Source organism: Ictalurus punctatus, chromosome 15 (assembly GCF_001660625.3).
Source record: "Ictalurus punctatus breed USDA103 chromosome 15, Coco_2.0, whole genome shotgun sequence".
Taxonomy (NCBI): Eukaryota; Metazoa; Chordata; class Actinopteri; order Siluriformes; family Ictaluridae; genus Ictalurus; species Ictalurus punctatus.
In genome coordinates this window covers 11188088-11332266 of record NC_030430.2, presented here as the reverse complement: position 1 = coordinate 11332266, position 144179 = coordinate 11188088, and the positions used below count along the sequence as shown (strand labels likewise).

At 37.9% G+C, this 144179-nt stretch overlaps 1 protein-coding gene across 2 annotated transcripts; it reads left to right on the top strand.

Annotated features, from left to right (window-relative positions):
• Nucleotides 1-40399: 40399 nt before the first annotated feature.
• On the top strand, nt 40400-131826 carry cntn3a.2 (contactin 3a, tandem duplicate 2). 2 transcript variants are annotated; one of them, XM_053686477.1, is made up of 23 exons: nt 40400-40913; nt 63060-63183; nt 67870-68005; nt 79563-79738; nt 79905-79997; nt 80105-80308; nt 81144-81246; nt 83638-83822; nt 94943-95079; nt 104699-104828; nt 106667-106814; nt 110141-110268; nt 111133-111302; nt 113817-113934; nt 114937-115095; nt 116722-116871; nt 117209-117279; nt 117571-117799; nt 118981-119090; nt 119452-119638; nt 120954-121066; nt 121805-121970; nt 128725-131826. In XM_053686477.1, the coding sequence occupies exons 2-23, from the start codon at nt 63129-63131 to the stop codon at nt 128820-128822; spliced, it is 3066 nt and encodes a 1021-aa protein (XP_053542452.1). In that variant the 5' UTR covers nt 40400-40913; nt 63060-63128; the 3' UTR covers nt 128823-131826. The 2 variants fall into 2 exon arrangements, with proteins under 2 accessions (XP_053542452.1, XP_017341923.1); XM_017486434.3 differs by having other exon boundaries at nt 40400-40947.
• The last annotated feature ends 12353 nt before the right edge of the window (nt 131827-144179 follow it).

Sequence of the window (144179 nt, the reverse complement as noted above, 5' to 3'; positions counted from 1 at the left end):
AGGATGTTTTTTTCTTGTGACATCTTCAAAGTTGTCCACATACTTTTGGCCATATAATGTACATATTCAGAATTACAGTTGTATATTGTAGAAAAGTTTTAATTAATACTCATAAGATATTTTGTAGAAATTATTTCAATGCTTATCTCTAGGGGAGAAGATCCAGCGGAGAAGATACAGCAATCAGGTGCTAATATTAATGAACAGTGCAACATATTCCTGAATACAAGGTAAGCAAAGTAGAAACAAAAGAATATTGTCATATGTGTGAAAGAATTTAATGTGAAATTCTATGAGCACTCAGAGTTTGGATGAGCTCCCCAAAATGTGCCTTGATTGCATTTTAAACTAAGGAAGACATTTATTGTCTAGTCATGCAAATTATTGCTCTTTCCATTTGTGCTTAGTGAAAACATGCACTGCTTGAGCAACTTAGTTGTAATCCAGGCGTACACTGCAATGATTAGGAATGTACAATTACAGTATAAAGAATAAACATAATTACTTATAAGCTATATATCTTGGCTGAAAAACATGACAATAAGAATTGTTAAATGTAAGAGCTAAAGTTAATATTTTTAATCTCCAGTTATATTATGCAATAGAAAACTGATTCAAATTACATGAGCTATTTTCAGGCTAAAAGTTTACTATGTAAATCAATGAAAGGTGAAATGTTTCAGAATTTATTATGGATGCTTTAAAAGTCACTATTGCCCAATGGAAGACTTTTTTCAATAGATTAAATTAGCAGCTAGCATTTATGTGAACCAAGAATTACTCAATCTGTACTAGGTTCTCATGGGTAGCTAATTTTTGGTGCAGACACAAAGGATTAAAATGAAGTGGAAGAAGTTAAGGCATCACACATAATCTAATTGTGCACTGATGTCAAACATGTACAAATTACTTTTCGGTGAATGTCTTTCATCATTGGAAACTATGTAATTATGTAAATTTGTAATTAGGATGCATATGCAGTGTGGACCTGTTATATAGTGCTGACCTCTAGTGTACTAGTCAAGAACAGCATCCATACATAGACTTTACACAACAACATACCTTGGTAACTGGACTTTCCAGTCATCAACTGTATGAAGAGCTTTATATTCACAGCACCCACTCCCTGCCCACTTTCTGTGGGAAATGCATAGAATAAAAAAAGGGTCACTCAGCCTGGAATGAGTGCTATAGGCAGAAAGAGAACAGAAACCCAACAGTCTACTGGGGATAGCCAGTGGTGCTTCTGTTCTCATTTAAAGCATGTGCTCAGCCACTGGTGCCTGAGTGCTTCAGTTTGGTCTCTGGTGAGAATGAGGCCATTGAAGCCTGTGGCAATGTGCTTCAAACAATGTGACTGAACAGGTGAGAGAGAGAGAGAGAGAGAGAGAGAGAGAGAGAGAGAGAGAGAGAGAGAGAGAGATGGGATCTGTAATGTTAAATAAGGTAAATTACATTAAATAATTGCTATATATGTTTGCCAAGGTTACATGATCCCACTGACTTGATTGACGAGTATAATGTTTACAGTATTTAAAATAGCTGGAAGGTTATTTATTTATTTATTTTATTTCACCCTCTCTGCTAGAATTTATTGCAAGCTATCACAGAAGAATATTTCATAATGAGCTGTGCTACACCACATAGATTAATCTCATGTCTGTGTTCAATACACATTCAATGAAAATTCAAGACAGTGATACAAGCAAAATTCTGCACTGTAGTTAGCCTAAATATAAGGACACTGAAGGTGTAGTAGTATGGTATTATGGTTGTTTGTCCAAGTATTCATGATTCTTTGGATATATAGTCAGTTCCATAAGTGTTTGGAAAGGGACACAATTTTCAGAATTCTGCCTCTGTACACCACCACAATGGATTTTAAATGAATCAATCAAGATGTGATTGAAGTGTAGACTTTCAGCTTTAATTCAAGAGGTTTAACAAAAGTATTACATTAAACGTTTATCAATTACATCAATTTTTATATGAAGTCCCTCAAAAGTAATTGGACAGACTGACATAATTATAAATATAAAGATTATTTTTAATATTGGATGCAAATCCTTTGCAGTCAATGACTTCCTGAAGTCTGGAACCCATGGACATCACCAAATCCTGAGTTTCCTCTCTTGAAATGCTTTACCAGGCCTTTCATGCAGCTGCCTCCAGTTGCTGCTTATTTACAGTTCTTTCTGCCTTCACTTTTGTCTACAGTAAGTGAAAAACATACTCAATTGTTTTGAGGTCAGGGGACATTTTAGGATATTTAATATATATTGTGAAGGGGTTTTTATTCACCAAGGAAAGAATTCTGCAATCGTCCACTTTAGTTGTCTTCCATGGTCTTCCAGGCCTTTTCGTGTTGGTGAGAGCACCACTGCATTCGTTCTATTTAAGAATATACCAAATAGTTTGGCCACTCCTAAAGTTTATGTATCTGATAGGTCTGGGTGTTTTTTTTTCCTGCCTAATGATCGCCTCCTTCACTTGGCCTCCTTCACCTCTTTGTACCGCATGTGTGTGTATGTGTGTGTGCTAGATGGCTGCTTTTTCATCTAAAGGGCCAAAGAGCCAAAAAATTCCAATTAGACTTTAGTTTTACAATACATAGTCACCTTCCAAGGACACCTGTTATAAGCACTAAATTAAAAAAAATATAATAAAGAAATAAATTGACACAGAAACAGCTTTATTTATTTATTTATTTAAATAATTTATTATTTATCAGAAACAAAGTAATTATTTGAGGTTGTCAGAGGCTTGATTTTGGGTGATAGTACACGGATCGCCATGGTCCTATGGTGATCACTGCCTTCTGTCCCTAAGTCTTCTGTGGCTATGCTTAAGATGTGGAAAGAGGAGTGATATGTTTTTCCACACACCTCAGTACAGTTCTATGAATATTAAATAAGTGAGTGTTTATAGCTGTCAGATGAGGAGGAGAGAGACATCACTTATTTCAAAGCTCCTCACTGCTGTCTGCTCACCAAAACATGGGGGCTCAAATCCTCCTTCAGTTGTGTCTCAGCACCCTTGAAAGTGATTTGCTTTCCTGGAGCTGTTTGGTGTTTCTTTAAAGTATAACCTCAGCAAGGCATCAGTAAAAAGCACCATATGCAAACACCAGGAACATGCTAAACATTACTTAGCCTATTCATCAAGCCAAAGAATGCAGTTCTTGTGCCAAATGTGAAACTTGTTGCATGACACTGTGGGAGGTTCCATCACGCGCGACTGTTATCAGAAGTCTGTGTAAAAACACGCCTATTATAGGCCTGCCAAGATCAGGTGATGCAGTATTTCACGATTTGCATGACTATAAAACATAAACTGTAAACCACGTCATCAACTTCTCTTTGTCTGAAGCAAAGACGCAATTTACAGGCATACCCCAGTATGACAAAGCGACACAATGTCTCGTTCCATTCTCAGGGAACAGGGTTACATGCATAACCCAGATGTTCCCTTTCAAAGGGAACCCGACTTTGCGTGAGCTTCACACTGTGGGAACGCATATACCCACTTTGTCATACTGAGGGTATGGCCTGTGCAAAAAGGTCTGTGTCTGAAAGTCACTGCAAGATATGTTGCCTTACATTGGCTTCATCAATAGGGGCATGGATGGCCAAAATGGAGGCCACGTAGATCCTAATTGTAGAAGGAGCCAACCGTTCTGAGAAACGTTCTGGTATGAACTCCAGGACTGTAGCTATGGCAAAGTTTACTGGGTCTCAGTGATGTTCCTCCCACCACAATAAAAAGGTTGCCACTTGAATGCATACAATTTTTTCATGGATGGTGCTCTAATGTTTAACATGGTCTCTAGAACCTAGGTTGAGAGACCGGAATCTATGAGCTGGTGCCCCTCAGGGGCCAGACTCACAGTTTCCATAGTTCGGGCCAAGGGTGATAAATCATCCCTCTGGCTTGAGACAATAGATCCCTGCAAATGGGAATGCCCCAGGGAGTGCCGTCCAGCAGAGATATTATCTCCAAGAACCATTTACTAGCTAGCTAATAAGGTGCTACTCCTAGACCAAACTGTAATACTGAATGAATGTGTGTGGCATAGACCACCCCGCCTCAGCACACATCCTTAGATAAAGCCTTCAAGGAGGTCACACCCCTAGTGGATTGAGCCCCTATGCCCAGAGGTGTAGCGAGTCTGCGCACCTCATAAGCAATAGAGATTGATACTACAATCCAGAGATGCGCTTTGACACAGCATCACCTCTACTGTCGCTGTCAAGCAGACCCGCAACTGCTCCAACTTACGCCACTGACCGGAGTGGTGGACGTAAGTACAAAGAGCCCTCACTGGACACAGTAGGTGCAATCCTCCTCACTCCGATGAAAGGAACGGAAGAGGGCACAAAGCCTGCAACACTACTGGCTGGGAAGCAGATGTACACACTTAGGAAATAATCTGGCTTAGGATATAGGGAGACCTTGGCTAATCCAGGGGCAAGTCAAGGCAGGAAGGAGCAACAGAGATGTCAGGGCCAACAAAAACAGCTACCTTTAGGGTCAGAGGCTTCTCTGAAGCTGACTCCAGGGGCTCAGTAGGGGCACCTGACAGACGTTCTAGGATCGCAGCAAGGTCCCAGGAAGGTATATGTGGTCTGCAGCCATTTGACACCACACATAAACCGCAAAGATAGAAGATGTTGCTGGTCAAAATGGTGACCACATAAATCCTAATTGTAGTATGAGCCAACCCTGCTGAGAAATGTTCCTGTAAGAACTCCAGGACTGTAGCTATTGTTCAATTTACTGGGTCTTACTGATGTTCCTCACACCATGATAAAAAAAAAAGTTGCCACTTGAATGCATACAATTTTCTCCTGGATGTCTTGAGACAATAGATCCTTGTGATTGGGAATCTTCCAGGGAGTGCTGTCCAGCAGGGATATTATCTCAGAGGTCCATATCCAAGCTAGCCAATAAGGTGCTACTAGCAGCAGACATAGCATGGTCTTGGTAAACTCTTGCTAGAGCCTGTGGGAGAACAGTGATCGGGAGAAAGGCGTACAAATGTGGCCACATATGTACCATGGCGTCCAGCCCTATCCTATTTTCTTTGGTGTGGGATGAGTAAGGGTGAACCACAACAAGGAGTGTGTTGTCTCCTTGGAAGCAAACCTCTGCTCGACCGAACCCCCGGCCTATGGACTCACCCACTTGTGGATGGAGCCTCCAATGTGCAGAAAATTGGCCACATACTTCCATCGGGCTCTGCTCTGTGCTATTTTTGTGAAATGGGTAGGAGTAACCGTACTGCTTATCCCCCATGATGGCCAAATAATTTAACATTGCGGAGTTATTAACACGGCTTTTCCCAGAAGTGTGACACTTCATGGTGCACTTCCGGGAAAAAGGGGAGTTTTCTGCAGTGTGAGGGAGCGCGCTCCTTCTCACTGGCTCCCCCTTCTGGCTCCTCAGATTCAGAGAGGGTTGGTTGACTCTCCATACAAGAGGGAGAAGTTGCCTCACGAGCTCCAAAATCCGTTACCGTAGAGTCAGATCTGGTGAAAAAAGTGAAAGATAGAGCAGCACTCAATTCCAGTTCCTTGTCCAGATCCACAAGGGTCTGCAAGGTCAGAGCTCTGAGGTCCCGAAACCCATCGCCCTTCGTCTGAAGTGAGAGAGTCGAGAGCGGAGCCGCTTCATTGTGCCTCTTTTTTTTTAAACAATGAGTCCAGCCGCAGCAAGCTCCACTCCCATATACTTCCCATATACTTCACACAAAAAATGTGTCCATATCCCCCTGTAATAAAATGAGAGCAGGGAGTAACACAATTTCTGAACTGTCTAAGGCTCATTCTGTTTGCACACGATAGTGATAGAACAGAAAAGAAATGTATATACATTTTCTTTTCAAAACAGAGAGAAGTGAAGAGTTTTAGGAATGTTCACACGGACAACCGACATGCAGCTTCACTGAAGACAAAAAAGCTGATGACGTGGCTTACAGGCGCCATTTTATAGTCACGCGATGCATGAAATGCCATGTCACCTGACCATGGTGGGCCTATAAACAGGTGTCGTGTGCAAGGGCGCCTCCCACGGCATGAAGCTCACACAACATTAGTTCCCTATGAAAGGAACTAGTTTGCATCCAGCTTTAAGACTATGGACCTAAACAAGACCTTAGGTGCTTCTTTGGTGACATGTTAAGCTTCATTTCCTCCTCTGTGGTAATGGTGCTGCCTCACAGCTCCAGGATCCCTGGTTCAATACTTAGCTTGGGTAACTGTCTGTGCGGAGTTCTCCTCGTGACCACATGGATTTCCTCTGGGTTCTCCAGGGTCTCCCATTTCCCATACCAAAGTGAATTACCTATGCTAAATCTCTAAAATCTCTAAAATCTCTCCTTGTTGTGAATGAGTTGATGAATGTGTATGGCAATGCGGCTGACATCCCACCCAGGGTGTATTTCCCCTTACACCCAGTGTTCCAGGGATAGGGACAGATCCACCAGGAAAAACCAGGAAAAAGCTGGAAATGGAAATGATGCAAATTAATAGTTGATGTAATCAACTGATGTAATTGTTATACAGTGGGGGAAATAATTATTGAACGTGTCAAATTTTTTTTCAGTAAATATATTTCCAATCAGGTTATTCACATGAAACTTTCATCAGACATCAGTATTAACTCAAGAAATCCGGAAATATAAAGAATTCACAACATTAAAGTCATTAAGTAAAGTTATGTGTAATAAAGTGGAATGACACAGGAAAAAAGTATTGAACACACTAAGAAAAAGCAGTTCTCCAAGGCAAGGCAAGGAACCAGCTGAAATCCATAAGTAATTATACCTCCTATCTGTTCAAATAAGCTGGGTTAGTAATTTGATGGTGTATAAAAAGGCTTTTCATTACCAAGGTGTCACACAAGAAACATCTCATGATCTGTAAAAGCAAAAAGCTCTCTCAGGACCTTCATAACCTTATTGTTGCAAAACGTATTGATGGAATTGGATACAGATGTATTTCGAAACTTCTGGTTCCTCCAGTAAGCACCATTGGGGCTATTATCCTCAAGTGGAAGAAACATCACTCCATCATCAACCAGCCAGGCATAGGAGCTCTACGCAAGATTTCTGACCAGAGACTCAGAAGAATAGTCAGAAAAGTAGCCCAAGAGCCAAGGACCACTCGGAAAGAGCTCCAGAAACACTTGAATGCAGTAGGTGCCATCATCACAGAGAAAACAATAGGCAATACACTCCGCTGCTCATGATCACCCCGCAAGACTCCATTATTAAAGAAAAGGAATGTCAAAGCTCATTTAAAGTTTGCTACCACTCATTTGGACAAGCCTATGAAATACTGGGAGAGTGTGGTCTGGTGAGATGAGAGCAAAATTGAAATTTTGGTTGTCATATTGCCATACTACACACAATGTTTTGAGAAGAAATGGCACTGCACATCACTCTAAAAACACTCTCTACCAACAGTGAAGTTTGGAGGTGGAAGCATCATTGTGTGGGGCTGTTTTTCATCGCATGGTACTGGCAGACAATATAATTGAAGGAACGATGAATGGAGCCCTTTACCGGGAGATTCTTGAGAAGAATCTGCTGCCATCGACCAGGATGATGAAGATAAGACGTGGGTGGATCTTCCAGCAGGACAACGATCCAAAGCATACAGCAGAGGAAACTCTCAACTGGTTTCAGAGAAAAAAATCAAGGTCTTAGAATGGCCCAGTCAATCACCTGACTTGATTCCAATTGAACAAGAATTAAAGACAATATGTTTAGAAGAATGGGCCGAAATCTCACCTGAATACTGCAGTGGATTATTTCTTCATTCAGGGAGCTTCTTGAAGCTGTCATTATAAACAAAGGCTTCTCCACTAAGTATTAAATAAATTTCTGTTAGCATATTCAATACTTTTTTCCTGTGTCATTCCTTTTTATTACACATAACTTTATTTATGGACTTTAATGTTGTGAATTCTTAATATTTCCGGATTTCTTGAGTTAATACTGATGTTTGGTGAAAATTTTATGTGAATACCCTCACTGGAAATATATTTACTGAAAAAAAATGTTGACATGTTCAATACTTATTTCCCCCACTGTATTTCATTCGGATGGGACTTTTAGTTGTTGGAGCTATCATGTCTGTTAGCTATCACTTCTTTCCTCCCTGCCAAGCTGTATCTTCCTATTCTGATTGAATCTTAGGAAAGGCCTGTTGGTAACCTGGGTATTAACTAGATCACCAGCAGCTTGAAGAAGATATTATATGCACTAGGCATTAAAGTAACATTTTATGTATTATAATCATTGTTTGTTCCAGCTATATGCATTATTGCTATTTTATTTTTTAAACAAGCTATAGATTTTGATTGTTATGCTTGCAGCTTAAGGGTATATTGTATGCCTCATAATATATTATTTGACTTTAATTAAATGTAACTTACTGTAATGTGTTCCTGAAACATTCTAGATCATATTCAGTTCACATAAAAAAGCAATGATGGCAGAATGCTTTAGCTGTGTAATAGATACTGTGTGCAAAACACTTATTTGGTTCAAATCATGTGGCTAAAAGGGAACAGAAAGCACTGGTCCTTTATGAAAAATGTAAAAACAAATGCAAATTATAATCCAGAACCATTTCTTCATTCTGAGAAGTCACCTTTCATGAGAGAGAGAGAGAGAGAGAGAGAGAGAGAGAGAGAGAGAGAGAGAGAAATAACAAAGCAGTTTTTTATAGGAAATGAATATTCAAGTTGTACAGGATGAGTGCGGAGGCCTGTTTCAGCCCCTTATGAAAACCACCGATGTGTGTAAGATTGGATACAAAGGCTTATTAGCAGTGAGAAGATAAAAGCCAGCTCTAGGAGAAAGGGCTCTAATCTGCCTTCTCAGCTCTACTCTGTTGAACAGGACCACCAACACCATTACCAATTACTGATAAGCCTAATTAAGTTTCTGCTTGGAGTCATTGGACTAACCAATCAAAAGATTTAGATAATGCACAAATGACCAGAGAAGGCTAGGCGTCCCTGTCACAGTGTCACAGGATATTGTGTCAGCTAAAAACTTACGCACACATACACACACACACACACACACACACATATATATATATATATATATATATATATATATATATATATATATATATATATATATATACTTGATTTGACATGTAGTTATACACAGGCGGTCGATGCATGCGCATTATGACAACTGGCACTACCCCTCCTGGCCTACAAGTGGCCTGTGAAGGAAGACAACAAAGAAGAATCACAACAACACAAAGAACAATGCTTGGGCAATCTCTCACCAAGATTAGCATCCATATACATATAGAATTATATAATTGTGGGTACTTTCTAACCTCAACTCATTTCCATCTCTTCGAGTTATTCTATTTTTTCTTACGCTACCTTGAGAATCAACAGCTCTGGGTCAGTGTTGCCACCATGTGGAACAGTAAAATAGCGCAAAAGAATTAGTTGCGCATGTATGACCGAGAAAAATGTAATTAAAAAAAAAAAAATCTGGCAGCGCGAATACAGAATGCGTGTAGTCTGCTGATGACAAAATTTGTGTCACGCGTACTGTACGCTGTTCCTAGCATACGCATAAAAAGTGAAGTATACTTTGGGCTTAAGGCTGAAAAAACAGAGCAGACCTATCAGAGAGAAAGCAGAAACTTTAGGAGTGACCAAATTTGGTACAATCTTTAAAAATGGAATGCACTGGCAAGCTCAGCAATACCAAAAGGCCCGGAAGGCCATGAAAGACAACTAAAGTGGATGATCGCAGTATTCTTTCCTTAGTGAAGAAAAAACCCGGCACAACATCTAGCCAAGTCAAAAAAACTCTGGAGGAGGTAGGCATATCATTGTCAAGGTCTGCAATCAAGAGACAAACAGAATATAAATATGTTCAGGAATATAAATACAGAAGGTTTACCTGAAGATGCAAACCACTGCTAACACTCAGGAACAGAAAGCCCAGATTAGACATGGCTTAAATAAATAAATAAATAAATAAATAAATAAATAAATAAATAAATAAAAACCCTCTAAAAGAAAGCCTGACTAGTTCTGATGCGAGAATAACTTGTACCAGAATGATGGGAAGAGAATAGTGTGGAGAAGGAAAAGAAGGGCTCATGACACTATTCTCCCATCAATCTAAAATTCCAAGGAGTTTAAACTTTTAAAATATACATCATATGTACTGTATATAATTCTTTTAAATTATTTAACATAATTGCCTAGTAACTCAAGGAAGAAATTTAACCATACAAATAGAAACTATTAACAAAAAATATCAACCCTACCACTTTAATCTTGGCAAAAAATGACATTTTGTTTGGAAAGAATTTATAGATTCAAGGTACAGCACTGCGTACTCTGTTAGCACAAATTTATTTATACTACTTCTTTTTTGTATATATCTCAAACTCCGTAGTTTTAGATCTTCAAACGAAATACACCATAAAACAAAGGCAACCTGAGTAAACAGCCTTTTTTTTTTATTGAAGCAAAAAAGTTGGCCAACACCTATGACCAATGTGAAAAACAACTGCAACCAAATGGTTCTGATAACTGGAGATCAGTCTTTCAATTACTTCTAGGACTAGGACTTACTCCTATGCTTTGGATTATTGTCTTGCTGCATAATCCAGCTGCCATTGATATTCACTGAAAACCAGACATTCTCCTTTAGGATTTTCTGGTAGAGAGCAAAATTCATATTTCCCTCATAATAAATACGGCCATAATAAATTCTGTCATGTTGCCCAGGCCCTAAAGCAGCAAAGTGTCCCCACACCATCACAGTTCCACAACCATGCTTGACCATAAGTATGATGTTCTTTTTGTGGAATTCTGTGTTTGGTTTATGCCAGATGTAACGGGACCAGACAAGCCTTAATGTTCTTCTGGGTTAGCAGTGATATTCACCTCACCACACTTCCATGGATGCCATTATTTCCAGTGTCTTTCTGATAGTACAGTCATGAACAGTGACCTTTATTGATGCAAGAAAGGCCTATAGGTCTTTTGATTTTGTCCTTGGCTCTTTTGTTACTTGCTGGATGAGTATTGCTGTACTCTTTGGGGAATTTTGGAAGGTCGGCCACTTCTGGGAAGGTTCACTACTGTGCTGAGTTTTTTCCATTTGGAGATAATGGCTCTCACTGTAGTCCTTTGGAGAGTCTTTGAAATAGCTTTGTAACCCTTCCCAGACTGATTGGTGATATTTAAATCACCTTCTTCCTCATGATTTCTGGAATTTCTTTCAATTTTGGCATAGTGTGTTACTGGCTAAGACCTTTTAACCAACTTCATGCTGTTGAAAACGTTTTACAGTAAACAGGCCCGGTTGTGTCTAGTCTCGCTGAACTCCATTTTGAATGCAGTAGATTTGGGAAATTAGTAACTACAGGGGCAAATACATTTTCACACTGGCCCAGTTGGTATTGGATAACTTTTCTGCTTCAATAAATAACATTATCATTTAAAAACTGCATTTTGTGTTTACTCAGGTTGCCTTTGTTTTATCTTCAATTCTGTTTTACTTTCTGAAACAATTTATTATGAGATATACACAAAAACAGCACCATACATGAACCACTAAGGATATTAACTTCTATTTACCATCAAGAAAATTTGGTCCACAAGATCCTATGACACATCATCCAGGTAACTTACTGCCTACAACTTCCTCCACAATATTGTATAACAGCCTTATCCTATGTCCTTCTCCAAAGACCAGTGCTGCTCAGACCCATACAAAAAGCTGAACCCCTAGATGCACTTTCACTAGCCTTTATGGTAGACAGTGCACCTAACTGTTCAGTGTATGCTCTCTTAAACTCTCCCCATCAAAGGGTTTAATTAAAATCTCTAATGGATTGGGAGGGGTATGGTCAGGAGGAGAGATCTTGGAGATCTGCCCAAGATGTTTTGGATCACCAAATCAAGGAGAACTTTCACCTCATCCTCCTCATGCATAGACCTCCTGCCTGGTTGCTTCAGGAGCAGCACACAGGGAGTGGGCTGGCTTTAGGCAGTTTGCCCTCAAGCCTTGCTCTTTCCTGTAAGTTTGGCTTTCATTTCACCTAAGTTATTTCAGCATATTTTAGAGTTATTGCTTCTGATCTTGTGTTATTAAACCTCTTGTGTGGCAAAAAAATTATTGTGTAAAGCCCTAAAACTCTATCGTCGAACTTGTAAGTATTGTTGTGTTTTATTTCATACCTTGCTTTAAACTTATTATATTATATTATTGTATCTAAAACAGGCCAACTATGTAGTGAAAGATACAGTACATTACTGGGGATTTATCATTGTTTTACTGTTTTAAGTAATACCAATTAGCAAATGCAAAGCAAACCTTATCCTGACAGCATTATTACTAAAACAGCGTAAAAATTCTGTACCTTTCAAGCATATAGTAATCATTTCACAGCTCCTTACCCATGACCAAGTTTAAACAACTTTGTACATTATGTATTCCATAATCGCCTTTCATCAAAGCTGAAATAGAGCTTGATGGATGCTGTGCTATGAAGGGTGTATTGAATGTAGCTGCTTTCTGCAGTGCTACTCTTTGATGATTTGGGCTACAATATGTGTTAAGAAGCTTATCTGCCTATTTTCTGGGGGAGGATTTCTATGAGACAGACAAACATTATGGAATGCAAACAAACAGCAAGGCCATTCATGATCATAACTGGTCTTCCATTGCTGCTGTCAAAATCCTTTTAATGTCAGCCATTGAGTAAATACTTTAAATGTAGCTCCTGTGTGCACAGTGAGTACTTCAGATGTGGCCAGAGCAATAAATTGCAATGTCTGTTATGTAAGATGCCAAAGACAGTGCTACAGAGAGACAGGAATGCCAGCTGATCGATGGAAATAAAAGCAGTTGAATGTGAGAGTACCATCCATCCATCCATACATCCATCCATCTTCTACTGCTTACTCCTTTTCAGGGTCACGGGGAACCTGGAGCCTATCCCAGGAAGCATCGGGCACAAGGCAGGGTACACCCTGGACAGGGTGCCAGTCCATCGCAGGGCACGATCACATACACACTCACACACCGATTCATACACTACGGACACTTTAGACACGCCAATCAGCCTACCATGCATGTCTTTGGACTGGGGGAGGAAACCGGAGTACCTGGAGGAAACCCCCGCAGCTCGGGAAGAACATGCAAACTCCGCACACACATGGCCCCGGCGGGAATGTGTATGTGGGAATGTGTCTGTCATACCCTAGCAGTTCACGTTGGATGGACTAGGAAGGACATCATAGGCTGCCTGGATGAAGATCTTTATGCAGAATTTTATGTTCAGCACATTTGAACCTCTTTGATGGTTGGTCACACCTACAGTATTCATGGATCTGTTGCCAATGCTCTTTGCCATTTGTCTTATTAGACCAGCCTTTCAATTTGCCACTTTCCCCACCAGGGCTGAGTGCCCCAGCCTAGACTATGCGTCATCCAGTGCCTCCTCTGCCCTCCAGTTCTTATGGTGAGCCCTGCTTCCTGGAGTCTAGGGTCATTGGCTCCCTCCATTGCAATATTTTCTTGACTCACAAGACCGTGAACCCCTCTTTGATGGGTTTTGATGGGGGACACAGCTTGGATGTGTTACCATATAAGGTTATGGTGCTTTAGCTTATGGGTAGACCAAGCCATCTTCTCAGGTAGAAGCTGACCCTCCTCTCTAGTTCAGCTATGGTGGAACTTGAGAACTCATAGAGAAGCAATAGCCATAATATCTTTTGGCACAATCCAATATTGACAATAAATACAATATTTGAATTTGCCTAGTAAGCCAGATTTGTTGACACCTCACAACCATCCTTCCAGCTCCTAACAAATGTTCTTGATTGGCGTGTCTCTAAAGCTGATGTCAAGATATTTACCAGGCTTCTCTGAGATGGATTGGACTGGTGTACTTGAAATGGAAAGTTGTTTTCAACACCAAGGATCTTGATTTTGCTGGCTTGAAAATCTTGGTCCATGACATCAGTCTTAAGCATAGTTTGGCCTGCTAAGCCTGCACAGTTGTAGATATAGACCTAAATAGTGCTTTCAAATCACCAGTCTTTCAGGAACAATGAAACCACATATGATAGAGGTGCAATCGTCTACATTGGCCACTGTAGAAAATACTTTCTTAAAAATCTCCGAATGTTGTCCATTATCTATTGCATTACATTATACGGCATACGCAATGCAATAGTGGCCATGAAGAGACAATACATTAAAAAATACACAACCACATTAATGATACAGTAAACTGAATCCAGAAAATAAGCTGATGGGTGGATAATTGATGCCATTCTGTCAATAATTTTCAAGGATAAATTTCATTCAGTAACACTGCAGGCTGTAGCATATTGAAAAATTAACAGTTAGAAATCTAAAAACTGAAACAAGAACGGAAACAAATGATTACTTTGTCATACACACACAATAATTTGATAGAATGAACAAAGTTTCTTTTGTTACTACTTGCAAACAAAGACAAACTTTAAGTATTGTTTTACTACCAGCTGCTGCGTTTTCTGTATCCTAGCAACCATCTCTGCATTATAAGCAATACAATGCAAGGAATAGCAGTGGAGCAGGAAGTTTTTTTTACGCAGTTTATAAACTAAAATAGTTAAAAGTCAGCATTGTGACCAGAAATGGTCACAATGGTCACACACAAATAGAATCTTAATATTAACCACAAACACTTGACATTTCACAGTATCAAATACAATGTTTGTCTATGAGGGTTCTTAAGGGTTCCTATTCTATAATTCCCCATAAATTTGAGTCTTTTTTTCCCATCTATTTCATTTGGATAAATATGAATTATAGTTAAGATTTAATGAAAAATTATTCTAGCTTGTTTGGTGTGTAGGCCAACATTATTACCACATATTGATTAACTGCTCCTGTTCAGGGTCGCCACAGTGGGATCACCCGTTCACACATTTTCCAGACTTGGGACCGGCACTGAGAGCACCCTGGCCTGTGCTACCTTCCAGTGGCTGGGGTTGGTTTCCTAACCGTGAATCGAACCCAGGCAATAAAGGTGAGAGCGTCACATTCTAGCCACTAATCCACCAGGGAACCACATATTGATTAAAGATAAAAGTAAGAGAGAGAAAAAACTGCACAACTGCAGGTGGCGTGTCAATCAGAAATAAGATTCTGATTCGACTTGACAGATTTTTGCATGTGTGAAAATAAATCATGGCTGTGTATATTTTTGACACTGTCTCCATGCCAGAGAACACTGCCTAGACATGAATTCTAGGGTTTGGAGCAGAATGTAGATTTTGTGCCGCTTTATCATCTGTGAACATCATCTTTTGGTCTAATGCATTTCTGCTATGATTTTAGATTGGTTCCAACTGTACAAGCGCTTTCTCTTTGTGATTTTCACATTGCCTAAGCAAAGACATTTGCGTGTTATCACTTTTAAAAATTACCACTATTCTGTCTCTCTCTTTTTAAAAAAAAAAAAAAAACAACAACCAATGTTGCACTGGAGCATAAACAGAGGTCCATCAGCAAAAGCATGAAGGACATTAGCATGCTGTAAGTGGGGGGTTGAAATATTTATCACGCATATTCATCTGTTGATGCTTTTTGTGAATGAGACTGATCCCATCATCATGAACAGGGAGAAGAATAATTTAACACTAGGTAAATAAATGGCCTTGTGTCAAAAAGCTGGCTAGGAGATGCCCATGTGAATAAAAGAAAAAAAAATGCAGAAAAATAAAGGTGTGAAGGAAACTCAAATGGTGTGAAAAGAAAACAGATAATGAGGATATGTCTCAGCCATCAACACACAAGGACAGGGACTCAGGGAAAATTCCAAACCTTACTAAACCAGCAGGAATGGATTTATGTTAATGAAATGGATTGCAAACTATAAATACTCCTTTTACATTCTTTATAACTCACCAGGGACTTTCATATTTATAAACCTCCAGTGACCTAAATATGTTGGAGTCTGTGATTATTTCTTTTTGGTATACCAAGTATCATTTGTGACAAGGGTACAACATTTACCACCAGATCTCACTTAACTACTGCATGCATGAAAGATTTCAATTAAGAGTCGTGTGATTAAATCTCAATTAAAACAAGTCACTGAAGCTTTTCCTAACCCCCATTTGTGTGCTGCTACAAATCCCAAGGCCAGATTGACATACTGATGCGCTCGGAGGCGGCACCTGCTCCCTTATAATTTTTTTACTCTGTAGATGCTATCTGCGGTGAATAAGTGATCACTGATCATGCCATCATGAGCTACAGAGTATGTTTTTAACAGCTTCTACGTAAACAAGCAGACCTCTCCACTCACTGGACTGAACTATCACAGAGCACGGAAGGTCAATTCTGTTTACTCAGGTATAATGGAGGCCTCCACCATAGCAGTGACTGAGAAAAGAAAACTAAACCAAGATGTTAGTCTGAATGAGACTAAGCAGCTGAGAGAGAGAGTGAGAGATGGTGAGTGAGAGAGAGAGAGAGAGAGAGAGAGAGAGAGAGTTTTGTTAATGTACTACAAACATGTAACTCACAAATTTAACCTTTTTTTAATACAGTAGTATATTCTTTTTTTTATTTAATAGTGTAAAAAAACATGAAAAATACTCAATTTTAGGCTGATAAATTTTTTAAAAGGCCTTTTATAGGACAAAAACTGCGGCTGTGATTTTGCTGTGAATGGATCAACTCATCGGCCCAATATACCTAAGTGACAATTAGAGACAATTTAAATGTATGAATCTGTGTGTTTAAACTTTAAAGTCAATCCAGCACTTTTCAGATACAGGAGAAACTTGAAGATAAATAATTATCATGATGCACACAATGTTTTGTGTCATGTGTACTCTCGCCAGTTCTTAATGATATGTGGAAGCCTGGGAACACCCTTCACATTATGAAATTTTGAAATTGTCATATGAACTTTCATTTTGGCAGCCATGGTACTATGATGGGGACTAAAATGTAAATGCAAATACATGTTTTGAAATTGATATTTGATTTATTATCATCATTATTTTTGTTTTATGTTTTAATGCAGCCACAGATATATGTTTGAGAAGAAGTGTTATAATAAGTGTTAATGACTTGCTAAATTAAAGGTTAATTTAAAAAAGAAAAAATATTTTGTGATCTGTCAACTGCAAAAAGTCCAGTTGTGGTGATTTAAAATTTAATCTTGCTTTTAAGTTCTTGCACAAAAATCTATGCATGTACACATTTAAAGAACAATTAATTGAATATGTCAGACAATCTGTGTTTAACTTTCTTTTCACTGTGTGATTTAGTACTGCCATGAATAAGCTACCGTATTTTACATAACAGCTGTTTACACAAGACACAATAATTACTGAATTTACACAAATGAACAAGTTCAAAAGTTTACATATGCTTGATTCTTAATACTGTGTGTTGTTACTTGGATGACCAACGATTGTTGTTCATGAGTCTCTTGTTTGTCCTGAGTTTAAACTGCCCACTTTGCTTAAGAAAAATCTTCCAGGTCCTGCACATTATTTGTTTTTCAAGCATCTTCGGCATACTTGCCCCCATTCTGACAGTGGCTATATGATGCTGAGATCCATCTTTCACACTGAGGACAACTGAGGGACTCAAACACAGCTATTACAAAAGGTGCAAACATTCATTGATTCTCAAGAAGGCAACATGATCCATTAAGAGGTAAGAGGGTGTAAAAAATTTAACAGGATGATTGGTATAAATTATTATTTTGTCTTTTGGGAAACATGTAAATGTTATGTAGCTTCTGAAGGGCAGTACTAAATGAAAAAAAAGATCTTTAAACAAAGTAATAACAATTAGAGCAGGGCAGTACTGCATATATACTATATATGTAATTTTTATGTTGCCTTTTATTTTTAAAATTCTGATTCTGCAAGGCATATATAAACTTATGATCTTAACTGTAAATACTGTGTTACTGTGCTAAGTTATGAATTCTTCTATATATCATTTGAAAAGATAAGGAAATATATTTAAACCATATCTGTGATCTAAGCCACCCTTTGGATTATGAAAATGGCTTTTGGAGAAGCCTAAATAAAAAGACATTTCCAATTACATCCAGCATTTTTATGTGATTAAGATTTGTTTCTGTCCATCCAACCAAACTGGATGAAAGGCTAAGCCCTTAACCACATTTATTTTTATGATCAGCATCTCTGCCAGATGGTTTGACAGCAATGCCAAGACTTAAGCCCCAGCAGAGATTTCATTTTGAGACAGTCTTTAGATAAACCTAAGCTAGAGGGAAGTCATTACCAAAAGGTTGCATTCAATTTACAGTCGTACAGTTATTATGATTTACAAATCCACTGAACTGGAAGAAACAAATCAAGTTTACAAATGAGAATCTACACCTATTAGCCATAACATTAAAGCCATTGACAGGTGAAGAGAATAACATTGATTATCTCATCGCAGTGGCACCTGTCAAGGGGTAGGATATATTAAGCAGCAAGTGAACAGTCAGTTCTCGAAGTTGATGTGCTGGAAGCAGGAAAAATGGTAATGGAAGTTGTAGATCAGTGGTTTTGTTGGACTACTGATCAGAAGGTTATGGGTTCAAATCCCAGCACTGCTAAGCTGGGCCCTTAAGCAAGGCCCTTAACCCTCAATTGCTCAGCTGAATAAATTAGATAAATGTAAGTTACTCAGGATAAGGGAGTCTGCTAAATGCCATAAATATAAAAATGGGCAAGTGTAAGGACCTGAGGGATCTGAGCAACCCTGACAAGGGCCAAATTGTGACGGCTAAATAACTGGGTTAGATAACTGGCAGGTGTTGTAGGGGGTCTTGTGGGGTGTTCCCCCACAAAGTATAAAGGATAAGGATCTCAGTGTCTTGGTGCCATATACCACAGCACACCTTCAGAGGTCTTGTGGAGTCCATGCCTCAAGAGGTCAGAGCTGTAAATGTAACAGGGCTGCAACAACTAATCGATAATTAAAATAATCGATGACAAATTTCATTATCATTTAGTTGGGTCTGTGACGTCACTGTGGGAAAACCCCCATCAGTGACATCACTTCACAATGGGGAAAAACACAATTCTATGAATAAAACACGTCTGAGAAACAGCAGAGGTCACAGAGTGAGCTGCTGCGGGAAAAGTGCACAAACCAGGTTGTCCAAAACATGAGAATGTTTTATATTAAGTGCTTCAAACAAACTCATAAGAGTATTAACATGGCATATCATATTAGATGTTGTGACAGATGCGTGCGCTGTTTAATGTGCTCCAGACATGTTTTCTTCAGTGCAGAAATGACATTTTTACATTTATATCCTTATCAGTAAATGTTAGAAATTCACGCCAGTATTTCCATTTTACATAAAGGCTCATCCAGACAGCAAATGAGTCTCCATTAATCTTCACTGAATGAGTATGAGTCCACATGAGCGTGTCAATCAAACAGCACACAATAGAAAGGAAGCACAATAACTGAGTAAAATAGTAATTTCAACACATTTGTTGTTTGATGCTATATTTAGCTATATGTAGAGACAAAAGTAATTGTGTTTTTTATGAGAGTGGTAACTGTAATGGGGTTATAACATGTCATTGTATATAAATGAAAGAAGTGTCATACATTTACAGAGTAAAGTATCCTCCAGATTCTGGGACCTTGATTTCCAAACGAAATGCAAAATTTACTTTTATCTTCCCCATGATTGTGGATGTGTGTACTGAACCAGACTGAGTGATTAAAGGCTCAGGAAACCTTTGCAGGTGTTTTGAGTGAATTAGCGGATTAGAGTTCTTCTCAGATTGACATTTATGTATTATAAATTCTTTATTCTAATATTTTGAGATACTGGAGTTTATATTGACATGAGCTGTAAGCTGTAATCATCAAGATTAAATAAAAAAGGCTTGAAATATTTCACTTTATGTGTAATGAATCTAGAATATATGAAAGTTCCACTTTTTAAATTAAATTACGGGAAAAAAATGAACTTTTCCACGATATTCAAATTTTTTGAGATGCACCTGTATCTTCCAAATGAGAATTTTGTCATTGTTTTGGAGGACACTAGCTTATAGCTAACCTTAAGGCTAACATATTCATACTAAAAGCCACAAAACTTCAATTTTGATTTCATGGGGACTTTAAGTCCTTTGATTTACTTAGTTCTACCCTCATAAGTTAATTTGTTTGGACAAATCCTCCTGATAACCTTGTCTTTCATGCTACTTATTTCCTTCTCTATATATCTCTCTTCCTTCCTTCCTTCCTTCCTTCCTTTCTTTCTTTTTTTTCTTTCTTTCTTTTGCTTCTCACAACAAGTTCACTGATACAGTACATGAATAAATTACAGGGATAATTAAAGGAAATGTCAACACTGAACTGGATGGGCTGTTATTAATGATGGCTGGGTTGTGCTAAAGTAGCCCAGGCTGGATTGAGCATGATTAATGTGCATTTAATGGCAGCGGGAAGGATACAGCAGCAGCTTTAATAAAGAGGGCTTATTTCACCAAGGTCTGTCTCTGAAATTGACCCAATCTCAACACCCCGAGGAATGAAGTTCGACCTTTAAAAAGGTCTAATCTTCCATTTCCATAAGGAGATTTATTGTGAACATCAGTTCATAGGGTGATATGGGGAATAAAGAAAAACTCAGGATTTGTTAGGTAGACTAGTTGTGAATTATATATTTATGTTAATATAAATAATCTTATATACAGTATTTTTAGATAATCAATTTGGGCCTATTATGTTCTGTTGGTAAAAAGTTAAGTAATAAGCTCTATGTCTCCAATAAATACCCAGAATATTAGGGCGTGCATTGGAATGATGTGTCTAATATTTAAATACACTACACTTTAAATACACTACCTACACTTCACTACAGATACTGACACTGTGAACAATCAATGGAAACCGTGATGTCAGAAGAGGGCAAAGTTTCTAGACAATATCTGGAAAACTATACATTTCCGGGTTTTCCAGTATGGCTTATAAGCAATATACAGTGAGGGAAAAAAGTATTTGATCCCCTGCTGATTTTGGACATTTGCCCACTGACAAAGAAATGATCAGTCTATAATTTTAATGGTAGATTTATTTGAACAGTGAGAGACAGAATAACAACAAGAAAATCCAGAAAAATGCATGTCAAAAATGTTACAAATTGATTTGCATTTTAATGAGGGAAAAAAATATTTGACCCCTCTGCAAAACATGACTTAGTACTTGGTGGCAAAACCCTTGTTGGCAATCACAGAGGTCAGACGTTTCTTGTAGTTGGCCACCAGGTTTGCACACATCTCAGGAGGGATTTTGTCCCACACCTCTTTGCAGATCTTCTCCAAGTCATTAAGGTTTCGAGGCTGACCTTTGGCAACTCAAACCTTCAGCTCCCTCCACAGATTTTGTATGGGATTAAGGTCTGGAGACTGGCTAGGCCACTCCAGGACCTTAATGTGCTTCTTCTTGAGCCACTCCTTTGTTGCCTTGGCCGTGTGTTTTGGGTCATTGTCATGCTGGAATACCCATCCACGACCCATTTTCAATGCCCTGGCTGAGGGAAGGAGGTTCTCACCCAAGATTTGACGGTACATGGCCCTGTCTATCGTCCCTTTGATGCAGTGAAGTTGTCCTGTCCCCTTAGCAGAAAAACACCCCAAAGCATAATGTTTCCACCTCCATGTTTGACGGTCGGGATGGTGTTCTTGGGGTCATAGGCAGCATTCCTCCTATTCCAAACACGGCGAGTTGAGTTGATGCCAAAGATCTCCATTTTGGTCTCATCTGACCACAACACTTTCACCCAGTTGTCCTCTGAATCATTCAGATGTTCATTGGCAAACTTCAGACGGGCATATATATGTGCTTTCTTGAGCAGCGGACCTTGCGGGCGCTATAGGATTTCAGTCCTTCAAGGCGTAGTGTGTTACCAATTGGTTTGTGGTGACTATGGTCCCAGCTGTCTTGAGATCATTGACAAGATCCTCCCGTGTAGTTCTGGGCTCATTCCTCACTGTTCTCATGATCGTCGCAACTCCACGAGGTGAGATCTTGCATGGAGCCCCAGGCCGAGGGAGATTGACAGTTCTTTTGTGTTTCTTCCATTTGCGAATAATCGCACCAACTGTTGTCACCTTCTCACCAAGCTGCTTGGCAATGGTCTTGTAGCCCATTCCAGACTTGTGTAGGTCTACAATCTTGTCCCTGACATCCTTGGAGAGCTCTTTGGTCTTGGCTATGGTGGAGAGTTTGGAATCTGATTGATTGATTGCTTCTGTGGACAGGTGTCTTTTATACAGGTAACAAGATGAGATTAGGAGCACTCCCTTTAAGAGTGTGCTCCTAATCTCAGCTCGTTACCTGTATAAAAGACACCTGGGAGCCAGAAATCTTTCTAATTAAGAGGGGGTCAAATACTTATTTCCCTCATTAAAATGCAAATCAATTTATAACATTTTTGACATGCGTTTTTCTGGATTTTCTTGTTATTCTGTCTCTCACTGTTTAAATAAATCTACCATTAAAATTATAGACTGATCATTTCTTTGTCAGTGGGCAAACGTCCAAAATCAGCAGGGGAACAAATACTTTTTTCCCTCACTGTACAGGTTATGTAAAATACAAGGATGAGCATAGGATTACTAATTGCCCAAACTATTTAGTTATCACTAGTCAGAGTAGATGAGTAGAATAGAAAAAGGGTATAGATATCCGGCAGTGGAGTAAGATGAATATGGAACGTCTCATTTACTACTCACTTAATGATGTGATGCATATTTGTAACCAAACAAAAGAGTTAAGTGTAGGAAAGTCCAGTGGCAGGTCTCTATATGAAAAACAGCCATATAAACATTCAGATCATAAATAATACTACAGCATTTTAAATCTAATCTCTTAAAATGCAATCTTTGTAGAAACAGAAACAGACTTGCTTACTTGTAATGGAAGTCTAAAGTCAGTTGCTGGGGCAATCAGTATATGTATTATGCACATATGTTTGTAGAATACTTGAGTTCTCCAACCAAAGGTATCTGAGTAAACTAAGTTTTAAATCCCTAAGCATAAGCTTAGGGAAAGCAAGTAACTAGGACAATGTTTTACTTTATTGCTCCAGTTTTAAATGTTGGATAAAAGTACACAAGAACAAATTTAGCAAGAAATTCTATCATCTCTGTCTCATTAAAAGACCTTTTGTTAGAATTTAATGGTTTTGAATTTGCCTCATATACTTTTATGTACCTTATATACTTTAAGAAATTATTGACAGAATTTCACAACTGCCCTACAGCTTCTATTACTAGTGGGGTTCAAACCAAATGATTTTTCTTTTCTTCTCTCAGTATAGCAAATATGCCTGACATTCCTGTCTGAGTTAATTGCACATACACTACAGATGCACGCGATAGATATTAGGTTCAAATTAGTGTGTTTTACTGTCATTGTGGTTGTAAAGTGTGTGTCTGATATTAACTAACATGTTGTCCCAGTGGACATGTGCCATTATTTATAAGGATTTTTATAGTGTATTACAAACAGCAGTGTCGGACTGGGACATAATTTCAGGCTGGGAGTCTCACACTCATCCAGGCCGCCCCACACACCCACAACAAATTTTGAAACCACTGACAAGCCTATTTTTGCTTTCACACAGTATTTTATTACACACAGTATGGTCACCCCATAAAAACAGAAACAAGAAACCTATAGGTAGTGAAGCAGTCCTAATTTATATCAGCTTACATGGATATGCCAAGCATTTAACAAACACCAGAAGTGTGAAGCTGCCAGCACCTCTCTACATTTCACTCATAAAAGTACATTAAATGCAGAAGATAGGTAAACAAAAGGTATTTTCTTTGGGGGTTTTTTCTCCATTTTTCATGTATCTGTCACTTGTTTACCAGGTCTACTACTATGAACAGAACTGTCTCCACATCGTTTGAAAATGACAACTGTAAACTGTGAGCACAGAATCTAAATTTGTTTTAGTTAAAATTAAAGTATCAGATTAGGCCAATGTGTTTTGAAACTTTTAAGTTTTTGAAACTTAAATACTCAGGTATTTTAAAAAATACTTAAAATACCTGAGATTTAACCATACTATATTTCATACAAATATATTAAAGCATATTTCATTTATCTTATTTTACCCCTACCTGTCATCTCAGGTTGACTCTCTCCACTTTATTGTGAAAATAGGAGAAAAATGATTTTTTCTTCAACCTCACATATGGGCAGACATCATTTTCTTTGCCTAAATTGCCTAAATATCTGTTAGCATAATATTAACTACATCATGACAATATCTATTTATAAAAATCCTAATATTGAACATGATGTTGCCTTTTATGACTCATAGCTTAGAAAAGTGTTTGTTGTTGTTGTTATTGCTGCTGCTGTTGTTTTCCCTAGCTGTATTTGTAATTTCAACATTTAAAATAACAACATGGAGGGCTCCCTAAATGTATTGTACGTTGGATATTTGTCTGTTAAATTACTTAGTATAATAATTATACAGTAGATAATGCTGTCCTTCATTTTGAGTGGCGTAATAATAATAGTGCTAACGTTTGCTAGCAGTGAAACTATGGTTAATACTTGATTAGCTAAGTTAGCAAACACAAAGGTACAGTATTTACAGATGAGACTGACCTGCACTTGAAGCCCTGAACAGGTCAGGAATTTTGCTATATTTCGCTGCTTCTTTTTAGAGGGTTTTCCTTTTGCATGCCCTTTCCCTCTCTACCCCACCTGGCCGCTTCCTCTCCATCCGCGTTCTGTGCATCGATGACTCTGTTCCAAACTGTTTGCCGGAGCTGAGGAGAATGATAGTGTTGCAGGTGAAAATTAACAGGTACATGAGTTATTATCGATTTAATATCAAATTCCGAATTCGGAAAGGATCACTTGAGCACATCGGACACACAATAATGTAAAATAATAATGATTAAATAAATAAATAAATAGATTAATACATTTCTTTTATATATATATATATATATATATATATATATATATATATATATATATATATATATATATATATATATATATATATAGAGAGAGAGAGAGAGAGAGAGAGAGAGAGAGAGAGAGATAGATAGATAGATAGATAGATAGGTAGATATACATAAATCATTTTTTAAAAACAGTAGGGCAACGGGCCAAATCAGTCATTAGGCCACCAGGAATTGTAGGAACTTCTACCCAGTGGCAGGATGGATCAATATGCAACTTGGACACATCCTCCATCCCCATGCTACCTCAAATATTTTATAGTGTCTGAGCATCAATTTACTTTGTCATAGCCCCAGCAAATTATTTATTATTAACTAGGTTAATTCTGCACACCACCATGTCAATGTAACTGCTGTAGTAAGAACATACCACAAAGCAAATCATAACTGGTCAATAGTGGTCCCTTTTCCACTGTTGGATGGGGTATAGGAGGTGCAATACAGCACACTGTGCAAAGTTTAAAAAGTGCCACAGGTGAGGCAGTGCAGCAATCACATACGATTTTTCAAAGTCTGATTAACTGAACCTTTCGATTTGGATAACAGACTATTAATTATAGATATTATGAATCTGCAACTTTGACCATATGTGCACCATTAAATAGTTACAAAGAGAGTTCACTCCAGTTGTCTAGTTTTACCAGCTTTTTTTTTTTTTTATAGTTCTGGTGTTCCTGAGTAATTCCCTTCTCCCATCTGCACTGATGGAAAAAAAAAATAAATTCGTTAATTAATTCAGTTCCAGGTCTAGTTAAGCATGGTGTACCTTTCCCAATGCCTTTAGAATTGTCGGAACCTGGACTTAAACAATGTGTCCCGGCTTACAAGCAAAGTGGCAGTATGGCTAGGGGTTTTATAGTTGGTGTGTGCCTGCTTTTTTGAAATAAAAACCTGATGGTGCAGAACATATTTCAGAAGAAGTGAAATTGGATTCTGATATGCAGAAACCTACCAGTTTAGATATTAAAAATTAAATATCAAATGGACCTTCTCTGCAGTTCTCTGCAACAATATGTAATGGCTGCCAAAACTAAAATGCAAATGTACATTTTGCAATTAAATTTAAATGATGTATTAAATATTCGCACTCATAAGGAGAATGCACTTGCAAATACATGTTTGAATATTTAATTGTCATTTTAATTTGAATAAATTACAGAAAATGTTCCCATAGAGAATCATAGAGCTGCAAAATATCACATTGAATTTACTGGCTCCTACTTACATGTAAAATTATTCAGAGCCTTATTCAGTTAAGGGTGATTTAAAAAAATGCAGTAAGTATAAACTGCATGTTATTTGAAGGTATTTAACGATAGAACATTATTTGGTATAAAGCCCCAGGGAACTTGGATCAGTGATTGCTTTCTAATTAGGTTAATGTTGATCTTGGGGTCATACAATATGCACGTACAATATGTGCAGCTAATCTTGTGCAAAAGTAAACTAATAAGCCAAAACAAACCTAGCAAGCATATCCTACTGTGATAATTAGGTTAAACATCGCTCTTTTTTATGGCTATTCCATTGTTTAGTTCTGCTTAGTTCACACTTGAATAAAACAGCTCTAGTGAACAGCAAAACAGGAAAAACAGGAGCATTTAGTATACAACGCTGTCATTGTAACTAATGCACATACAGTATATGCAATGTATGGCCAAAGGTTTGTCGACACCTGACCATCACATCCATATGTGAGCCTTTCCACAAAGTTGGAAGCACACAATTGTATCAGATGTCTGTGAATGCTGCAGCATTACAATTTCCCTTCACTGGAATTAAATGGCCCAAATCTTTTTTTAACATGACAATGCCCATGTGTACAAAGTGAGGTTCATAAAAATTTGATTTGCCACTAATGCTTGTCTCCCAAGTCCATATTCCAATATTTAGTGGAAAGCCTTCCCAGAAAAGTGGTGGTTACTATGACAGCAAAGAGGAGAGCAAATCTGGAAATGGATGTTCGAATGATTGTGGTATGGTCAGGTGTCCACAAACCTTTGGCCATATAGTTTGATATTGTAATTTCCTGAATATAGGGTGAACACTTTTCTTTTGTGCATTTCTGTCACGTTGCGGCGAACTCGCGACTACAGTTCCCGGATTGCAGTACGAACTACAACTATGGCCGATGAGAACTACACTTCCCAGTCACGCACGAGCTCACACGATTGCGGACTCCTGTACTCTATCATAGGTTATAAAGGACCTCGTTAACATCAGAGCCTCGCAAAGTAAATGCTCAGTACTATTTCCTCTGTCGTTCGCCAAGCCATTGTTCTCGTTTGGATTTTCCGATTCTCAAATCTCTTGCCTTGTTTCTTGACTACGAATACCTGCCCTACCCAATGTGGACTGTTCGCCGGATCGCCTGACTTGCTTCTGTCTTCCGTTTTTGTCTTCCGCCTGACCCTCACACTCTAGTTTCGGTTCGCCCGCACTTGCTTCCAAATAAGGTATCGTAACAGTAACTTCACCTACTATGGAGGCAGCGGGCTCCCCGCAATGGCAACACTACATCCTCGACCAGAACCGAGCAATAAATCTGCAAGGGACCAGATATCGCGCTTAACCGAGCAAGTGTCGAGCATGTGTCCATCCACGCTCCCGGCCACATCACCGCCACCACCGCCTGCGCACATTCCGCTTCTAGCACCAGCGTACGCTCAGCCAGCGCTGGCTGCTCAAATTCCAGCCATGCCACGTGCACACTTTCCGCCACTACCCATGCTGGAGAGATATGCTGGAGAGCCGGAACGATGTAAGGGTTTCCTGCTACAGTGCTCGCTGTTTTTTGAGAGCTACCCTGACGTGCCAGAGGTCCATAAGATCATGCACTTCATGGAGCTCCTAACCGGACATGGCTTGTTAGGGGCTACGGTGGAGTGGGAGCGAGGGGGTGGTGCCAGACCCTCACTAGTGGACTTCCTCTCCCGCTTCCAGCGTGCCTTTGATCATTCATCTGATGGTTGGGAGACTGGTCAGGAGCTCATGAAAATCACGCAAGGCTCTCGTGACGTGGTGGAGTATGCCTTGGAGTTCTGCACCATCGCTGCACGGAGTAGGTGGAACGAGCCGGCCCTCAAGTCCATGTTCCATCAGGGGCCGAATCCCGAGTTGGCATGTCGAGATGAACAGCTCCCCTCGACACCCTCATTGACCTTGCTATATGGCTGGATCAACTACGCCGTACCAACCACACCACGCTGTGGGGTCCACTGCCACCAGAGCCAGCACCCACAGCTGAGCCCATGCAGCTCGGCCAGACCCAACTTCGCGAAGAGGAGAGGGAGAGGCGGCATCGTGAGTCTCGCTGCTTCTATTGCGACAAGGGCACCCACCTCGTTCGTCAGTGCCCCCACAAGATACCGCGACCAGCCGAGGGGAGTGCGAACAGCCGACCTTGTTGCCAAACGGTGAGTCCACTCCAAACACACATTTCACATGTATTCGTGTTACCTGTTAAAATAGAAAATTCTGGGCGGTCTTTTGTGCTTTCAGCGCTGATCGACTCAGGAGCGGTTGGGAACGTCATAGACCAGAAAATTGCACAGGACCTCAGCCTTCCCGTGCATTCCCGTACACTGCCATTAGTACTTCAAGTTAGTGCCCTCCACCACGAAACCATAGTCCTGTACGTCACGGTCGCCTCCCGGCATCCCGTCATTCTAGGCCTACCCTGGCTGGAGCTCCACAACCCCCAGGTCTCTTGGACGGACAAGCAAGTTACCCAATGGTCCCCGTACTGCCTGAGCAACTGCCTGAACGTCCCCACGGTCCCTTTGGCTGCCACAACAGTGGAGAGCCAAATGACTCTTGTTCCAGTCACGGTTCCTCCCGAATATCGGGACCTCAGTGAGGTATTCAGCAAGGAGAGAGCAAGCGTCTTACCACCACACCGTCCTTACGACTGCACAATTAAGCTCCTTCCCGGAGCCAGCCCACCTCGAGGTCGTGTATACCCTCTCTCCCAAGCGGAACATAGAGCCATGGAGGAATATATTCAGGAGGCCCTCCAACAGGGGTACATTAGACCCTCCACATCCCTTGCGTCCGCCGGGTTCTTCTTCATTGAGAAGAAAGGGGGGGACCTACAACCATGTATCGATTACCGGGGCCTAAACCAAGTGACAGTCAAATACCGGTATCCCCTGCCACTGGTTCCTGCAGCCCTTGAACAATTAAGATCCACGACCGTTTTTACGAAGCTGGACCTGCGCAGCGTGTACAACCTGGTCCGCATCCGGGAGGGGGATGAGTGGAAGACGGCATTCAGCACCACCTCTGGGCACTACTAATACTTGGTCATGCCTTATGGGCTCGCTAATGCCCCCTCGGTGTTCCAGAGTCTAATTAATGACGTCTTGAGAGACATGTTGGGGAGGAGCGTCATTACATACATTGATGACATTCTGATGTATTCGGCGTCCCTGGAGGAGCATATCGGCCATGTCCGGCAGGTGTTGCGCTGCCTACAGCAACATCAGCTTTATGTAAAGGCCAAGAAGTGTGAATTCCACCAACACACGATCTCCTTCCTGGGATACATCATCAGCCAGAAGGGGGTCACCATGGACCAGCGCAAGGTCCAAGCAGTGGTAGAATGGCCCACACCCTAAACCATCAGGGAGTTGCAACGGTTCCTTGGCTTCACAAACTTTTACCGACGGTTCATTTGAGGTTTCAGTACAATAACACAACCCCTGACATCCCTCTTGGGTGGCAAGCCCAGGCGGCTCATTTGGACCCCAGCCACCCAGGAGATGCTGGACAAGCTCAAGAGGGCCTTCACCACGGCCCCCATTCTCAGACACCTGGATCAATCCAGACCGTTTGTCGTGGAGGTTGATGACTCTGAAGCAGGGGTAGGGGCCATTCTCTCACAGAGGCTCGGAGATAAGCCCAAGCTGCACCCTGTGGCGTTCTTCTCCCACAAGTTTTCGTCAGCGGAAAGCAATTATGATGTGGGGAACTGAGAACTGGCAGTAAAACTGGCCCTGGAGGAGTGGTGGCACTGGCTGGATGGTGCCACGCACCCGTTCTTTATCTATACCGACCATAAGAACCTTGAGTATCTGAGGACAGCCAAACATCTCACACCTTGCCAGGCCGGCTGGTCCCTGTTCTTCTCCAGGTTCCAGTTTACCTCTTCATATAGGCCAGGAGCGAAGAACACTAAGGCCGACGCCCTGTCACAAATCCACTGCCCTGAAAGCCAAGTGGACCATGGAGATTATATCCTGAGATCCTCCTGTATTGTTAGCACCATAGAGTGGACTCTGGACCAGGCCTTAGCCTGCCTTAGCACACCTCCCCAGGTCACAAATCCCGGCAGCATGTCCTCCTGGCAAGTAATTTGTCCTGAAGCGATACCGACTGGAGCTCAACACCTGGGCCCACACGACACTAGCGACAGGCCACCCGGGGGATACATTGCACCCACCGACTACTGGCCAAGAAGTATTGGTGGCCCCACATGTCTAGGAAGGTACAGCGCGTAGTGTCCTCGTGCTCTACATGCGCCCAGGCTAAGGTACCGCGTACTCTGTCAGCCGGTAAGCTCATGCCCTTACCTATCCCCCCATGCCCGTGGTCCCAGCTGCCCCAAGACTTCATCACAGACTTGCCGGAGTCGCAGGGGAACACCACGATCCTAGTGATCATCAATCACTTTTCAAAGTCCCTGCGCCTCATTCCACTGCCCGCCATCCCGTCTGCCTTTGCCATGGCTGAGTTGCTGTTTCAACATGTGTTCAGATATTTTGGGATCCCGGAAGAGATTGTAAGTGATAGGGGGCCGCAATTCACGTCAAGATTCTGGACCAGCTTCATGGAGAAGATGGGTGTCACCATTAATCTTTGCCACCCCCAGGCCAACGGACAGGTAGAACGGGCTAACCAAGAAGTCACTAGATTCCTCCGAACCTTTTGTTCCACTAACCTGGAGGATTGGGGCCAATTCCTCCCATGGGCGGAGTACACACAGAACTCCCTGCGACACTCCGCAACACAGATTACCCCCTTTCAGTGTGTCTTGGGCTACCATTCACCTTTATTTCCCTGGAATGCCAACCCCACCGACTCACCAGCGGTGGATGAATGGTTCCATCAGAGTGAGCAGTTCTGGGAATGCGCACATCAACGTCTAGTGCAGGCCTCACGCACCGTAAAAACGAAAGGCGGATCGTCACCGGAGGGATCACCCCAACTACCAACCCGGGGACAGGTTGTGGCTTTCCACGAAGGACCTAAAATAGCCACTCCCGGGTAGGAAACTTAACCCCAGGTATATCAGCCCCTTTCGAATCAAGGAACAAATTAATGAGGTTACGTACCGGCTGGACTTGCCCAAGCATAGCCACATTGCCAAGTCATTCCATGTCTCTCTCCTTAAGCCAGTTATACCGGGTCCCTTAGCCACGGCGGTGCCAGGTGACTCCCTACCGGAGCCGTTAGAAATTGACGGCCAACCAGCCTAGCGCGTCCGTAGCATCCTAAATTCCAGACATCGGAGAGGTAAACTCAAGTACCTGGTGGACTGGGAAGGATATGGCCCAGAGGAGCAGTGCTGGATCCCAGTACATTCTGGACCCAGACTGTGCAGGGACTTCCATGCCGCTCACCCAGCAAGACCGAGACCACGGAGAGGGAAGCCTCGAAGGGATTCGGCTCCCGGGGTGAGCCCTTAGGGGGAGCCTGACTCTTGCACTCTAGTTTTGGTTCACCTGCACTTGCTTCCAAACAAGGTATCGTAACAATTTCATGAGCCAATTTGAATGAATTTAACACAAACTCATTTTTACATTCTAACATCAATCATGCATTACATTTCTCATTCATTTGTAAATATGTACAGTGTTATACATGTACTCTTACCTTTTAAAAAGAGCAGTGAGGGCATTTAGCACCTGACATTGGTGATGTAACCAATGTTACCAAGTCTAAGTGATGAAAGGAGGCATCCAAAAACAAGCCCAATAGGAAAAGCTGCCCTTTATGAACCCACTTATATTGTTAAAGTCCAATGTTATGAATAGCGTTATTAACACTATTGTAAAATTTAGTACATTTAAGCAATTTTTAAAGTAGTGTTTAAGTAATTTAAATAACACCATACAATATATTGCAACCAATAAGAATTTGAAATAAAGTTTTTGGAGGCAGAAGTAGTTATTTCAGCTTTAACTCCAGCTTGTTACTTCATCAAATTAGCAAGATGTTGTTGTAAAGTTATTTGTACATGAAACATATATTTTGTGATTTGATGTAATTTTGTTATTGCTGATATTCATATGTATAGAAATAAATAAACCTTGTGAAATCTTTACTCTATTAGACTGTTATCATAGTTCATAAAAACATCTGGAAGATCAGTGAGTTCAACTGGTTTATGAGCAGTTCTGACTTGCTTTTTTCCATTCAAACTTTATTGTATATGATAATACAATCCTGTTACAAACATGTTATACAAACATATTAAATTTTGTATAGTGCTTTACCCTAGTCAGAAAACAGCTGTAAAGAATATTTGATAGTTGTTGAGTGATAAAGCAGGATTTAATTCCTACAAGACACTGCCCTACTTTAACAGTAGTAGATATACAAACCAGTGGGAATAAGCCGTGACAAACGATGCATATTCAATCTACCCTGTTCTGCCTGATCTAGGAGATCACAGAGTGACTGGAAAATAAATTATTCACCCATGTTAATATCAGACAGGGTAAAATGATAACTCACTATGGATTTGACTTGATGGCCTATATCTGGTGTTAAATACTACAGTAGGTTACAAAACAGGCCACAATTCTCTCATTTTAGTATGATAGCCTATAATACCACCCAACAATATTATTAATTTATGCCTATGATATATTTAGGCATAAAAACCCCATACCAAATTAATTAACAAGATAGTTAACCATATTACAGAGTTAAAGATTTCTTTAAGAAGTCAAACCTTGTTATGTGTTGCCAGATAATATTCAGGGAACAGAATATGCTGTTCCCTAAAGGCTTGCCATTTATTTCCTTCTGTTTTTTTTTCATCCAAAGACATTAAGTCATCAACGAAGCACAAAAGCGTGTGAGAGAGAAATGATATTTATAAAGGATAAAGGATTATTATTTGCAGGGCAATTAGGTCTAATTCTAACTCATAAATTGAGATTAATTATTAATTTCTATGTCATGTATTTTGGTGTGAGATACACACATTATATTATACTATTTTATATTTATATACAGATGTTTTTTCATTAGCGCAATCAACATCCCAGTTGTTTATTCCTACCCAGTGTGATGAAAGCTTAGTCAGGCCCATAAGTACACAAGTACAATTTTCATAATTTTTCCTCTGTACACCACCACAATGGATTTGAAATGAAGCAATCAAGATGTGACTGAAGTGTAGACTTTCAGCTTTAATTCAAGGAGTTTAACAAAAAACATTAACCGTTTAGGAATTACAGTCATTTTCACAGGTTCACAAGTAATTGGACAGTTGAGTGATATGCAGTTTCATGGCCAGGTGTGGCCAGTTTCCTCATTATTTCATTACACATTAAGGAGATAAAAGGTCTAGAGTTGATTCCAAGCATTTTGCATTTGGTAGCCATTGACGGGAACTCTCTATATGCGGTCCAAAAACGTGGTGATGCAAGTGAAAGAGGCCGTCATTAGGCTGAAAAAGCAAAACAGACCTATCAGAGAGATCGTAGAAACTTTAAGCATGGCTTAACTTGTACCAGAATGATAGGAAGAGAAGAGTATGGAGAAGGAAAGGAAGTGCTCATGATTCAAAGTATACCACAACATCTGTCAAAGTGTTATGGCATAGGCATGTATGGCTGCCAATGGAACTGAGTCACTGGTGTCTATTGATGATGTGACTGCTGATAGAAATAGTAGGATGAATTCTGAAGCATATAGAGCTATACTTTCTGGTCAAATTCAGTTAAATGCTGCAAAACTGATAGGACAGTACTTCACAGTACAGATGGATAATGACCCAAAAGCAACCCAAGAGTTTCTTAAAGAAATGGAATGTTCTTAAATGGTCAAGTTAGTCCCCTTACCTCAACCCAACTGACCATAGCAAAGGCCTAGCAAAGCATCTCAATGGAGGAAATTCAGCATTTGGTGATGTCCATAGGTCCAAGACTGCAGGCAGTCATTGACCGCAAAGAATTTGCATTCAGTATTAAAATAATGCTAATATTTATAATTATGTTAATTTATCTAATTACTTTTGAGGCTGTGTAAATGGAATGACTCTAAAAATGGCTGTAATTTCTAAACGGTTAATGCGATATTTTTGTTAAACCCCTTGAATTAATGCTGAAAGTCTACACTTCAATCACATCTTGATTACTTCATTTCAAATCCATTGTGATGGTGTACAAAAAAGGCAAAATTACAAAAAAAATTGTGTCATTGTCAAAATATGTATGGACCCGTCAGTAATTATTTGGCATATGTAAAGCTAACCACTGCATGTACTTAGGTGAATTTTGTATATGTGACCTGGCACACATATCCATGAATGGATCATCATCAGGACACAAGAACTGTCATCCTTCCTTCTCACCCAGTCATATGCTTCTCTGGAAGCTTTGATTTATTTTTATTTATTTATTTATTTTTTTAAGTATCTTACCATAAACAAACCACTACTCTCCAGTTAATGAGTCATTAGATTATACAGTTTAAAATAAATACAAATTTCTCTATCATACTTACAGTGTATGTATATTTATAGACATGTATGACACTTTGGTATCTGTATTCTTAAAGTCCTAAAGTATTCTTAGGAAGGATATTCACTTATGTATGTAGTTATAGTGTTATATTTGTCCCATTCTGTGCAAGGGGATATTTTAAGAGCACAGAGTGGTTTCTTTTATTGTTGTTTAAAAAAAAAAAAAATTCAACAAATGAAGATTATAATTGAGTCTATGCAAATTCTTTTAGATGTCCACATAGATGTGCACAGTATTCTGACCTCATGATTCCAGAGTTTATTCCTGTAGAGTGTTACACTTGCTTTCTTCTCATCTAATGCTCTATCCAGATGGCTCTAAATGCCCTCAAAGCCAAATTATAACACCATATGTAGTTAATAAGTAAGTAACCTAATTACAAATTACATCATAAATAGAGTGATATCATTGCCAAAATGTCATTCAGGTTACCTTGTGTTAGTTCCTCCACTGTGGACCAGCTTAGGAAGCTAAAAGCGTTAATAACGTCCTTACAAATTGTTTTGCTTGGGTTATCACAACTGTATTTTAAAGTACAGTAAAATGGGATGGGTGGAGAACCAGTTAATATACAAGAGAATATACAAGAGAAACAGAAGATGTTTAGGATATCATCCATCCTCTTACATGAATCGTTACTGTGGCATTTGGGGAAACAGAAACCAAATGTCTTTATACTTTTGGGACTAAAGCACTACTTTAAGAAGCTCTGGATAAGCACATCTGTGAAATGATATGAATGTAAATGTAAATGTGGAGAATGCACTCTCAAGTGGTGTATAAACCCTAACCTATACTCATAGCCCAATTGAGCTAAATATGAAGTGAAATTGAGGATGTTTTAAATAATTAATATTATGAGATAAATAGTGAATAAGTGAACTGTTAATGTAAATGTTAATCATGACTTCTCTATGCATATAAAAGCAAACATACTTATATAGTACAGTGCTCTGAAAAAGTATTTGTCCCTGTCATATCACAGTAAACCACATTTCCCATCCTGCACTGAGGCCTACAAACATAACCCTAACCCTCGCTTTCATTCTAATCACGCGCACCTGCATCCAGTTCACAGCACAATCACAGGTTAAAAGGACTTTCTATGCATTCACTTTTTGCGAAGTATACGCTCAGTTGCCTTCTGTCTCTGTCATTACCAAGCCTTGATACAGTGTTTGCTTATTCTGGTTTTGACCTTGTTCACATTTATGACCTTGTCTCTTTGCCTTGCCTAGTTTGCACTTTTGGCCTGATCGATTGACCCTTGCCTGCCTATGTACTGGGATTTCTGACTGATTCTTTGAACTTATTGGACTTGTTTCATTAAACTGCCATACCTGCATTTGCTTCTGTCTGCACCTCCATTACGTAGTAGTCCCAGTATATCTCATGCTAAATTGTTTCAGAAATGATAACAAAGGCAGCTTGAGTAAACACAAAATACAGTTTTTAAATGATAAAAAGTTGTTGATTGAAGTAAAGTTGTTATCCAATACAAACTGGACCTGTGTGAAAATATATTTGCCCCTGTAGTTACTAATTCCTCAAATCTATGAAACAGCATTCATAATGGGGTTCAGCTGGACTAGATGCAACCAGGCCTGATTACTGCAAACCCTGTTCAGTCAAATCAACACTTAACTTTTTCAAGAGCATCAAGTTGGTTATAAAGTCTTACCCAGTAACACACTATGCCAAAATTTAAAGAAATTCCAGAAATGAAGAGGAAGAAAGTGATTGAAATACATCAGTCTGGGAAGGGGTACAAAGCTATTTCAAAGGCTCTGGGACTCCAAAGGACCACAGTGATAGCCATTATCTCCAAATAAAATAACTCTGCACAAAAGTGAACCTTCACAGAAGTGGCCAACCTTCCAAAATTCCTCAAAGAGCACAACAACTACTCATCCAGCAAGTCACAAAAGACAACATCAAAGGATCTACAGGCATCAATAAAGGTCACTGTCACAATAAAGATCTTGCATCAATAATAGCTTCCTACTTCTGCTCCATTAAGGTATTTTTTGAATTTTCTTTTCCTAGCTAATTCAGGTATTTCATGTGTTCCAGCTCAAGCACACCTGGTGCAACTAATGAAGCCCTTAATTAGTTGCATCAGGTATGCTTGAGACAACACCTGTTTTGCATATTTGTGCTGTGAGGGATTCTATTCAGGAGGTTGAATAATTTTGAGACTGGAGAAGTCATTATTAGTTGCATTTTCAGGTGAATTTGGGGAAACCAATTGAAGCTTTCGTTGTGTTGAGTTATTTCAATTGCTTTTGTTTGATTTGTTCATTGCAAACAGCTGAAAGTCTCTAAATTTTGACAATAAACCTGATTTGCAGTGGGGGTTGAATAATTTTGATTGCAACTGTGTGTGTACGAGACATTAGACATTGGGTGCTGAGTAACTTCTGCCCACTTAATTCTAACAAGCCTGAAATACTTCTATTGGGGCCACAGGCAGCTAGAAGTAATATTTCTGATTATGTAAAAACTCTGGATGGTTCTGTCAGCAACATCATAATTAGGAGTGAAAGACCTTGGTGTAATTATTTATTATCTTATTTGATGCTCATGAATGGTCTCAACCCACAGTACCTGAGCAGACCTTATTTCTATTATGATCCACAAGTCTGCTTCAATCAAAAGGTGCAGGTTCTTTATCAGTACCAATGAATAATTAAGACTCACCAACAAGCAAGGGTGAAGCTTTTTTCCCTAAAAAAAAATAACCATAGAATAGCCTTCTACAACTTTTTTGTTGATGGTGAAAAGGTAGGACACTTTATGTCCCAGGGGGCCCTCATGCCTTCTGGCACTTCCTTTTAGTTATGCTGTCATAGCCAGACCTGCTGGAGTCGCTGCCTGCACTCTCTCACAATGTACACCCCTTTAAATCACTGTAGGATAAGATCATAGCTAATAATCTGTTCTCTCATTCTGTTGAGATGTAGATGTACTCCTGCTGCCTGATGTAATGTTGCTGTCTTATTCTGACACACTTCTAATACTGTGACTCCTCTTACTCTCTGGACCTGCCTGATTTATCCTGATACTACTTCTTGGAGCTTCTGCACATGTGAATCACCTTCTGCTGCTGAGGATGGTCCAACATGGATACCTTAAAGATTTGCACTTTCCAAATACAGTTTATGCTAAATATCACCCTTGATATGCAAACAATTCTACATGGATAATGTAAGAAGAGCTACAGTAATCATAAAGACTGTCCTGTACTTATTCCAGGAATATAGTTATAGAAGAGTAATAATTTATTATTTTACTATCCAGCATCACTCAGAAGTGGATAGGTTCCCTTTTGAGTCTGGTTCCTCTGAGTTTTTTCTTACCACTGTTGCCAATGGCTTGCTCATTAGGGATCTAAATCTGAGATTGTTGTAACACTGCTTTCTGACAGTGTCTATTGTTAAAATCACAATACAGATAAAATTGTGCTGAATTGAATAAATCTCTAGCAACTTGTGTTCTATTAGGGCATGGGAGTGTTGTTTGCAGCAGCTATGTCATGACTCATCTGCACACACACACACACACACACAGTGTACACTTAAAGTATTTTCTTCATACTTTCCTCCACATGAGCTGATTAAGTTAGCTTTTTGAAACATAACATATAATGTAGGATATGTTTTTCCCCATTTTAAATGCTGAATTAACCTAGCTAAACTAATTAATTGCTTTGGTTGTCAGTAATGGCTTAATTAGCAAGGTAAATTGGTTTTGATTTTTTATTAGTTAAGCAACACTAGCTATGATACAGGCTACTTAATATTTGACTTGGTAAAAAGCTGTATGACTTCTTTATTCTTTAGTCTGGGCCCATCTCAGGAACATCAGGCAAGGCAGGAAAGCACCCTGGATGGGTTGCCAGTCCATTTCAGTGCACAATGCACACATACAGTACATTCACACACTCATTCATATTTATGGAAGTTTAGCATAGCCAATCCACCCATCTGGAGGTGGTCAAAAATCAAAGAGGACGTGGAGGAAACCCATGTGGACACAAGGAGAACATGGACAGAAACTCTAAACCAGTGGTCACCAACCTTGTTCTGGAGATCCACCTTTCTGAAGCCTTTAGCTCCAACCATAACTGTGCCCACCTGATCATTTAATCATTGCCTTAAGAAGTTCTTGATCACCTAAAACTAAATATGAATAAATGTAAAACAGTGTTAGATTTTGTTTGGAGATGAAACCTTCAGGAAAGTAGATCTCAAGGAATGGGGTTGATGACCACTGCGCTAAACAAACAGCAATGCTACCTGCTGCCAGGGGCGCCGCTAGGGTTTCTGGGCCCAGTGGCTAATTTGTACTCCGGGCCCCAAGCCTCAACCCACAAATTATCTTTTCTTATTGCCATGTGTACAAACAATCATCATCAATAAGCATAACAATTATTAAATATTCAATAAGAGACTATAAAGAACTAAATTTGAACAGTTTATTAAATTAACTGAAATGATATTAAATCATATTATATTATATAACTGAAATAATAACTATATACAAATAACTATATATACAGTACAAATAATATACATTGTATGTACAGTTTTTCCTCGAGCCAGAGGCAGTGCGGATGAGAGAAATGTTGGAATGGTAGTTAGCTAATAGGCTCGAGCTTTTCACAAATAAAAGGCGGAAGGCTCTTCCCTTCAACACGGACTCTCATTGTATGTGATGGCCCGCAGAGCTTTAGGCGGTTTAATTAGCTCAAAAAGCAAGTAAGCCTTTCATGTTTAAAATTAGACACATACCTCATTTGAAGGGATGGAAAAGTCCTCGGGACTTAGTACCACATCATTGTGTAGATGCAAACTGCTTTCATGAGCAATTCTGATGTCCACCTTTCTTCAATTCTCATAGCTCTCCCGAGAAAACGCACTCGAACTCTTACACCACTGAAACAAACACCTCCGACCCATTTGAACGCCTCTCATCTACTACATCTGTAGGAGAGCACCACGTGCTGTCATGAATAATTAAGAGACAGCATCTTCACATAGGATAAGAACATGCAGGCTCATGAATAATTATGAGGCACCGACAAGTCATCTAAGTACTATAGTACATTGTCACGTCACTGCCTGTGACCAAGATTTTAAACCAGGAAGTAGAAAATAGCGGAAAAAAGATCAAAATTAGCCAGCTTTCTCCTACAGTTAAAATTAACAGATGCTAAGCTTGTCTTTTATAATGTGCGATACGAACACATCTGTTTCAGTCAATACTAAAATGTAGTTTAGTATTTCATGACGCTTTAAATCGATCAATATTCTGATTCAATGGGGGGAGGGGGGGGTGACTTTCACAGGTCTTTTATAAACACACTAGTGGTTCATATGGGTTTCCTCTGGTTTCCTCCCAACAGTCAAAAACATGCCATTAGGCATTAGGTGGGTTGGCTACTGTAAAATGCCAATAGGTGTAAAAAATAAATTATATTTACTGAAGATGAATGAATGAATGAACGAATGAATGAATGAATGATCTACATCGACATCGTCGATATTATCGAATGAACTCCGCTGTGAAGCTGTTCTGGAATGTTCCGGTCAGGCGGTGGCGCTCGCGCTTACTGTGTGGTGTGTGCGTGTGTAACGTTTCTGTGGAGCAGCTCGCGAGGGTTTTGCGCCGTTTTTCCACCTCACGCACATTTTCTCCTCTCGAGGCAGAATGAATGTACACGCGGAATGTAGATACAGTTCAGGACAGGGGCGACGTCTCTCTGTCTGTCTCTGTTTCTCTCTTTCCGTGGCTAAGTAATTGGCTAAGGGATTGTGAAGCCATCGTTTTGGAGCTGTTGAAACATAGAGGGAGGAGAGGAACCGAGTGAAAAGAGGGAAAATAGGCTGCCCCCCCCCCCTGCACCCGAGAGTTACCTGTCTGTGGCTGCAGCGGTGAAGACATCTCGCTTTTCTCTTCCGTTTGCGAAGGGGAAAATGCTTTCGACTCGTTATCAGTGATACGATGTACGTCTCACTCGCCATCACTCGCACAGGCTGAAGAGGGACATTTCGAAGAAGGACGGCGCAGAAGGGTGAAGTAGGCTACGTTCCCCTTCGTCATTTTTACGCTTGTACGTTCTGGCAAAACGTTTTTGTTTTTTTCAACTCGCAGGGACGTTCGTTAACATCTTTCTTCAGCCTCGTCTGTTTAGAGCCTATATATATATATATATATATATATATATATATATATATATATATATATATATATATATATACCAGAAATGAACGCGCTGTGTTTCTAATTATTATGTGTGGAATCTTAATAGCGCGTTCGCCGTGCTCGCGCTCCACGTTCAACGTGTGTGTGTGTGTGTGTGTGTTTTGATCATTCCCGTCGACGCTTGTTGACGTCCATGCTGATCCTCCAGAAATGCTGCTTTGTAATGTCCTTCTGCATTTTTAATACTCACGCATGGTTTTCTGCTTATGCATGAATTATTCACCCACGAGGAGCTTATGTGGCAGTTAGTGGGGGGAGAAATCAGCAAATGCATTTCACATCTGGAGCATGGTCATGTATCTTAACTCATGTAAGACTATAAAACATGCACATGCAGTGATTGCCAGTGTTCAGCCTGTTCAGTACAGAGTTACTTTTATAATTCCTGTAATAGGGCCTGATGTAGAACTTCTCTTGCCGGTATAAAACGTTCCCAGATGTTTAATATGTCAGATATGCTGTCTGTTTACCACACGGAACATCCACGTATATGCACTGGTGCTATCACTGAAGTACTGCAAGTTCGAGAGATGTTAATGACCATGATCATTTATTGATAAGATATTACCACCAAAAACGACTACAGACCATTTCACTGTAATATGCAAGGCTCAAAGTCGTGAATGTTCCAGGTCTAGTAGCCACTCTTATTAATCATATTAGGCTAAAATATTCACAGAAATGAAGTATCTTTTAATAGAGTTATTAGCTGACGGCTGGTGTTGAATCTGAATAAATTTTCAATCTGAACCCCTTGTTTCTGTGTTAATGAGTCTCACCCTAGGTGTGAGGCAGAATGATTAATTAAGGGAGGGTATATAAATTTAGTTACAGTATAGTGTATAAGAACTTTGTGTGACACTTCAGTTTGGTGCAGGTGAATTTGAGACAAGTGTACAATGCAGATCATTTATTTATTTATTTATTTATTTTTTCTTTGTAGTCTGTGATAGTCAAAAGCTTCATGAGTCAGTCCTTCTGAGCGGATTTGAATGTTAATACAGAAACTCCCCCTGAGTTTATATGACTGGTCTCTTGTATTGCTGTGCTGTGACATGCTGAGGTGATTTAGGACACATGCTCCTTTCATTTACAGTACTAAAACTCTGCTCAGACGGGAATATATGTAAATAAATGAACATAGGATGAGCGAGTTTATATGGGGTTGTTTCTCCTGCAAATCAGGATGTTTGCATCACAATTGGTCATATGCTGTTTTATATTCATTAGTTATTTGAATATGGAGAACATTATTGGATCATTGATGATTATCTTTACTTATGTGGCAGCATCTAACATTAGATGATTAAGGACATATATATATATATATATATATATATATATATATATATATATATATATATATAACTGCTCATTCATTGTTTTCTAGAAAACTAAAAGCTTGCATATATAAATATAAAATGTCTTTATACCTGTAGCTGTCAGTTTAATTAGCCTGTGAGATCATACTCTACTAATTTCTCAGTTCAGGATAATATACATAGATACGCACAGTAGTAACAGTGATCAGAAACCCTTTTTCATTGCAAAAAATGTATCCAGATAACCAATTCCGCTACGGAATTGGTTAAAGAACAGTTTGTAATTTGGTCTGTAATATTGTCAAGGGAGGAAAGGAGAAAAATATTGACATGGCTGCGTTCGATAGAATGAAAATCCCTGAGTAACTCCTGCAAATAATGGAATGGAAGGTCCCAGTGTAAATCTAATCCTGTATGAATAGGATTCATGTTACCAACCTTACCAGAAACTCAAAACACTGTATCACTCATAGTTTGACAGACTACTTCATGACTAGTGTTTGTAGCACTCCTTTGCGCCATTACTCAGACCTTCTCTCTTCTGTAGTCCTGGCCTTCTATGTCTATTCCACAGCTTGTCACAGAATGTGGCTAAGAACCGTCCAGTTTCACAGAAAGAGGCAATTTGGCAGACCATCCACAGACCTCCAACTGTAGCCCGTCACTTACTTAAAGTTACTTGCTAGTAAGAATTTTTCTTTAAAAACTTTTTAAAATTATTCTGTGTGAACTTTTTTTCAGTCCAGTGACTACATCATGCTTCAAAACGCCTATTGTAACATGGTGTCCAAAATTTGTTTCCCACTGGAAACCAGCTCACAGACATACAGAGAGCCAGTTAGATTGCATGAATGAAGAACATCAGACACTCCGTGAGTTGTAGACAGAGCATCTAAGACTGATCCTACTCGTCTAGCTTTTATTTGTTTATGGTGATTTGGTGGCAGAAAAATGTTTTCATGATTTGAGTAGTTTGTTGAGGCAAAGCATTGATGAGTTATATTTTCCACATATAAACAAAAATATATATTTTTTCATTTAACTTTTACACATTAGTTATTTGTCGGCTCATGAAAGTTTACAAGAAATTATAGTGGAAATTTTTTTGACAGGAAAAACATTGCAGAAGTGTTATTTCACATCATTTATCACGTGAATCGCCTACAACAATCCATTAAAACGGCAGTGGGAAAAACAAGATACCAGTGGTGTACTGAAATCATACGTGCACATGTGTTGTCTCCATTCCCCCTAAAAGCTGTTCACATTAATAACTTGTTCTTAGCCTACCCTCTTAATATTAAACATATCTGGGTAGGAAGAATTCTCAATATTGTATTAGTCTTAATACAACCCCAATAAGAAAAAGTTGGGACAGTATGGAAAATGTTAATAAAAACAAAGAGGAGTGATTTGTAAATGTACTTTGACTTGTATTTAAACAAAAAATGTATAAGGACAAATTTGGTGTTTTACCTAATCAACTGCATAGTTTTTTTAAGGTAAACGTTTATTTTGAAATTGATGCATGCAACACGTTCCAAAAAAGTTGGGACAGGGCAATTTAGGGCTAGTAACTAATGTGACAAGTTGAAATAAGAGGGTGATGTGAAACAGGTGAGGCAATCGTCTAATCATAGTATATAAGGAGCCTCCAAAAAAGGCCTAGTCCTTCAAGAGCAAGGATGGGTCGAGGCTCGGCCCATCTGCCAACAGATGCATCGGCGAATAATCCAACACTTTAAGAACAACATTCCCCAAAGACAAATCGGTAGGATTTTGGGCATTTCACCTTCTACAGTGCACAATGTAATTAAAAGATTTAAGGAATTCGGTCAAATTTTGGTGCGTAATGGGCAAGGCCGAAAACCACTTCTGAATATGTACAATACCTCATACATCACTGTCTTAAAAACCGTCATGAGTCTGTCATGGATATTCTGACATGGTCTTGGGAATGCTTTGGTAAACCTTTGTCAGACAACACCATTCACTGCTGCATCCACAGATGCAAGTTAAGGCTTTACTATGCAAAGCAGAAGCCATACATCAACACTGTCCAGAAGTGCCACTGACTTCTCTGGGCTCTGTCTCATCTGAGATGGACAGTAGCACAGTGAAATCATGTTTTGTGGTCCGACAAGTCAACATTTCAAATAGATTTTGGACAAAACAGGCATCGTGTTCTCCGGGCCAAAAAGGAAAATGACCATCCAAGCTGTTATCAGCGTCAGGTCCAAAAGCCAGCGTCTGTCATGATATGGGAGTGTGTCAGTGCCCATTGGCATGGGTAACCATTGTGAGGGCAACATTAATGCAGAAAGATATGTACACATTTTGGAGCAATGTATGCTGCCATCCAGAGAAGGTCAACGCCAAACCACATTCTGCCCGGGTTACAAGCGCATGGTTGCGTAAACAGTGAGTGCGGGTGCTAGCATGGACTGCCTGCAGTCCCGACCTGTCTCCAATTGAGAATGTGTGGTGTATTATGAAGAACAAAATAAGGCAACGAAGGCCCTGTACAGTTGAAGAAATGCATAATGGATGAATGGGGAAAAATTCAGCTTGCTAAACTTAACTAACTGATGTCCTCAGTGCCCAAACCCTTAATAAATGTTATTAAAAGAAAAGGTGATGTTACAGAGTGGTACACAGGCGACTATCCCAACTTTTTTGCAGTGTGTTGAAATCAGTGTATATCTATTTTTTAAATTTAATTCACAAAGTAATTTTCCATACTGTCCCAACTATTTCGGAATTGGGGTTGTAGAATGAACCGTACCAGGTTAAATCATAATGTAGAATGCGAGTGGAGAAATACACAAGTTAAACATAAGGTTTGAGTAATTTTTAATGATTCAAGCCTTGAATTATGTAAGATATAAGCTCATAACAATTTATACAGTGCTTCATTCTGGAAATTTGCTGAGAAACTGCTAATATTAACACTTAGAAATAAGAAATAAGATTAACATTGACTACGTTTACATGGACAGCAGTAATCTGATTATTGACCTTACTCTGATTAAGATAATGTGATTAAGTTGCTTACATGAGTCACTTTTAGAATACTCCTATCATGTTCCCGTTTTACATGTTATAGAACGTAATTAGATTAACAGCCCACGTCATTACGTCACCGTTCCATGCCTCCGACGTCCCTCCAGAATTTCACGTATCAACATACAGTTCGTCTTCGTTATGGTACCGTATTCAGTTTTGGGTGTTTTTATTTAATTTTTTTTACGAACGCTTTAAGTGCAGTTAATTATTTGTCATGCTATACGTGCTAATAGACAACTGCTTGAAGCCGTGGGATGTGTCCCAAACTGCGTACTTGCTGTCTATATAGTAGCCGAGATACATGTATTTTTCCCCACTACAGGCCTATAGTAGGTAAGGTTTGGGACGCAGCCAAACTCTTTTGTTTGCCGTAAAATGTTGAAAACTGCCCTGTGTTTGTGTCCTTTCGCAAAATGCGTGAAAACTCTCACACGACGTTCATAATGTGATTAAGATGTTTACATGTCTGTAATACACGTCCATAATTCGACTAAAACAGGAGTACTCCACCTGTCTTAATTCGATTAGAGCTTAATTCAAGTATGACCTTAATTAGATTAAGGTAAGTAAAAATTGCTGTTTACATGGTAGTTTCTTAATCAAAGTATGGTCTTAATCGGGTTAAGAGTGGATTATTGTTGTCCATGTAAACGCAGCTAGTGTCAAAAACAGAAGGACTTACTCTTTTTGAAATACTGTTGTGACTTTGTTTTGTGATAAAGTATCAGCTAGTATCAGACTGGTCCATTGCCATGTTTTGTGAATATATGTGAGCGAGTGCTTAAGTGTCAAAAATTCGTCAGCATGTCTGGAAAAAATTGTTGTTCATTTACCTCCAAAAATATGCATCACTCCCCCCCCCCACTATCCTTATTAAGGCTCATTGTATATCATTACAGAGTTACTCTAACTGATCACCTTTACCTCATGATGAAACATTTCTATCCTGAAGAGTGAGGTGTCTTCTAGAATAACAATGCATAAGCAGTCACTGAATGGTCGAGTATTCAAATATTCTGTGAGGATAAGAAAAACTCCAGACTTCATTCATTTTAATGATTTAATAAAGGGAAATGAGGCAGACTGAAATGTTTGCTTACATGCTAAAATAACACTGAGGGAAGAAAAATTACATTAAATTCTGAAATTAAATAATAGAATATTATCAAATTATACCATCATGACCAACTGAGATTTCAATTAAGATGGTTTTTTTGTCACTTGTCACCTTTATAAGGTGTGTACCTAGCTGTGAGTAATCAATATTATAATGTAGCAGAGCATGTAAAAACTTCAGAATCTCTGTAAATAATGCCAAGTTCCTTACTGCTCCAGAGAGAGAAAGAGAGAGCTGTCAGTTACTTGCATTCAATTCAATACTTTCAACAACAGACCCGAGCAGTCTTGGAAATATTCTAATTGCACCAGGCATTAAGACTATTTATTGTCACCTTAAAAAACAAGCTCAGAAATATCAAGGTTTACTTAATTTCTGATTACTGCCGTAATCACATCAGCCATTTTGCATTTGAACTCCCTATCAATAAACATATTACCTCATACTGGATCACTAGGTCACAGACTAAGAGTACCATGAGTCTGAAAACCTTGTTGAAAAGGTTTGTAGAATATGAAGAACATACACCACTTTTTTAAATGACAAAGTGCTACTTTAAATACTATTTGAAGCGGTAAGTCTTTAGACGTCGTTTGGAGACAGCCAGTTACTCATCTGTTTGGACAGCCAGGAGACATTTATTCCACCAGCTAGGTGCCAGAACAGAGAAGAGCCTTGATGCATGTCTTCCTTGTATCCAAAGAGATGGTGGGTCCAACCGAGCAGTGCTAGAGGATCAGAGGGAGTGTGGTGCAAGGCAGTGTGTGTGAAAATGCATTAAGGTAGATGGCTGCTGGTTCATTTTTGGCTTTGTAGGCACGCATCAGAGTTTTAAATCTGATGCGGGTAGCTATAGGACCCCGGAGGACTGTAGCAATGAATTAGTGTGTGAGAACTTGAGAAGGTAGAAAACAAGTCGTGGAACTGCATTCTAGATTAGTGGCAGAGGTCAGATGGCACGCAGAGGCAGACCAGTCAGGAGTGAGTTGCTCCAAGACGTGTCATGTGACATCAGCACAACGCACCATGTGACGTCATTACAATGTGCATTCAGTCAGATTCTTCCTCGATTCAAGTGCATCGAACATGAGTACAGCTAAAAAGTCTCATTTATCAACCAACATCACTGTAAAAGATTCAAGCAATTTTCTGCAAAAAAGCACAAATTGCATACTGCATTGCAAATTTTGAAAAAATCAAGCATTTCTGGCCACAACAATCACAAAAAAACCTCAGCGAAATCCTGTACGGGTTGTCTAATGAATTGAGGCCTAATTATTGAATTGGATGAATTTCGGGAATATTTGTTGCAGCTCTATTTGTAACCTGTTTGCTTGCATTGTATGTGTAAGTCAAAATGAATTCATTTCAAATGAATAAAGATAAATGTAAGTCATTAAAAATAGCTGTTTTTTATGAAATTGTGCCTTGTTGGGTAGAAAAGCCATTAATGTTGTTGACACATTTCAAGGCTAAAATGGGCATGAACCAAAGTTTACTGTGGTTCCTGAACCATGGGCATGTCGACTGTACTGCAGAAAAAAAAGCCATTTTCTTTGAGAAACTTTTAGGAAAAATGTTTCTTATCCCATGTGTGTGTTTGACACACCTGCTTGTGCAAGAGCGTTTCATCATAAACACATTCTAGAGGGCAGATAATATTGTTGCCTTACTCTTGCTTTTAATTTGACGTTTCCCTTGTGTAAGCCTAACTGTTTTGCATTTATGCATATGGCAGCAGACAGTATACACTGAAATAAATTCAAATCAATGGACTCTCTGCATAAATGTTAGAGTTCTTTCGTTTCTGTTTTGCAATATACTTTCTGAAAACTGCTGGGAAGCTGGATGGATAGATGGATTTAAATCATTCTTTTTCTTTTCATTGTTTCTTACATTCAGCATTTCAAACAATGCTGCTCTTAGGTCTTCATCTGATCAGTAGCACAGATGAAGCCATTTTCTCCACATGTAGCCTAAACTAATGTGACTCTATTAGATCCAGCTGTCATCCGTATTGATATAAAATGTATAGGCAATGTGCGAGGAAGAGCAGAAGTTTGATTACTGTGAATCTCTTGCCTTTGTGTATTTTCCTCAGCACTACATTTTTTCATTCCATGCTCCAGTATCTCCATAGAAGCAGCACTCTGGTGTGAGAAAGGGTTGGGGGGGGGGGGGGGGGGGGGGGCGCTTGCTAGGCTGTTAATAATGACTTTGTGTCATAGCAGAGATGAAACTCTCACTCATCACAACCTGAGATTTATTTCGATAGCCCCACTACAGCTATTACTCACAGTCATTGAGCGGTCATCAGAAAATAGCTCTATTGGTACGGGCCTCTCCTACAGAGGTAAAGTTTGTGTAGTGCTGTTGTGAATTTATGTTTGTGGCAATAACTAATGGCAATTGAAGGTGCATGTTTATGTGATATGAAATCACTCTGTTGGTACATTAAACAGACATAATAGATATTCATTGCTCATTTTGGCCTAGTTTCACGTGTCATCGAGCCAGTGATGGAAACAAAAGAATACATATCCTCACCAAATTGCACTTGTCAATTGAGTAAATGAGAAAATCAGTCTCTTGCACATGGCCTCTATCGAGTGCCAGCATTGCAGGACACCCACCAGTCTGATCAAGCTTGTGAATTATAAAGAATATGGTGTGTTATCTGTGTAGACAGGAACATTGTGGAAGGAACACAGTTTTAACTGGATAAAATAGAGGTAAATGTGGCAGAGTGGTGATGGGGGAGTACTTGTGGGTTTGACATCACTCAGTATCCTGGCCTCTGCCTGCTCTAAGCTTTCACTTTCAGACCTCACAGATCTTACACCAGGGGTTCACAAAAAGGGCTTGCTTGATTTGGTGTGATTTGATGTGCTAATATTTTGAAATGTTACTGGGAGTCACATTCAAACAAGCCACATTTAAATTAATAGGGTACCCAGAGTTTTAGTCTTTTTCACTATCCTATTCATAGTTCAGCAATAAAAATGGCTAATCCATCTACCTCCGCTAAACAAATTAGTCTTGTGTCTCAAATCACATAGGCGTTCTAAAGTACTATGCTAGACTGTTAGTGAATACTAACACTGGCCTATTACATTTAGTGTTTGAATTTTAAAAATCTTCAAACCTAGTCTTCAACCTACCAAAATGTCTGTTTTGCGTGCCAGTCTTCTGGATATTCTGGATTAGTATATCTTTGAATGTAAGGTCAGCATTTTTTATTCGAGAAACAAGACACAATGACAATAATAACAACGACAGCAGAGAGATCTTGTGAGTGTGTTTAACATAATTTTGGTTCTGACATGACATCTAGCGAATCTCTCTTGGCTTTTAAATCTTCCATATGTACGCATGATGTGTGAACTGTGAGTGTGTGAACAATGCCATACAAAATCATGCATTAAGTATACACACTGGTTCCTCTGCTTCTTGTCAGGCTGTACCATGCTGTTGATTATTTTCCTAACACTTTCCACTAGACTGCTAAGTCAGTGCAAGGAATATTCTTTTACATTACATTTTACATTACACAGACACGTTACTGACGTAATAAAAATGTTCAAATGTTACAGCAGTCCTATATTACAAACTGGAATTTAAAAAATGTAGGGTGGTCAAGGCTTGGGGTTGCAGAAAATTCATAATGTCCATTTGGGTTATTTGCCCAAACAGTTTGGGAAACCCTGACTAACACTCTTAGTAACATGACTTATGAATTAGGCCACATGTTTGTGGAGCAAATATTATTTGCTTCAGACAAAACAGAGATTAGTATAGCCAGTGTTATAGATTTAACCAAGTACTGTGTCTGTATATTAACTAATCTAAAGCCAATACTGCTATATACTATTTTAAACATAGAGAAGGGTTACTTTGCAATTTGATGTCACATTGTGAACGGGAAAGGAACTGGCAGTTTAGAAGACTCCCCTAAGATGACAAGGTTATAATAAGGCTTCATTTTCACATATTTTTTAATTCTCTATAAGGCAATGATTCATGCTTTTCCTGTGGCTGAAAGCTCAGATGGTGTTGTGGTGTGCACTATACTCTACATTACCGTCTATTTAGTGAGCATGTATAAAGTCATTTGGAATTTGGCCCAGCTGTGAGGATTTTTAGCACATGAAGGCAAATGATTAGCCTATTTGGATCTCGGTTTGGCTAAGAAATGTAAAATGGATTTAAATATCAGTGACAGGAAAACATTACTGTGGGTGAATAAATAGAAAAAATCGGAACAGCAAGGCTTATGAGAAAACTATGGCAATTTATAAAAGCATTCACAGTGATGCCAAAAGACACATAAAACCCTTCCACTTTCTATAATGCCTTATTTAAAATCATAATCTACTACAGTGACAGAATTGTGCAGCCTGCAGTTGCACAGCAAAGTGTACGATAATGGTACTCGTAAAAATGAAGTGTGGTGCAGTGTGGATTGAGCAGACAGTTGTTAATTCAGTTGTGAATTCAGGGTTACTATCAGAAAGTAAGCTTACTTCATTTTGTGAAGCAAACTCCTCACTCAGATTATTGAAGTCAGTACCTCTCAGTACACCGTATTCCAGTGACATTAGAGTTAATGACTTTTTTTTTCCTCCTTTCTACACTCAAAACTCCTAGATGACATTTAGAACAGATCAAAATGGTCAAAATACCACATAAATAGCTTGTGGATTCCTGTGAGGACTGACATGATTGCATTGCATAAGATGACTGATTATCTGTAGTACCATACAGTTCAGGCCAAAAGTCTACAGAAGTCTAAGAAGTAATTTCAAAATAATTTTCATTTTAAAATAATAGCTACGACTTGTCAGTGACATGGATGCTGACAGTATTATTTGATTATTATCTATAATTTTATTTCTTTTGATCTATTCTATGGTGGTCTGGCTTTATAATATGTAATATGTATGTTCTATGTCTGGCATTGGGTGGGGGGGTTTGTTCTATTTGTTTGGTTGGTGTTGTATGTTTAATTTGAAAAATGCTAATAAAGAAACCATGAGAAAGAAAAAAAATAAAGGCTATGAGACAGATTTATTTCATGTTTCATAGCAGATTTTCAGTTGGTCAAACATTTTATTGATAATGAGACTTTATTGATCACATATACATATGTACAATGAAATTCTTTTCTTTGCATACCCCAGCATGTCAGGAAGCTGGGGTCAGAGCGGACCCTGCAGCAAAGAGGGTTAAGGGCCTTGCTCAAGGGCCCAACAGCGGCAGCTTTGCAGTACTGGGGCTTGAACCCCTGACTTTCCGATTGGGAACCCAGAGCCTTAACTGTCAAGGCACCACTGCCCCCATTTTGCTTAACTTGAATCAAACACCTGGGGTAGCCTTCTTACAACACTATGCTGGAATTTTTGCTCATACCTCCTGACAGAACTCGTGTAACTCAGTCAGGTTTCTGGACCTCCTTGCTTGGACATGCTTTTTCAGTTCACTCCACAGATTTTGGGATTCTGGTCACGGTTTTGTGATGGCTACTCCAAAATGGCCACTTTTTGTTACAACTTTGGAGGTATGCTTAGGATCATTTTCCTGCTGGAAGAACCAATCCTCCTTCCTCATGACTATTTTCTGAAGTAGCAGCAGTCCCTTTTCCAGCAAAATACCCCCTCAATATGATGTTGCCACCCCCATGCTTCACAGTTGGAATGTGTTCATGAGTTGCTTGGAAAATCCTATGGTATCAAGGGCAAAATTGCACTAGCTTTAAAGGTAGGCCCTTAAAGGTGCACTCCCAAATCATTCCTAATTATGACAACTGGCCAATCAGAAGCTTATAAAAGTCATTACATCAATTTCTGGAATCCTCCAGACTGTTTAAAGAGACAGTCAAATTGTTGTATGGAAACTTTTGAGCCACTTGAATTTTGATATAGTGAATTAAAGCCAAAATAAATGTGTCTCTAATGTTGTGAAAAACTTACTATTAAGAAGAAGAAGAATGATGGTGATGATGAGCATAGTGATTAAATTTTTTTTATTGTCTGGAAGGTGAAAAGTACTGATACAAATTTCAGTTTATATTCTCTACCCCAAATCCTTTCAATATAAAATATAAAATTCAATTAAAAAAAAATTATTAATGTTCTGAGTTTTTAATAAGTACAGTATCTCACAAAAGTGACTACACCCCTCACATTTTTGTAAATATTTGATTATATCTTTTCATGTGACAACACTGAAGAAATGACACTTTGCTACAATGTAAAGTAGTGAGTGTACAGCTTGTGTAACTGTGTAAATTTGCTGTCCCCTAAAAATAACTCAAAACACAGCCATTAGTGTCTAAACCGCTGGCAATAAAAGTGAGTACAAAAGTGTAAATATTTTGTGTGGCCACCATTATTTTCCAGCACTGCCTTAACCCTCTTGGGCATCCAGCACAGAGCTGGTGGATGTTAGAGACCTTGTGCTCCTCCACCTTCCATTTGAGGATGCCCCACAGATGCTCAATATGGTTTAGGTCTGGAGACATGCTTGGCCAGACCATCACCTTCACCCTCAGCTTCTTTTGCAAGGCAGTGGTCATCTTGGAGGTGTGTTTGGGGTCGTTATCATGCTGGAATACTGCATACTGATCATGCTCTGCTTCAGTATGTCACAGTACATGTTGGCATTCATGATTCTCTCAATGAACTGTAGCTCCCCAGTGCTGGCAGCACTCATGCAGCCCCAGACCATGACACTCCCACCACCATGCTTGACTGTAGGCAAGACACACTTGTCTTTGTACTCCTCACCTGGTTGCCGCCACACGCTTGACACCATCTGAACCAAATAAGTTTATCTTGGTCTCATCAGACCACAGGACATGATTCCAGTAATCCATGTCCTTAGTCTGCTTGTCTTCAGCAAACAGTTTGCAGGCTTTCTTGTGCATCATCTTTAGAAGAGGCTTCCTGCTGGGACGATAGCCATGCAGACCAATTTGATGCAGTGTGCAGCGTATGGTCTGAGCACTGACAGGCTGACCCCCCACCCCTTCAAACTCTGCAGCGATGCTGGCAGCACTCATACATCTATTTCCCAAACACAACCTCTGGACGCTGAACATGTGGTTGAACTTCTTTGGTTGACCATGGCAAGGCCTGTTCTGAGTTGAACCTGTCCTGTTAAACCACTGTATGGTCTTGGCCACTGTGCTGCAGCTCAGTGTCAGGGTCTTGGCAATCTTCTTATAGCCTAGGCCATCTTTATGTAGAGCAACAATTCTTTTTTTCAGATCCTCAGAGAGTTCTTTGCCATGAGGTGCCATGTTGAACTTCCAGTGATCAGTATGAGGGAGTGTGAGAGTGATGATACCAAATTTAACACACCTGCTCCCCATTCTAACCTGAGACCTTGTAACACTAACAACTCACATGACACCGGGGAGGGAAAATGGCTAATTGGGCCCAATTTGGACATTTCACTTAGGAGTGTACTCACTTTTATTGCCAGCGGTTTAGACATTAATGGCTGTGTGTTGAGTTATTTTGAGGGGACAGCAAATTTACACTGTTACACAAGCTGTACACTCACTACTTTACATTGTAGCAAAGTGTCATTTCTTCAGTGTTGTCACAAGAAACGATATAATCAAATATTTACAAAAATGTGAGGGGTGTACTCACTTTTGTGAGATACTGTATAAACTATAAACCTAGTGTTCAAATTCTCTATGTATGCTCACTACATAGTGTTCATAATTCATCATAATGTTGTTTTAGAACCTGCACATAATTCCTAATAAATCACAAAAAAGTCATGACAGAAAAGTTAATTGCCTATTGGCAGTTATTCACGTAAATGTAATATTTTACGTCACATTTCATACATAGTTTATACATAATTTTATATTTTAAAACTGACATTCATTTAATCCAAGCCCTTTACCTTACAGGAAATTTACAGGGTCATGTAGGAAAATGACAGGGATATTTGCCTGCAGGAAATGCATGTTTCCAGAGACTTTAGACAGCTAGATAAATATATCATATGTTTTAAAACAATTTTTAAAATGTAAATGTAAGTTAAGATAGTATTACATCATTGTATAATATTCAGACTATGAAATTTGTTCTTACTGTTATCTTCCTGTCAAAGATTCAACAAATTGCATCCTTCAAGTTATTATGTCCATTTTCATTTGGCCTGAAATCAAAATGTAGCTATCATAAGCGGTGTGTTTGGCTGTGCAACTGGGCCAATGCCGTTCATTTCAGTGGCTGCTCTTTCAAATGGTGCAGTCAACACCAAAGCAGTGTCCAACAAAATTGTGTGCGTGCGTGTGTGTATGTGTGTTCTGAAGCAATGCTTTGCTTCTGTTGCATTTACATTCATTTTTAAGGATTATTAGTAAACTTTTTTTGCATGGCAATCTCACGTGAAGAAAAAAGCAGACAAAGACAGTTGTTTAATGCAGAAGGAAGCTTCATTTGCTTTTTAAAAGTTAATATATATCCGGGAAACACAGGTAATGTGTGTCATCATTTTTCATACTTTCACTGTTTTAATGCAGATTATCCAGCTAGAAAAGATGGATGTAGATGATGAAATTTGACGAAATTTCCCGAGTGTTGCTTGTTTTGACATCTTTTTTTTCTTAATGTATGTTTATGCGACAAACGTGTAGAAAATATTATGACTTGCCTTGCCTTCAGGTAATTTGCAGTCAACTCCAGAATAATTGACACCTACCGTGACAATGAGCAAAAATGAATAACAGACGCAGTGAGTGATATTTTCAGTTTAAATGAAGTTTGTGTTTCTTAAGAAGTAGTGCTCGTGTTTCTCTTTAGCACACTAGTTTCGGACTTTGCACTTCCACAATTAATATTTGTGAGGTGGTGAGGTTCTTTAAAGTTTGTCAGAATTAGAGACAATCCTGAATCCAATTCTTCAGGAGTGTCAGCAACTCTACCATGTTTGTTTGACAGAAAACAATACTGAATTATTATAAAATAGTTATTATGGTTAATTATTTTGTTGGTTGTGTTTAAAGTTTTTAAATCATTATGTGTATCATGTTATTGACCAAAAAAATTTTTGTTATTAAAAGTGTGGCACAACATATATCTCCCGTTGAAGCACTGTTAAGACTTGCAAAGCTGGGAACAATATTTGGAATTAAGGATAGTAATTGTGCCACTTGCCATTCATGACATGCTTCTTCACTGCATACTGGGTAAGAAAAGTGTCAGAATCTCTTTCCTCTTTGTTAGATAATTTATTAGCTGATCAAGTATCTTCATTGCCATGTGTCTCAGAGGGCACTCAAGGGAGAATAAATACTCTGCGGCATGGTTCTTCCACCACCTTTTATGCAACAAAAGTATAAAAGCATTGTAAATAATAAATATAATATGGGAGAGTTTTGGTTTTTGACTAATACTGGCATTGTTGAAATGCTGAACTTGACAAATAAGTGATGGTGAAATATATCATTCATGGATTTGCATAAATTTACACGTCAAAATTGTGCATGCACAGCACATTGCTCATAAAATTAAAGTAGTGTTTTTCAATTCACATCCTGGAGTAGCATCGTGTTACACATTGTGTTGTTTTCCCCCTCTATCTCAACCAGTCCAACTTCATTTAAGGTTTGTTCATTAACTGATTGGTTGAACCAGATGAGTTGGGAGCAGGGAACACACCAAAATATGCCGGACAGTGGTACTCCAGAAGTTAAAGAAATAAAACTGATAATGATATACTTTCAGGAAAGAATAACGACCTCCTTGATGACATCATTGCATGATTTATCTCTGTTTATAAATGTATAGTTATATGTATATTCATGCATACACGTATATGCACAAGTCCTCATTGATGCTTACTGTTGTATCATGCCTACAAGATGTTGTTTTGCAGCAGCTTTAAGTAAATTAATCTATGCTTAGTCCTTTATTAACTGAATCTGTAAACTGGATTCCTTGTACCCTGTTCACTTTGCAGTTATTAATATGACGAGTCACACAGCCTTTCCACAGCTCATAGCTGTGAGTTCAGCTTTAGGATTGCTCAGTGAGAAGAAACATGACATTGGAGTGTTCATGGAGTTTGTTCAGAGGAGGCTTAGAGCATGTAAATCCATATTTTTTACATGCTTACCCTGACTTAAAGCATCATAAAACTTGAACGAAAGAAGATCTTCTGGAGAATTACGCAACGGCATAATTTGACAATTTACCTTCAAACACTGTCTCACTAAGCCTGTACTGTCTCGGGATTATGTTGGTTTGAGTTGAGTGTGTGTGTGTGTGTGTGTGTTAGCAAGATTTGTAGAGCTAAGAACTGGATCACCTGAGATACAGAGTATAAGGAGAATATAAGATCCCACAACAGCTGACTTGAGATGGCCTTAGCATTCCAAATAACCCCTCTATATCTCTCTCTTTCCCTCACAACACACCCCATTTACATGCAACCATTTCAGTCACATTTGCGACTGAAAAGTACTTTGTGCGACTGTGAAAAAATATTTAGGCACACCGGTTCAAATGACCTGTTTGAAGTTGGAATACAATACAATCGGAATAAAAACTACAAATCCAAAATGCAACTTTCACACTGCTTCTCATCACCTCAGTCAACCAAACAAGTGTGCAAATACTGCAAAGAAGCCATTATGATGACAAGTAACACTGACATCATCTGCTTCTCTCAACTTGCCGATCTCACAAACCGTGATCTTTTATTGATCACACAAAATGACCTGAACCTGCGACTGTGACCTGCTCATGTAGACACAGCGGTGTCAGGTGCAAGTAAATTAATAATAGTACTAATGCTACTAACACTTACTGGGTGTAATTCAAGCTTCTTTATTAAATAATTCCTCACCAATCATATCAAGAGTAGCAACTGTTCAGTCTGCAATCATACGCTGCCACGCTCCCTTCACTCTATTCACTAACTCTTGTCTTTACACAGACAGCGCATTCACTTCATTTATGCTCACAGTTGCCAGATATCACTAGAAAAGTAAACTCCAGTTTTCATGTTTTGATTTAATCCCCCAAATAATGTCTAGGTTACAGTAACCCTGTTCCCTAGGGGCTTGGCTGGATGAAATGGCAGCCACGTAGACACTGATTGTAGAATGAGCCAACCCTGCTCAGAAACATCCTTGTAAGAACTCCAGGACTGTAGCTATTGCGCAGTTCACTGGGTCTAGCTGATGTTCCTCACTCCACGAGGCAAAAGTCGCCACTTGAGCTCATACATTTTCTTTGTGGATGGTGCTCTAGTGTTCAGCATCAGTTGTGAGACAAGAATCTATGAGCTGGTGCCCCACAGGGGCCAGAGGGTAATAAATCAGCCCTCCGGCCTTAGACAGTAGATCCCTGTAGATGGGAACTCCCAAGGAGTGATGTCTAGCAGGGATATTATCTCTGAGAATCATATTCGAGCTGGCCAATAAGGTGTTACTAGCAGCAGACGTAGACGGTCTTGGCGAACTCTGACTAGAACTTGTGGGAGCAGAGCGATCAGGGGAAAAGCATACAGATTTTACCTAAGCCATATGTGCATCATGGCATCCAGCCCCAGTGGTGTCGGAGGAGTGAAGGCGAACGACAGTGGGCAGTGTGTTGTCTCCTTAGAGGCAAACTCATCTACTTCTGCTTGGCCAAACCTTCACCATACGGACTCCACAACTTGAGGATTATTAGCACTTTTTCTCTAATATGGATGATTTTTGTGTTAGTCTACTTTTAATTAGGACTCTTTATTCTTTAAGATATTTAAAAAATCAATAATTTTTGCTTGTTTATTTATTAATTAACCAACAGTATTTGTCATTGCTATTATTTTATTTCAATTAACAGTGACCATGAGAAGAAAGCTTACATTTAACTGTTTACGATAGACCTCCTGATTAAAGCTTAAACAAAAAAGAGTGGTATCTGGATCGGTATCAGTCGATCAAGATGACAAGAAATCGGTATCGGCTGTAAAAATCCTGATCGTAGCATCCCTAATGAACACCATTAAACTAAAACACTTTGCATCTGGCGGGTAAAAGAACTTCAGATATATACACTATACACAGAGCAGTTCGAGAATTGACTCCAGCCCAGAACCATGACAGTGGAACATGGCTAATAGTGTAGCTTTAAATATATTTAAGAGGCGCAGACTTCAAAGACTTAACATTCAGGTTTTTTGTATTTGTTTACAAGGTAGAAAAAGTTAATGGTTGTTGTTTTTTGCATACAGCCTGTAAAATTAACTGAAAATATTAAATTTAGTTTATCAGAGAGTAAATTAATTTGTCATGTCTCACACTATGTTCCTAAATTCTGTCATAATTGACAAGCTCAAGTTTTCTCATGCCTACTTGTGCATTATATTGTGGCACGTTAACATTATCCTCTCTAAAAAAAAAAAAAAAAAACTAAATTTCAACCGCTCCTAAATTTTTGACCGTTTTCCCAAACTTTTGTAATTAGGAACTTTTGTAATTTATATTATATATATATATATATATATATATATATATATATATATATATATATATATATATATATTTAATTGTAGAATAGATCGTGGCAAGTTATAGTAAACACCATTCTAAATTTTAAAATCTGCTGGTATTCAAGAGCACTGCAGACTCTTAAAAAGATGGGAAACTCGGTGAACTATTACCCTCTGAATAAGCACAGTCACTGATGCATATAATAGACTACCTATCTTATCCTAGTGCTGACAAATCTTTTTACTAATTGAAAAGCAGGCAATCTGGGACTGCATTGTAGGTTGTTAGGTAGTTTAGTTGTTTAAGCCATGGCCTCAGTAGAAGTGTATTATGTGGCTGAGAAAACCCGTCATGGTCCAGAGTGCTTGTTTGTGTTGTATGGGCCTCAGCCAGACACTCCTCAATGTTCTTTCACTCCACCCCATCTCAATCTGAAATCAACAAGCACCCAGCACAGCCAGATAATTCCCCTGTGAGCAAAACAAACAAACAAACAAAAAAGTACTACAGCTTAATGACACAGTAAAACCAAATATATGTTGTTAAATGCAATCTGTATAAAGCTTTGAATTGTAAGAATGGTCTGCTTTACAAAACCAATCAGGTACATTTTTTCCATTGCAAAGAAAAAAAGACAGTGACTGCGCTTTAGAAAATTCACATAATTCAGTATGATTCAGAATTTTGCATGTTTATAGTGTTATAACTTGGCTTTGAAGCAGTTGAATGGCCTAGCTTAAAATTCTAATGATGCTAACAATGCTAATAACTGAGTTTAAAGACAGTACAAAAAGGACAGCAACATTTCTCAGGAATCAACATTAGATGAATTTTGTGCATTCATAGTCGTTTCAAGCAGTTGAATGGCTGAGTGTGCTTGAAAGTGATGTCATGAAAGTCCTTGGGGGGATGTCAGTAAGAAAACATGGTGGAATCAATGTATGCAACATCTGTACTTGACGGTAAATTTGTTGAAATTGAATGCTTACTCACCTCAGAAGCTGATTTCAGTTATTATGTGTTTGGTATGTGCAGCAAGTTATTGTCAGGCTTTTTTATTTACAATAAAACAAGCTAATTACCTGCACAAAATACGATAGCATTGTACAATTACGATATAATATGTAATGATAAAGTTTACAGTGGCTTCATAAATTGATTAAATACATAAAAAGCACAACACACTGGATGGGCCTTCTTTTATTCCTTTTCTAGCCCTTGTGCGTCATTTTAAAAAAGTTACACATAGGTCCATAGAGGACAAAAATATCCATGTCCAAAAACTGTCATAAAAATATTATATATTAATATTTGTTCCACTTTCACTGACATATTTTTTTTTTTTATCGGCATCAGTTCAGATCATAATTACCAAACATTCATTCATTTGCAGAATTTGAACCCTTTAAACACCATTTTCTTTTTTACATAATGCCACAGATGTTTGTTTATGAAAAATAGTAATTATTTTCCATATACTAAATGCTAAGCAGAATTTCTTTTCAATTTGATGTGTCAATGATTAAGAACAACATTAATTTTGATGCATTCATATTTTTATGCAGTGTCAGATTAATAAATAAATAAATAAATAAATAAATAAATAAATAAATAAAATACCACTCAGTTCCATAAAGGACAAAAATGTCCATGTCAAAAAACTGCCATAGAAATATTACATATTAATGTTTTGACTTTGATTTTTTACCAACATCAGCTCTGATAATAACTACCAAGCATTCATTCATTTGCAGAATTTGAACCATTTAAATGCCAGTTTCCTTACATAATGCAAAAATCTTTCAAGCTCAGTAACCTTCTTTGACTTATATACATGGGGTGGGATTTGTGATTTCCAGTACAATGTAATTTCTTTCTTTCAAACTGTTCACGCACATAAAAGTTTCATTACACACATACAAACCACAAATCAGATATTCATACAAACACACCCATACTATTATAGCTGCAACATTTATTCAGTTGGTCTGCAGTGCTCTATAATACAGCAGAATCAGAAAACAGGAAAAGCATGTACAGGTGCATCTAAAAAAAATTAGAATAGCATGGAAAAGTTAATTTTTATTTTGTAATTTAATTAAAAAACTGGAACTTTCTTATATTCTAGATTCAATGCACATAAAGTGAAATATTTCAAGCCTTTTTGTTTGTTTAAATCTTGACGATTACAGCTTACAGCTCATGGAAATCAAAAATCCAGTATTTCAAAATATTTGAATAAAGAATTTATAGTACAGGAATGTCGACCTTCTGAAAAATATGTTAATTTACCCACTCAATACTTGGTCGGGGCTCCTTTTGCATGAATTACTGCATCAGTGTGGCGTGGCATGGAGGCAATCAGCCTGTGGCATTGCTGAGGTGTTATAGAAGCCCAGGTTGCTTTGATAGCGGCCTTCAGCTCATCTGTATTGTCGGATCTGGTGTCTCTAATAGATTCTCTATGGGGTTCAGGTCAGGAGAGTTGTTTGGCCAATCAAGCACAGTAACACCATGGTCAGCAAACCAGTTAATAGTAGTTTTGGCATTGTGGGCAGGTGCCAAGTCCTGCTGGAAAAGGAAATCAGCATCTCCATAAAGCTTGCCAGCAGATGTTGTTCTGATGTTGTCTCGGGTTCAGGAGTGGCTTGACATAGGAATGTGACACTGCAGCATTTCCTCATGTATAAATTCTTTATTCTAATATTTTACAGATACTGGATTTTTAATTTCCATGAGCTGTAAGCCGTAATCATCAAAGTTAAAATAAAAAAAGGCTTGAAATATTTCACTTTATGTGTAATGAACCTATAGTATATGAAAGTTCCTCTTTTTAAATTAAATTACGAACAAAAAATTACTTTTCCGCAATATTCTAATTCTAATTTTTTTAGATGCACCTGTATTTTCCCCCGAGGCTAAACCTGAGAAAATAGTACACATTTCAGAATTTAAAAAAAAAAAAATCAATATTTTTAAATCTTGTCAACAAAATAAAAGCCTATTAACACAGAATGCATGATTTTATGCCTAAACGTCACAGGGATTAAACATTGCAGTTTGAATAGGTTTCAGTGGGGACATTTTTGTCCTTAAGGTCCTGAGTGTAACTATTTTGTGTACCTAGTTTAAAATACATTTATGAAAGCAAATGAGTGTGAAATATTAACATTCCACTAAAAATGCACACCTTTTACAAAATTTGTGCTGTTTGCATTGACACATGCAAAATGAAAAACAAAATTTAAAAAGGCAAAAATGTCCATAAGGACACACAAGGGCTAGAAGTAGAGTTTAAAAACCTTGCTGTATTTTTTTTTAGTTAATTAAGAGACGGTACACCGCCATCTTACTTCGACCAAAGTGACTTGAACGCACCTGATGTCATAATAAGACTTCCCAATTCTTAAATACGAACTTCCCAGAAGGACTTGAATGCACAGTTATTCAACTCCACCTACTTAACTGGTAGAGACATAATCGTGACAAAACTTTGACAAATATTAGCAAATTTTGACTAATGTAGCTTTAAGGGTTTGGTTCTGTACTGTTCTGGTGTCTCTTCAGTTGGTTGCTGCCATGCCTTACAAGCTAATTTCTTAGAATACATATAATATGTGGAGGTAGCAATGTGTTAAGCATCACGTGTAGTGTAATATGAGACTATTTTCTATTTCATTGTTTTCTCAAATTCGTCATTTTTTAATGAAAGATAACTGACTTTTTTGAGACTTTTTGGCGTTGTAGTTTGTATGTTATCCATATTAGTTAATTTGGCAGCTTTATTATTAATATTATTAGTTACTATTAATTTACTATTACTATTATTTTATACTATTACTATTCTATTGTTAGTACTATATTATTATACTATATGGTTATATATAATGCTTTTCTGGCATATTTCATCCCTGATATTTTTTTCTGATATTATATTGTTTTTGCAGGTCAGGCATTTCTCAGGTCAAACCAACCTACTGGATGCTGGAAATCTCACGCGCCTCCAGAAGCTGAAGATGAAGTTATTATGGAAACCGTTTTTGCTGCTATCAGTCATGGAGTGTCTTACAGGTACATGTTCAGTGTTACTTTTGGGAAATTTGTGCTGTGTCTGTGTCAACTTGGCAATAAAAGATAAACTGTAACAATAGTAAGTCATGGGCAAGGGGGAAATTCGTACTTGTATACTGTATATGGAAAGGCCCTATAGGCTTTGTTCTGTGATGCAGATGATTGATCTGAAACTCCTATCGGGATTGACTCCTAAACAATAAAACTCTTTGATATAGCACAGTATGTCAAACTTCAAATGTTTTCTGTTTGCTCAGTTTAAGTTGATATTGGGATTTTCTTGCTTTAACCTTATGCACCGCAATGCCAGAATGTTCTAAATAGGTTAGCGTGAATGAAATAGCAATGAAACTTGAACAAATGATGAACTGAAAACATTTAGCAGGGAATTATTATATATATATATATATATATATATATATATATATATATATATATATATATATATATATATATAGTGTGTGTGTGTGTTTATTTATTTATTTATTTATTTATTAGAATGCTCTATCTAGAATATAACATAATTGGCCACACTATGCACAGTAAAAAAAAAAAAAAAATGCTTGACATGTTTCACAGAAAACTTGCGACTGAGATAATTTTTTAAATGCCTAAAACTGAAATGCCAAGGTATTACTGCTTTCACTTTTCAGTAGCAGTTTAATTACATTCTTGCTCCTGTTTTTGTTTTCTTGAAAACTGGCCTTACAGCACTTATCTTTTTCAGTCTAATAGCTAAAGATATCATTTTTAGCTGTTTAAATGAGTTTGCTTTTGCTTTTCAATCTTTCATTAGTGATGTTGCCTGTGTCCACACACACACACATACACACACATTAGACAGTATTCAGTATAAATGTCCTTATAATAGTCTAATCATTTTAATGATTGTAATGTAATGAATGTAAGTGGTAAAATGTGTTCGACAACTCACTCCTGGGCGGCCGCTCTGCTGTTTAACATTAAAATGGGACACTATTCTAACAAGAAGTATGAGAGTATTAGGCAGCCAACACAACAAAAGCAAAACTATACATTTAATAAATTCATTTGTAAGCTTTAGAGCAGACCTGGAACTGTCTAGCATTTATCCAGCTACCTATGCTATGTAGAGTAGCAAAAATTTTACTCAAGTACAAGTAAAACTACTTATCAAAATAATAACTCAAGTAACAGTAAAAGTAATAATGTTAATAATTAATTGAGTAAGAGTAATAAAGTATCCAATGAGAAGACTCAAGTAGCAAGTTGCTAGTTACTTCGGATCTGATTAAAATGAAGGGAAAATCCTGAATCTCAGACTAAATGGAGATCTGTAAGTCACACCTCTCCTTGAAAGTCTTTCTGTTCTGTTCATACTACATAAAACATGGGTTCAAGATGAAGCAGCATATCCCAGTCCTGTGATGGGTACAATAACACAGAACTTGTCATTTTCAACACAAAATTTCACACATCCCAAAAAACAAAGATTTTCCCAGCAGTTGACTGTCTTACCATGTTAACAACACAAAATGGTCAGCATCTGCTTTAAAACAAGTCAACAGAGAAGAAAAGAACAGACTATGGAACAGAACAGTGGTCAGTCACGTAATTGCAGGGAGGCCATAGGAAAGTTTTAAAAATGTTTAAATTATATATATATATACATATATACAGTATCTCACAAAACTGAGTACACCCCTCACATTTTTGTAAATATTTGATTATAACTTTTCATGTGACAGCACTGAAGAAATGACACTTTACTACAATGTAAAGTAGTGAGTGTACAGCTTGTATAACAGTGTAAATTTGCTGTCACCTCAAAATAACTCAACACACAGCAATTAATGTCTAAACCGCTGGCAACAAAAGTGAGTACACCCCTAAGTGAAAATGTCCAAATTGGGCCCAAACTGTCAATATTTTGTGTGTCCACCATTATTTTCAAACACTGCCTTAACCCTCTTGGGCATGGAGTTCACCAGATCTTCACAGATTGCCACTGGAGTCCTCTTCCACTACTCCATTACAACATCACAGAGCTGGTGGTTATTAGAGACCTTGTGTTCCTCCACCTTCCGTTTGAGGATGCCCCACAGATGCTCAATAGGGTTTAGGTCAGGAGACATGCTTGGCCAGTCCATCACCTTCACCCTCAGCTTCTTTTGCAAGGCAGTGGTCATCTTGGAGGTGTGTTTGGGGTCGTTATCATGCTGGAATACTGCATACTTATCATGCTCTGCTTCAGTATGTCACAGTACATGTTGGCATTTATGGTTCCCTCAATGAATAGACGTATGAGTGCTGCCAGCATTACTGCAGAGGTTGAAGGGGTGGGGGGTCAGCCTGTCAGTGCTCAGACCATATGCCGCACACTGCATCAAATTGGTCTGCATGGCTGTTGTCCCAGAAGGAAACCTCTTCTAAAGCTGATGCAAAGGAAAGCCTGCAAACAGTTTGCTGAAGACAAGCAGACTAAGGACATGGATTATGAGACCAAGATAAACTTATTTGGTTCAGATGGTGTCAAGCATGTTTGGTGGCAACCAGGTGAGGAGTACAAAGACAAGTGTGTCTTGCCTACAGTCAAGAATGGTGGTGGGAGTGTCATGGTCTGTGGCTGCATGAGTGCTGCCGGCACTGGGGAGCTACAGTTCATTGAGGGAAACATGAATGCCAACATGTACTGTGACATACTGAAGCAGAGCATGATCAGTATGCATTATTCCAGCATGATAATGACCCCAAACACACCTCCAAGACAACCACTAAAGAAGCTGAGGGTGAAGGTGATGGACTGGCCAAGCATTTCTTCAGAACTAAACCCTATTGAGCATCTGTGGGGCATCCTCAAACAGAAGTTGGAGGAGCACAAGGTCTCTAACATTCACCAGCTCCGTGATGTCGTCATGGAGGAGTGGAAGAGGACTCCAGTGGCAACCTGTGAAGCTCTGGTGAACTCCATGCCCAAGAGGGTTAAGGCAGTGCTGGACAATAATGGTGGCCACAAAAAAATATTGACACTTTGGGCCCAATTTGGACATTTTCACTTAGGGGTGTACTCACTTTTGTTGCCAGCAGTTTAGACAGTAATGGCTGTGTGTTGAGTTATTTTGAGGGGACAGCAAATTTACACTGTTATACAACCTGTACACTCACTACCTTACATTGTAGAAAAGTGTCATTTCTTCAGTGTTGTCAAATGAAAAGTTATAATCAAATATTTACAAAAATGTGAGGGGTGTACTCACTTTTGTGAGACACTGTATATATATTGTTAAATGTATCAAAAATTATTCAAATGAGATGTTTTAAAAATTAATCAATTTGGTTATTTGCAAATATCACGTTAGCTGAGCTAATGATCATTGCATTGATGGATAAAATAAACAAAGGAAAAATTAGAGAGCCAAATTAAATGTCACACCAACAATTAAATGTAAAAAATAAAATCTTGAAATGTTTTGATTAAATTTTAATGTTAGTATTAATGTTAAATATTAATATAATAAAGCAACATATATAGAAATGACTGTTAAATATATAGACTATAATTGTTGTGGAGTGAGGGGGTCCTTGTGGATTGTTCAAAATATGCTAGGGGTACAGAGCTCACAAAAGGTTGAGAACCATTGGTTTACTGTATGAATTTTAGAAAGGTAATATTGTCTCAAAGGGAACACAGTTTTTTACTCACCTGAAAGTTTGCCACCCCCCGCCCCCCCATCCAATTAATCAATAAATCAAAAATGTAAAAAATCAATTATGAAAATAATCGTTAGTTGTAGCCCTAATTTATTCATTAACATTTAACATTAATGGAGGAACGCCACCAAATATTTTTATTATGAACATTTATGTGATTAAAAATTAGCTTGACTAAGAGTAAAAGTATGGCCAGTTAAACCTAATCTTAAAAGTTGGGTTTTTTTTTCTCAAAAAGTTACTCAAGTAAATGTAACGAAGTAAATGTAGTGCATTACTACCCACCTCTGAGAATATAGATCTATACCAGATATAAACACCAATAGATGAGCCTGACAAGAACTTTTTATCTGCGTATTATAAGATGTTTTGAATTGTTAAGTCAGTTTTCCCACATTAACACAGACAATGTTAATGGGCATAACATTAAAACTGTAGACAGGCATTTGTGGCATTGCTGCTGGCCAAAAATAGTGATACACATCTGTTATGACCACCATAAGTATTTTTGTAATCTGGCCCCTGCATATTTGATTAATCACAAATCTTAATACACTGTTGAGCACCACTGTGACTTTCTGCTTGGGTGGAGCCCACAAAACCTGAGGCAAGTAGAGTACAGTGGTGGCTGTTTGGATGAATTATGCTGAGATTTAATATAGTGAAAAAAACAGAGACTCAAAAGGAGATGTGGAGAGCTGGTACCACCTTTGTCAGACCTTGTTATTCAGACTTATCCTACTATGCACATTTAGCAAAAATGTGTTGTCATGGTTTGAATTGTTCTGTACATAACAAATAAAATGGATCTTGTGTTTGGGAAGCTTAAATTTGCTTACAAATTACAGTTGTTCTCTGCAGTACATTTATGCAATGTATGTGTAATATATTTACTTTTTAATTTTTTTATTTACAATGTACACAGGACACAAGTAAAAATTGTACTAAATATTACGTAGTAAAGGGTAACATTATTGGTTTTCTCTCCTCCCTTAGATTGTTTGGATTATAAATCATTCCATGGGCCAAAATGGCGGATGGAGCCCAGTGATTTAATGGTGCCTGCTGGTTTACCGGAAGAAGAGGCCACACTAACCTGTGATGCCAAAGGCTTCCCTTCTCCTCAGTACAGGTACAGAGGTGCTTTTCCTTTTACTCTGCATTGCACTGCAACTTTTTACACTCTTTGTGCCACATCTTAATACATAAAGCTTTAGTCAACTTTATAAAAATGGGACTTTGTGGTTAAGTTCATAATGTTGCCAAAAAAAAAAATCCACTGCAGCAGTTTAGCTTAATAAGTTCTTACTTCAATAGTACTTTTGTGTGCTCTAATCTTGTGTCAGGTAGAATTATCTTTAGTCTATTGGATGTGCTAAAAAGATGCAGCTCTTAAAAGATGTAATTTGTGCTCTGGTACATTACTACTTTGTGGAGTTGCTGAATGAATTATGGATCTGAGACGGTTTGTTTGAGACTTCACCTCAAACCAAGTGAAGTGTTTAGCATAAATCTAAGCATGAAATAATTAACATTCTCTGACAAATACTGATTCTTGAGCAGTAGAAATTAATGAACTAATGAATGCGCTAAAGTTCATTATCCCACTAGTGTCCTAGCATTTTACTAAACTCAGAGTCCAATATGTATCTTTTATGTAACAGGTTATTTTGTATTTGTGTTTGTGTTATGCTACTTTGAAAGGTACTAGGAAATTTGCTAGCTATGAACTAAATATAAACAAAATAACCTCTGCCATGGCTTTTTTTTTTTTTTAAATATTGTTTGACCCTTCTTTTGAATGATACCTGTATGTGGACAGCTGACCATTAAACCTACACATGATTCTTCCACAAAATTGTTGCCGGAAATTTGGATGCACACATTATGTAAATGGTGTAATAAATTATGTATGGTGTATGTTGTAGCATTACAATTTCCCTTTACTTGGTCTAAGAGGCCAAAACCTGCTCCAGCATGACAGTGCCTTTTTGCAAAAGCAAAGTTCATGAAGACATTGTTTTCCAAGGTTAAAGTAGGAGAACTCGAGTTTCATGTACAGACCCCTAACCTCAACCCCAGTGAACACCTTTGGGATAAACTGTAATTTGACCGACTACACCCCAGGCCTCCTCACCCAATATCAGTGTCTGACCTCACTAATGCTCTTGTGGCTGAATGAGCACAAATTCCTACACCATTCTCCAAAATCTAACAGTAAACCTTCCCAGAAGAGTTGAGATTATTATAACAGCAAAGGAAGGACTAAATCTGGAATGAGATGTTAAAAAATCACGTTTGTGTTATGGTCAGTTGTCCACAAACCTTTGGCTATATAGTGTATAGTATATTGATATGTTACTTTTGAAATGCATTTTAATATTCAATTCAATTCACTTTATTTAATTTAATTACAACACATTTTGTTCCAAAGTGCTGTATAGATTCAGCAAATAAAACAACAAATTCACTAAAGAACAATCAATGATAAAATTCAGGACAATAGCCTCTATTAAATGCTAAAAAAAAAAAAAAAAAAAAAAAAAAAGAAGAAGAAGTGCGTTTTAAGAGCTGATTTAAAACTATACAAGGAAGGAGCCGATCTAATGTGTAATGGGAGGCGCCACAACCGCAAAAGCTCTATCTCCCTTAGATTTACATTTAGAGCCGGGAACAACTAACAGAAGAAGATTAGACGATCTCAACTGTCTCACTGGTGAGTAGGCAGACAATAGGAGCAAGCCCAACCGATTCCTTATAGACAAGCAACAGAATTTTAAAATCTAAACAAAACTTCACTGGCAGCCAGTGATGAGAGGCAAGAACAGGTGTGATGTGCTCCTTCTTTTTGGTCCCCGTTAAAAATCTGGCAGTAGCATTTTGCACCAGCTGTAACCGACGAAGAGACAGTTGCGGGAGACCGACATAAAGTGCACTGCAATAGTCAAGCCTTGATATGATAAGGGGTGAATCACAGTCTTCTTGACAAGAAGGACTTCAATTTAGTGATAGCTCTGAGATGGAAAAAGCTGCCCCTAAGCACATCACTGATTTGCTTTTCAAATAATAAACAGGTGTCAAACACGACTCCGAGGTTCTTTACATGAGACTGCACTTTAAATGATAGGGAACCCAACTGAGCTTGAATAGCTGAAGCGGAGCTATGAGAGCCTAGTATCAACAATTCACTTTTGGATTCATTGAGCTGCAAAAAGTTACTCGCCATCCAGATTTTAAGTTATTCAAAGCAGTCCAACAAACCAGTAACGGCACCATTACTATCTGAGTTTATGGGAATATAAAATTGAGTCTCATAGGCATAGCGATATTATTTTTCTGAAAAATTGAGCTCAAAGGAAGCATATAGAGAGCAAATAGCAGAGGAGAGAGAAAAGACCCCTGAGGAACCCCATATTGTAAAGAATTGTTCCCTAAACGTACCACAAAGCTCCTGTCGCTCAAATAGTAAGCAAGCCACTGCAAATCCACACCCTGGACGCCAAACCAGTTGTGTAACCATTCTAAGAGAAGTCTATGTTCAATGGTATCGAATGCTGCGCTTAGGTCTAATAGCACCAAAATGGCACAAGATCCAGCATCGAGAGAGGAGAATGTCATTTGTCACCTTCAGAAGGGCAGATTCGGTTTAATGTCTTTTTCTAAAGACAGACTGATCACTGTCTACAAGGTTAAATGAATTAAGATAAGTATGCAGTTGATGATAAAAAATTTTCTCCAACAGTTTACATAAAAAAGGGAGATTGGTCTGTAGTCGGCTTATGAGGCAGGGTCCAAATCAGACTTTTTAAGTAGTGGTTTAACAATTACATGTTTAAAATATACTGGGACTACCCTGTTTGAAAGTGAATTATTCAGAATTGTTGTCACGTCCAAAGCCACCATATCAAACACCTCTTTGCAGAAGCGAGCAGGCAACACATCCGATTTACAACTTGAACATTTCATCTTAGCGACGATTTCCTTCCTGGGATGTAGACACAGGATGAAAACAATCAAAGCACCCAGATGGCTTGCTGCAAACTATAGTGGACAAGTTTGAAGACTGAATAGATGTCTTGATGTTATGTATTTTCTGGGTGAAAAATTTAAGGAAATTTTGACAAACTTCAGTCGAAGGCTCAAAATGCACCATCAACGTAGGATGTAGGACTGCATTCACTGCAAATAGATTACAGAGATAATTAGATTTTGCTGCTTTCATAGCTTTTTGATCGTTAGTGAGGTGGTCTCTAAGTATCTCAAATGAAATCTGGAGTTTATCTTTGTTCCACTTTCGTTCGCCTTTCCTGCATCCTTTCCTCAGTAAATCATTAGTATCATTGCACCACGTTTGGAAATAGGACTTGTTTTTAACTCTCTTTGTCTTCAATGGGGCAACTAAATCTAGAGAAGTTGAGCATGCTCGATTGAATGCTTCAACCATCCCATCAATGTCCAGGATGGGTAAGATAAGCTCTGTGAAGTTAACACTGTAAAACTCACCAAATTTTTCAGCTGTAGTTGAACATATAGACCAAGATATATGTGAATACTCATCAGTTATGGTAATAGATGAAGAACAGACAATTGATCATATTGTGTTACCAGAGCCACTAAGAACTCAGAAAATTGTTTAATAACGTTAGCATTATATTTTGGTGGTCTTTAAAGCAGAGCACACAAGATAGGCTCTGCTAGATCAGCCAGAAATACCTGAGCCTCAAAGCTCAAAAACTGGTCTGTGGGAAGAATTTTGCACTTGATTATTATTGAACACAGAGGTCACAACACCTCCGTGTCCCGAAGTCCTGGGCGAGCTAAAAAAGAGTAGTTTGAAGGAGAGAGTTCGTCAAGAGAAACAATGTGCCGAGACAAGTTTCAGTCATTAATAGGCAGTCGAGTCCTTGTGAATAAAAAAATTCAAAACAAATGATTTGTTTGATATTGACCTCGCGTTCAATAAGGCCATCTTAATAGTCAGAGGACACAGGTGATGAAGAACAGTAGTTCAGAGTGAAGATACTCACGTTTGACACCACGCTTTCTACATCCCGAACGAAGCGAGAAGAAGAAGACCAATGTACCGGAATATGGGACGAACCCTCGGTGATAGAGGTTTTTGATTACCTTCATAGCAGTGTGATCTACAATGAATGTAGCAAGGACGTCAGGCAATCCCCAAGGTGGTGCACTGATTATAAACTCCAGCCAAGAGCCGATATGAAGACTTTAGGCGATATAGTCCAGTATGGAGTAGTGGAAGCCCATAACAGCCAAGTAATTCGCATTTTGGCCCAAGTCCAACCAATCCAAGGCCAGCAGATAAAATGCTGAAGTCCTTAGAAATATCCAGAGTCCAGGCGGATCCCCTAGACACAGACCGTCTTATCCGATCCTTCAGCTTGACACTCGCTGGATGTGAGCACGGGGGGAGCAAGTAAACATCATCAGAATCGGTGGATGAGAGAATGTCAGGTCAGTCACCTGTCTACTGGCAGCTTCACTCCATATTTTGTTCAGTTTTGAAGAAGTTTTTGGCCTTGTAACTTCAAATACAACTCATTTCCATCCATGTGAGCATTGCCCAGCAAGAGAATCAGCGAATCCACAAAATGAAAACAATCTCAAACTAAAAATACAATTATATTAAACGGTAAGACTAATCATGAAGAAAGCTCATTAAATTCACCTTAAAATTCCAAAAAATCCTGGGGAGCAGCAACGTGTGAACGACCCAATCACATTCAGTCTCATGTTCAAAAGTAATTATCATACAGCTGTCATCAATGAAATTATTTTGATTAATTCCAAATAAAGACCAGCTGTTGCTCTAGGATTTTCTTGACATCTTCTTGCTTTCATCTGAATTCTGAAGCCATGGTCAAAAGGTATCAATCAGGAGAGGGGTATAAATGAATTTCCAAAACATTACCAAGAACAGGGCATCCCTCCAAAATGTACAAAAGGACAAGACAAAAACTCACCAGGGAGGCTGCCAAGAGACATAAGGCAACATTAAAGGAGCTACGGCCATATCTAACCAATACTGATTACTCTCTGCATGTGACAACAATCCATCATATTCTTCACATGTCTGGGCTATGGGGTAGCGTAGCTAGACAGAAGATCTTTCTAACAAATCTATGCCCTAATAAATCACCCCAAACCATGTGGCAAAATGTGTTATGGCCTGATGAGACCAATTCCAAAAGGAATAATTATTTCATTATTCCAAAAGGTATGTCTGGGGCAAAAAAAAAAGCACCACTAAAAGAGCACCATGTCCACGGTGAAGCATGGTGGCAGCTTTTTCTTCAGCCAGAACTGGGGCTTTTATCAAGGTGGAGGGAATCATAAAGCTGCAAATACCATTCGATTTTAGTGCCCAACCTTCATAATGAATAGGAATTTCACCTTTCGGCATGACAATGACCCAAAGCATACATACAATTCAACAAAGGAATGGCTTAACCGAAATTACCTAGCCAGAGCCCAGACCTGAATCCAACAAAAAATCTGTGGGGTGACCTGAAGCAGGCTGTACTTACCAAAAAAGACTGAGTTGTGTAATAAGATCAAAGGGTTCTTCAACAAAGTATTAGTTGAGGGGTATGCACACTTATGCAACTAGGTTATTGTACCCCCCCCCCCCCCCCCCCCCTTCCATTCAAAAAGTTTCTGAATGCTGTTCAGTTTATTTGTATATTGTGCAATGACACATTAAATGTGGGGAAAGATCTGACATGATTTATCTTAGTTTAATTCTTTTACTTCACAAAAACCTGAAATTTTAACAGAGGTGTGTACACTTTTTTATATCCACTGTATCATGTATCTAAAAGCTGAAATATCAGTCAAAAAGTATTTTTTAAAGGTTAGAGTAGATTTTGGGAATACAAGAAGGTAGAACATTCTTTGGTTTTGTGCAGTAAAAAAACAAGTAAGACCAATAGTTTTATTGATATTTTTCTTTTGACTCTTCTTTTCTCTTGTGTTTGTTTCACAACAATACTTTCTATTTCTTTTATTTTTGAAACATTTATTCCCATATTATATTATTAAATGCTAAAAAATATTATAACTCTGTTATAGTATCCAAACAGGCATAATTTACTATGTGTTTACAGTACTTGATTTGAAATTGAAAGGCAAATCTGAATATTATTTTAGTATGATATGGAGTGTGTGACAAAACTGACAAAAGTAAACTATATATAGCCACAATCCCAAGGAGTTCCAGTTGTATATATTGTGCAGCTATTAATTTATACCTTACGCATTGCCCTCATAGAAGACACCATTCAGGATTTGAAAGGACATCACGATTTATTTAGCACTGTCACATATATCAAGCATGATGAGTGCATTTTGAAGCAGTGACATTTGTTTTCTCCATCCTGTCACACATCAAGGACACCTGTGATGTCTTTGATGTGGTAGGAAAACTAGAGCCCTTTAGATTTCAGAGTTGAAACTGTTCCTGTCCTGAAACCTAGATAACCAGGAGCAAACATTCCTGTAAATTGTGTTCGTTTTGTTCTGAGAATTAAGTGATGCTGTCAGGTTGGTACAAAACATAATAAACATGATCAGGAAAAAAAAACACATTAAAAAACACATATTAATTCCCTAATATCTGGATAATGTATTGAATAAAATATCACGAAATCACTGGGTTGTTATTTAAAGGCAAAGAAAATTATTTTTACCATTCCTCATTCGGAACTTGGAGAACAGTCTGTCAAATCATGGTATGTAACCTATAATTAGGAATTAAATAGTTTTGTAAAAAAAATAAAAAAATAAAAATAAAAAAACCAGCATTAAATGTAGCATTAAGGCTGCCATTATCACACACAAAACTTGTTTTTACCCACAAAATGGCTGCTGTATAGAAAAGCATGAATGCATGAAATTTGGATTACTGTAGGGGGAAAAAAATATTAGTTCATGTGGTATTTGTAGATGCCCAGCCCATGTAGTGAATCAAACAAATCTAAACTGGCAGCTCACTGTCAGAGAATCAGGAAAGTGAGTGATAATCCCCATTATATATTCTCATTATTCAGCCACACACTGAAAAATTTGAATAATTACTTCTGCACTGGTGTTGTAAGACAAACTGTAGTGTAATATATCTTCCAGCTTGATCAGTGTTTGTTTTTTGTGTGTGAGTGTATATAAAGGCGGAGCCAAGCTTTACAAGCCAGCTGAGAGCAACTGGCTGATGCTGGCTGTGTTTGTGCTCGAGAATGATTTCTTTCTTGGCTGGATGACGAGTAGGCTGCCAAAGCTAAGGCAGTCCACAGGTGCAGGATGTCTGTGGCGGGTAGTGCAGCGATAGTTGAGCAGATGAACCCAAAGCTGCAGAGCCCAGAGGGCCAGTCTCATCAGATGAGCCTTTGCGAAATTGATATGAACTGCAAGGGTTTACTTGAGTTCATCCATGGTGACACATTCCAAAAAGGCCCTGAAGCACCTATACCCTCACTTCTCACCCACCTCTTTCTTCCTCACTTGCTTTGTCACTCTGTTTGGATGTAGCACCTATATGTAGCTGAGTGTCAAGTGCCCTCCATAAGGCCCGGATATCTGTATGTCTATTTTTAACTTACCTGACTGATGTTAAGCAGCTTACATCTGTATTTCCCATTAGAAGTAGCTGGTAATTTGTCCAAATGCTTGTGTGTTCACTTGTAATGCTTAGATGTTAGGACTAGTTTTGCCCCTGCTGCCAGCCTACATCCAAGGTGCATTTGCTTTGTACATTTATTAGTACAAATAACAACACTGACAATGAGCAGACCTTAAAATAAAAGGCTGCTTGTGGGGGCTAGACCAATGCAGGGACAGTTCCATCAAAAGAAACAACCATCAATGAAAGCAAACAATGCTTTGAAATACTTCTGTGAATTCCAGGTTGTGGGTGGCAACTACCAGCCTGTGGGGGAACAGTGAATTTTTCGATACCAAATGTGCAAAGTACCTCATGCATCAACCTGATAAACACACCAGGAGGTGTCTGTTATTACCAGCCTTACGGGGATTGGGCTATCAAATCTTCCAAGTATCATGGGATTCAGCTGCTTTAGGCAATGTTTTTCTTTCATTCATTCATTCATTTATTTATTTATTTATTTATTTATTTATTTATTTATTTATTATTTCCTCCCTGGAAAGAAAAATTAGCATGTGGTGTCTTCCTGCATCAGTTCCTGCGCAGATGCATCTACTGAACACCTGCCAAAATAAATGATTGGCAAACTCTAGGATCTTCTCTGGCTCTTTGAGAGGCTTCCTACAGGATCCTGCAAGTGTGAAGAAGGAGGGTTGATGATCCTCTGTAATAGTAATTCATGACCAAAAAAGAGAATGAAACTGTACTGAAGTCAGTGACATAACTAATGACTACACATTTTTGCATGACTTGCATGACTTGTGTTCCTGCCTCACAGCTCCAAGGTTCCAGGTTTAATCCTGAGCTCAGGTTATTTATTGTCTATGCTGAGTTACAAATGTTCTCTCTGTGCAAATCTGTGGGTTCTTTGGTTTCTGCCCATATCCAAAAAATATCAGCTGAGCATCAGCTGTGGATGGAGAGGAGGCAGGTTAAACGAGCAGGTAATGCCTGTTGATTCTTACCTGTATGTTATTAGCCTGAGTTTACTTATGTGTGTCTGTTTGTTCTGTCAGGGCTCTCTGTGACAAGCCACGGAGAGAGAGAGAGAGGAAGAGAGACAGAGAGAGGGAGAGAGAGAGAGAACCGTGTGTACAGTGGTGCTTGAAAGTTTGTGAACCCTATAGAATTTTCTACATCATCATATTTTCACAAGTCATAAACGTAGAAGAAGATAGCTCAATTAAACAAATGAGACAAAATATTATACTTGGTCATTTATTTATTGAGGAAAATCATCCAATATTACATATCTGTGAGTGGCAAAAGTATGTGAACCTTTGCTTTCAGTATCTGGTGTGACCCCTTGTGCAGCACTAACTACAACTAAGTGTTTCCAGTAACTGTTGATCAGTCCTGCACATCAGCTTGGAGGAATTTTAGCCCATTCCTCTGTACAGAACAGCTTCAACAATGGGATGTTGGTGAGTTTCTTCAATGAACTGATTGCTTCAGGTCCTTCCACAACATTTCTATTGAATTATGGTCAGGATTTTGACTTGGCCATTCCAAAATATTAACTTTATTCTTCTTTAACCATTCTTTGGTAGAACGACTTGTGTGCTTAGGGTCACTGACTTCCTGCAGGCCACAGTTTCTCCTGAGATTCAGTTCATGGACAGATGTCCTGACCTTTTCGTTTAGAATTCACTGGTATAATTCAGAATTCATTGTTCCATCAATGATGGCAAGCCGTACTGGCCCAGATGCAGCAAAACAGCCCCAAACCATGAGACTATCACTACGACATTTCACAGATGGGATAAGGTTCTTATGCTGGAATGCAGTGTTTTCCTTTCTCCAAACATAGCCCTTCTCATTGAAATCAAAAATTCTATTTCATCTATCCACAAAATATTTTTCCAACAGCCTTCTGGCTTGTCCAAGTGATCTTTAGCAAACTGCAAAGGAGCAGCAATGTTCCTTTTGGAGAGCAGTGGTTTACATTAGCCAATGTGAGGGAGGCCTTTAGCTGCTTAGAAGTTACCCTGACCCCTTTGTGACTTCGTGGACTTGCTTGTGCTTCCTTGTGACCTTGCACATCTTGCTCTTGGAGTGATCTTTGTTGGTTGATCACTCCTGGGGAGGGTAACAATGGTCTTGAATTTCCTCCTTTTGTACACAGTCTGTCTGACTGTGGATTGGTGGAGTCCAAACTCTTTAGAGAGGGTTTTATAACCTTTTCCAGCCTGATGATCATCAACAACTCTTCTGAGTTCCTCAGAAATCTCCTTTGTTCATGCCTTGATACATCTCCACAAACATGTGTTGTGAAGATCAGACTTTGATAGATCCCTGTTCTTTAAATAAAACCGGGCGTTCACTCACACCTGATTGTCATCCCACTGATTGAAAACACTTAACTCTAGTTTCACCTTCAAATTAAACTGCTAATCCTAGAGCTTCACATACTTTTGCCACTAACAGATATGTAATATTGGATAATTTACTCAATACATAAATGACCAAGTATAATATTTTCATCTCATTTGTTTAATTGGGTTCTCGTTATCATTTTTTAGGACATGTGTGAAAATGTAATGATGTTTTAGGTTATATGTATATGTATGTAGGTATATAGAAAATTCTAAAGGGTTAACAAACTTCCGAGCACCATTGGGTATATATATATATATATATATATGTGTGTGTGTGTGTGTGTGTGTGTGTGTGTGTGTGTGCAGTAAAATACAATTGAAAAATGGATGTAGAAAAGGTTAAGTAAATAAATAGCCCCTTTTTAATTGTCACAAGCCTGCCTCCCGTTTCCTCATTTCCCTCCAAACCAAAAAGGGAACTGTTACAAGTTTAACCATGTTAGTCTCACGTCAAATGACCTAAATGGGCTTGTTAGGATTTGTCATGTTCAAGGTATAATTGTACGTTAACAAATATAGTACACAGGATTTATCCTTAAACAGTAGCTTTGAACAAAGTCGTTATCCTTCTAATGCAGCATTGTGTAATTTTGTTCATTTTTTGAGCCTGTTTTAAATGCAAAATGACACATTTCAGTTTCTTTGAGAATCATATCATCTAAAAACATCAAAAGTCCAAATCATGATGTGAATAGGCTGAGGCTATTTACACAAAATGATTGTTATATAATGTGTGCCATCAGGGTTACATTTGGTTTCTAGTGTAGTCAGCAGTAAGGAATAACTTGATCATACACCATGACTAAAGATGACGCCAAAATAAGTCTACAGCTAAACACAATCTTTGCAATAATAATAACACACATTTCATACATATAGTTTCATATTGTACAAATAATTTTAGTCTTTCCTATGCTTACTAAAATTTATTTGTATTTTGATGCAAAAGGTAAAAAAGGATCTATTTATTTATGAAGGGCTGGGCAATATGGACAAAGTCTTATATCACAATATGGATAATTTCATATCTTGAAGCAATATATAATCACAATATATAAATTTTTTTCTAAAATTTATGAAAAAATTGCATGCATTCATGACAGGTCTGTGGCATACCTTATAAATGACTATTTTCTGGTCAGTGCTTGAATTGTTATACCTAAACCACATGCAAACATAGAAGTACCTCAATTTTGGGTACAAGTTCCTCATCTTTTAGTTGGGCTGATGCCTGTTCTGTGGAATGTTCTGTGAGTGTTGCGGGCACTTTCACCCTGTGTCATTCTCCTTCCATTTTTGTTTTCATTTTTGATACAGCACACTGCTAGCAGCTCCTAGTGCCGAACTTAGTGATGTAAATTGGCTGCTGAAAAGTGGTTTTTGCCACATTGGCGATATGGATAGTGTAGGATAAATTTTTTACTATAATCCTACTATATGTATCACCATATCACACAGCAGTACTGTTATCTATGCATTAAAGCTTATTTATCTGTGGTACTCAAATATCTATAGCTGTGACAATAGTTTGTGTGCCACAAATAAAGAAATTTTTAAAAATTTCCAGGCAGTTCCAGGAGTCAGATGAAGTCTCTGGACACTTCCTGTTATGATTTGTGTATGATTAATTGTAGGTGGACACTGAACGGCACGCTGATTGAGCTGAGGTCTGATTATCGGCGGCGTCTGTCTGGGGGGAATCTGGTGATCAGGAATCTGGACCTTGCAGAGGACACGGGAATCTACCAGTGCACTGCTTTTAACTCACTGGGAGCCATTCTCAGCAGGAGAGCGAGCCTTCAGTTTGCCTGTGAGTTACTAGCCCCACTTACGCTGACTAACCCAGTTCACACTGAGTATACAGAGACAGATTTTTAGCTGTTAAACTGTTATGGTCATTACTTTTGCACTTGTGTTTCTTCTTATTTTACACTTGTCCACACATGACATTGTTTTATCTTTTTATAACATTACAGACTTGAATTTCAAAACTCAAATGAGAAGTGCTGTGTCAGTACGTGAGGGCCAAGGAGTAGTTTTACTGTGTGGTACACCCATATATGCAGGAGGTGAGGCTCTGAAACATTATTTGACAATTTCAAGTCTAATAGTATGTTTTATTAACCATTTACTTATTCATATCTTAATTCATATCTATGCTGCTATCACTTTTTAGAGCTGCATTTTGCCTGGGTGTTCAATGAGTACCCATACTTTGTCCAGCAAGACAGCAGACGTTTTGTCTCGCAAGAGACTGGGAACCTTTACATCGCTAAAGTAGAGCCTTCGGACGTCGGGAACTACACATGCGTGGTGGTTAATCGCATTACAAAGGTCAAAATGCTGAGCTCTCCCACTCCGCTGGTCCTGAGGACAGATGGTGAGAATGTTTTCACTTTCACAATCTAATCAGAAGCTGCACTGCTTAGTGTTCCATAATAGTATAAATGAATAATTATATGAACTGAAAATTAAACATGATTTAACACAATCCTCACCACATTCATATTTTTTTCATATTATTATTAAAATGCCTGCAGATTCAAAACATTTGTTAAGCTACGACTTGGTTTGAAGATTATGTTACTATGGTTGCACACATTTAATTCAGTTCAATTGCACATGTATAGTGCTTTTAACAATTCATATAGTCACAAAGCAGCTTTACAGAAATTCAGATGTAGATTTATATTTCCCTAAATAGCAAGCCAGAGGTGACAATGTCAAGGAAAATGTCTCTGAGAAACCTTGTAGAAGAGTATAGACAACCGGTACTAATTGTGTTGAAATGACGTTCAGTATGAGCTTATAGTAAATAAAGATAAATAAGAATCCTGGGATAAGCAGATTATCCACAGACACGAGCATGTGACTTGAGCACAAACTTTTTTGGGAAGTACAGATCTTCAAGGTATCCATTGTTTTATTATATTTCGTATTTTGGGGGCTTTGGTAAAGTTTTGCTTGCTCTCTATGAAAAATCCCTCGCTGCTGCCTTCAAATCAAACAAACCTTGCCAGTGGCTAAATGAAATATTCCCCAACAGTGCAAAAGCAAACTCGGCATGGCGCAACACTGTGTTAACTTCAAATACGTTCAAAATTGTTTTTGTTTTTTTGTCAATCTTTTTTTAAATTTCATTCTTTTGTGCTCAGACTTAAATAATCTTATCTTAGCAAAGGGAAAACAAGCTCTTTTTGCTTTCTGCCTCATAGGTGTGATGGGTGAATATGAGCCTAAAATTGAAGTTCATTTCCCTGACATGGTTCCAGCTGCCAAGGGCTCCATTGTGATACTGGAATGTTTTGCTCTGGGGAAGTAAGTAAAGCTCCTCAGTAGTTTTTCAGTCTATGCCTGTCTCTGTTCTTCTTTTACATTTACATTTATTCATTTAGCAGATGCTTTTATCCAAAGCAACTTACAAATGAGGAAATACAAGCAAAGCGATATATCAAGCAGAGAACAATACAAGTAGTGCTACCATACAAGATTTATAATTGAGTTCTAGAGAAGCAAAGTGCACAGAGTAGAAGCCAGAGTCAGTTTTTATTTTATTTTTGTATTTATTTTTTAAATAATGTGGAGGTTAGCATTTTTGGGGTTAGTTAAGTGTTCACGGTTCTTTTACAGGGAATCCCCTCTGCATGGCACTCTACTCTTTTATTAAGTACTCTTACTATTTTTTTTTAAAACCATTCATGGTATTCTTCAGTTGTTTATTAAATTATTTGACATTTTATTGAACTCTTTTAATGTTTGGAAATGTTCAATATTTGACAGGATGCAAGGGAAGGAAATAGGGGCAGAAGGAATCAACAGCAACCTTATTTGCTAAATGAGTCTCCTGCTTACTGAAGCATCACTTAAAAGCAACTTCCCTTATTTATGACTTGTTGCACCGCTTTATCACTTGTCACCTGGCATAACAGATCTAAACACACAACACACTGTGATTACATACTAAGTGAACATTGACTAAATTAGGATTGTGCGATTATAGTGATTTAATCATCTATACACAATATTAGACCATCACAATATCCAGTAATGTGTGCTCTGATTATTTTACCAGGAGCTCCGCAGTTTAACATGAGAGTAGGCTAGTATGAGTTATCACTCAGAAATATGCAAATAAAATGGGAGATTAGACAGTCGTCATATGAATCTGGAATGATTTGCACAGGTGTTAAACTCTACGATATTAACTAACCCACCCTCTGCTCTCTATCTCAAATGCTCTCACTCTCTGCCATGGTAAATGGAGAATGTTTGGTGCTCATTAAAGAGAAATACAAACTATCAATGTATGTTTAATTTAGCTAACATTCAACAAGTATATTTAGCATCAGTTAGTTTCTGTCAGAAAGAGAAAAAGGACAAAATTATTAATTTTTTTAATTAAATTGTTTATATTGTTTATGTCATGATTTTTTAAATGGTATATTGTGAGCAGGGAAAATCTATATCAAACAAGTCTTGCCTAAATGTTGATGTTTTATCATTACCAATAATTTACTCATCACTTCTCATATGCCTTTTTTTTTTTTTCAAAAGTCAGACATTTTAATTGACCCGATTATTATTATTATTATTTTTATTTAGATCAGTTGTTTCTTATTTGGGGGGAGGCATTTATATCTCCCCTAAGCTCACATCATATACTACAATTAAAAAAAGACTGTGTAGGATTAGATGCCAACATGCCAACAACTATTTAGAACATGTGCCAGAAGAAATGCTTTTCTTTTATCTAAACAAAAATGTAATGTGCATAGAAATTATTATTTTTAAATTAATTCTACCTATATGTAAGTCAGGATTGTCAACCTTTGAACTATGATGTACATAAAAATTAGAAATATTAATAAATTAAATCAATTATACAAAGCACATTAAGCTGAAACTTCACCAAACATAGACATCTGTTGATATACTAGTGTACAGTACTGCCACACACTGATAAAACTTAAGATAACTTAAAATGGATAAGTTTTTAGATAAAGAACATAGTCTCTTAGCTAAGAAAGTTAATATAGAACAGCCCAGTGTGAAAATTTTAAGACTCTAGCACCCTACACAAGGGGGGCCGTGTGCTAAAAAAGTTTGAGAACCACTGCGCTAGACAATGGAACCAGGTTCTGTGGTCAGATGTGGCAATAAAATATGGGTTTGGCATAAGAAGAAGGTTGATTATACAGAAAATAATCAAATCTCCAATATTAAGTATGGTGGGGAATCTGTGATGTTGTGGTGCTGTTTTTCCTCCAAAGGCCCTGGGACCCTTGTTAGGATACATGAAAACATAGACTTCATGAAGTATGAGGAAACTTTAAATTAAAATCTGGCTTCCACTGGGTTGTGGTTGGATCTTCCAACTTGACAGTGATCAAAGACATATGTCAAACGCACAGAAAAAATGGTCCAATAACTTCAGAATCAAGCTTTTGTCTAGAAAACCTGTGGGGCGAGCTGAAGAGGTCCATGAGACAGGAGCTAGAAACTTAGAGAGAGGATCTGGAGAGATCCTGTATTTAGACTTGATTCTTTGCTCTGTATTCTCTGATCTCATCAAACCTTATAGGAGCAGACTCAGTGCTCTTATGATGGCAGTGGGAGGTTACACAATATACTAAATGCAACGCTGCAAATAATGTGGCTTTGGTACCATACCAGTAATAGCGGAGTTGACTGGAGTTGTATTTTACTCAGTCCAGTGCCTGAAATAACATGGAGAAGGGCTAATGGAGTTCCCTTTCCCAACAAAGTGAAGATGAAGAACTCTAATGTCGTTCTGGAGATTCCCAGTTTCCAGCAAGAGGATGCAGGTGGTTACGAGTGTGTGGCAGAGAACAAGATGGGCAGGAACACTGTGAAAGGACGACTCTCCTTCCATGGTAAGGTTCTGGTTGTTTGTGTGTGTGTGTGTGTGTGTGTGTGTTTTATCCCATTAAATTACACTCATAAATGGTTTTCTACTTTTTTACTTTTTTTTTTCTACTGAAAACTGATCTGACTGACCCCGTCTAGATCAGACAACATTGAAGGCAGTTTTGCTACCTAAACTGTGCAAATCAAGAGAAACAAACATACTATTTCAAGGACTCTGTTCTGCACAGTCTGTCACCTCATTAAATAGAAATAGAAACCCTAATCATCCATTCAGCAGCAAGAGATGTGCACAAGGCATGTGCCAATGGTGTGGAACTGAAAGACATACACTTACACCAATATAGAGTACAACAAAAACATTTAGATTTACATGTTGAACTTGTCTCATGCTTGTTTTCATTCTGAGCTTGGGACTCCAACGCAACACAACTTTGTGTCATCGCTCCCATTATTCCCAATTCTCATCATTATCTTAGAGCAGAAAAGGTTTTGCCATTTCATTGGAGTTTTTCCAATTATCTTCCATTCAGTGCTTTTCTATTCTGCCATAAGCCTTATATAGTTTCCATGACTACATGGCTGAGAACAAAAAAAATGAACCTTGTTTAATTGGTGTTGGCAGCACAGCATTGTGTGCAGTAACAAGTGTCATTGGTGTTAAATGTTGATGGAAACATCTTTTAGCGTGTTTGGGAATTCAGAAAGGTGGCAAACAGGAACCGTTTTTTGTTGATAATCAAATTAATTACATCTCAATAGAATGGCTACACTTTTGGTTGGTCCACGGCCAACTCCACACAATCGCCATGTCTGGAAGGTCAAGATTTAGTTGAGGACAAATGGGAGACAAATAGTTTCTTAATATGAAATTAATTCTTTATTAAAAAGCTTCCCTGGGACAACTGCTGAACTTCTCTTACATCCCGAAATGTGATGGGCAAATATGTGCCTCTTCACCTGGAAAGCAGGGTTATATATAAGGGCAATATAAATTACTTCACAGTAATTCTGGTATAACTTTAAAGATGTTTTTTTTTTTTTTTTTTTTTTTTTTTTTTTAAGATTTTCACCTTTGCAGCCTAGCAGATTGACTTATTACTTATTATATATATTTTATTTGTTAAACAAAACGATATATTGAAAAGTGTTATATATAAAACAACACATAGTTCTGTGTTCCAATTTTCTTTTTCCACTTCAAAGATGAAAGGTAGGAATTCACACTCAGCGCAGCTTTTCATAGAGTAGGTGAACCTTTTTTGTTTCTGCATAAGAAATCAAGTTAACTTCAAACTAGATGTCAGAAGGTAGCAAGGGTCATAACACAAGTCAAGACACCAGATACCAGTTTAGTTGTTTTGAAGTAAATGTATTGAAAACAAAACATTTGTTATTGAGGAATACTTTAAGTGTCAGGGTGAGTGTGGCCAAAATAAAACAAAAGACATCTAGCTCCAATTTTTCAAAAATCTACCTTCCCTTGCCAGAACCAAAACAATAGAAAATATAGTTTCTTCTGTTTCTTCCTGCTTCTATCCCAAAAACAGGATAAAAGGAACTCCCCCTTACAGTCACTGGACAGCTACAATATTCCAGTATTTATAAAAGGTGCAGAAAAATACAAATGTCTGATGTCACCTGTACAATAAGCTGAAGCTCCACTTTACATATGTCTTAACATCTATAACCTGTAGAACAAGTACATCGTTCTTAAGGCTAGCCTAGTGCTGGTATAAACAGGGTTTGATATATAGCTCAAAATGACAAGGGGTCTGTACCATGAAGCAAGCTGAACAAACTCAGAGCTTTGGGATTAGTTTCGAGTTGATAAAAGCAAATTCAATCAGGCTTTATTGTTACCATGACACTGGTTATCAACATACTCTGTCAACACAGGCTTTGATCTTTAAGCTGTGATTAGTCCACAAGCATGTGCACAAGCGTGTGACGTCGGCACTGAACAGCCAATAATGTTCAACATCGGGAAAAAAAACAGATGTGTATACTTCCAATTGAAAAGCAAGAAATTATTTTGCGGAAATATGAGGAGTTTATACCTACACTAACCACTAAAAGCAACACCATTGCGGCTTTCAAAGCTCAGGAACATTGCTGATTGTGTAAATGTGTAAGTTTACTTCTATAGGCTCACAATGAGAATAAATGGATTGAAAATTTATAACCCCAACATATTTCATGTAAATTCATTTAATATAAATGAAAATTGTTTTATTTAAATGTTTCTCTGCAAAGTGCTCTTCTTACAATTTGTGCTGGGGAGTTGAATTAATTGTGTCACTTATATGTCACTTTTGCTCACAGCTGATTGGTCCAAGTTGGCTTTGGGTTCTCTTACTCAGAACATTACCTGCCCCAGAGCAGATTAGCCGTGGAGCATAAGTCACTATGGGGATGAACACTGGTAAAAGTCGAGCCACTTTCATGGTACCTAAAACTCAAGGTTGGCACAAACTAAACTGAAATTTACCTGGCTAGCCAGCTAAACTGGCTTCATGGTACAAGGTTTCAAAGATAGCATAACACATAACACAAACATAAACAAGGTCTGCCAAAGTGAGGGCCAAGGGGTGACAGAGTAGTGACGTCAATCACAATGGTTCTCATCTGGGAAATACTGCATATGTAGAGAAATGGATGGCGGGACAGAGAGAAAGATATACAAGTATACATGCACACAAGCATGTGCACATACAGAGAGAAAGTATAACAAGGAGAGGGGAAAACAATCCAAGAATAACACATGATCAAAAGAATAGACATATTCTTTTGTCTAATATTCTGACTGATTATATGTTCATACATATGATTCCATCTTACTCTCAGTTTCATGTACATTCTTTGGTGAACGCTATATGTTTTAGCTTGCAGGCAGGTTTCAAAAACGTTAAGGAAGTCCCAATGAAAGCGCTGGCTTAAAGCATGATCTAAGGAATGATCAGTCCACCTTGAGATATTTGCATCTTCCTGAGGTATGATCCATCTTGAAGGTATTCACTTCTTCAGGAGGTATCATTTATCTGTCTCGATCCGCTGGTCAAGTTCATCATTCTCTTCAACTCACACAAACAACTTGGGAGATAAGCTAGCATTCAGCTCTGAATGTTCTTATCTCCACACTCACTGTTTCACATATAAAAAATATATATATAGATACTAAAATGACTCCAGAAATAATTTAACAGTTATTAATTCAATTAAGTTCACTTTTAATTAGGTTAGCTGTTAATAAATTAGCTGTTAATAAATTAGCTTTTAATTAAGTTAGCTGTTAATACATTAGCTGTTAATTAAGTTAGCTGTTAATTAAGTTGGCTGTTACTTAAAAACTACAACATGTCTCAGCCGGCAAGTTAGTTCTCACTTGAAATGAAACCTGCATGGAATGAGGTGTCTTCAGGTATCACTTAATTCACAGCTGCTTGCACTTTTGTAACGCTCACACATTCTTATGCTGCAAATCCAGTTCACAAGTTCTCATGCTGTCTATGAAATATAAAATACCATTCAAAGCAACAGTATTCTGACAGAATCTATTTTGCTGGATATTCCTCTCTATTTTTCACAGTCTGGGTTCTTAATGCTCCAATCTATGGAGTGCTTGTGAGTAAAAATTACCCAATAATACACACATCAATGGTGGCATGATATGCACAAATTATTACCTAACAATATAGCAGCCAGTTTGGGAATAAGTTAGCTCAACATTGTTTTGACCACTGTTAATGAATGATCTTAAAAAGCTTTGTGGATATATATTCATTTGTGTGCTACCCAACCAAGTGAGGTCCCAAGAAAAGTAGGTTATGATGATTAATTACAGGAGAAAAGTTGCAGAGAGTGTGGAGATTTGATTTTTTTTTTAAATTCAAAGGTCAACAGGATGGGATGAGTCTTAAATTACAGATCATTTCAAGGATAACTGGAGAGCGAGTAGAAGATAATAAAAGGCTTTGTGCTGATGTCTTTTCTATTAGCAGACAAGATGTATCTTACATATGTTGTTGAGACGTAATTTATGCACGCCATGACATTTGCGTAGTATCAGGGTACTAACCAATGCTTACACAATAAGCGGGAATTTGAATCTGGAATAGAAGTGAGAGGAAAAATACCACAGTAGTGGAGTTCCTCGGTATTCTTTCTTTTGTCTTTTTTGAGTTTGTCCCTAGGCTTTTGAATAATCTGCCTTTGAAGTGTACACAACAACTAGAATGCCCTGAGCATCCTGGATGCCCTGCGCATACTGTTTTGATCCACTGTAGAGTGCAGACAAAACACAGTTTTATTTTATTCATTATACACTCACCATCCACTTTATTAGGAACACCCGCTTACTTGCACAGTCATGCAGTTATCTAATCAGCCTATCACGGTGTAGCAGGTCAAGCGCTTCAGTTAATGTTCTAATCAAACATGAGAATGAAGAAAAAGTGTGACCTCTGTGACTCTGATTGTGGCATGAACGTTAGTGCCAGATGGGCTGGTTTGAGTATTTCAGAAACTGCTGATCTCCTGGAATTTTCACACAATCTCTAGACCTTACACAGAATGGTGAGGAAAAAAAAAAAACAATGAGTGAGCAAGAGTTTTGAGGATGGAAACGCTTGTTGATAAGTGAAAATGGACATATTGGTTCGAGCTGACAGGAAGGATATAGTAACTCATATAATCACTCTTTAAAACTGTGGTGAGTCTGTGACCAGGATAGCCTCAGATTATTGTTCTTGGCTGACTGGAGTGGAACCTGATGTGGTCTTCTCCTGTTGTACACCATCCTGGTCATGGGTTGTTGTGTTGTGCCTTCTGAAATGCTTTTCTGCTCACCACAGTTATATAGAGTGCTTATTTAAGTTAGTACAGACTTCCTGTCAGCTCAGACCAGTCTGGTCATTCTCTTCTGATCTCTCTGATCAACAAGGTGTTTCAGCCTGCAAATCCTCCACACACCGGATGTTTGTTTTTTTTTTTTGCACAATTCTGTGTAAGGACAGTAGAGAATAGAGACCGTTGTATGTGAAAATTCCAGGAGATCAGCAGTTTCTGAAAAACTCAAACCAGCCCATCTGGTACCAACAACCATGTCACAGTTGAAGTCACAGAGATCACACTTTTATCCCCATTCTTATGTTTGATGTGAACATTATCTGAAGCTCTTGACCTCATGAAGTTATGCATTGTGATTCTGCCACAGGGTTGGCTGATTAGATAACTGCATGAATGAGCAGGTGTGTAGGTGTTCCTGTTAAAGTGACTGATGAGTGTATTAAATCTGTCTGAAACAAATGTATTGCAGTGGTAGATACAATATATATCCTATGTATATTTTGGCTTCTACCGTTTCAATAGAGGGTATGCATTGACGTCACTTTCCTGCTGGAACACACCCTCCTCAGCCAGACTGAATCGCAAAACATTCAGCTTGTTTTAATAGGGGAAGCTACGAATATACAAGTTATACGAATATATCGAAAATATACGAATATATTGTTAGCTACGAGTATAACTAAAGATTATCAGCTTAAATTAAAGGTAGTTGGTCTTGACAGTGACCCTTACAACTTGCCAAAGGACCTGTGGTTCATAGACATTGGCATGTGGCCAGAAATTGGTTTTCCAAACATTCATTTGTGCCTGATTTCAACGCTGGGGAAATACACTAAGCAAAGCCTGAAAGCGCACCTACTATGGATTTGAAACGTGTCTAATTTTGTTTTATAGGTCTCATACAATCGATTTACATGCATCCAAGGTCAAAAAACACTTTAATGTGCTCATAAATTAAATTTCAGCATCATCTTTTTATTCCAGTGTCAAAAACAACTCATTAAATGATCCGTTTAAAAGGATTAATTCTAAACTCCTCCTTTCAGAGAGCATACTCTGCTCTGATTGGTCAGATGTCCCAGTCTCTCATGATTGGTCTACCGCTGTCATCGAGCAGCCAATGAAGACCAAAGGCAGGGCTTTTTGTTCCAAACCTACGTAGGTTAGTACAGTAAGTCTGGAATTACTAACGACTCATTTCAGCTGTTCAGAATCGGTTCTTTCTTTTGGGAGTCAATAACTCTATTGTCATGCACTTTGATTTTTGAAACTTTGCAGATGTTTTTACATTCACAAACAGCTCTATAGCACACTACATGAAAGGTAATATTTGAAAAACCATAATAGGTGCACTTGAAGGCATACAAAAGCCTTGAAGCTTGGTCCTACTTCAAGGCGGGATTTGTTGGAGAAATTAATGTGACAAGAACACCAATAAACATTCTGGTTGCATGTACAAATATCTTTATTTTATTATAGAATTTTATCCTGTAACCTGAAGCTAGCTAGTCCTAGTATCTTTGTAGCTAACACTACTTCCACTTACTAACGTTATATATTTGTGAAGGTAAAACACAGTCAGAGAATGAATGAGCCCCTATTATTCATCGATTGAAATAGGCAGTGTTTAAAAAGAAATATGTAGCAAATTATTCATCATTGTACAACATGAATACCACATTCCAAAAGAACTTACACTTACACTGCTCCACTTAGTAAAAAAGGAGTGAATGGTTTTTTGCCACTCTGTAAAAAGATAGCACTGAATTATTGTTGAATCTGTTAGCACAGTTGATCTCACAGCAGCTTTTTCCCATTTTAGATGCGTGTTTTCACGGAATTCACACTGTACACTAATGGTGCCACTCAGTGGGTGTGATCGCGGCGAGTTCCGGCTACCGTGAAGTCAAGTGTATACCCTCTATTGGAGACAAAAAAAATGGCAGAGTTTTACTTGCCTATAAGAAACAACTCATGAAATTAGTGGCTTGTCACTTCCTAGTGTGAAAGTGACTTCACAGCTCTCATTGGCATGTCACTGGTTTCTTTGTGTTCTTCAATAAAGCAAATCTGCAAGTTCTGATAAAGAGATGTGATATAACACACCCTGTCATGATGTACAGTGCTTCTTCACAGACATGACAGCTCTGTCTGTCAGCAAAATACTTTTTATCTACAGGAATTATCTGAAGAGGTTTTTTTTCTTTTTCCCATATAAGCCTTCTGTGTGCTCTTGTTTACTTGTTATTCAGTATTGGTTAAAATATATATTCTTCAATTGATAACACTTTGTTAAGCCTCTGTCAGGGTTAATCAATATTGTTATATCCTTCACAGGGTTTCAGAGTGCCAGCATTTCACTCAAATTTGCAAATGATATTTCTTCGGTACAAAGGTGAAATATTGCCAAATAGCACACATACATCAGCACAATATGTGCAATTTACATCTCAATGATGTCTCTACAACCTTGTTTACGAAATGGTCATGTCTGGGCTTTGAATCGGCCATTCCAAAACAAAAACCTTCTTTTTTTCAAGCCATTCCTTTGTAGTTTTTGCCCTGTGCTTTAGCTCATTGTCCTTTTAGAGCATATATTTTCGCTTTAAATGCACATTATTAGAACAGGTACTCATCAAAAATTTGTTTATACACTATATGGCCAAAGGTTTGTGGACACCTGACCATCACATTAATATGTGAATTCCAGATTTAGTCCTCCATTTGCTCTTATAACAACCTCCACTCTTCTGGGAAGAATTTTCACTAGACTTTGGAATATGGCTTTGCCTATTCTATTTGCCTAATGAATTTGCCTATTCAGCCACAAGAGCATTAGTGAGGTATGGCACTGATGTTGGGAGAGGAGGCCTTGCACACAGTCAGCATTCCAGTTTAGCTCAAAGATGTTCAGTCGAGTTGAGGTCATGACTATGTTCAGGCCACTCAAGTTCTTCTACATCAACCTTGTCAAACCATGTCTTCATGGACCTCACTTTGTATGCATGGACATCAGAAATTGTAATGCTATAGCATACAAAGACATTTTATAAAACGGTGTGCTTCCAACTTTGTGGCAAGAGTTTGGGGAAGGCCCACATATGGGTGTGATGGTCAGGTGTCCACAAACTTTTGGCCATATAAGTGTATTTGGCTTCATGATGTTCCTTTCTCGTTCCTCTTATTGAAAAGCAACCTTTTTCATAGGAATGGTGTTACCTGGGTGTTACCAGGGTTGTTTTTTGTTTGTGCCAAATATTATGCTTTGGCTTTAGACCAAATGTCTCACCTTAAGTCTCACCAGACCACAAAATCATTTTCACAAAAGCTCTCAAATATTCTGAAATTGTTGAGGTCTGCACAGGTTTCAGCCAGTGAGCTCTGTAACTCCTTTAGTAGCTGGCCTCCTGGACACTCCATTGACAATTGCCCTCCTTCACTCAGTCTTGGTAGTGTCTGGGTTGTCCCATACTTCTTTCCACTTTGTTAATGGATAATGGATCTAACCATGCTCCTAAGAAGGTTCAAATTTTTTACTTATGTTTTAATATGTTCCTTATAAATTCTACTTGAAGCTTCACAGGCAGTTTCTTTGGCCTTCATGACAGCATGACTGAGCTGATCTGCCTTTTATCTGTGAGACCTCTCAAAGTCATACTTTCCAGAGGCACTGTATAAAGAGATTCACTGGTTAAGCACAGTGCAGTGTCACAGCGTAAACACTACAGGAATGTATTTTTGACTCACCCATGGTCCAGAAACGCAGCTTTACCGCAAACATATAAGCCTTAATACAGACATTAATAATTATAGATTGAAAATGGTGCCATCTGTCTGTTTTAGAGAGAATATTAATCTGGGAAAAATATTGTAGCGGTTCATTATGAGTTGTCATGTCCACAGTACAACTTGTGTTCTTGAATTCTTTATTAATAAAGAATTCTTTAGCATTATGGCATCTAGTTCTATAATAGTGATGCATCAAATGACTGTGTGCCGTCTACATGTTTCACTGTGCTACACAAGTGCTCCTAAATGTGCTTCCATGCAGGACATTTAGTCATTTTCTATCTAAAATATATCACCATCACTTATTTATCTTAATTACAGTACAAATTCTGCATTAATGAAGCCCAGTCACAGACATGTATTGCATGCTCAAATCTGCTGCCAAAATGTGTTCCAAATGGGACAAGATCCAGGATAATTATCAGAACCAGGGCCAGGAACCCTGCAGTTCACAATTTGATTCATTGTGATTAGCCATACCAGGGGAAAAGAGGATGCCATTGTTCACATATTTAATTTACAAATCAGTTGTATGGTTGAATTCAGACACAAGTGGAAGGCAACTATTTTAAGGATTCCCTCTGGGTTTTCATATGACTTATTGGGAAGGTTAGATGGAACATATGCCAAGTCAGCTATGCTTGTGATAGGCCATGACCCTGAAATCGGCTTCCGTTCAGTACTGACAGAGTAGACGGTGCTATGTGCCAGCTCTCTGCCAAGCCAGGCCAAAGAATAATAATCTTCTGCACTTTAACTCTAGAGAAAGTTAAAATAAAAAAGGCGTGCTATACAAATTAATTTGCTGATGCAAAACCTTATAGGAAAGTGTTGCTTTTGCTAAAGGAATCTTAATGCTGTGTTGGCTTATTTGTTAATTATAATTGAACTTGATTCATGAAGCTCATGTGAGCTGTAGTCAGTTTTATATTAGGTATGTATTAGGTTATGCGTTAGAGTATGCGTTACCTTGCTATTCTTAGTATTTACTGATCAGCCATAACATTAAAACCACTGACAGGTGACGTGAATAACATAGATTATCTTGTTACAATGGCACTTGTCAAGGGGTGGGATATATCAGGCAGCAAGTGAACAGTCGCTTTGGAAGCAGGGAAAATGGGCAAGTGGAAGGATTTCTGATAAGGGCCAAATTGTGATGGCTAGATCAGAGCATCTCCAAAACAGAGCATCTTCCGGAGTGTCCCTGATATCCAGCTTTTAATACCTACCAAAAGTGGTTCAAGGAAGGACAACTGGTGAACTGGCCACAGGGTCATGGACACCTAAAGACTCATTGATGCGCGTGTGCAGTGAAGACTACCCCATCTGATCTGATCCTACAGAAGAGGCACTATATAACAAATTGCTGAAAATGTTAATGCTGGCTATGATAGAAAGGTGTCAGAACACACAGTACATCGCAGCTTGCTGCGTATAGGGCTGCGTAGCCTTCGACGGCTCAGAGTGCCCTTTCCACAGCTGATCCCTTTCCACAGCTGAAAGCACCTACAATGGGCACGTGAGCATCAGAACTGGACCATGAAGCAATGGAAGAAGATGGCCTGGTCCATGTTCTTCTGTTCACATTTTTCTCTATGAAGATAAGAATGTATCCACATACTTCTCTATGACACATGAAACACAAGATTGCTCTTTGAGTCCTCTAATGTGTATAATGGTTTTGCCTGAGGAGCATTGGCATAAATCACACAAATAAAATAGTAACATTGATTGCTATGCAGTACTTGTTCTAGTACTGTAGTAGTGAAATCAGTCAATAATGACTGTAGCTAGAATAATGAAATAAAAACCAAAAACAATTATATTTAGTGTAAATTCAGTATATGTGTAAATGTTCCTCAAAATATTAAGTAAACCTGACTTTTAAATCTGTTTTTCTGATAAGGATATTAGCAGCTTAAGCCAATCCATTAGTTAAGTATTGCCTTAGACATGCACACACAATGATTCACTGGGATTGCAGGAAGCCATAGACCTTTTTTTTTTTTTTTTTTTTTTTTTTTTTTTACCTCACTAAGTATTGATCATGGCAAATTGTCTGGTGTTCTTCCTAGAAGATTGTATAGCCTGGTACAGCTGTAGTTTCTAGATATGTGATACAATCAAACTCTTAGGAGTGACACTGTAAGTAAGACTTTCAAAACCAGACTGCTTTCAATAAAGACCCCTATTTGCCGCAATGCGCATTTGCATGGGTTAGTTTGCGCTGCTGTTAAGCACTGTTGTCTGAAACATTTGATTTTGTTTTCTGTACAACACATTTCACAACTGTTGCCTAGCTAATGAGCTCGGGAACTCTTGAGTGAGTTTCTGCCAGACACAGAGTCTGCAGCCTACAAAAGAACATGATTTGCAGTACTAATGGCTACATCCCTATATGAGGGCTTTAGATGTAAAATTTATGTATATTTAGACTTATGCTCAATGTGTCATTATAATTTGTGTATTTGTTTGTTTGGATGCCTAGCTAAGCCTCAGTGGGTGCAGACCATGCATGACAGTGCCTTATCCATTGATGAAAGGCTGTTTTGGGAATGTAAAGCCAGTGGAAAACCCAAGCCCTCATACAGCTGGCTAAAGAATGGAGAACTACTTAACACAGAGGTAAAGTAATAACTAAATGTTGTGATGTTATTCGTGACCAAACATGTTTGATTTTGTGCTAAAAATGTATTTGGATGTATTTTTATTGAAAATGTATTTGTATATGTCATTCCTTAATTGCCATGGTTGATTGCTGTCCATTCATATTAATTAAATGAGGTATCTTACATATTAACAGAAATTCAGGGTGAGTATTACAGCACTGTGCAATTTTTTATTGGAAAGTGTTGATTAATTTTCTGTTACAACACAGCTCTGACAGTAGTGACTGCAGGGCAAGCGACAAGTATGTATATATTAAGGCAGGCCTTGTTATACACAGGTGTCAAATTCAATTTCTGTCACAATTATCATTTTTATGAGTCATTGAAGGGCCATAAATAAGGCGATTATGTTTATAACTTAGAAATGCATCTATTCTCAAAGTTGATGTTGGTCTTGAGTGTGTTTACTGCATTTATTTCTGTTTCATGATTATGACAACAGTGGTGTTCATTCATACCACAGCTCCTTTACTGTAGCATTAAAGGGAAAAAAATCATATGGGCTTATTTTTGTTAAGAACATGTCCTCAGTCTCCCAGTTCACTTTTCTTTGCTTTCAATCAACTTACTTTTTATATTTATGGAGATAGCTACATGGGGTGATGCTTTTCAGCATTTGGAGTCCATCATTATATCAATATTAACATGAGACACGTTTCTGAAGCAATTTAGACAAGCATCACACATAACCACTCATCCATTTTATTAAATTTTATTTATTATTTCATTCCACAAGACCCCTGTCTAATGTGTCTCTCTCATATGTGGTTTATTCACTGTCCCACTTGTTTATTCAATGTCATGTTTGTGTTTTTAATACAGCTGGTCCAGTGTTGACTGTCTCCATGCCACATGTTTTATGGACACTGTTGTGTGTTTGACACTGTTGTATGAAAACATTAGTTTTCTTTTTTTTTTAAATAGCATGCTTTCAAGCTGGTGTGTGCAGTGTGGACTGACATTTACTACACCTATATGATGCATCCAGTGTGAATCTTGGGTTATACTAAATATTGAGCAGTAGTGATTTGAAATGGTTACATGAAATGACACTGTAAAATCCTGACAGGCAAGGCAGAGAAGTGAGAAGTGCTTCACTTAGCAAACTAAATCACGTCTCAAAAAAAGGCGTGTTTCTGTCGTCGGTGTGTTCAAGGTAAAGGTCACTTCCAGCTCTGCTTGCATTTGCCCTCTCTAGCAGATCCCACTCGATGCAACACAAACAGCCTATAAAGAAACATCATTAATAACCACCCACAGGTGCAACCACTCACTCATTACCTGCTCATGCTCTGCAACTCCTCCCATTCACAGCTGGTCACAGCTGCCTGCCAATTCCCTCACTACCACAGGAGCAGTGGGCAATATTTGGCCGATGGACCTTGAGTTTGACACCTGTGTTTTAAAATGTTACAGTTTCAATAATAACAGGGATTTGTATGGCATGACATACACGTTCATATTATTTAAGCCTAATGAGAAAGAGAAAAAAGAAGAGTGCTGGTGGGGGAATGGCAAGGTATAGCTTGTAGAAGTGATAGCAGGAACTTATTTTGCAGATGTTCCACAACATTAAATGTAACAAAAAATAAATAAATAAATAAAAATGACACATTCTTTAATAAAGAATGCATTTTTTTTTAAATTGCCCTTAGTCTAATACCATTGGGTGTTTAAAAAATTATATAAACAGAATAAATAACTCCAGGATTAGGATATCAGTAACTCTATTATAGAATAATAATCAACTTCAAAGTGGTAACACAGCACCCTAAGGTTGATTATTTTCCTATAACAGCAGTCTTTGTCCTGTTCTACTTCCTTTCGTTCCAGACCACCAGGGCAATTTAATTTCCTTAGTGGAGTTTTCCCATTTGCTTGTCCCCATTCTCAGTACTAATAGCAAAATAGTTACTAGCACTGCTTCAGTGAGGAGTCAAGCAGAGCCCGCTGGGAAGAAAATTAAGGTACTTCGCCGTGTTGCAGAGGCAAGAACAGAAGTAGGCACAAGATTCAATGGATCAGTCCCAAGGAAGGGAAGCAAGTGCTTTATTACATTGGGACGCAGATTAGACGGCAGTGGGCATGGGCCGAGTGCAAGAGTTGTTAGCAGCTGTTAGGGCTCCTAACATCCCATTTTGGCAGGAACTGCTAGTAGCTTACCATTGAAACAGTATGAAGATTGGAGTATAAAGCAGAAGCACAGCACAGCAGTACAGAATATGCTTTAGAATATGCATCAGACTGGTGTTAAGACAGATTTGGCTAAATTAAAGCTGGATATACTCAATACAGCTGGCCAAATGCCTAATTCGTTTTGTAGTACATTTGCTCAAGCAAGTGACTGGGCTTTTCCCCGGTGTAATGATTTCATTAATAAGCTCTTATGGGCATTGAAGAGCAGATTGAAGCCATGACTTGATTAAAGGGCAGACATACGGTTTGCATAAAGGATTTAGAAACCATAGGCTTATGATCCATACCTCTGGTAGAGACCCTCTGCCTCGTTAGTGGTACAGGCTGTTGCCACATTGTGAGAAAAGCGAGTGTAAGTTGTATCTCCAATACAGTGGTATATGTACTACTGAAACTTAAAGAAATAATGCCTATAGCAATGGATGCATTTGGCTCAGAGGGTTTTTAGACAACACTTCATGCTATGGGAGTCATAGCAACAGGTAGCAGCAGATCACTGGGGCTGATAACATAGATGAAGAGACACGTTTGGTTGACTTAAATACCATTGAGTGAGCATGGCAGAGGTCTTTCGTGCAAAGGCATGTTCTATTTGAGACAAAAATATAATATATGAAACAACAAATCAAAACAAAACAAATGAAAAAACAAAGCTCAACATCAGTATATCAACATACTTGAAATGAGAGCTTTGTGCCTAATATTGCAATATTTTCATAAACCCCTAAAAAAAAAATGCAGGAAATAGTGCAGACACGCAACACCATGGTGGTATTTTACATCAATCACCATGATGACACAAAAGCACAAGTTATGTTGAATTGGGCAAACAAGGTCTGGGCAGGTGCATACCTTCTGGCTTTGAGAGCTGCATACCCACTGGGCCAGTATAATCAGACAGTCAATGTACTGTCACACTGCAAGCTTATGCCCATGAAATGGCAAATCACAAGAAGGTAGTTCAGTTCATTTGGAAGACCTATGGAAGTCAATCTGTTTGTGAACAGACATATCCCTGCTCAGTGTGGTTCACATACAGAGACTGAATTTTTAAGCCAGGGTGCATTGGCTCATGATTGGCTAAACCTACAGCTCTTGGTTTTCCCATCACTGTCATTGTTCTGGATAACACAATGCGGTGCGTTCACACATTTCACACTGTGGCCAAACCCATAATTCCTGGCCAGATATTGATGCAACAGTATATCAATAAATCTATCCACCTATCTGTTCTTGCATATGAGAGTGTGCCCAGGCCAGCTGTGTCCAGTGAAGGCTTTCAAAAGTGCAATGTGGAAGTGAATACCAGCTGGTGTGTCACTGACCATCTGTTTGTGTGCTTTGGGGAGCACTATAATGGGGGAATCTGTAGTCTAAAGACAGGTTAGCCCCTTGGGTAAAGGAAGTGAATGCGCAAACATACAGTACTGTGCAAAAGTTTCAAGCACATGCAAAGAAATGCTGTAGACCAAAGATGCCTTCAAAATAAATTAATTAAATGTTTCTACATAAAAAAATACCTTAAAGAGCAGTGAACAATAGTAACTTAAACAAAGTCAATATTTGGTGTGACAAAAAATAACAAAAATTAAAATAGTAGTCTCCGGTACAATTTGTGCAGTTTTATAAGGAAATGAGCTGGGAACTTTTATTGAGCATCTTGCAGAACCAGCCACAGTTCTTGGAGACTTTGACTGTTGCACATGCTTCTTATTTTAACAGCAAACCCAGCAGCCTTCATTGTGTTCTCTTACATAATATGCTTCTTTCTTTAATGACATACAAACATTTTTCTGTAACATTTAATTTTGTGCTAGAAAACTATTGTTTGTGAATCTAAAATGTATTTTGTACTGATTTGATAATGTAAATTATTACATAGTAATAAAGTCATAAAATAAAAAACTATAACAAAGTTTGTACTAAAAAAAATAGGGTGCCTAAAACTTTTGCACAGTTAAATGCCTTCTTGATGTGCTATGTGATTCTTTCTGGCCAGCACATCTGGATATTTGTGAAGTGGCTGCATGGAGTTCATCATATAACTTTCTTCTGAGTTTACAAACTGAATTTTGCTTCACAAAGGAACGTGTGATGAGCGGCTTTATCTATCTGTACCTGGTTGGGAAGAGTTAACAGAGGAACAAAGAGGAAATGGTGTTAACACAGGAACACAAGGGAACAGAGACGGGAGAGTGTTCACAATAAACTTATCAAGTACAATATCAGCACCTTGAGTAACTCTCACCAGTATCAGAATGTTGACTAATTCACCCTGCTTGAGTGATTTTGATTTTGATTCTTACCATTTAAAAAAAAAAACAGTTTCTGCTTGAGTGATTTTTATCCTCAATAGCTCAAGGAACAGTATCAATCAACAGGTCGAGTGATTCTCATCCTCAGTAGGAAGCAGTATTAACACCTTGGATTCTCTATCTCTATAAAATTTAGCATTTGCATAATTCATGACTGCCCTTTGTATAAGGACTTGTTACTAACCCTCATAACAATCACCTGGCTTCCACTAGTTCTGAAAATAAAATGCCCAGGCAGTCCTCCACTCAATTGTAGAATGTCTGGGTTACGCATGTAAGCCTGTTCCCTGAGGAAGGTAACGAGACTTTGCGTGAGCTTCACGCTGTGGGAACATGTCCACGCATGACCAGTATCTGGAGTCTGTGTAAAATCATGCCAAAATCACTTCATGACCTTGCCATGGTCAGGTGATGTGGCATTTCGCATGCCATGTGACCATAAAATAGCACCTGTAAACCACGTCATCAGTTTTGTCTGAATTGTTTGCAATTACAAGCATACCCCTGTATGACAAAGCTACGCAACGTCTCATTCCCTTCTCAGGGAACAGAGTTACATGCGTAACCCAGACGTTCCCTGTCAAAGGGAACTCAACATTGTGTGAGCTTAACACTGTGGGAATGAGTGTACCCACTCTGTCATACTGAGGGTATGGTCTGTCCAAAAAGGTCTGTGTCTGAGGGTCACTGCAAGACCCTCGGCCAAACTTTAATACAGAATGAATGTGTGTGGTGTAGACCACCCCGCGGCAGCACACACATCCTGTAAAGGTACCCCTAGATAAAGCCTTTGAGGGGGCGACCCCCCTAGTGGAATGAGCTCTTAAGCCCGGATGCATAGAGAGACCTCGTGCCTCATAAGCAATCTTCTCTGAAGCTCACTCTAAAGGCTTAAATGGAGCACCTGACAGACCATCCATGACCACAGAAAGATCCCAGGAAGGTTTACATGGTCTGCAGATGGGCCTCAGCCATCTGACACCATGCATAAACCTTGAAGTTAGAGGATGTTGCCCCACAAAGGCTCCATCAATTGGGGCGTGGCTGGCTGAAATGGCAGCCAGGTAAACCTTAATCATAGAAGGAGCCAGCCCTGCTGAGAAACGTTCCTGTGAGAACTCCAGGACTGTAGCTGTTTCACAGTTTACTGGGTCTAACTGACATTCCTCACACCACAGTACAAAAAGTTGCCACTTGAATGCAAAAAAATTCTCGCAGATGGTGCGCTAGTATTTCACATGGTCTCTATAACCTCAGTTGAGAGACCGGAATCCATGAGCTGGGGACCCTCGAGGGGAAGTTTCAGTAGTTCCGGCTGAGGGAGAAAAATCAATGGAGTGAAGGCAAACCACTGTGGGCAGTGTATTGTCTCATTGGAGGCAAAAACATCCATTTCTGCTCAGCCAAACCTCCGCCATATGGACTCCCCCACTTGTCGATGGAACCTCCACTTCCCGGGCCTCAGCCCCTGCCTCGACAGGATGTCTACCACCACATTCTGCTTGCCTGGAATGTTCATTGCACTCAAAGGCAAAACATCCCCTCTGCCAGAGCCCACCTGAACAGGGGGCACGAATGTAACCCTCCCTGGTGGTTGATATATGAGACCACTGCTGTATTTTCTGTCATAACTAACACATGGTGACCTCTCAACTGAGGAGAAGAATTTCAGTGCTAGGAATACACCCCACATTTCTAGGCGATTTATATGTCACACTAGATGAGGGCTGCTCGAGAGAAAGAGCTGGACGGCCGTCTAAGAGTGCACCCCAGCCCGTGAGGGAGGCATCTGACAATACCGTCTTGTGATAAAGAGATGCCCCTCTGTGTGTGACCTGAGGCTAGAAACCGGGGACACCTCCAAGTTCTCAGAGCACATAGGCATCGCAGTGTAACACTCTTAGGGCACTTGACCTCGGATGAAACCCTAACCTTCAGCCACCACTGAACATGAAGTCTCATGTGCAATAGGCCCAATGGTATGACATTGGCTGCTGTTGCCATAAGCCCCAACAGTCTCAGTAGAGACTGGAGAAGATGCCCAGACCTAATTTTATCTTGCTCAATGTTGATAGGATTGACCCTATACATGTTGGGGATAGACACGACTTCATTGTATTTGAATCCCATATAACCCCTAGAAAAGTTGCCTCTGACTGGAGAAGCAACTTTCACTGAGGTTCAACCTGAGCCTCAAACTCCTTATGTGTGTGAGAACAACATCTCAATGTTGAATCGCCAACTTCCTGGACCATTCTAGAATTAACCAGTCATCCAGGTAGCTTAGTACACGGATGCCCTGGAGTCGCAAGGGCATCCATGTACTTCATGAAGGTGCGAAGGGATAAAGCTAGACTGAAATGAATAACTGATATTTATACACTCTGCCTTCAGGAACTTCCGGGACCAGGCAATGGAATATACACCTTTTTAGGTCTATAATCGCAAACCAATCATCTAACTGAATCTGTGGTACAATAAGTTTGAGCATCAACATTCTCATCAACCCTAACCCTAACCTGTATGTTTGAAGAGTACGGTTGAGATGTTGCAGATCTAAAATTGGCTGCATACTCCCGTCTTTTCTGTGGACCAGGAAATAACAGCTGTAAAAACCTCCCTCCCTCAGAGAAAGAGGTACATGTTCTCTGGCTCCTTTGTCCAAAAGAGATCTTACTTCCTGCACTAACATCAGGCTCTGCTCTGTGCTGACTACTGTGGTGAGCACGCCTCTGAAACGGGGGGTTGAGCTATGGATTGGACCCGGTAACCCTTTTCTATGGAGAGCAGAACCCATGGAGATACATTTGGCAGTAGTTTCCATGCTGTCAGAAGGTATTATTAACATTTTGTTGGAGGGAAAGCATCAGAATTTTGTTGCCCTGTGACAGCCTGCTGACCAGAGAAAACTGGAAATTTGGGACAACATTGACTAAGGGAGCCCTACAGTAATACTGGGAGCTAACTGTCCTAACAACCTCATGCTACCTTTACATCCCTCCACGGCCCATCATAGGATTACCGCATAGGATTTGCCACCCAATGCTGAGGTGGTCTTACACGGCTTGGATGGTATAGCCAGCCCCCTTGATTTTGCTGCAGTCGACAGATAGAGGTATCTCACAAGCACCTCGTCCATCTTTGGCATAGCAAAATAACCGCAGTGTTTATTCCCCACAATAGCCAAATAATCCGACGTCATGGGGCAATAAACACGGGTTTCCCCAGAAGCGTAACACTTAATGTTGCACTTCCGGGGAAAAAGGGAGTTTTCTGCGGTGTGAGGGAGCACTCTCCTTATCATTGGCACTCTCACTTCTCACTGGGTTCGCAAGCTCCCAAACCCAGTACCAGAGAGTTGGAGGAAAGAGCGAGTCAGTCCCCTCAAGGGCTTCTACAGTATACTCCACTGCCATACACTTCACACAGAAAGTGTGTCCATCCCCCAATGTAATATATCTGTTTTTCTTTTACTTTTTTTTTTTTTAGAGCAGGGAGTAACACACACACACACACACACACACACACACACACACATATATATATATATATATATATATATATATATATATATATATATATATATATATATATATATGTTCTAAAGAAAAGCAGAAAAATAAGAGAGAAAGTGAAGAGTTCTAGCAATGTATGTTCACACAGACAACAGACATGTTGCTTCAATGAAGACAAAGAGGTGGATGATGTTGTTTACGTGCGAAATGCCACATCACCTGACCATGGCAAGCTATAAATTGCCGTGATTTTACACAGACTTCAGATACCGGTCATGTGCGGAGGCATTCCCACAGCTTGAAGCTTACGCAACATTGAGATCGCTTTGAAAAGGAACCATGGTTACATACAGTTCCCTCCGGAACTATTGGAATGGTAAGGCAATTTTTTTCTGTAGACTGAAGGGTTTGAGATCAAAATATGAATATGAGGAGAGAGTTTCAATTTTCAGTTTTTATTTCTTGGCATTTATATGTAGATGTGTAAAATCATATAGAACATAGCACATTTTGTATCAGACCACCCAGTTTGTAGGTGAGCAAAAGTATTGGAGCATGTGACTGACAGGTGTTACTTGTTACCCAGGTCTGTCCTGATAGATGGCCTGTTTAAACAAAAAATAGCTCTGAACATCCACTCTTGGTTTTAGACTTCAGCTTGACCTGTGAAGACGGCATTTGTTGTTTAAAAAGATATGCCAACATGAAGATCAGAGACTGTCTGTGGGAGAAAAGCAAGCCATTTTGAAACTGAGAAAAGAGGGAAAATCAATCAGAGGCATTGCACAAACATTGGGCATAGCCAATACAATTTGGAATATCCTGAAATAGAAAGAAACCACAGGTGTACTGAGCAGCAGAGACCAAATCGGTCAGCCAACGAAAACAACAGCTGATAACAGAAACATTGTGAGAGCTGTGAAGGAAAACCCCAAAACAACAGTCAGTGACATCACCAACATCCTCCACATGGCAGGGGAGGTTTCTTTGATTCTTTAAATCCACTGTTCAAAGAAAACTTCAAAAGCAGAAATTTAAAGGCCACACCACAAGATGCAAGTCACTCATCAACAGTAAGTATCGGAAAATCAGATTGGAATTTGCAAAGAAATACAGAGATGAGCCACAAAAGTTCTGGAACCAAAATTAACCTCTACCAAAATGATGGAAAGGCCAACGTGTGGAGAAAGAAAGGATCTGCTCAGGGTCTGATACAAAAGGTTCTATGTTTTATGTTGTTTAAAACATCTAGATATAAATACCAGGAAATAAAAGCTGAAATCCTAAACTCTCATCTCATATCCATTTTTTTTTATTTCAAACCCAAATTTCTTTGGTGTATAGCACAATCAAATGAATTGGCCTTGCCATTCCAATAGTTTCAGAGGGGACTGTATGCATCTTTCAGTTGTATTGCTTATGTAATAATGAAAATGTAATAAGTGTGAGTACCATGTTACATCGATAAATGCATTTCTTGTTTGTTTTTAGTATTTTTTGTCTTTGTCCTTTTTGTCTCTCTATCTGAGTGTTTGTGTGTGTTTTGCAGGACAGGATTCACATAGAGAATGGCGCTCTAACTGTAGTCTCAGTCAACCTGTCTGATGCTGGCATGTATCAGTGTGTTGCAGAAAACAAACATGGCATTATTTATTTCAGCGCTGAGCTAGTGGTGCTTGGTAAGACAGTTCTCAAGACACTTTTCCTTTTGTTTTTTGTGTCTTCTCCTACTTCCTTTTTGTTTGGTTCTTTCCTTTATCATCACAAATTGCTTTGTGTCATGAATCTGAAGTATGCAATGGACTCTGGAAGCCTTCTCCAAAGGGAACTTTTGTTATACTTAAGGGAAAAACCGATATTAATGTTTCTGGCCTCATGCACTAAGTCTAAGTTTGTGTACTCAGAGAGTATCAAGCTGAAATACAAGAATTATAATATAATAAAAGCATTAAAAAGCATATTTCTGTATATCAAGAAAGATGTTCTAGTCACTGTCACATGCCCAAAAACATTAACAAAGTTTTGTGAGACTATTATGAGCTATATCATAATCCTTTGTGGTTGGGGTTTAAAGAGTCTGCAGTCCAGATGGATACTAATATCCAAAACTATTACATCTTAAACACAGCTAGAAACAATGCAGTGGCTGACTTTATATGCTGTGGAGAAAACATTTATTTGGCCCACACTCTCAGTGGCTATGGTGATAAGAGGGGCCTAGCAAATGGGTTGAAATTATTATTAAATACTAAAGGGAGAAAAATAAGGGCAAAATCAATTTAAAAAATTATAATAACAAGAGCATCTCCAAATGTCTGTAACTACCCATTCGTCATGTGAAAACAATTTGTGCTTTCTCAATCAACATAATTACAACTCTAAGAGCATGACTAAAAGTTACCCTCCAATTTATTTATTTATTTATTTATTTATTTATTTTACATAATTTGAATACATCGTTTTAGCCACATTATGATCAAAGGTAGCAGAAAGTAGTGAGTGTTAATGTAGGGATGTTAAAAGGAGCAAGAGTGAGAAGGGAAGCAATTGAAGGCACTGTTATTCAAGAAACAAAGTGCCCATTATGGCATATAAAGCATCTAACTATTTTTTTATACAGGGGCTGACTGAACACCCCAGGCTAATTAAGTAATAGCAATGCTATCTCGCAGCATAGTGGCCAACAGCAACTGCACACAGCAAGAAATGTACCATCAGTTCTCCATTATTCTCCACTGCTCTATGATAAGATGGTACTCTCCATTGCCCTTACATTAGTTTGTATTGATCTAGAATTGCTATGCTCTTTCTTGACAAAGCAATGTAACTGTCATTGTGTTAAATATAGCAATTTAAGTTAGTGCTATTCTCAGTCTGTACAGCTCTGTAGAGATAGATTGTATATCTATCTGTCTAACTATCTATAAGTCTGTATATCTATCAATCTATCTGTGGATGACAAAGGAAACACCAGTGGCTCTTTTCTGCTATTGGGATTTTTTCTGGAATAGTTTGGCTCCCCTCATCTTCTTAGAGGGAATGGTCACTGCAAAACAGCACAAAGTTACTCTGACTGATCACCTTTATCCTATCAGGAAAGATTTCTATCCTCATGGGAGTGGTCCATGGATGACAGTACCCAAATCCATAAGGTACGAGGGCTCACTTTATAGTTTGATGCTGTGGCCTTCACAGTTACCAGATTTTAGCCCAGTTAAACACCTATGTGACATTTTGGTCAGACATGTTACACAGCGCTCTCCACCACCATCATGAAAACAACAACTAAGGGAGTCTCTTTTGGAAGAATTTTGTTCATCCCTCAAGTACAGTTCAAGAGTAGAATCAGTCCATATACTAGGCACTTTGGTATTCTCTGCTGTGTGCAGGTCAGTTTGCGCACTCTGCTGTCCTCAGACCGGTTTGTACTCTCTGTAGCCCTCACATTGGTTGATACTCCCTTCTGCTCTCAGATGAGTTATTATGTCTCTCTTTGCACTGCATTTTTTCTTCTCAGCCTCACCCCCAGATTTCAGATCCCAAGTGCGAGCACTACTTAAAGCTAAAACTGGCAGCACTGTGACTATGGAGTGCAGGCCCCAGGCTTATCCCCCTCCCATCACATCATGGAGGAAAGGCAGTGAACAGCTCCAGAGCACAGAGAGGTAAGGATGTTAACTCTGTTTCCCTCCTCTGCTTTTCTCCCTAGTGGGCTTTCTCTCATGTTTCCTATTTGCCCTTTTTGTACTGGCTTACTGTTTTTCTTCTTATCTTGATAACTGTAACAGGTTATTTGTTTTTTTTATGTTAATCTTAATCTTGTGACAAAAATACATTATAGTTTTAGTCTTATTTCAGACATACAGTTATTGTTAGTTTATGTTTGTCACGTCTGGATCTACTGGCAATCCAGGAGCCACTGTTCTTCATCCCCCCTCCAAATACAGGAAAGACATTATAAAGGGTACACTCACTTGACTTATAGTAAACCTAATTCCTAATTTTCTCCCAGTCAATCTATCTATTTAAATTGCTAATTCACACAAATTCTTTGTAATGTTTTGCCATCGTTTTTGTGTTCTGGTTTCAACCTGTTTGTTTTTCCATTTTTCTTGAATGTTTTATTATGCTATTTGCCTGATTATTTGACCTTATGCCTATTTTTGCATATACATGCACCTGCCTCTGATTTACTAGATTGACTGATGCAAACCTAGGGCACCTTGTGATAATTATAAAAGAAATAGAAATAATGCTTATATAATGCAATGAAAATAAAAGTTTTATGTTTTCAGAGTCAAATGAGGTCATTATCATTTGTCAATCCCATCAAAAAAAATCATAATTTCATCACACTGAGATTGACAGTTATGTGCTCTGTTGAAATCATCTGATTACATACAATAGCGCCATATAAAATATGTGTAGGCTATATGCATAATTGATTGATCACACGGTTAGTCTAGTGCTGTTTTATGACATATTATATTAATAATAAAGGGCACTTTTTTGTCTGCATTATCTTTAACTTTTAACTGTGCCTTGCCATCCAATTATTGCAAATAATGTCAAAGGGTTTTTGGTAAGAATCCGCTATTGAGTCTATTTGGATGCAGGCTTCAATAAAGGTCACAATTAGTGCATGTAAAGTGTGCATGTGAGCACCATTCTGAAGCTGAAAATGAGAAATAGGACACCAAACAGCCTCGCAGACCTAATGGGTTTCTAAAAACTAGGACTCATGGCTGCAAGTGCACTATTTGGGACAGAGCCTTAACACTTAAAACTGATCCTTTAGTCATTTTTCCGCAATGTTTTTTTTTTTTTTTTTTAATTGCTAACATTATATTAGCTTAACTAGACAGATGCCACAAAATTCTGGGAAAAGGTTTGCCAAATGACTGGATCTGACATTTTCATCTCATTTTTTTATGTTGAGGAAATTGTCATTACATTTTGTCATGTATTCTGAGTATAAGGGTGAATTATTGTTTAACAGCTGTCAAAAGGTGATGGAGCAACAGCAATTGTGGTTGGACACTGACCATAACGCTCATGAATTATGATTTATGAGACTATTGTCTTGGCTTGGTAGGGGGGTTGTACAGCAATTTGGACAGATTCTGTGAGGTATGAAATGATTCATAGGAGCTGATAAAAGAGTCAAAGATTTTTTTGTTTTTTTTTTCTAAAAAAATTTAGGATTAAGTAGTTTGGGAATTATTTTGTGAAGGAAATCTTAGGAAGAAGAAGGGCATTAGTGTTATGCCATGATGTGTTTGTCTAAAGAGCACACAGTGAGACATCCCCAGTTCAGTTTAACTGCAAGCACACACAAAAACATTTAATCTAACATTATAGATCCCCAACACTGGGCCTTATTTATCAATCTTTTAGTAAAGTTGTGTGTAAGTGTTAGTGAAAACCAAACAAAAAATTTCAACTGGATTTAAATTATCACGTGCATTCACAGCACAGTTTATTTGCATGTAGTGACACCCATAGAACTACATAAAAGTTCAAGTGAACATATAGTTGTGAGCACGAAACGAGCAATAAAGGTTAAGCCTGAAAATAGGAATGGAAATTATTTTGACTCACTATTATGTCAATAAAAATATTGAATAATATATAACATTAATAATAAAAACTGAGCTCTAACTCATCCATTAGCTGAGGCATTTGTTTACAGCTTATGGCCATACACAGACAGACGTCCATTTATATGGCACCATTTCATTTGTCATAATTGAATGATTAATTTTATTTGTCTTAATTCATGGGTTTGTGTTGGCTCACTTTCTTTATTTAAAAAAAAAATATTGTTAAATGATGCTAATAATAAAAAATGACTCATTTTCACAAAATGTTCTCAATGGTACTCTTAGTCACTGACCTAATAAACTAGCATGAGGATGTGTTTTTGATAGAGACTCCAAAGCTCTTCTATAAATCGCTCTGGATAAGGGCATCTGCTAGATGATGTAAACATAAAAATAAAAAAAAGCAATTTAAACATGGTAGTAAAATAAGATCTTCTGTAGTAGATCAATTCAAGGTTTACATTAGTTAGTCTTCCTATGTGTAAATTTACACATACTCAGGAGCATGAGTTAGATACGAAAATTTTTCTGAATTTATGTGATTTTTCTTTAATTTCTTGTGTAAATTTATCTGCCTACAATTTACATATACATTCATTCATATCCAGCTTGACAGATGAGGTCTAATGTTTCTGTGAATGCAATAGAATTAGCAGCATGTTCTTGAAAGTGCCATTGTATATAGTAAAAAGGGATTTTTTTGTTTAAAACAGAAAAAAACAAGAATAAACCTACATTCATCATCCACTTTAATAATAGTAACACCTGTACACCAGGCGTACAGGTTAAAGTCACAGAGATTACACGTTTTCCCTATTCTGTTGTTTAATGTGAACATTAACTGAAGCGCTTGACCTGTATCTGCACAATTTCTTGCATTATGCTGCTGCCATATGATTAGATAATTGCATGAATGTTCCTAATAGTGGATGGTTGCTGTAATAGTAATAAATCAATGCATTTATCGAATCTGATATATCAGTGAAACACAGACTTTATTTTTAAGTTCTACCACAGTTTATTCAGATATGTTTGATATTACTTAGACATGAGAAAGATATTCAAAACTTTGCTGGACTTGATTATGGTGGCACTACTTCCCTAAAGACTTCTTGAGTGATAGCAGGATGATGTGGTTGTAAATGCAGCACATTCATTACAGGCTTCATCAAGTGCACATTTGAAGGGATGTTTACTGACATAATAAACATGTATTGTTGCCACCAAGATGCATCAACCAGCCACAAGCCTTGCACCACCAAGTGATGATTGATGTTCAAATCCAATAAAACACACTAATATGGCCCTTTTAAAAGCCAAGATGAAACTTCACACCCTGTTAGCCAAAGAGGTTTCAATTTTGGGTAATGCTTTTCTCTCTCCTCCAGGATAAGCCTTCTCTCTGATGGAACACTAAGAATCATAAATGTGACAAAGACAGATGTGGGCAGTTATACATGCCTGGCTAGAAACCAGTTTGGTATGGCAAGCACCACCAGAAGACTACTGGTCACCGGTAAGTGTGTTATTTTACACTTTCATTGGTTTGCATGCTGTTCATAGTGTTATACACTTTGGAAACAGAAGCACATGTGCTGTTTAAGTTATCAAGTATTCAAGCTGTGTTAGTGTTTAGGATGGTATAGCTGCTTACCCAAAGACTTTTAAATAAATTCAGACAGATCACTGTCTGGGGAGAGAAATTGGCAGTGATGTGGACAATGAATGCTCTTGGGTTTCTGGTGAAGTTTATTCTCACTGTAATGAATTTGGAGAGAAAAGCTTTCTGGTCACTTTCTATGCAAGAGCTTTAAAGCAATACACCACCCTACTTTCTAAATTCAGGAAAGGTTAGCCTTTATTTAAAAATGAGGTTGGTACTTATTTGCTTGTCATGACTTCTTGTCAGAAGAAAAGACAGAAATAATTTTTAAATATTTTTTTTTTACTTATCCACCTACAGTAAAGATTTGACACGGGTATTTAGCATTTATTAGGTTATTCAAGATGTAAATCACATTCTATGGCCTTCACAGTCATCAGGTCTCAACCATATTAAGACACTATTTGGACTGATGTGTTAGACAGCATTTTCCACCACCATCATCAAATCAAAGAGAATAGTGTTTATCTCTCAAGTACAATTCCAGAGACTTGTAGAAGCCAAGGTGCCAAGGTGCAACGAAGCTGTTCTGGTGGCTTGTGTTGGCCCAATACTTTTTTAAGACAATTGATGTTGATTTTCCATTAATTTGCCACTTGCCTGTATTAATGGGTATTTTAAAATAATGTTTATTGTTTTGGAATCAAAATGGACAATCAGTTGATTGACAGGTAACAGCATATTGTAACATGAGGTTGTGTGGGATGTTTTGCTCAGATCCCACACGGATCACTCAGGGCCCAGTGGATATGGAGATCATAGTGGGCGAGAGTATCATTCTGCCGTGCCAAATCGCATGTGATGCCTCTCTGGATGTGTCTTTTTCCTGGGCCTTTAACGGCCAGCTCCTCAACAAACTCGACCCGCACTATGAGCACGTTGGAGGGGTAAGTGAAAAAACATTTAACTGTTAATATAATGGCATGTGTTTTGGTACATCATGGTGTCTGTTTTCAACTTCACAGTTTCTTAGAGGATGATATTAAACAGCATTAAGAGTCATTTAATTAAGCATTCTCAATTCCACACATCAGTAGATTCACACTTAGCCTTTAAATAGTAGTTTATTAAAGCAATAATACAGAAACGTATATTAGCTCACTTTTACCTGAAGTGTTTCCTGTTAAAATATTGTTTTGTTTTGGGTTTCTTTTTAATTGTGTAGGATTTTACATTATATGTGACGTTCTGCAGTTTTGGTCATCATTGGTGTGACATGTTATTAACAGTATTAACTATTTCAGATTTCTTCATTGTGGTATACCTGTATATCATAGCACTGTTACTCTCAACATATTCAATACTTACATAAATACTTAGAGTAAACACTATGACTAGATTAAGGTCAAATTTGCTATTTTTGTTTTTTGTTATATCACTGCTAACTATAATCATCTGCTTTTGGTGACAAGTGACAGTGTTCAACTATAAAGATTACAAAGGTCACCCTTAATAGAATTTTTGTCTTATACCTTTTCTGCTTTGGCCATGTTGTATAATCATTGAACGCTTATATTTAATGTTCCTTCCATCAAAATTTAATTAGCCCTCTATGCAGTGCTCTCATATGAATCATATTTGCTTTTATGCTTAGTGACCTGCAAATTCTGAGCTCGATAAATATGAATTCAGTACTTCTTGGCTATATAATGATGATAATTAGTATCAAGAAAGGAGGTAGAAAAATTTGCAGACAGATATATTATATCAATATTGAATCTGCATGATTACTTTTAGCTCTTGAAGAAAGTTTTATAAAGCTGTATTATATAAGGATGAAATATAGAAATTAGATTGGCTTTGAAGTATGTATGTTGTAATGCATTGTGAAAGCAAATTTGGTTATAAATCATAGCAGCAGTCTGGGGGAAAACTCATTTGAATTTTTTTGTTTATTTTATTTATTTATTTTTTTCTTGATTGCGAGATTAAGTTTGCTGATCAGTCTAAACTCATCAACAAATCAATCAGCCTTTTGGCAGATGCTCTTGCACACATTTTCCAAATTTTAGGTTTACCAGTGATTAATATCTGTAATAAGCTTTTTTTTCTCTTTTTTTTTACTAATTCTGCAATGTCCCCCATCTGGTGGGATTATCAGTCTGAAGTTCACAGCTTAGAAGAGTTCCATAGGACCGCTTTCCATAATGAAAGCAAAGCTGCAGGCTTACATTTGGCTTAAAATGCATATTAATTCGTTAATGCTGGCTTTTATTCTTCTGAATCTTCTGAATCCATAAAGACTGCTATTGCTAGAGGTATGACCGCAATGTTTGATTTGATTAAAAATCACAATTACATCAGTGTAATTGAGATTATAATGTATGTATGCCTTTGACCATTGATGTTTAGATGTTTGCTCTTTTTGTGAATTTTTGACAGTTACTGTTTAAATGAGTGTTTTCATAATATTTAAAAGTGCACAAGATTAGAACATATTTTACATTGTTATTTGTTATGTGGCCCAAGGAAATGAATCACTGAAGCCACAGAACACAGTCGAACACAGGAATTCCTCTTTACTTTAGTGTTGTGAAAAGGAAATGGAGAAGGGAAATGTGTCCCTGTTGGCAGCTCCTTTGGCAACCTGTACTAAAGGAATGAAAGTGCTTTATTAGGTACCTTAATTGCATGATCTTCTCCTTCAGTGTTCAGCTCTTTAGTCTAGCTCCAGATGAGTTGCCGGCCTGATGCATTTAGTGTCTATTTGTATGCATGTGCATTTGTTTATGAGCATTTGGTTTTACTGTGATTTTTGCTAAGGTTAGGCTGCCAGCAATCATGGGTTTGTATGTGTATCAAGTACTAGTGACTTTATCCAGGGAAGAGTCTTTCTTTTAATGTATAAGTACTCCCAAAATGATTTTTTAGTATACAGTTTAAATACAAGCTACAGCAATGCCTGGTAGACAACGTTACCACTACTCGTCATTTATATTTCGGGTATACAAATATATATACAAAGTTGGCATTCCAGTTGCATTTCAAAGTTACCTTTTGCTTGCTCTGAACATTACAGCTTCTTTATCATTATAAAATGAACACATTTGTTTAATTGCACCCATGTGAATCTGCATTCATCACAAACACTGTTGTGCAAGTCAGGCTGTCTGCACGCTGCATCCAATCACTGCACCTCTTGTGCTCAAGTTCTCCAATCGGAAATTATTGCGATCTTTACAGTGATTTAAGTGATTACACCGACAAATATGTAAATTTCATGCACATTCTATAATTCTTTGTGCAGTCGTGTGAATATGTGTTAGATATACTCATTTGCATGATATTTAGTTACGCCTGTACAGTTTAGCAAGTAAGTGTGTGTGTGTGTGTGTGTGTGTGTGTGTGTGTGTGTGTGTGTGTGTGTGTGTGCGCGTGCGTGCATGTGTTTTTGCACAAAGGGGGTGGCTGGAGATCTAATGATACGCAATATTCAACTGAAGCATGCCGGGAAGTATGTCTGCGTCATCGACACTGATGTAGAAAGCTTGTCGGCGGCTGCCATTTTGATTGTAAAAGGTAAAAAAATGTATCTGTAAATACAATTACATATATAACACAATGAAACACGTGTGAAAAGGAACAGACTATAATTAATGCATTATATTATTCATAATAATTATCTTTTTAAAAATGTATGTGCATGTCAGAATGTAAAACTATGTAGTTATATTCATGTTGCAAGTAGAAAATATTTTTAATTGGCAAATGAATAACTTAAGCACTTTACACCAAACTCTTGCACTCTCGTGTTAATTTTTTTTCTCCATGTAATATGAATTGATCCATTGTTTTGTTCCTTTAGTATGAGTTAATTAGAGGAACCTGTCAAAGGTGTTTATCATAGAACACTAATGAGCTTTAGAGGATCAATACCTTTTAATTAATCTTTGCCCAGCATGGTCAACATCTGCAGTTTAAAAGATTAAAGCAGGCTTAGAAATAGTACAGCAGTTTAGCAGAGATTAAAATATGAAGTATCTCTATTATTATATGTTATCGTAGTCTGTTTACAAACAAGAGTGCTTGAGTGTTTCATATGATAGGTTTGAAATAATGGTATCATTTATGATGGAGCTTATTCGTTTGTTTGTTTGTTTGTTTATTACATATTGTAGCTTTAAAGCACTTTAGTATTCTGTTTAAACAAGTAACACACTAGAAAGCTTAGTTCACTGTCATATTCTTGCAAATACAGCCTTCCATCACATTAAGCCAGTTAATGCAGTATTATAGCTTGAAGAGAGTGTTTGTTTTTCTCGACAGCTCCAGGGTTTTAGTGTGACTGAAGCTAACCATAGAATATTTAGTATGGATTAGTGAGTACAAATTCAAGAACTGTGAGATTTCCAATGCTCGCCATTACCTTTTGATTGCTCAAGTGGCACTGTGCAGTGGCTTACCCAGCTCTCTGATCCTTGCTTTCACCCAAGTTGGGATAAGTTACAAAAAATAATTTACCCCTTGGTGAATAAATGAATGAAGTCATAAATTAAAAATTTAATTTTTGAATTGAGTCAGGTCCCCCTGGAGCTCCAGACAGTGTAACAGTAGAAGAGATTACAGACAGCACAGCGCAACTCTCCTGGAGGCCTGGCCAGGACAATGGCAGTCCCATCCTCAGCTACATCATCCAGACCAAAACAGCATTCACTGTGGGATGGCAGGCAGTGAATACAGGTAAAGAGAACTTATGTTTGACAATATACAGTAAATAGCTCTTTGTTTTAATGTGTAATGGCTTTCTCTGGAGCTCACCAGCCAGTGTTCCTTTAAAATTCCTTTGAAATTGGTTACAAAGTTCAAATGAAAATGACCAATTTAAAAGGTTTCACAATAAACAACTTTGTGCTAGGCTTAATTTCCCTAATGAGTATGATAAAACTATTTTGTAAAATGTTATTATATTACAGAAATGATGTTCCATTAACAGAACTGAAATTTTTTCAAGACTGAACATTTTTTCAGCACACTTACTGCTTGAGTTTATATTATACAGTATATAGTGCCTGCAGAAAGCATTCACCCCTTAGTGATTATTTCTCTTCTTGCATCCCCCCCTCTTTTAACTGTCTAAATTAGGACTAGGACTTTAATTTTCTTATGCACTCACACTATATATTATAAATACAGGGTACACCTATGTTAATTTTAAATCCACTTTTGTCCTGTTGTATGCTTACACAATAAATAGGTTAAACAGGTATAATAGATTATAAAAAGGTTATTAAAACACAGAAAGCTTTGAACCTTTCAGGGAGCACTATAAAATCCATTATAACAAAGGGGGAAAATAGGGCACAACCCAGACACTACCAAGATCAGGCCATCCTTAAAAATCGAGAAGACCGGCAAGAGGGGCAGTTTTCAGAGAATCGTTCAAGAGCCAGCTATGATACCGAAGGTGGTACAGTGCTCACTGGCTGGAATGAAAGAACCTGTGCAGACTTCAACAATATCATCAGCTCTTCACAGATCTGGCCTCTACAGGAGAGTGGCCAGCAGGAAGCCACTTCAGAAAAGGCTAGCATAAAGGCACACCTCTCATTTGTTGGAAGGAATATGAATAACTCTGAAAGCTTTTGGGAAAAGATTTTGAGTTGTTTGGTCTAAAAGCAAAGTGTTATTTTTGGTTCAGACGAAATACAAGTCCAACACCCAGGTAACACTAAGCCATAAATCTGTGGCCAGGGTAAAAATTTATGTCCCAATAGGACTGTAAGCCAAAGCCCAGGGCAAAAAAAGGAATGGCTTGAAAAAAGTTTTGTGTTAAAATTGTGCCCTAAAATATTCTTCATCTAATTTGACAATGAAAATTTAAAAGAAAGAAAGAAAATGCCAACATCAAAATGTGCAAAGCTCATAAGCTCATAGAGACACATCCAAGACAACCAAGCAACATTCACTCTGAGATGGGTGAATAATTATAAATTAAGTTTTTAGGTTTTTTATTTTCAAATAATACTGATGGCATCAAAATTCATTGTTTAATTTTATTTCTATAGAGAGTCAATTCAAAAGGAGCAGAAAAAAAATCCCACTCTGATATTCTTAAATAAAAACAATTTAAAAAAAGAGAGAAATAATCATTGAGGGGTGAATAATTTTCTGGAGGCACTGACATTATAAAATATTATTTATAATCACACTATTCAATTTTACCCAAAAGAGGACTGGTTCCTTTTGAGGAACCAGGTCTGGTTTCTTTCAAGGCCACTTCATTGTGTTGTCTCATGCATTTGTTGTTGGAGTTGCAGGTAATCACGATCATTTTGTCTAGGCTAGATCTTGTTTATCTCTTCTCAGTACCCGAGGTGATAGATGGGAACACTTTGACTGCTACAGTGGTGGACCTGAATGCGTGGGTGGAGTATGAGTTCCGAGTGCTGGCTAGAAACAGCGTTGGCGTAGGGGAACCAAGCCCGGCGTCACTCAAGACCAGAACCGAGGATGCAGGTGAGTCCCAACATTCCACTGGCAAGATGATATGCTACAGTATGATACAGTGATAAGATGCTATATGATATAATATGAAGGTTATTACTAGAGTAATGCTTAAATAATACTAGATATTATTTCTCTAACACCAGTCTTTACGTATTTGCCTCAGTTTCTTTCATAAATATAAAAATGAAGAAGAAAATCATCATGAAACGATATGAAAGTTATAACGAGGCTAAAAATAAAGGAAGGAAAATAAAAGTCAGTGAACGATCAAAACGAGTACCAAGCATAGACAGGTGCCATATGTGTGCTGCTCTCAGTGCAGAATGTTTTGTGCTGTTGTACCCAGTTCCTGATACAGCACCAGCTAATGTTGGCGGTGGGGGAGGCTCCAAGTCTGAATTGGTAATAACGTGGGAGGTGAGTCATCTGTCTGTATTACCAGTCCCTTTGCGTGAGCTAATGGTTTCACCTAATTGAATGGAATTGAACAGCAGTGTTTATTACCCCCAGCCAAAGCTAGACCTATTCTCCAGCTGGGCCCTAGGGTCCTATAATGCCATTTATTTTCAGCAGTGGCTTCTTATTACAAACAAGTTTCTTGTCATATTGTGCATTTTCCACAGGCAACAACAAGCTCTAGATTAGCATAAGTTGTGAACATGGTGTATGTGTTTTAATATGACTATAGTTTTGTATTTTTCCTCACAGCCTGTGCCTGAGGAGCTGCAGAATGGAGACGGTTTTGGTTATATCATTGCTTTGCGGCTGCTTGGTGAGCTAACGTGGACACATGTTGTGACGTCAGCACCAGGTCGCTATGTTTACCGCAATGAGAGCATTGCACCATTTTCTCCTTTCACTGTGAAAGTTGGTGCGTACAATGTGAAAGGCCAGGGACCCTTCAGCCCTGTCACCACAGTGTTCTCAGCGGAGGAAGGTGAGTGTACAAGCTGTACTCTTCACACCACACACAGGTACAGGTATTTTTAACTACCACCTCTCATTTTAACTGGGGGATGATACATGACTGTATCTCCTACAACCTTCACATTTTCAGATATTTCAAATTTAATGACAATGTTTTTTGTTAGTTTTTTTCAGGTTTCAGAAAATATTTCCGATTTGAACACTGTACTAACATACAGATATACCAATATACCATCACAGCTTTAATTTTACCATAAATATTTTCATAATAATGGAATACATAGTATTCAATAGAAACTTTAAACTTGCACTTTAATTCTAACTCACTTTGTACCCATTATTACAGAATTATTATTGAACATTTGAAGGCATGATTTGAATAATCTTCAGTCTGCCACCTACTCACACACAAAGGATGATGCGTGTGGCACAAAACATTAGCCTTTTTCCATGAACAAATATTGCATGGTGATGTGATAACCATGCTACGCTGACTTAGGTTGTTCTATGCTTTTTGGTTTAGACTGAGATCCCGAAAAATAAATTGTGTAGTACACATTTCAGAATTTTAGATAATCCACAGTGAGCGCATTTTGATGACTCAGCACATAGCAAAATCTCATCATCTATTTTATATGGTCTCATATAAAATATTACATTTTGCTCTACTGTGTTGTTATTGTTATTAGTGATTTACATGACCAGAATGGTTACTTGAGCATATAGTTGCACTTTTTTAAAATTTTATTGTGTAAATCTTCTAACAGTAATGCATATGTAAGCATTAGGTGAATTCTGTGTCGACACTAAAAACTGATCACGCAAGATAATTATGCGGAAGGAAGTTAGAAAGGCACAGAGGTTTTAGTTTTTTAATAGGCAGTTAGATATTGTTTATGCAAGAAAGGGCTGACAGGGTGATAATGACCTGTCACCAAGCTCTGGCATTAATTTAATTTCTATACTGATAATGTTCTTTTGTACCAATCAGTTTTCAAATTAAGCTAAGGGATAATCATTTACAGTCTTGGCGAAAAGGCTTTATATCAGTTTTACTGCAGATTGTCATTTGAGCATTGTGTTTTGCAGAAATTGTTGCCTGCACTACTGATTTCTTTTTTGTCTATTTTTTAAAAATCTCTTTAACATTCTACATTCTATGGTCCTCTCTGGTGTTCTCCTTTCTTACAGAGCCCAGCAGAATGCCAGGGGGCGTCTGGGCTCGGAGTATTTCTGACACCGAATTTGAAGTGAGCTGGCAGACACTCTCTGACTCTCCCGAAAGAGTTTTGGGTTATGAGGTATGTCTTTCCCAACCTTGTAAAAGAAAGTGACTCACCCACATGTTGAAATGCATCACTGGTATTCCCACATTGCACCTGGTCTCTCCATGAACATGACAACATTCCATTTAGAAATACAATTGAGGTTGCTTCTGTTTAGGGTAGGCTTTAAGTACAGCTTCATAGAAACAGTCAACCATACATTATTACATTACAAAATATTACATTATTTACTATAAATTCATATCACTGTAATACCATAAACTTTTAAGGCTATAGCACTGTGCACTGACTGTAAATTTTCTACATTTTCATGACTTTTTCCAAGTCAAAATTTTTCACATCTATCTGTGTTCTCTACTCTACTGTGCAAACACAGGTCATGTACTGGGAAGATGACACTAAGCCAGAGACCATGGGGAAAGTGCGAGTGTCTGCAAATCAGTATACAGTGAACATCAGTGGCCTGAAGGGGTACACTCAATATTTCCTTACAGTGAGCTCCTTTAACACAGCAGGAACTGGGCCACGCACACCTACCATTAACATCACCACCAAAAAGTCTCGTGAGTAGAAAACAACACCACCAAGAATTAGCCTGGGTCTACATAGTGTATACAGTACCTCTAGAAAGTATTCACCTTCTAGTGATTATTTCACAAATCAAATTTAAGTGTATTAGAATGAGATTTGTTTTCTGCTCCTTTTGATGTGACTCTCTATGTAAATAAAATTAAATACATTTATCTAGATGTCCTCAGAATTACTTTAAAAATGTCAAATCTAAAAGCTGCTTAATTGATAAGTATTCACCCCCTTTCTTTTAACAGTCTAAATTAGGACTAGTATTTAATTTTCTTGAGCACTCACACTAAATATGTCAAACAAGATACACTTGTGTTCATTTTAAATGTACCTGTTTGGGAGGTCACAGGTAAAACTGCAGATCAGATTAGTCCTGCTGTTAGGAGAACCAAGTAACTGCCAGTGAACCTTAGAGATGATGCTGTTAGTATGAAAACGATTAGCAATGCTTTGAACCTTCTAGGAGTGAAATCCATTATAACAAAGTGGAACAAAATACGACACAACCCAGACACTACCAAGATCAGGCCATCCTTCCAATTGAGAACACAGGCAAGAAGGGAAGTTGTCAGAGTATTCAAGAGGCCAGCTACACAGCAAAATCCCCAGTGTTGATTTAACACCTACACCTACAGTGTTTATATAAGTCCATTGGACACAAATGAACACTCTGGGTGTTAATTCAACACTAGAGATTTTACTGTGTACGACACTGAATGAGTTATAGAGCGCATTGGCTGAAATAGGAGAACCTGTGCAGACCTCAACAATATTATCAGCGCTTCAGAGATCTGGCCTCTATGAGAGAGTGTCATGTGACAAAATCTGGGAGCTTTTGGATAAGGTTTGTGAGTCCTTTTGTCTTAAAACATTATGTCTGGTAACCCCATTCCTACAATCAAGGACACTGGACGTAGCATCATGCTCTGGGGTTGGCAAAGCCTCAGGCCTGGCAAAGCATCTCAAGGGAGAAAACTCAGGGAGAAAATTCAGATAGGTCTTTGTTTCATTCCTTGTTTTATGGCACTAGCAGAACATTTCCCCCCCAGCCTAATACCTAACAATAGCATTTTCAGATGTTCATGAGTATGTTTATATGTAGCTATATCCATCTCTGTGGTTGTGTTCTAATTCCACACACACATTTGTACATAATCAAAAAATACTGTCGTTAGGTAATACAGTTAGAACAGTGTTATTATTTGCACCACATATATAGTAGTATTTTGGACTTTCCACTTGAATGCTTAAGTAGCAAAGCTATATCAGTGAATGATTAGTGCTCTTTTTCCGTAGCACCAGGACAGCCACCAGTAAATGTGGAGTGGAATCTGATTGGCTCAAAGCTGACTGTTCACTGGGACCCTGTAGTTACCATGGAGATGGAGTCAGAGGTAACGGGATATAAGGTAAGGTATAAGATTATATGGAAAAATATATGTACAACAACAAAAGAAAAAAAGACCATTAAAAAAAAGTTAAAAGAGCAAAATGTTTTTGTCCTGGATTATAGCGAAACTGAATGACAATCAAAAATAATGTATGTTATACTTGGTACAGTAATATCTTGGTCATGACCGTATTTAGAGTTGCATGCACGTACTGGAGAGGTTAATGCCAAAATTGCTCACATTGGTATTTAGACCTCAGACAGTGGACTTTAGAAATGTCATTTGCCAAAGACAAATACAAGTCTGGAGACCCTGGAAGCCCAGTTTTCTTGTGCAATATCAGCCTGAGCAAGGAACAGTATTAAGTCCAATGCTACTTTCTGATAGCTTGATGTAACCACAGTTTGCCATGCTTAAATACTTGCTTTGGGCTGCACATACACTTTCCTTGCATAAATATTGGTGTAACTTTTGAACTTAAATCACCGACTTAAGTCGCCAATAATAACAGCTGTGATAAACAGTCATTCTTCAAAAGCCCCCCCGTCTCTCTCTCTCCCTCTCTCTCTCTCTGTCTGTCTCTCTCTCTGCTGTTATATGAAAAAATGCACACATTTTGACAAATCAGATTTGAGCATTCAATCATGCTGTGGTATAAGCTCATATGATTGTGATATTAATATGAATCCAACTTATTATAAATTTGACTTGATATGATTGCAATCAGAAAGCTTTTTTTGTTGTCCCATTCTCCAGGTTTCTTACACAAGGAACAGACATACTGAGATTAACACAGTGACCACTAACGTTACCTCTGTGGAGCTCATCCTCCCTGCCGACGATAATTACATCATTCAGATTTGTGCTCTGAGCGACAGCGGAGACGGCATGCCCACTGAGCCCATCAACATTCACAAACTGAGTAAGAAGCCTTGTTGTAATCTAGATAGGGTTGGATTTATTGTCAGTTTCACGCACTAGTTGCTAAGACTCAAATAGGCCATTCAAGATAAAAGCTAGGCTCGCCATATCCAAGAATAGAACCACCTAGTTTATACTAAAAGGAGAAAAATCTGAAAGTCACCAATTACTAAACTCTGTACATGCATTTTGTGCACCCACGGCACCAATTAACCAAATTTGAAAACAGTCTTGGTTTACTTGGCCATTAGTGGCTTATTCCAGATACACATTAACTTAACAATATGTAGGAAAAGCAAGTTTTTGTTTATTTATTTATTTATTTAAATAAGCAGAGCCCTTTATCTAATATTTTGAGTTACTTAAGTATTGAAGTAACAGGCCACTGCCAGAATAACATTCAGTTACATTTATCACCCATGTACAGTGTATCATAGCCTGCAATATAAAGAATAAATATCATCAAAGAGAAATTAAACATAAATACCTCCAGTTAAAGTAGACAGCATAAAATTAACCTCATAATGTTTGCAGGTTTATTATGTCCACCATGCAAAAAGAGCAGGTGCAAATTCTTGCAAATCCCTTCACAAGAATTGCACCCCTCAGCATTTAATGCGGCTCAGTAAATGAGCATTCAGTGATTTGAGATTTGCAGTGTACACCTTGTATCCTCCGCTGGGCTAAGTAGTGTGATCTTTATTAACTATCTATAGCTCTAGCCATCCATCTCTGCCTGATCTCAACTCTCTCCTACATACTGAGGTACAAACAGACAAAACTAAAGGTGAGGGAGGCTTTTCACATTTTCAGTCCTCTTGGACTTCAAAATCCACTTCTTATAAACAAACAAACCTTTGGGCATTTTCAGAGTATTTGTAATATAGCACAGAATAGTACGACTAGTGTTAATAGTCTTTTTTTTTAAATACAAATGCACTTAGAAACATGGCGCTTTTAGACAGAGCAATCAATTAAGAATTAATTTAAACATATTGATTTTACTGTGGTACGTTTCCTTATTTCAGTGGTAAACATACAATTAAACACATAGTGCCTATTATTATGGGGATGTGTGTAATTTGATCATCTTAAAAGTTGCTACACATCCAGCTCATAAACTTAATTAAAATATGCTCATTAAATCTTGTGTGCACAACTCCTGGCCTAGATACTCCTATTGAAATTATTTGTTCAGTTTGTTTTGGGACCGGAATGGATAGAAATAATATATATATATTATATATATAATTTATATATATATTATATATATATATATAAAGCATTTCCCAGACTGCAGTCTTGCTTTTAAAACTGAAACTAATTAATTGTGTCATTTTAATAATTCCTAATATGCAGAAATCTTAGATACAATGGTAAATATACTATAGTTGCTAAGATTATGCAGGATTTATTTCATCATTAAAGTGAGATCTAATGTAGTGGAAATCATTATGGCATGAAGGGAAAAAAAATATTTTAGCCAAATCTTGACAGTATGATTTTTTAAATTATTATTATTATTTTTTTTGCCAGTGAGGAGCAGATGAAAAATACTCAAACGGGCATGCTATAATAAGCCCTACATTCATGTTTGCTTTTAGCACAGCTCAAACTGGAAAAAGTTGACATACATGTCCTCATTGCATAAGTGCACTGGAATTTATTATTATTTCTTAGTGTATAACAACATAAATATAAATTAAACTGCTTGTCTCTGTTTATTTGAATGCCATGACCATAAAATCACTACACTCTTGGGAAATCGAGGTGCAGATGTTTCCTCCAAGGTATGTGGAGTCAGCCAGCCACATTTTTGAATTGTTGATCATGCTGCATCACAGGGTAGTGCAATACACTCAGAGGAGAGTGCCCTCATCTCCACACACAAGCTCACAGACGCCTGCAGTTGACTAGTGTCACTGTGATTGACAGGGAAGAGCAAGTATGCCAGTCCTCACACCCAGAGAGCACAGCCAATTTTGCTGTCTTCGCATCGTCAGTATTTGAACTAGTGATATCTGAGCATTAAGGCTTTTCTATTGCACCACTCAGGACATTTCTATCCTGATGGACGTGGGAGTGGTCTCATACAGCATGACACTGCCCCTGTTCACAGGGACGAGGAATCATTTAATGGTTTGATGAGTGATGAGTATGAAAATAATGATAATTATCATATGCTATGGCATTCCCTGTCACCAGATCTCAACTCAGATGAACAGGTATGGAATTTTTTGGAGCAACATGTTAGTCAGCAGTCTACACCACCATCAATACACCAACTGAGGGATTATCTTTTGGAAGAATGGTGTTTGATCCATCTAATACAGTTCCAGAGACTTGTACAATCTATGCCATGGATCAATGAAGCTGTGGTGGCCTGTGATGGGCCTGTGATGGCCCAGCACTTGATTAAGGCACTTGAACAGAATATTTCAAGTCACAGTTTTAGTCCATGTTGACAGCAGATTTGCTCTAATAAAATTGGCTATACCTTATATAATTTCAAATGATTTTCACAAAATGTCACTTTGTAAAAACATGCACTTTGTGTAACCAATAATCATGTCAGAATGTAGTAGTCAATTACTGAATTATCTGTTTGTTGTCATTTGTTAAACATGTGATTGCATGTTAGGATAGTTGTACCAGGGAAACTTATTAACTGCAACAGAGAATACAGTTACAGTTGTTTTTATCAGGACAAATCTGCTGTAAACATGCATGGATTTTGTGAGTTGAATCTCAATCTTCCAAACATGGTAGAGTCAGCTATAGACGTGTCCTGGCAACCAAATGGTAAATGGTCTATTGTATAGTGCCTTTTGACCTTAGCAGTTCTACAAAGCACTTTACACTGTTTCTCAGTAACCCATTCACACACACACCAATGGTAGCAGAGCTGCCATCGGGAGCAACTTGGTTCAGTGTTTTGCCCAAGGACACTTTGGCATGTGGAGTCATGTGGGCCAGGGATCAAACCGCCAACCCTGAGATTAGTGGACAACCCGCTTTACCACCTGAGCCACAGCCGTCCCAAAAAACAAAAATGTTATGAGGTTGGTTAGTCTGCAGAGTCATTGAAAGCATCCAATCATAGTGGAGGCCACTCTTTCTACACCCCCAAAAATCCATGCCTGCAAGTACTGTTTTCTGCCTTCAGTACACTTATTTCACATGGATGCCATCTTGAAAATCAATATAAGGGTAAAGTGGGATAATCCCTGAAGTAAAGGTCAACAATTTTCAACAATATGAAAATGGGATGAGGAGGGATGTTGAACACCTCAATCATTTTCAATGCTTTTGCTATATTCTTATAGCCAGTAACTATTTTGTGAAGCTCAATTTTCAATGCTTTTGCCTCACATCACAGCTATATTCCTTGGTCTTCCACATTGTTATGAATGACTAAAAAACTGTCAAATATCAATACGTCATAATATATTTTTCTCATATGAATTCATGGGGTGCCAATAATTGTTGTACACCTATATTTAACAAGGTTTTTTTTTTTTTTGATAAACCTGTTTTGTTTGTGATTGTTTGATATCCATGAGAGCAGAGTATTTTTGTGAATGTCTTGAACAAAAGATCAAAAGGTTAAACAATAAAGACAATTTTTCACAGCCTTCTTTGCTTATATTAACCACGGGTGCCAATATTAGTGGAGGGCACTGTTTATGGTCTGTTTTGCTAATGTCAGACTAGCAATGCAGTTGATAAGATAAATATGTTATGTGAGTGGCTTGTCTACTGTTGCCTTGTTTTCACACAAGAAAAGGCCAACATGAAGGATAGTGTCAAATAAACAAATTCACAGCTCCTCGCACTCTTTCATTGGCCGCACAATTTCTGTGAAAGACTTCTTTTAAAAGTCATACATGGTTTTGCTACAGTTGTGAAGGTGATTTTACCATAGCAATCATAGCAAAACTGAGTATGACCTTAGAGAATGTGTGGTGAATAAAATTTTATTTATTTTACAGAACATAAAATATATCCCTCGGCGTGCACTGATTAACTTATCGAATTTGTTTCTTTTATTTTATTTGTAAGTAAATGTAAACATTGTGTTGTGTTGCCTATTAACAACAAAGCAGCAGTAATATTGACTGTGTCAGAGAATAAACTCCAGTGTTAGTTTATAATGGCATTATCATTTATCCGCCCCATACATCATGCAACAAACTGTGGTTGGTCACTTTACGTGTCCATCAGAGTCTCTTCATATCCATGTGCATTACAATGAGGCTCTTAATTCCTGTGAAGCAAGTGGGCACCACAGATATGCAATGAAGTGCACTATTATAACTGAACAAACAAATTATTGGTCATACTACATCGCTACTCATTTGAAAAAGTAGCTTGTTACTGGAAAAGCTACACTATTTTAAAGTAGCAGAGCTAGTGTCACGCTACTGAAAGTTTAGTTAAGTCAGTAATGTCATTACTTTTAATTACCTGCTCCCCAACAATGCATTTACATATGCTGTTATAAAAAGTCTACTGTATGGTGATTATAGACCACAAAATCTACTTTTGATGTGAATAAATTATATTTCAATTATTTCATATTCTCCTGCCAAAATAAAAAGGAAACAATATGAATTTATAATCATTAAAATAGGATTTCTTTATGGAGCTTAAGGAATCTGAGGCTACAGTGGGCACAGGCAAAACTGGGCAGTTGAAGATTGGAAAAAGTCCCAGTGATGTTTTTCCAACTGTCCAGGATCACTGAGCCTGCTTCCACTGTAGTCTTACATTCCTGTTCATTCTCCTCTGGCCTCTCTCCCTCACTGGATGTTTTTGTTTTTCACACCATTATGTGTAAACTCTAATGACTGTTGTGTACAAAAATCACAGGAAATCAGCAGTTTCTGAAAGATCTCAAACCAGTCCACCTGGTACTAATAACTATGCCATGGTCAAAATCACTGAGATCATTTTTTTCCATTCTTGATGTCTGACGTGAACAACTGAAGCTTGTGACCTATATCTGCAAGAATTTATGCATTACGCTACTGCCACATGATTGGTTGATTGGATAATTGCTTGAATGAGCATGAATGTTCCTGTTAAAGTAGCTTGTAAGTGTACATTATACTTAAGACACCTTAAATAATCTAAATGTTCTCCTTATTTTCTTTGCTTGCAATCTCCAGAAATTCTATTCTGTGTCAAACATAAAATCACCTAAAATACCCTTGTTTAAAAAAAAAAAAAAAAAATCAATCAATAAAAAATTTTTTAAAAGCTTATAGCACTAAACTAGATCGATGGTTGCTGACCTGCCCAATGGACATGAAAAAATATATTCATTCATTCATCTTCAGTAACCACTTTATACTGTCATGTCTGCACTGGATCTGGAGCCTTTCCTGGGAATTAAAAATTGTATGCCTTTAAGAAACATTTATGGAGAATTATGGAGTTGTTCAGTATTTGCCAGGAAGAGGATGCATGAGCATGTACACCATCAGTATATTTGTCATAAAAAGGGGATGGCAAGAAAATATGGCAGTGGATCATCAGTGCTTTGGAGGTCTTTTGAATCTAGTGGTTACAGGACCACAGTGGCCTTGGTCATTGGTCAGTGTGTGGATTTGAGTTCTATTTGAAAATCAGATAAGGGCATTCCACATGCACAAACCCAAGAAAGGAACTTGAAATGTTCTGCATGAAGGAGTCTTAAATCCATTTACAAATGTCCCAACGTTTAGATATTATGTGAAGAGGCTCATTGACGCTATTCCAACGGGAGGCTTAACCAATAATTTTTATACCAGTGTTTCACAAAAAACATTGCTTAAATCTGCTTAAAAACTTAAATCTGGAAAACATGTTATTGGACTGTATTTTCATGCTAGTGCAAGTATAAATTACTGGTATTATGCTGGCTTATTGCTGTTTTGTTTGTGTGTGAGTCAGTTTTTATTGTTTAGTTTTTGTTGGTCAGAAATGAAATTAATTTTGAGGCTGTAGGTGGAGCAGTGTAAAAGGAGATGTGTAGGTTTATTGTTATAATCAGACCCACTTTATATCAAAATTGTGTTTGTGTTACTATCAATTTTGAGTTTAGACTGATAATCTCTTGACTGCTATCATTGTTAAATGATAGGTGAGAGATTCTAGCCTGTACGCATAAATCATAATTATGTTTGGAACCTCTTATCCTGTCTTGTAGAACAAAATACTTTCATGAATTCCTTGTCAACTTACAAACATTTTAACATTAGTGATGAATCAGTGTTCATCATAATGCCGTGTTGCACACTGCACTGCTGTTATGACTTAAATCACTTTTACTATTCATTAAGAATCAATTAAAAATTGTCAAAAATAATTAAGAAGTTTTGGGGTTTTTTTTTATTTTTTATTAAATATCCTTGTTTTTGGATGAGAAGTTGCAACAACATTTAAATTTTAAAAAGACCAAAAACAATAGGACAAGATAAGTGCTTTTTAATAAAGTATACCTGCTGAATAAAGATAAAAAATATATCAAACACTTATTGATAAATTAATTCAAGGACTTAATTACTGTATTGTGTTGAGTTTTTTAAGTATTGCAGAAAAATTTAAAAAAAAAAATTATAAACAGTATACAGTATGAATAGAATATGCATGTGTATGAATTATGAAGACAGTCTTTTTTAAAAGTGCAAGCCATGATTTTAGTTGTGTGAGTGAAATAAATTGATTTGTTTGACAGATATATGCTGACGCTGTCTTTCACTGTGTTACAGGTATGAGTGTACGGGGTTCAAGAGGTTGGCAACTGACCGCCATCCCCCTGTCCTTGCTTTTTATCATCGCATTAACTGCCATGAGGCCAACTTTGTGAAAAGGACAAGTATTGCACTTGACTTATTGAGTTGAACATCTGTGCTCATTCCGTACAAATCATGAGAGCAGTGTACTGAAAGATTTTTTTTAAACACCCAACCTTCTCATATTTCACCCGAGGCAGCACCATGTGCATTTGATAAAACCGACAAGGAAATTCAACGTTACAGGATTTTGTGTGCATATTATGGTCTCAAGGCAAGTGTTTAAATAGACTGACCACATTTAGATCATACTTTTTTGTACCGTACCCGGATGTCATGACTCATATGCACTACTTGCCAACTGGTCTCTGTGACCCTTGCGGAGAACAAAATGCCTTACTTCCATGTTACATGCCAAAGTAGTTCATGTCTTTTGTCATGTCCTTCATCATCTTGTTGCTAAGCTACTGTTTGTCCAAACATGCTTTTTATTCCTTTTGATATGAAAATGTAAAGTTAATCAGTGTTTTTATACAATATTGTTACATATCACTGGCGCTCCGCAGCTTCTGCGTACCCATTTTACAGAATATGATTTTTCACTGTGCCTTCTATACAATAGCTGCATATCTTTAATTTAACTTTACATCCTCAAGCCTTTACTGTTCAGTCTTTCATTATCTTTGAGGATGTAGGAGAGTGTCTTATGATGCCAATTTGTTTTGGGTTAGTGGAAGCAATGGCTATATGTCATGAACTAAGTTATTGGGTTTTGTTAACATAGAAAGCACAGTGTAACATTGAGTTGCAGACTTAAATTTATTATTAGCTTATAATGTCTCATGTCTATAGATGCCACTGGAGTATTAATATAAGCTGATAATATGATGTTATTCTCCCAAGCTGCATTATATCATAGCAACAGATTTGTTCGGGCCTTTTAATGAGACAAATTTTCTTCAGGATAGCTAACAGCCTATAACTTTTTTTTTGTATTATTGAAGAAAGAGGGACTGAGAGTTGGACTGGTTTATATGTGCAAAAGTCAGATTATTGTACACTGTGTTGCAAAAGTATTCACCCCCTTAAACTAATTCACATTTTGTAGTGTTACAACTGTACCTGAATGTAATTAATTTGCCATTCATTCCAGGGAGCAAAATTGGCTGAGCTCTCTGGGTGGGAGGGATGGCATTACTGTCTCTGCCCTGTCAATCACAGCAACATTAGGCAAACAAGGACATCTGTGATTTCCTGTATGTGGAAAGGGGGTAGATAGTGCTGTCCTCTGAGTGTGTTATATTGACCTGTGACACAACAGTTCAAAAAGGGGAGGGTAGCTGTCATATGATAGGGAAAGGTTTGTGGATGGAAATCCAAATTAGGAGAAATCCCCCCCCCCCCAAAAAATGTAAACAGGGCAAATATCCATAAAAATATCAATCATGATTTGTTTATAAAAAAAAAAATATCCAAAACTTTGAACATCTCAGGGTGCTTTGTTCAGAGAAGCAACCAAGTGGCCAAGAGTAACTGTCAGCATGATATTACCACTACCATCCTTCACTGTAGGCATCCCCATGAGGGTGATGAGCAGTCACCCAAATGCAGTCCTTTATGCCAAGACCAAAAAGTTACATTTTGGTCTCATTATACCACAGACATTGAACATGCCTTTTGGAAAATTTATAACAGGATTTAGGTTTATAACAATGCATTGTGACACGACACATTGCAATGCAACCCGGATAGCATCCGGATGTGGGCCACTTCAAGCAGCGATGTGGCACTGCTGGCAATCTTTTGGCCCAGACAAAAAGGATATGAGCCTGAAGTGGCCCACATGTAAAATAGCAAATATGGCCCAAATATCCCAAATCACAAGCGGGCCTTTTGTCAGGCAAAGATGCAGTGCTTACGGCAATGTGTAATCTGGATGTGACCCTAATGTGGCCTATGTGGTAAATAGTGAATATGGCCCAAATATCATAAAAGAAATGCGGGCCACCTTTGTGCCACATTCAAAAATGTAGCACATGTGGCATTGCTATGGCTTGCTTGTGGCCCAAATCTGGCAAACAGGAGAAGACCGCCCAAGTGCCATCATTCCTCGTGGTATGTGTGCTGGATCTGGGCCACAGCAATTTTGCAATCTGGGAAAAATGTGACCATGTGCATTGTGGCAATGTTTGATTTATTTCGTTTTATATGGACAAATATGCACATAGTTTATGCATTGTTCTTTTCAGTAAAAAAAAAAAAAATGTTCGTTATAATTTTGTTCTAAATATACTGAGAATCAAATTTAATTCAATTGTGAAGCCTACATCATGAATCAAATTGAGTCATGACAAGGGTCTATCATTACAAACCTACTTGCCACTTTTCAATAAAGCCCAGCTTTGTGAAATGTCTGGACAATGGTTGTCTTGGGAACAACTTCTCCCATTTGAGCTGTGCATCTTTGCCACTCGTTTTGGTCGCTTCTCTTACTAATACCTTCTTTACACAGTCACTGCTTTTGGTGTATAGCCACTTGTCCCACTTGTGTCATGTTCTTTCCATGTTTTGATAATGGATTTATTAGTGATCCGCGGGATGGTCAAAGTTTAGGATATTTTGGTTATATACTAATAACCAAACCACTCTCTTTGTCCTGGTCTTGTTCAACTACTTGCACCAGACCTTATATATTGTTTGCATTTGACATTTAATAATTTCAGTTCCAGGCTGTAACACTACTATTTTACCTCCTTGGAGAGGTATATAACTGTCTGTGCCTGTGTACACAGTAACAGCTGCTACATTTGTGTTTTCAGGATCATAAGAGGAGGAGGCTTAAACCTGTAGATATAATAAAGGTTTTGGCTAGTTTAGATCCTGACTGCAATTTGTCTGGATCAATGGTTTAGACATTCAGTCTAATATTTTTCTAGTAGAACAGCAAAGAACAAATGACCTGGAAGCAAATGAATCTTGTGCTTTAATCTTCACATCAATATTTCTTGTGTTTTGTAATGATAAATGCAGTGTCTGATCCATGCAGTAAATCAGGAGCCATTAAAACATCCTAAAATATCTCTGTGCAGCTCACCGGGGTTTTGACTGAACAGGCAATGGTGTATATTCTGGTTATGAGAGCAGCAGAAAGAAGATGGATGTGAATTGAACAATGCAGCAAGCTATAGTAGACAAGTCCAGACAGAGCTGATGAACGATATTTAGGGTTTTTTTCCCCCCTCATTTCATCTCAACTGCAGACATTCCCAGTGTCCTCTTGACAAGATAGAGAGAAGGCTGATCACAGTAAGCCCATGGTCTTTAGCATTGGTCATGTAAAGTGCAGCACTTTGCAGCTGTCTTTGCATTGAGCACTGATTTTAAAGTCAAATGAAAATCAGCACAAAATGCAAGTGAACATTCCCTCTTCTTTGGCCTTCTTTGAGTAGAAGAATGTGTTATTCTTACAGACCTGTTGTACAGATGTAAATGCCACATTGCGATCTGTCAAAGCTGTCAGAAACCTTTGTCCTGGATTTGGACCACTGTGTAGTTTTGATTCAGCTTCTGATTATGGCTGTTCATATTATAGGTGCATGAAGTCAGTTATGGTTTAGGGATGATGTTTCCATCTCTTTCTCATTTTTAGCCAGGTATGTGTTGGAATTGTTTGTGTGAAAGAAAACATGGGTGTGTGTGTGCGTGTGTGTGCTGTGTTGTGTTGTGCACAATCAATAGCGTATACATCATAATAAATTTATTTCTTTTGTGTTATTAATGTACTGTTTTGTTCATTTCAGTTTTTAAAATTTGATGGCTATATCAGACTTTTTTGTTTTGTTGTATGGCCTCCATTTTAGTCTTTGTAATGGAAAAAAGAAGCAAAGAAGTTTAAGTGACGCAGAGTATGGCAACCAAGACCATATTCATTAAAACATTCAGGAAAGAACGCAACAACTTGAAATATGCTTTTTTTGTTTGCTTTTTTAAAAAGATATTAGCATGTGTGCTTTCTTTTGTCTGTTGTAGACACATTTTGTCAAACATGTAAACATTTGACCAACTCTTTTGATACGGCTGTATAACTGGAATGTCTTTAATCTCTGCGAGATGACATGTTTGATCAGGACAATATTTTCATATTGAAAAGCAATTGCCACATCCTGTATAGTAGCCGTGCATGTTTCCAATTGTTTTATGTGTGTATGTAGCTTCTTTTTTAAAAAAAAAAACAAAAACAACTGTAATAAAACTATTTGCTGGAGATTTACCTCCATAATACAAGTGATTTGTGTTAAATTACATGTTGATTAGAATTTGTCATGGCTTGAGTTGGTTTGTTTGTTAATATGGATGTGCAATACATTTGTAGATAAGTTATCAAAACAACTGGATTTTCTGCTTTATGTACTTGTATTACAAAAGTGTTTGTAAACAAAAGATTAACTTTCTCAAGCACAACATGTTTTGTCTAATTATGTCTCATCTAACAGAATATGACCTTCCATTGCAGTGAAAATTTACCCCCATGTTTATAATATATATATATATATATATATATATATATATATATATATATATATATATATATATATATATATATACACATTGTCCTTGCAGCCTGCCTGTTGTAGCTTGTTTATATAATTATTACATTAAGATCACTTTGGGATTTCAGATTGAAAACACAGGTTTAAAACATCTCACACAGTATTCTTTAGGGGTGACTGAAAACTTGGATTCTGTGAACACTTGGCAAAAGTTATTTTAATAAAATTTTAATAATCTGTTTTGAATAAATTTAATTTATAAAAAAATATATATTTTTTATTATTAGATCAAGTTAGAAAATCAAAACAGTGCAGAATCTTGCTCTCTTGGCATTACCAAGAGTTCTTTATATAGCCAGTGCTTTAAACACAATGCACCCCCATCTGACATTTTTTTAATCATATTGGAAAATATTGGAATTAGAATTGAACTCCAAATCTAATTTTCTTTCTTTTTCTTTTTTTTTACTTTGCATATAAAGATATTGTATTGATTGATTGATGTTCGGTTGGTTAGCATGTTTGCCTTGCACCTCCAGGGTTGGGGGTTCGATTCCCGCCTCTTCCCTGTGTGCATAGAGTTTGCATATTCTCCCTGTGCTTTGGGAGTTTCCTCCAGGTACTCCAGTTTCTTCCCCCAGTCCCAAGACATGCGCTGTAGGCTGATTGTCATCTCTATATCGTCCATAGTATGTGAATGTGTGTGTAGTTGTGCCCTGCTCTGGGTTGGCACCCCGTCCAAGGTGTCCCCCATCTCATGCCCCAAGTTCCTTGGGACAGGCTTCAGGTTCCCTGCGACCCTATATATGATAAGCAGTACAGAAAATCTATGGATGGATATTTATTATTTTTGCATGAAATCTGTGGTTTTGTGTTTTAACTTCATTTTTTTTTACTTAAAAAAAAAAAAAGTGTTTCATGGGTTTTTTTTTTTTTTTTTTTTTTTTTTTTTTAAAGTAAAACATTAATTAAAAAAAAAAAAAGGTTTCGGATGTGTATCAGTATTGCCTGATACTCAAGGTTCGAGTCTTGGTATCAAATGAAAAAGTGGTATCATGCCATTCAATAGAATTTTGACTTATGCAATGTTAAATTTAATTGCCTTTGCTGACACCTTTTCCACTGTAGTGCCAAATGACCCATTGGGTGGGATGGATTAATGGCACAGGTATTCACTGAGAAAATCCCTGAGACAGTATCATAGTCAGTGGATGAAACATTTGTGAACATTTGAGAGCACAGAAAAATACACAGTTCATATCAAACAACTGCTGCATTCAGCTCCATTTGTTCACATGACTCACTGCATCATTTCCTATCATCACTTTACTTTTTCTTAGGGACCTCCAAATCCTGATCATAATCACAACAGATGGGAAAAGAAACCATCTGTGTAAAGAAGCTGTGTGAAATAAATAAATAAATAAAATAAAAAAAATGTTTGAGGGCCAATGCAAGAACGCCTGAATTAAGTGCAGCTCTTCAGTGAATTCTCTGAGTTTGTCAAAACAGGAGGCTACTCTATGTGTCACCGGATGTGTTGCATTTTTGTTTAATCATTTTTATCTGATTGAGATGGAAGTGATTCATGATGCACTTTTTAAACTGTTCACATTTAAACTGCTGTGTCTCTGCTGAATGTGCTCTGCTCCATTTATGATGAAACATCTATAATGTACTTGTAAATTTCTGCGCAGTCCAGACAGGCGTGGGTGTCACAGAAAAAAACAACAACAAAAAACAGACAGTCTTCAGCTGTGATGCCAGCCAAAAACATTCCTGGCCATTTGAGGCAATCTGCCGAAAGCACCACGCCTACATGTTATCCTAAGCTGGAATATTGGGAAAAAAATAATAAAGTCAGTTCCTTTTTTATCCTATTAACTGAAAAAGAGGAAGATGGAGGAAGGAAAAAGACATTGCCTGGAGGGTCTGTACAAGAGTGCCTTTAAATCAAACACAGCAGCCTCTCAAAGCAGCTGGCATTTAAGTAAAGCTTGTAGATCAATATCTTCTCTGAGTTTTTACAGCCTCTTGGCACATGTGAGGCAATTATTTAAAAGGAAAGAAGGATGTACAAGACAATTAGATTAAATTTGTCAGTTAAAACTGTCACCTAAGCCCCGAACTCTGTGACATGGAACTTGATTGGTTCTTTGTCTCATAAGTTCAACACGATCTCTTGTTCAGTACATTATTTGGCAGACACCCTTATCCAGATCGACTTACAATGATCCAATTTTTTTTTATACATCTGAGAAGATAAGGGTTAAGGGCCTTCTTAAGGGCTCAGCAGGGGTAGCTTGGCATTGCTGGGATTTTAATTCACAACCTTATGATCTGAAGCCCAAATTTCCATTAAAGAACATGAAAGTCATGGATGTGCCACAAGTATAACCAATGTCAATACTATCCTGTGATTTTTGGTATGCTTTGTGCTTTTATCACACATTAATCAGAACAGTCCAGAAGAACGGAAGAAAAGAAATGAGAGAGAACATCACCAGAGGTTCAATTTGGTCATCCTCTTGCAACAATATTGCTTATCTTATTTAAAGGTCACAACAGACTTTTATCATTTATGAATCAGCCGGTTCACTTAGTGTAGCCACTATTCAATCTGTTCTATGAAAATAGGCGGTAGCCTAGTTCTCATAGAACTACTGGTCTGTCCCATTGAGAGACGACCACCTGCCATGTGTAATAAAGGAAGTGCACAAAATTCTATGCCTGTTTTATGCTAGATTATTTCATTTTTTTTTTAAGGTGGATGACTTGATTCATTAACTATGAATATCATCTACCAACAAGGTGAAAATGAGCTGAGTTGTTAAGAAGAAATGGGTCTTTCTTTCTGTTCTCTCCATCCCCTCCTTTCCACTTTATTCTGTTATTTTCCTGTTTTTGTCCAATTATAGAAGATAGTCTGTGCTTTTACAGACATTTACTGTACCAGGTACCAACACTGCCGAATGAGTTGTTGAGTTTTCACCTTTTGTATGAGCACCAGGTTTTTACTTTTAAAAAAAAAAAAAAAAAAAAAAAAAATAGTAATGCCTATTTACCAGTGGTCACCCTGATCACAAAGCTATTTATATAACAATATACAGTACACTCTTATTAAATAGGTTAAATTTAGAAACTCTGTAAGCATTGTATAGTAAACCAACAGTGTTTCCCAATCAGATAAGGCTCCAAGAAAAAAGCTAATAACCCTTAACTCCTTAAATTCAAGGGCCCATTATTTTAACATGTGATGTAAGCATATGGTATAAATGTGCCACCTCAAAAAGAAAATTCTAATAATACAATAACTACAGATACAAAACAAATCATCATAATTAAATAATCAGTTGGTACAAATAAAATCTTTGAATACAAGTCATATAAAATATACCTATGTCTTTAGTAAGCAAGGGCATGTTATTTAGCAAATAATTTTGCTTTCCTAACATCCTTCCATCTAAGCTTCCATTGTTTTGATAAACTCCTGAAAGCTAAGAACAATTCACTTAAAGGATAATTCCACATTTTACAAATTACAGATTACAGATACAGATGAAATTACAGATTTCATCATAATTCACTCACTGAGTGGGCAATTCCAGAGACATTTCATGGCTTTGATATTATAAAGTCTTAAACTCAAAGGGCCCATCTGTTGGTCCATGCTCTTCCTTACTATTACAACTATACTTTTCCTATTTTATTCCATTATAGCAGCTGAGTACTGAATAATTCACAATAGTTACTAAAGTATTCACAATAGTGACTGATTAGTGTCATTTAATGTGAATAGCTGGATAATAAACTGAGACTTTAAGGGATTAACCATCCCTTGACACCATGACTGCTGTAATACTGTGTAAAGTCATTATTGTAAGACTGTAAGTCATTACTATAAGCACAATACATTCATATACTACTCATTTGAAAAATAACAAATTGTTAAGGTTAGAGCATTTCCTGAAACCATATTTATATCAATTCTTGGTTGTAAGAATAAGGCTTAGATTGAGCTCCTATTACAAAACCATGGAGATTTTGAGAACTACAACCAACAAATAATGGCAAAGAAACTGGAAAGAACTGGATGAATAATGAATTCACTGCACACTTTTAAATGTATAATGTTTTTCTCTTTGTTTTTGAAAATGTATCAAGTCTTTTCAAGTGAAGTCATAAATCACTGATAACAAGTACAAGTCAATTCACAAATCTACTTTGATTATGTTTGAGTTGAAATTTGTGACTTGAGTCCGAGTTGAGTTCAGGTCACATGACTTGAGTCCACACCACTGTGCCATACCAATAAACACACTACTCAAAGAACAGAGCATAACCTCAGGTACGCCACGTTAGTCATTACCCCTCTAGCTCATCCACAACCACTTCCTTCCCACTTCAGGCCCACACTAAACCAATCCTGCTCGCTACACTGGGGAAAAAGGACAGTGGATACATCTCAAAACTAATTGATGTCTCCTGGATTACACAATCCTACATCATTCAGCTCATGACCCAGAAATCAATTGAAGCCCTCCGCCTAAGAATGATTCTCTTAAAGGGGAATGGTTGGGGTTCATACTCTCCTGGTTTGATAAAGTCACGTTCACATCCAAGGTCAAAGAGATGGCATCCCGAGACATGTTCCCATCCGAGGTCAACGAGGCCACCTCCCGCACCATGTTCCCGTCCAAGGTCGACAAGACCACGAGGGTTTTCTTGAAACCCTTCCAAACAACTTGTGGTGATGTAGGTGAATTTGCATTGTGATTTTGGAGACTTTCTGACCCCAAGATGCAACTAACTTCAGCAGTTCTCCAGCTGTGATCTTTGGAGATTTTTTGGCCACTCAAGCCATCCTCTTCACAGGTCGTTAAGACATTATAGACACATCCAATTCCAGGTTGATTCATAACATTTCCAGTTGACTGGAACGTCTTAATTATTGCCCTGATGGTGGAAATGGGCATTTTCAATGCTTGTGCTATATCCTTATAGCTACTTCGCATTTTGTGAATCTCAACAACCTTTTGCCAGACATCACAGCTTTATTCCTTGGTCTTACCCATTTGTATGAATGATTAAGGGAATTGTTACCTCATATTTATACCGGAAGTGAAACCGGAAGTCATGGTTGAACAATTTCCTGTTCCTTGTCACCCAGGTGTACTAAAACATTTTTTTAAATATCAGATCGAATATACTTCAAATATATTTTTCTCAAAAAATATAGGGGTACCAATAATTGTTGCACACCTATATTTAGCAAATATATTTTTTTGATGAACCTGTGTTTTGTTTGCAATTGTTTGATATCCATTAGAGCAGAGTATTTTTGTGAATTTTTTTTTAACAAATGATCAAAAGGTTAAACAATGGAGTCAATTTTTCACATTTTTTACTAAGGGTGCCCATATTAGTGGAGAGCACTGTAGTTGTTTTTAAAACGTTCCAACAACCCAAAAAAGTCTGAACAACACTGAACAACACAAATAAGAAATCTTTGGGCTCCTGAGTGATGCAACAGAAAAGTGTTTGCCATGGATGCCACAGCCATTCGTTGCTGGGAGTCAAGAAAGCAAAATTGACCATGTTCACCAAATCACCAAATTGGGGAGAAAATGTGGGAAAAATTAAAAGAAAAAACTTGCAGTCTTTGGGTATTTTTTCATTGCTCATCATCCTCCTCACTGTGTGGAAGGTCAATATGCTCATGTGTAATCTTCCTGACAAATTTTCCAGTCTTCCATACTTCTGAAAGTTTATGGTCTTGGTGTTGCTGCTTGAGTAACATGTGTTGAAAAAACATCATCCATCCAAGCTCTTTTTGTCCCTATGCTGATGCATTTAAAAAAGTTATTTAAGTGTGCCCACAATTTTCTGAATTTTATTATGAATTTTATTATCCATTTATCTATTTTCTGTACCACTTATACTTACTGGGTCATGGGGAACCTGGAGCTTATCCCAGGGGGCATGGGGCACAAGGCAGGGGATACCTTGGACACCCCAATCTGTCATAGGGCATAGACACATTCACACACCCATTCATACACTACAGACACTTTTGGACATGTCAATCAACCTATACTGCATGTCTTTGGAATGGGGAGGAAACTCCCAAAACAAGAAGAGAACATGCAAATCACACACACATACACAGTGCTGCAACAGGAATCAAACCCTCAACCTTGGAGGTGTGAGGCAAATGTGCTAACCACTAAGCCACCGTACCCTCTATGAAGAATAATTATAGCAGTAAATACTGTAATTACAGTAAAAGTGTATATCATACCATTTCTTTTGCCATTTCTTTTTCCTGAAGAGTGCCAATAAGTGTGGAGTTGAATGAGTATGTTTTAAATTAGTATTTTTAATATAGTAATTATAATTAGTAAAATTTTGGTACTAGTATTTGCAAGAATTTTATCATCTGTAACTTTCAAGGTTAACAGTATAATGGCATCTATAAGTGTGTCATCATCTGCAACTGTCATTGTCAGATATTCTCTCAGCCAGTTTACTAATCACATTAATCACACAACTGAATCTCATTTACTAGTCACCTCTTCCACTTAAATACCTCTCAGTTGGTTCATCACTGATTTCACATGCATGGATTGTGCTAAAATGTTTGGGTATGGCTCTTTGGAATTAACAGTTCTTTTGGTTTTTGAACTGTGCCTGGTTATTTCACTTTGACTTTTTTGACATTTTGTTTTTACTTTTGTGTGTCTTATTTAATGAAACATTTTCTTTAATGCAAATTTATTTTAGTTTATTTTTAATCCTATCTATTTTACCTTGCACACATCTCTGCCATCCTGTCCAAGCTTTCATTTTTCTTAATCCTTAGTATTTGTAGACCCTGTTTTTATCTTTCATATAGAGCCATCTGTCAATGTGGTTGATTGGTAGTTAGATAGGTAGTTTTTTTCTCTCTCTATTTTTCTATATTTTCTCTTTAAAACTGCTGTCAGAGCCAAGAACTGAAATACCCCATAGAGGGAAGCTTTTCAGTATTTTTTCTGCTTTATTCTGTATCATGTCTTCTGTTGGAGTTTAATATTCGTATCACCTAGGATCTTTGAATAAATACACCAGTCTAGTTCAGTCTTTTCAGTCTATTCAAAATGGAGAAGAAACCAGCACTTTTAACGTCAGTCACAGTATGAAAAGAGTGTCGAATATTTGTGTAGTGGTTTTTTGAGCAAGGTCAAGCAAACATGAGTTGAATATAAAAATCAGCAAAAATGAATAAATATGCTCTCTTTTCTTTTATATCAACATTGCTAAAAGCATTGCAGCTTTGCATAGCAACAGTTGCCATGTGGCATGTTTTGAAGGTTAAACATAAGAAGTATTTCAAAATGACATGTCATTTTTGTGAAGAATCTGCATGACATGTAGTGGCTGAGGGTAATGTACAGTGGGGGAAATAAGTATTGAAAGTGTCAACTTTTTTTTTTAGTAAATATTTTCCAATGAGGCTATTCACATGAAATTTTCACTAAACTTTGGTATTAACTCAAGAAATCCACACATATAAAGAAATCCAAACATTAAAGTCCATAAATGATATTATGTGTAATAAAGTGGAATGACACAGGAAAAAAGTATTGAACAACTGAAATTTATTTAATACTTAGTGGAGAAGCCTATTTTTGTAATGACAGCTTCAAGACACTTCCTGTATGAAGAAATTAATCGACTGCAGTATTCAGGTGTGATTTTGGCCCATTCTTCTAAACATATTGTCTTTAAATCGTGTTCAATTGGATACAAGTCAGGTGATTGACTGGGCCATTCTAACATCTTGATTATTTTTTTTCTCTGAAACCAATTGAGAGTTTCCTTTGCTGTACGCTTTGGATTGTTGTCCTGCTGGAAGATCCACCCACGTCTCATCTTCACCATCCTGGTGGATGGCAGCAGATTCTTCTCAAGAATCTCCCGGTAAAGGGCTTCCATTCATTGTTCCTTCAATCATATGAAGTTTGCCAGTACCATGCCATGAAAAACAGCCCCACACCATGATGTTTCCACCTCCAAACTTCTCTGTTGGTATAGTGTTTTTAGGGTGATGTAAAATGCCTTGTCTTCTCAAAACATTGTCTGTAGTATGACAGCCAAAAAGTTCAATTTTGCTCTCGTCTGACCAGACTACACTCTCCCAGTATTTCATAGGCTTGTCAAAATGAGTTGTAGCAAACTTTAAACGAGCTTCAACGTGCCTTTTCTTTAGTAATTGAGTCTTGTGGGGCATGCTTAGAGGCCAATGTGGTGGAGTGCATTGCCTATTGTTTTCTCTGTGACGATGGTACCTGCTGCCTCAAAGTGTTTCTGAAGCTCTTTCCAAGTGGTCCTTAGCTCTTGGGCTACTTTTCTGACTATTTTTCTGACTCCCTGGTTGGAAATCTTGTGAGGGGCTTTTATGCATGGCTGGTTGATGATGGAGTGATGTTGCTTCCACTTGTGGATAATGGCTCCAATGGTGCTTACTGGAAGATTCAGAAGGTTTGAAATACATCTGTATCCGATTCCATCAATATGTTTCGCAACAATAAGGTTGCAAAGGTCTTGGGAGAGTTCTATGCTTATACCCATCATGTGATGTTTCTTGTGTGACACCTTTTTAACGATAAGCCTTTTTATAGACCATAAATTTACTAACCCAGCTGATATTAATTTGCACAGATAGGAGGTATAATTACTTTCTTACTACTTATGGATTTCAGTTGGTTCCTTGCCTTACCTTGCTTTGGAGAACTGCTTTTTTTTGTGTTCAATACTTTTTTCCTGTGTCATTCCACTTTATTACATATAACTTTATTTATGGATTTTAAGCTTGTGAATTCTTTATATTTGTAGATTTCTTGAGTTAATACTGATCTCTGGGGAAATTTTCATGTGAATATATCCATTGGAAATATATTTACTGAATAAAATGTTGACTTGTTCAATACTTATTTCCGCCACTTTAATTCATATTCACTCCTATAAGAGATGTAAGGGATCATTTGTTCATAGATTATTCAGGCATAAACTTTACTTTTTTTATATAGTATGAAGTAAAAACAAATGCTGTGATCTTCCAGTTGTGGTGCTGATGACAGGTTACTTAAGAAATACTTAAGAAAAAGTGTTCAGTAGCCATATTGAAGATGTTTTTTGTCTCCATATTGAAAATTGCCTTTTTCAATATTGAGAACTTTTTACTTTGACTGTAGCTATATTTTATGAACTGTCATCATGGCCATACCCCCTGTAGTTTTTGGAAGGTTTTATCTTTACCTCTCAATCTCCAGTTGTCAAATTCTATATGGAAACAGCAATGTCCTGATAATTCAGTAGCAATATGAATACCCAATAAGATTGGTTCTCAAAAAACCTCAAAAAACCTCAAAAAAAAGGAGGACATTTTAGGCTTGTCCACAGATTTAATGGTCCATTATGTTTTGCTTTCATGACATGCTTTGCTACCAGTTCTTGTTGAGAGGCATGCAATGCACATATTATAAGCTAACATCTGACATAGCTATGATATACAGTAAATGTTTGAGTGCATGTAAGATGCATATGTGAGAGCATATGATATAAATGTGTGATTTTGATGTGTGATTATGTGTGAGTGTTTATGAAGGCAATCATCAGTTTGTAAAATGCTAACCATTTGTAAAACTGCTAGCCATATCAGTTTGCAAGTTGCAGTAAAGTTAGCTGATGTCATTAATAGTGTGCGTTTTTTCATTAATTAGCAATGAGAAGCAAGAGAGAAAAGTATGGCAAGCACTTGAACAGAGAAAGAGAGAAATATAAACCTAAATAATAATAAAATTAAAGAGTCTAACCTGAGTGACAGCAGTTTATGGAAGAATGAAAGTATAACAGAGATTAACTGGCATATTGATTGGCATTGTGGTTTATTAACTGTTAAATAGGTCACATTTGAACTTCTCTAAAATTTACCCTGGTTATGGCCATTACTATAATATGTCTTGACCATATTGCCATATAACATTATTTACCAAGTTCTCAGCTCTCATATGATTTAAGAATTTCATGCCAATTGCCAGTTGTGTATAGTGTGCAATCCACATTTTGGGAGACTATTTAAAATTTTCAGAAGTTGCAGCTTCAGGAAACATGGCTTTCTATTGCTCTTATTTTAATGCTTTGTATTATCCAGCATTATATTTTGTTCCCTGGCCCAAAGCTGATGAATACAAACTGAATGACATTAAATGCAGAAATAAATTAAAGACACTGCAAATCCTTTTGCTCAGCTTTAGGCAGAAAAGCTCCAGTCCCAAAAGCCATCAAAAATAAAGAGTGCATTCATTGCTGTTAATGCACTAATGACTCTGGTAGTAAAAACAGAGCAATGCAGGAGAGTGGGAGGAGAGATGCAGAAGCTCAGGTTCCTGTCCTCTTTCATCAGGCAGCTCTTCAGGATGCAGGGATACATTTAATCCTGTGCAGTGGAGACCAGAGGGTCGATGCAATCAATGCATTCCCCAGCTCAATCAGAAATGAGTGTGGCTTGTATTGCATGCTCTTTAGGCATAGGGAATTCTCTATAATTTAATTTTTTTACAGCTCACCTGCTTGTTAGCCTAAAGCTCCTAAAATATACACCCCAATAAATACTTTTTTTGCACTGTGTCATGTTACAAAGGTAGATACACAAGCAAGCACAGATTTTCAAACAGTTTAATAAACAAACTAACAAACAAAACAAAGACACTAAGACAACTAGGTAAAACACTGTGGCTAAGGCTAACCATAAACTATGACACAAACCATGGTACAGGGACAAAGGTCACAATAGACCATACCTAAGACAAGGAAGCAGTACAAACAGTGGCTATATAT

What these genes read in the sequence shown, in the direction of transcription:
- cntn3a.2 (XM_053686477.1), top strand. Translation starts at nt 63,129, where the DNA reads ATGAAGTTATTATGGAAACCGTTTTTGCTGCTATCAGTCATGGAGTGT. An exon ending in GACCAGAACCGAGGATGCAG is followed by an intron (nt 116,872 to 117,208) that starts GTGAGTCCCAAC and finishes TGTTGTACCCAG; the next exon opens with TTCCTGATACAGCACCAGCT. An exon ending in CATCAACATTCACAAACTGA is followed by an intron (nt 121,971 to 128,724) that starts GTAAGAAGCCTT and finishes ACTGTGTTACAG; the next exon opens with GTATGAGTGTACGGGGTTCA.